The sequence below is a fragment of the Myripristis murdjan genome, chromosome 5 (genome assembly GCF_902150065.1).
Source record: "Myripristis murdjan chromosome 5, fMyrMur1.1, whole genome shotgun sequence".
Lineage (NCBI taxonomy): Eukaryota > Metazoa > Chordata > Actinopteri > Holocentriformes > Holocentridae > Myripristis > Myripristis murdjan.
In genome coordinates, this window is record NC_043984.1 from 24,304,156 (window position 1) to 24,448,334 (window position 144,179).

The following is a 144,179-nucleotide window of genomic DNA, read 5'->3' on the forward strand; positions in this document are numbered from 1 at the left end:
GACACCAAAGGATTGCCTATTTATCAGTATGAGTATATCATGTACTTAATTCAAACTCACGTGTGTCCTCATGTGTTTCTTAGTATATAAGTGACTCCCCTTCGTACCTGTGATACTTTTGCTGGTTTCACCTCTGCCTCCTCTCCAAAGTCTTGAATTTTATTGATGCACACTGGTCTTCACATTTATTTCCTTCCTGTGGTGTCCCCGGGTGAGTTGGAACAGATAACGGACCTCAGTTATTCATGGGGCTGTCGGACACGGTGACTGGTGACTTCCACAGGTCGCCACAGGAAATGAAAACGGTTGGCGGCTCTCACAGAGCAAGTGGATTCAACTAGGTAGAATCAGACACATGAGAAAGCCAACGTATTTGTCCGGTTAAACAGAAAAAAAGTTTGCTTTGTGGTGCGGCGCATATAGTTACGGGTCATGCGCAGCCATTAATTCCCATATTTTACTGTTATTATGCTGTTCTCAGCAACGACCATCTGTTTATTCTCAGTTATATAATGACATCCTGACATTGTGGAACTAATCCTGCAATCTTAGGTGATGGGGAGCCACTCCTGGTGATGTAAGCTGGTGAGAAAGGTCAAGGGCTGTGACGGTGTCTGAGGGTTTTCTCTCCTTGCTGTTCTGTTCAATAGCTTTTCCCTGCATGGCTCCAGGTCTCTGCCCAGCCACCCTCTCCAGAGCCAGCTGCATGAATGGCAGGCCCCACTGTCTGCTTTAACACAGTGGCAAGCCATCAGCAAGATGCCAGAGTGTACACCTCTGTGTGATGCCCAGATTGCATATTGTGTGACAGCGTGTGTGAGGCGAATGTGAATATGTGTGTGTGTGTGTGTGTGTGTGTGTGTGCGTGGGTGTGTCCTCTCCACAGCTCTGAGTGCTGTTTGTTTGGATCTGAGTGCAGGTGGCGTAATGGAACTCTCAGTGTGAGACTGGAAATATGCATTTTTGTTTATCAATCCTTCAGTCCCTGATCATGTGTCTGTGTGCTCTCTCACAGTGAAGCTCACTCAGTCTGCTTGAATGCATGTGAAGTCTCCTGCTGTAAGAATTACCGTACGTTCAAATATTGTAGGTGCACATGTGCGCATGTGCATGTGTGTGTTCCTCTCTACAGCTGGCAGAATAAGACCTCCAGTGTTTCTAACCAGGTGCAGCACGCCAGCAGGATTTTCATAGCACCCACAAGAACAACCAGGTTCACTGTCGGCCACTCTTACACACCACACGCACACGCACACACACATACACACACTCATTTCAGAGATCAGGCAACAGAAAACACACCAGCTAATCATATAACAGAAACATGACATGCATGAGAAAACTAAACTCAAAGCTGACCTTATGTATTCATAGTACACACAGACGTATGGCTACTGGTGCGGCTGGCCATGTGTATGTATGTATGTGTGTGTATGGGTGTGTGTGTATGTGTGAGACAGGTCCTATGGGCTCCATGCTGTCACTGAGGAAAGCCGATTACGGGACATACCAGGGTGTCAGGAACACCCCCCACCAAGATGGTTGCAACATTATACACACTCACAGCTTTCCACTCATCTGTATGGATGAAACAGCGGAGCTCTGTCTCTTCTACATCCATGTGCCATCTGGAGATGGGGCCAAGTGTTTCCATCTCAGCTTGATAAGAAATATGCCAGTTGTTGCCCTCATACATAATTTTTACTCTGATTTACCAGCACTTGTTAGATCATTTCATTTGCTAACTATCAAGATGTGAATGAAAACTATGACTTCGCATGAAGCCAGCAGTGAGGATGACTGGACTTACCTGGGCTCAAAAGATCGGATGTCTGCTTCATTCAACTGTGTTCACCTTGACGAATTTCACTGTGAGCAGACACACATATTTGTACTAAGTGAAATCGTCCTCTAACAAGGCCTCCAGTCATGGGAAAGATTTGATCCTACGCTCTCATCATGTTCCTCCAATATCTTTCCACTGTTGCTGCTGGAGATCAGGGGTGTCACATGATTAAGTGAATTCCATTTTTTTTTTTTTTTTTTGGAGACATGCTGATCCATTTTTAGCCCTCTCCTCAACAAGTGAGTCACTGCTGTGTAATGGATTAAATTTATGTAAATGTTAATTCACTCTCACCAGGCCACATGAATGAAAGAAAGACACCAAGCAAGTATATCAGTCACACAAGTTAAACTGAAAGTTTTTAGATTTTATAAGCCATTCTCAGTCCTTCACATCTCTTCCCTCTGATGAGTTTGTCATCAAATTGTTATGACAGCCCTGTGAAATGTAATTATATCGGACATAAGAGAGCTGAAAGAAGCTAAAAGGAGAGGGGCAAAGTATAATGAAGTGCTAACTGTCTCCACTTATTGAGTGTGTTTCCACCAGCGGACACAGCGATAAAATCAATGAGCTCGCTTTTTGTCAAACCTGTATGCGTGTTTATCAGTCATCTAACGCTCAAATGGTGTCTTGTTTTTATCCTAACTAGTGGCTAGGAACAAACAAAGCTGTTCCGTACACTGACCACATACACACATACACAGATACACACTCATATGCGAGTGCGGCACTCTCATTACTAATGCAGCGAGGCCCACTGTCAGCTGTGTTGCCAGGGACATTTGGTGGCGGAGAAAGTGACCAGGCTCCCATGAGTATCCCGTCCACCAGGGGCTCCTCAGTACCCGCTAATTATTCTTCACACCTAATCTGAGAGGGAGAAGGTGGAGAGACAGATGAGAGAGAAAAAAGAGAGAGAGAGATAAAAAAAAGAGGGATAAAGAGAGAGAGGGAGAGAGAAAAAGAGGGATGATTGGCGACCAGTGGGACTGGTGCTTTCTTACAGGAACAATGAATCACATGTAGCCACCACCTGTCCTGTGTTGTCCCTTCTGTTGCTCTCAGCACTGCCGACAGGACAACTGTGTTTATACAGTATCGAGCCAGCCGGGTTGTTATTGGCTACAATGCCTTTCACTGGGCATTAGATATTAATAACAGATTGGACAGCTATTGGCAGAACAATGCCTGTATTTACTTTTTCTGTCATTATCAGTTTTTGTGCACCATATATTTATGCATAGTCCTCAAGCAAGATTTTTTTCCATTGCTGCTCATGTACTGTAGCTATATGTTTAATGTCACTTAAGTTCTAGTCTTACTGTCTATCATCTCAAGGAGTGAGACAGGGGTTATGTTTTCACCCTATTCTTTTTCTCTGTCTGTTTGTTCATAGGGCATCTCACGTTATGAACGGCCAATGCTAAGGCGTAACCAATTACATGTAACTAGTTACATGTAATTAACCCTATAAAGCCATCTGTATCATATATGATACACATTTTCAATTCTGTTTTTCGTTTTCAGTTTAATCAATACTTGACCAAAATACTGTTGTATACCTTTAAACACTTCCCCTGTTCACCCTGGACCATACCATTAGCACTTCAAGTGCATATCATATATCATACACCAGAAAGGTCGTGTAATAACATATATTTTGATTTTTTTATATATATATATTTTGTTATAGGACTAAATAAAAGGTTCAATTTCAAAAAATTGTAATTTTCTGCCAATTCTTTCATAGTTCAGGCATTATAGGGTTAAATCACAAAATAAATGTAATCAGTTACGGTTACTGAGAAAAAAATTTATGAATTTACAGTTACTCAGAAATACTGGTGATTACAAAGGGGTTACATCTTAATATATTCTTTTTGGTAAGTAGCTGATATGTAGGACATAGCATTCATTCTGTCTCTTGCATCCTTTCACTGTGCAGGAATGCCTTCTTTTAGCATATTTCCAGACAACAAAGCTGTAGGGACAGATTTTAGTGCAACACCTTCAAGGGAAAGATGGCTCATAAGAAGCTGTCTCCACATCCAAACAGGCTCCATTCATTTGGCACTATGAGCTCAAATTTTGAGCGTTATTTTGTGATTGGTTCTCTTGTTTGAATCTGCACTGCCTCTTCTTCGTCTGCCAATCAAATCAATGCACAATGCTCTAAGCGACCTGATGGGACCAGCAGAGTTGAAGATATCATCAGTCATCATCAAATCTTGACCACAAGCTTGGTATCTTTGCTGCATGTCTGGTTTGGAGACAAAGTGACACATAACATTTTTTTTGCCCTCTATTTTTGACCATCGCCCTTCAAATAAAAGTTCACATTCTGATAATGTTGCACTATCATACATCACCAGTACAATCCAGGAGTTATTTTCTGATGATGTGTTGTAACTTACTTTAAATGATAATACCCCCTTCCTTCCAACCTGCATCATTTACATTACTACTTCAGGCAGTGATTTCTTACATTTACTCAAAATGCAGTGTGACCGAATTGTATTATGGACTCCTGTTCATGGCAAAATTTGTGTCTGCCTCTTCCACGATGGATTTCTTTCTCTGTGATTGTTGACTCAGACCAAAACCTGGCATTTACTGGTGATTTTCTTATTCACAGGAATAAAAACAAGACATGACCAAACAACAAACTGGTCCCAGAAATGCGAGGTACATTGCCAGCAGCTTTTGTTAACAGTGTTTAAGTGTTAAGGGTGGATTTCTCCTTCAGTGTTGTCGCCAGTCATGACAAGGAGGTTTGGGTTGTTATTCCAGGAACAAGTGTTGTTTCAGTGTGCTTTATGATAGCTTTTGCCACCCTTGTATGACTAGTCAAATAGCTGCTTCACCTATCTCCAGAGTCTGCAAAATGGCATTGACTCTTTAAATAAAGCAGCTCATCACTAGGCACTTCAAAGGAAATGTCAAGTGTGTGTTTGAATGTCAGGAAGCTTAAATCTCTACTTCTTGACTCGTGCTCATTTGAATGTCATTAGGTTGTTGTTCTTATTATCAATAGGAATTGCACCATGGAGTCACAGGTGCAGAATCAAAATATTCACTCATTTTTCAGCCATGGAGGCAGAAGATGGCCAGGGAGAAATTTGCACAGCCGCACTGCAGCCAAGAAGCAGCCTGTATTTATGCTGGTTGATTAGAATGTCACATTCTTGTCGCTGCATACAACCGCTTCATTTTTGATTTCTTCTCTGGCAACCAGTCATGTTGCCACTGTGCCCTTGCTCATGCTCTCTTTGCTATTCCTCTGTGTGTGTGTGTGTGTGTGTGTGTGTGTGTGTGTGTGTGTGTGTGTGTGTGTGTGTGTGTGTGTGTGTGTGTGTGTGTGCTCGTCTCCGTCCCTCCACTCAACCTTGGACTACATTTCTGAGGCATCCGGGAGATCTAGCCAAGGAGAAAATTCCTTTTGGAGATTCCCACCATCCCAGCAGCATATGGACACATGCTTACACTCCACCTCCATCTTCCCTTAACCCCCCCCAACACACACACACATACACAGACACACACACCCCACCCCTCCCACCTCAAAAGAGAGCTCAAAGCACGACTGTAATTACAAGCAAACATACACCCTTTGCTCTGTCACACACACCACCCGATCCATCCATGCCTGATTCTGACTCCATCTAGTGGGCCGGCAGGATTGAGCAAGGCCTGGGATGTGGAGTTAGAGGGGGTGTGGACAAAAAGTTGGTTGGTGGGGGTTGCTTGCGATGGTTGGATAGATCATTCCCAGATTAATTAAGCTGGAGCGAGCTTTGTCATCTGCGGGCATTAGCCGGCACTGATGCTGCTGCAAGCTGGTGCTGGCTATGGTCGGTGGTTATGAACAGCTGATGTTTGTATGGTGCTGGCTACGTGGGGCTGCATGATGTTGACATTACTGGCAGATTGAGATACAGTATATGCAATTCTGGCAGTTATTTGCAGTATGAATATGAATGAATATGATTAGATTCATGGTGAAAATGTGAACAACTTGACAAATTGATAGTAAATTGATAGCGGGCTAATGCTTTTCTCCTCAGGCTCAGACATAAATCAAATGTCATTTGGATTCTTAATGCAGCCAGATGGTATGTACTTAAGTCTTTGTGTTCTGCCAACTGATGTTGATTATAAGCCTGTTTTATACTGAGTGTGTGCATGTGTGTATGTGTATGCATGCGTTTGGGTGAAACAGAAAAAGAAGAGAATACTACAGTAAGTTTTACTTTGAAAGCTTTTACAGTAGTTCCAGAGTTCTTTATGCAGAAGAGGCACTTTCGCAGGCTTGGAGGGCTTGCTGCAAGAATATTAATACAGCTACAAAGATTCAGCTCCTCAAAATCCACAAGCATACCCTGGTATCTTATTCTTTTTATCCTCAGGTAGCAAGTTCCCAAACCTGGTACACATTGTGACTTTTTGATGTACAGCAGGGTGTAAAAACACAAGGCAGCAGTATACACAGTACATAAATCCAATCTAACACATATCCCATTTCTCCGTCCAGCGCTGGAGCCATTCTCTACTGTACACAGACCTCTGTTTTTTACAAGGCAAAGAAAAACGCTGTGGTTTATGCTGACCCAGGTCTGATCAGAAATGATGTATGGCAGGCACAACTAGCAGAGAACTATAATCGCCTGCCCCAGGCTTTTAATACTTTCTCCCTTTCAATTCAGAGGTCAATTACCGGCAGGTTAAAGACATCATTAAACTGGTGTTTCCTGAAGTGCCTCTTGCTCCCTGTCAAAATAACTTATGATGCATTGACAGGATTGATTTTAAATGGAGACCAACAGCATGCCCTGAAAGCCTGTGGACTCGCAGCACAGGCATCTATTTTCATTATGCATCATGTCGCATCGCCAACAAATCTTTCTTTCTCCTTGGCCTGAACATTGGTGATTTGTCATAGTGCCTTTTTTTCCTGTTTTCTTTCATACATTTTTCACAATCCACAGGCTCATTGGTGGACTAGGCTGAAATTCAACTGGCACAGAGTCTTTCCTTTAGATGAAGGTTCCCTGCCCAATTATCTGTTTGGTTGTATGTGTGCATCTCTCTCTCTCTCTCTCTCTCTCTCTCTCTCTCTCTCTCTCTCTCTCTCTCTCTCTCTCTCTCTCTCTCTCTCTTACTCTCTCTCTCTCTCTCTCTCTCTTTGTGTGTGCGTATGTGTGTGGCTGTGCCTGTGTGAGTCCTGTGTAGAGTAACAAGACAAGCTGCCAGAGGCCTATCTATATGCAGACCTGTCTGTGTAATGATGAGGTCAGCCATGATGACCTGGCCATGGACATCACACCTATGGCAAGCTGTTTGAGCAGGTGTCGTGCTCCTCTTTCTCTTCATCTATTACTACTCGCTGCTTATGGTGCCTCTCAGCCTCCACCATACAGTCGGTCAACAAACCTGTTTTTTCTCTCTCTCTCTTTAGAAGCCCAGTGTTGCATCTTAAATTACAGCTACTGCGCTGTCATTTTAAGTTCATGCTTTTAAAATGCTTAAGACCCCCGCCAGCCCTTTTTCATAAGCCCACCAGTGCTCAGCTTTTGCCCTCCCAACATGAAAACTTAATAGATTCACCTGGAGCGATTGGCTTTCAAAATAAAATCTAAGGCGGGTGATTGTGCTCGGAGTGTTAACTAATGCCAAAAACTATCAAGCAGTGTCTCACCTTAAGAGCTGTTGGTTTAAACAGAAAACAGATGTTATTTGATAATAATTGCATACATTTTGGAATCTAGTAGAATAAATCATGTTTTATGGTGGTAATGGACAATTATGATTAATATCTCTGTGTAAGATTCAACTTTGGTGCTACGCTTGGGAGTTTCCCTTTTCTTTATCTGATCTGGGTGGATCCCGTCCTCATTAAAATGGCCATGCGTGGCAAGGCATGCTGGGAGCTGCTCCGATGGCAACCATAGATGCTTGACACTAGTGATGTAGAATAGGGCTTAATGAATTCACAGAACAAAGTGAGTGAGATTAGAGAGCGAGGGAGAAAAAAAGAGAGAGCGTGAGAGAGAGGGAGGGAGAAAAAGAGAGTTGGGTCGGTCAAGGGAGCAGAAAGCTGGGGTTATTACAGAGAGGGATGAAATGCTATTGTTCCCCACTTCCTCCTGGGAGTTTTTGTCTCTTTGTGAAGCTATGCCAGATCGCTGAGCCAAAACGTGTGTTGTGGGGGCGAGTGTGTGTGCCTGTGTGTTCATGTGTCTGTGTGTTTGGGTGTAGGCCCTATGTGACAGAGACAGCAAGAGGGAGAGAGAGTGAGAGAGTGAGAGAGAGGAAGAGAGAGAGAGAGAGAGAGAGAGAGAGAGAGAGAGAGAGAGAGAGAGAGAAAATGTGTCTGTTAAAATGTGAGAGTGAGATAAAGAAATTTTGAGGGTAGAATAGTTCCTCTGTGTGTGTGTGTGTGTGTGTGTGTGTGTGTGTGTCAGAGGACAACCTTAATTATACTTGCACAGCAGCACAAAGCTCAAACTCGAGCCAAGCCAAGCCATGCTGAACTAGACTAAACCAAGCTTGGGTATCCGCCGTTCAACATGCTTTGCACTTAAGCCCTGGCTAATTGGGCCAAAGGCAAGCAAAAGCCCCTCTCCAGCTGTGACGGGCACTGGACTGGGAAGGGAGAGAGATACATAGAAGACGAGAAGAGAGAGAGAACTGAGTTTTTTTTTTCTCTCCATCCATTTACATGAGCCCCCCGCTGGATCAATACCATTTTGTATTCTTCCTTTTTTACATTCTGTCCATCCTGTATGCACCGCCTTTTTTATTGGCTCGGCTGGTAGGAGCCCCAGATGTTGCCTTCGCCCGGTTGCTCTCTCCGAGCTAAAGCGATGTCTAGGGACTATCAACGACTCGGCAATCTGGCCCGCTAAGTGGGAGGGCACCAGAGAAAGGCCTGCATTGGTTATTGCAACGTGCATTTCTGCCAGTCTGTCAATTTAAAGATAGGGATTGGATGAGTTGAGTCTGCCTCCCAGCTGTTTTAAGCAGCAGGGGGCCCCCTAGCCTTGCCACAGGGATGGCAGAGGATAGGATGCAACATAATTACATGTATGCCCTGCACTACCATGGATTTCACTCTCTCCTCATATTTTACTAGCTGTTTGTGACCCTGTTTCTCATCTGCCTTTGACCCTGTTTTTCTATTTCTTACTGTTGCTGTAGGAAAGCACTTGTGTATTCTGCAGTGGATGTGAAAAACTTACAAGTAAATGATGTGTTTATCTAGTACTCGATATTACATCATAGAATTGCTATGTCTCTTTTGCTAACCCTAACATGGTCATTTTAGAATAATGAAGGGGGGGGGGATTACACCCAGATACTGAAGATACAGGGAGGCAGTGTTACAGCTGATTGCATGTTGTGGAAGTGTGTGTATGCATATGTGCATGTGTGTGTATGTGTGTGTGTGTGTGTGTGTCATAGTGGTTGTGGTGGTGCTGGGGAAAGGATGGGAGGTGATGAGGCTGTGCCTCATCACCTCCCATCTTCAGCATGCAGCTAATCTTCAGCATGCAGACAGACAGGCTGACAAATACACACACACACACACACACACACACACATACACACGCGCAAACACGCACGCATGCACATACGTGTGCGCGCGCACGCACACACATATGTATTCACTGCAGGCCCCCTGCTTCTCACTGGCTGAGTGACAGCACGACTACTGCATGCAGTCTCTCCATTATTCAACAGTATTAGAGGGAGAGAGGAGAGAGCGCAGATGAGAAGACACACAGAGAGAGAGAGAGGGGAGAAGACTAGGTTGCTTAGTCTTGCATATGATGTTAGATGCCAGATGTGTGTTTTAGGAATAATGGGAGAATCAGTCTACGTGGATCGAAGATGTCATTTGTTTTTGCAAAACAGACATGATAGAGGGAGCACTGGAACAGGGAGAGGCCGATGAAAAAGAGAAGGAGGGGTGCAAAGACAGACCAAAACAATACAAAGAGACGGGCAGCATCACTCACAAATCTCGAGGTAAATGGCCGTAATGGTTAGGGAAGTGTTGTGTATATTAAAAGAGGTGTGAGCTGGACATGCCTATGCACAAATGCGCTATATACATCACTCTGTCAACATCAATCTGCCTGCGCTCTGAAGGGAAGCTACTTATGAATCATCTCTGAGCTCTTTGACTCAGGATATACTCAGAGCAGGAGAGGAGACTTGGACACACTGACTATAATGAGAAAAACAAAAAACAAAAAACAAAAAAACAGCACTGGCTCCCATCTGATATCCTGTTTCAAATGAAAGATAAGCCAGGGTGATACCCTCCTCCGCTGGTGATCCAGGTGATTAAAAACTTGTTTTGATGAGTAGCCACCAGATAAGCGTTTGTATTCCCACCTCAGGGGTAACATGGTCATATGTCTGTTCAAGCGCCTTTTGATGTGGTTTCTTTCCTAAGGGGTAGGCTGATAGCAGCATGTCCAGGTTCTGTGCAGAAGAGGTGTTGACATTGTAAAACATTTACACTGAAAACCACTAATCATGGTTAAGGCAGCAGCGGTTTTAAACCTCAGTGTGTATTGTGTGCTACTTGTAAATAGGAACTCAAAAAGCATGGCTTTGCAGAACTTTGCAATGCTCAGCAGCTCCTTGACAGCATTACATTACAAATAGTATGAGCTACATCATTTTTTTTAAAATTTAGTTTCTCACCATTTAACATCGATGTGGACCTTGTTGTCACTAGTTCCCCTGTAGTAGCTATTACAATAGACTCATCCACAAGAGGAAGTTAGGACCTTTCCTTTGCCTCTTTCCTTTACAGATCCATTATCCAAACCCTCTGGGTTTCTCAGATTAGCTAAGGTAGGTCAGTTAGGGTAAGAAAGAAACATGGATTGATATGCCAGCTTAGGAAAAAGTGATTCCAATCATTTTTAGACTTATACAAGTATTTAACATTTGCTTTATTGCCATCAACATTCCACATGTTGTTATGAAATGTTGTCTATTACTTGTCTTATTGCTGCCTGGCGGTCACTGATTATCACAGTGGTGACAAATCCTGCAATTGGGAATGATGGTGTTTGAGTATGTATGATGCGTCGCACAATTGATTCCATCCATCCATCCATGCCAGGCCTTAACCGAGTGCCCACCATGAGTTCCCCTCTAGCGCTGCGGAAGGGGAATGCTTTGGCAGGCGAGTTGGCGCTCATGCAGTAGCCTGGGACTCACCTGGGCTGGAGCTCACATAGAGCCAGACGCTACTTGGATGGTGTGGAAACTAGATAAGGACATCAAAACATGTTATCAGAGCATGCTGCATCTGACGATTGTTGAACACAGGATTTGAAAACAGATTAGCAGCTGGTGAAGGCACCATTGCAGGCTGGAAGCATCAAAATTCCCTTGAGGATGTATAGAGTACTGTGTTTACTGTGCTTTAACATTTAAGGAACAGTGCTTACTATATATTATAGGTTCAGGTACATCACCCTTTTCCCCAAATCGAACATGGGACCACTATTTACCATTTATAGCAGTTTAGACTGTGTAAATTTAACTATTCAGAGCTCTCTTAGATTGTGGTCACACATGTTCACCCAGACATGCATTTCCTTCAAAAGAGTGTAAATGTCCAGGAATGTTAAATGTCAACATCTACCAAACTTATTATAGGAAATGGCCCTTTAAGAGACATTCTCATTAATAGTTCTTGCTCTTGTTTATCTTCTTTTCCATATTCAGTGTATTCGCCTCATTATTCTCCCATTTAGCTCCATAAAACAACCACAAACCATTTATAGTGAACAATGTTAGCCTGGAATAGGCTTTTGTGTTTCTGAAAGGCCGGTCTGTAATTGTGTATAATTGAGAACACTGTACACAATACATTTGTGTGATTTCATATTAGTCCCCTTGAATACATAAAGCTGAGTCTGAGTGGTTTAGATTGGATCGCAACAATAAGCCCTACTCTACTGCACTGTAATTATGCAAATGCAATGCATGTTTCAATCAAATCGTGTACATAAAGCACACTCGTAATGATTGGAATTAATCATAAGTCAGTTAGGAATACAAATGTTTGATAGCAGTGAAGAACAGTTTTGGGTGATGTTATGAGGAACAGTTTGCCTAGTATAATCAAAGAAACAAAACAATGTAACAAAATCACTTAACAACTTCTTATCACCTTATCTAACGAAAACTTGAATGCACCAGAAAATAAATTGTGCTGATGTGACACAAAAATAATGTACCACTTTGACTTCCATACATCCCACAGTATTACAAAATAACACAATATCAAGCCTCAGCTCCAACAAGCAGGTTAAGTCCATTCCAAAAGTGCTGATGATAGCCTGCATTTGTCTCCATTCCCAGCGTAATCTTTGGGAAAGGTGGCACATACACAAAAACCACCATCTATAAAGTGTTGAACAACGCCACGCGCAAGCTGTTCATCAAGACCAGCAAGCTGTTGTCATGGCTAAGACATGAAAGGCGGCACTCTCAGAGGAAAACAAGCTATTCACCTACGTCTGGTAAGCAGGAATGATGAGCCTTGGCCCAGAAGCCCAGTGTGTGGCTCAAGCTAATGGGACTGCCCAATGGGACATCAGGAACAATGCAAATGCTAATTGATATGCATTAATATTAATTTATGTTTATACTGTTATTTATGTCTGTGTTGATGGCGGAGGATGCCAGCTGTTCACTTATAAGCAGCATACAATGATGTGGATTGTCCTAAAGCTAAAATATGGATGAGATGTATTAATTTAGCCAACTGGTACCTGCACTGGCTTTTCAAAAGTCCATATGATGGGCAGTGCTTTGTGTGTGTGTGTGTGTGTGTGTGTGTGTGTGTGTGTGTGTGTGTGGCTGCTATAGAGGCCCAATTTTAAAAGGATATCCTCAGTGATTGAAAGTTTTTTAAGTTTTCTTTGTGATTGCTCACAAAAGTCAAGGGCACACTTCATTTGGAGTGACTGGCTTTAATATTGAACTTAGTATCAACTTTGTATTAGCTGAGTTTCACAATGGAGGCAATGTAGTTACTTGTGACTTCATAACAACCTGCTTGGTCTAAATACTCAACTTAGCATCAAGAGCTTCCTGAGCTTCCTATGCATTTGTATCCTCTGTCGTGGACATTAAGGACTGGTGGCTGTATGCTGCTATGAAAATCCCTGATGTGTCGTAAACAGTGCAGCCAAAACTTTACAATGACATCATATATCTGGGGGTCAGACCTTGTGAAGTTGAAATGCAGCATTCAAAACATGGCTTACCGCTGGATTTAGGTATTTTGGGGGAAAAGATTGTGAAGTCTTAAAAATATCACATTACATTATTTAAGTCTAATATTTTGACATTCTTTTCTTCTATGTTAGAGCCCAACATTTACTGTCATTTTTAGCAAACCTTTTTTAAAGCTTGAAATGCAAGCGCACTTTATGATGTCTGCTGTAGTGTTTTTTTTTTTTTTTTCTGATTCGACCATTTGCACACGGAGCTCAGGGCTCATTCCCATGGGTTTTAATGGAAGATTTCAGCGGGGATAATTAGCAATCACACCATACATGCACACACACACACACACACACACACACACACACACACACACACACATCTCCACTTTGGACACACACAGCAACACAAATGCAAGCACCAGCAAGGCTGGGTTCACCTGGACACTCCAAATAAAGCATGAACAAATAAACCGTTACCAAGTAGGGCTAGATACCAAGTTGATACTAAAGTAAACAGATCTGGCTTGTGTAGATAATTCAGCTTGCTGGACTTGTATATTTTGTGAAGTGCAGTGCCTCAACCACAGCCAGCTGCACGCTGGGGCGGCTGTGGTTAATGTAAGCAAACTTCATTGAGGTTCTTTACTAATGTCAAATGAAAATACTGGAGGAGGAGGAGGAGGAAGAGCATTTCAACAGCCTGACCCTCGGGGAGGAATTAGAGTAAATCCTACATTCCTTCCTTGCTATCTTATCTTACATGTTTCCCCTGTAACCTGATCTGGTGTCACCTTAAATCCAATATCGTATACACTGCCACACATATCATACGACTGCCAATTTGAGACCCTGTATAGGCAGCTCTGCTTCATCATAATCATTTAATCCAATACTATGTGCCTATTGCAGAACATGAATTCTTCCAAGGGCAAAGTAGTTTTAAATTTGCCAAGTTGTCGAGGGGACACAGCGTATATAGTTGTCAACATTTGCTGGCATTTTTTTTTTTTTAAATTCTGCTGTTCAGTTTTCATAATTAAATTGTGAGAAAGCGGTACATATCAAAAAAGTTAACGTTGCATAACGGTGATTCATGACAGACATTACAAACAAAGCATTACCATATACCAAGGTGTTCGTAACCAAAAGCTGTCGAGTCTTGCTGACTGATCAAGCAATTAAATATCAAAATGGCAAATATAAGATTAGTAATGACCATCCCTCTGTTTCCATCCACCACTGAGCACAGGTCTGTCTTTGACACATTTTTCCTAATGAAAAGCAGAGCAGTGCCATTTCAAACACATCTCCTCCCCCAGCTCACACTGGGGGAGTTGTGATTGGGTGACACATCACCAGTGTCTCAACTCCTGATGTGTAATTTATGGAAAAAGCAGAAAGCCTTTTTGCGCCCAGGTTTCTAGCTGTGTGTACTAATCAAAAGATGTGCAGTGGCAGAAGGGAAATGGACGAGGCACTTGATGTTTTGTCAGCTGGAGTGGCACTGGGAGACACGGGAAAGCTGTACTATTCATCACTGAGATTTTTATCAAAGAGAAAATACACAGGTGTTCCAGTGGTTAGGAGATAGAGGACCAAGAGAGAAAGACAGACAGACACTAGGACAGAGTGTGCCTGTGTGTGTGTGTGTGTGTGTGTGTGTGTGTGTGTGTGTGTGTGTGCATTACATAAATGAAAGTTAGAAGTTGGTAAGTTTTGCTTGAGCATGGTCGAGTGATAGATATGGTTCAACACGGGTTGAAGCAGCACTTCACTCAGCTGTGATGCCCAGATATGGACATGCGTTTCAACACCTTTATGAGTCACCTGCAATAACAAAAAGGGATGATGACTCATTGATTTTCATCAGTACATGAATCAAGGACAGTCATTTGAGTTGGTGTTGTGTTTAATTGAGAGTCAGACGTTGTGTTTCCATTCACAGTGGAATCAACTGAGGAGAGAAAGAAAATGAAAGCATGTGAAAAATATTTCACATGCTGACTAATATATAATACTGAACTATCTTTCGGAATGGGTTTCTGTAGTTTTATATATTTTTCTTGTGCCCAGTCCCAGGCAAAATTTAATGAAACAAGCACACTATCTTTAAGAAGTAATCCCTGCTCAAAAAGTGTGAGAAATACACTTTCTGCCAGGAGAGGATTATATGAAGGAAGTGAGAATAGGAAGAGGCAGCGGTCTGACAGTGAAACTGTACGGCGGAAAGTAAAGGCATGTGATCAGGGTGATGGATAGTTCATACACGTCTGTTCAACTCTTTAACTCCCAACTCAGATGAAGAAAAAGTGTTTCTTATTTACCCTGACCAAAAATTTACCTTAAATCAAATTGTTTTCGCTGCCTAAACCTAACCGTTAGGCAACCTTTTCATGTGACAAACAGGAGAAAATTATGTGTCCAATTCACGCCATTGTCACATAATCCAATTTGTGTTACTGTCACACAATTCAGTTTGCAGTGGAGGAATGTAATGCTTATAGCATTCGTGTCCGCAACACGTAATCTGTGTTTGTGCTCATTTCAGAAAATTTGTTATGAGACTGTGATGTTTGCTTTTAAGAACCTTTACTCTAAGCAGTCTTTTCTCTGTTTCAACTATTTTAAAAATATATATATGTGGAAATGATGTTAGAGATTGCCTCAAGGTTGATATGAAACACATGTCCCCGCACTTCTGAAATTTCCAATCCCTGCTACAAGAAGACAACTCTATCACTAATCCCCCAACCAACGGCCAACTGTTTAAATGATGATACCTATTAGAGACATACCTGGGGGAAAGTATTGACTTGAGTTAGACTTAAGCCCAGTTAGATATTTATCCTCGCAGATACAAACAGATGAGCTCACTCACAAGTATTTCATTAGAAACATGGATGTTCATGGATCTTTCAGTTTATCCAAACTATTCTTAAAACCAGCTCCTCTGAAATCAATGCCCCTAATAAATAGCAGCTTACAAACCCTGACCTCAAGGTCTTTGGCTGATGAGTGCATTTGTCTGAGTGAGGGGGCAGACTATAGGAAAACCTAATCTAGCTATCATCATCAGTGTGCGGAATCGGATTGAGAAAGTGAGTGAGAGAGACAGAGAGAGAGCGAAAATGAAGAGGGATGACCGTGGGTATTTTGGTCATTATTTACTCCAACGCCAAATCACGAAAGAGAGATGAATGCTTTCATGGTACAGCGACCATGGATAATAGAACATTTTCTTTTCATGCTCCCGTCATGTCAACCGAAATATACAGCACAGACAACAGTTTGCAGCGCGGAGATAATGAAATCAACGCTGTATAGGTTTAGCAGATTTCAAAATGAAAATTGGCTGTATCTCCAATCTCCCTTCAAGGTAACATCAGTGGAATATGTTTGAGGATGTGCCAAAAATCTGATGCAGCAAAAAGCAGCAGAGAGTTTAAATCTAATCCTGGTGGACCTCTTCCCTTAAAATTTCCTGTCAGCTTTAATAAATACTTTCTTCTCACTGCTTCAGCCAGTTTGTCAGTGGTTTAGTATAAGTTTGTGTTAAGTAATCACTTTACCTGAACTATATTCCAAGTGAGTTCTCTGCAAGGAAGTTATACAGCATGACCTTTAAAGTGCTGGACAACTCATACGGGGAAAATATGTACAAGTAAACTTCAAACTTCAAAGTTTCTCTTAAAATTAAGGCTCAACTTACTCCTAGACTTCCTACCAGACCTAGTTTGCTCCCTCAGCAGCTCTTATGTTAAGAGCATATAGAAATATTTTTTTGCCTCCTCTCATTTCCCAGTTCTGCACTGATACAAAAACTCAAAAAACTTTCTCCACTGGGGTTTTGAGGAGAATGCAGTCCCATTCTGGCGATTTTTAAGTCTCATACTGGCAGTATATCGACCCAGACATCTACTAAATAGTGTTTTACATCTAATGAATTGTGTTTACAAAATGAAAACTCTTTTAGACTTCAGTTTCTCCCCATCATAATATATCAGTACGTGTCATTCCTTTTTACAGAAGTAAGTTGGTGTTTATAATAAAATACCATGTTTATCATATTTTTGATTGCCTTTTTATAGTTTGTCATTTACTCTGCTTTTGAATATTTTTGCCACTTTTTAACAGCTCTTACAGCAATTTTCTACTCAATAACCTGTCACAACACATGCACTCTCTGCTGTGTTTTCTCCCGGTGAATAGCTTTGGCAGTTAAAACAAGTCTATTCCTTTAAAAGAATAGATTTTTATACTGTGAGCACATTGTGTTATGCCTTTCACCTTGGCTATTCTACGATATTTTTGTCTTAATCTGTGACACCGGTGGATGCAATGTGTTATCTACATTACCACACTTACCCAGAAATGATTTTCTTTATGATTCAATAAAGACAGATTTTGACAGAAACCTTTGGATACCCCCTCTTGTCCATGAAAGGAGGACTGTTACTATTTAGGAACAGTTATAAGGCAGGATTATCCACACAGACAGCTGAAAAGGAAAACTGAAGTCACAACAGTTGTCTGCCAAGTCGATGAATATATGTGCATCTTCTTTATTCCAGTGTTATGTAATTACCTCTTATATTATACTGCAGCTTCGAGATGTGGACAAACACATTGCCACAATTACAAAGATGGCAACAGATTATGAAATTCCATGTAAAGAATCACACTGGCATATCTTTACTGGATAACTACAATATGCCAGTAGATGAGGTTATGGGGGGCAGACAGATCTAACCCCAGAGAATTTAGATGGGGAAAGATGCCACCCATTTTCTCTGCAAAAAAACAAGTTCAACTTCCAGGCTCCCGGGGATTATAAAATGCAACAAAAACACACATGTTATCGGTCAGGAGATTGTCTCCAAAATTTAAATTGATATCTTGCAGAGGCGCCCTTGACTGCTGATGTGGGGTCATTTCTGATATCTGCCACTGACACTGGCTTACCCCAGTAGATGGTGTTTTATTCATAAACATAACATGGACAACCACACTGTACAATACTGGCAACAACAGCATTTTTAGTGAAGAAATACCATACAGACATAATTAAATTGTGTTTCACATTTCAATTGTTTTGGAATACACTACACAGGAGTTGTAGGATAAGCACAACACAAGATCACAATTCTGCTTTGTCAATCGACTGGAACGGTAAACAGAGTGGCAAAATGCAGGGAGACAGGTAAGCATGATGAAATGAGGAAAATCAGAATAAGAATAAGAATAAGAATAAGAATAATAATGATCCTTTTGATCATCACCTGAAAACAGTCAGCAGAGCATCCTGGTCCTGGTCTGCTATCATCGGTGAAAGGTTTTCAGTGCCTTGCGCCCTGTTTTTCTTTCTTTCTTTTTCTTTTTTTCTTTTTTTTTTTTGTTAATGTAAAGGCTTTATGTCGCTTGTTTGCAGAGTCTTTGGAAAAAAAAAAAAAAAAAAAAACACTGGAAAACACTGGAAAAGTCCCATTTATCTACTTGTATTGAATTGATGGTATATGTTTTAATAAAAAAAAAAAAATAATAATCATGATAATAATAAAACAGTGAATGCAAAATCAGTTAAATGTTTCAAATCAAACTGTGAAAAAACTGAACTGCACCCAAAAGTACAAACTGAAAAAGGTGAACCAATGCATCCCAAATGTTATCGTATGCCCATGAAAGAGGTTCAAATAAACAAGCCCAAGTCCAGCACAGAGCCGAGGCACAAACAGGCAGCCTGCTCAGGGTTACCTGTTCAGAGCAGAGCACTTGGAGTTGCACATTCATTTTAAAAAGGATTGCAACTGATGGAATAACAAATATTACAACCCTGCCTCTTCCACACCGGGCCAGCTTATGTAACCCATGCAGGCCTGACAAACTCTCAGTCCCTCCATGCCAGTGGTGAAAAACAGACCTGGATCACAAATTAAAAGTGGCTTCCTGTCCAGATTTCTGCCACCTTTCACACACTTTGAGTTTTTTTAATGCATGTTCCTTTGCATATCACTAAATGAATAGGCATTTCCAGCAGCTGTCAGCTTACCTCCTTAGTCATCATAGCAATCTCCTTTTATTGTAATGTGTAAGCCCTGAGATATGCCCTACATCTTCCCTCAGGTACCTCTCACACTCACTCAGTCATTTAGCCCCCCCCCTGCTCCCCTCCCCTCTCTGTATCCCATTCATCTAGCTGGGTAATCAAGTGTTTGCAGAGGAATGACTTTCATGATTTGGATGAATTTTGAAAGATAAATCTATTTTCAAAGTTTAATATTTAAGAGAAGAGCGAATGCAGGGCATCGCTGAATAATGCATTGGGTTATTTAGAGTTAGAGAGCGAGAGAGAGAGAGAGAGAGTCTGGATTGGCTCTGAGCCGGAGGATATGAGAGCTTCAAATCAGTCAGCTAATGAAAAGGAGACATATTCCTCTGCCCTCTTGTCGGAATTTCATAACTCAGACACGCGCCTCATCGCTCTCAGCGCATACAAACACACACACTCTCCCTATCTTGTGTTCCCTCTCTCTCTCTCTTTCTCTCTCTGTCTCTCTCTCTCTCTCTCACTCACACACACACACACACACACACACACACACACACACGCATACTAGCCTATAGGCCAGGATGATGTTTCCACTGCACCTGACTGCTCTCATTTAAATTAACTTCTTTTCAAATTTGTTATTTCATGGGAAAGTGACTTGATTTGGAAATAAACTGCGCACCACCACAAAGTCTAATTTGCCTTTGTGCTACCATTTAGGGCTTGGCTACCAAACGACTATCCAAAATGGTTTACTATTTCACATTGTACAGAGTCTGTTATGATGAGTAAGTTGAGGAAAACTGGATGATAGATAACTGTTTTTCATCTGTGGAGTAAACTGCTTGTTACTGCCTTCCCAAGTTGTTGCTGCAGCCACTGTGCAGAGTATGCTGTGGAAAACATCATAATAGCAGCCCATATAGAGTGTTAAGGCATGTTGGATGAAAGAGTACATCAAATGGCATACACAATATTGTAGAATTATTCTCATTACAGCTCTTACACTCCTCATTTCTCTGAAAAATATGTTATTGTCATATCAATATCAGGCCTGGTTTTGTTCCTCAGCATGTATCTCTTCTCTCATCTCTCTTCTCTCTTCTCTCCCTCTATATTTCTTGGCTGATGCCGATGTGCACTAAGATCTCTAATTGTTACTGTTTCTTTAGACTTCCTTGATGAGGCGTATGTTGTGCAGAAAAAAAAAAGTCTGGAACGAAAGAGGAGGGAGTGAGGACAAGTCCCCAGAAAATTAGTCAGCTGTGTTTTAATTGCTTTGCCTCTGCAGTGGCACCTGTACTGCTCCTCTCCTTTTTCTTCCTCTTCCCCTTCCTCTTTATACTGCGGGAGTGAATAAAAGCAGAAAAACAATGTATTTTCATCCCTTCTTTTCTGTCCTTTGCATGCTGCAGTAAATGCAGCTGAATAGATTTTATTCACCATAACGTTACAGGCTCCGTGTGTGCATGTATGTGTGTGTATGTGTGGATGCACATGGTACAATTTGTACAGCTAAGATAACAAACACAGCATCCTGCTAGCCTAGTTTCCCTGGGGTTGTCCATTTTGAACTTTATGTCCTTGGTCTCAGTGTGTAAGTGATGTCCACTGATGTTGCTCAGGCTATGGCCTTTAGAAGAATCAATACAGACCATGGGAAATCCTGCAGGGAAAATGTTGCTGTCTTGGGGAAGAAAAAATGGGAACAAGCGATGATTTGATAGGTAGGTGTCAGGGTGTGCATGGCTTATCCATTTTTGTGTGCCTGTTGGGAGACAGTTGCACAGTTACAATATCTGAAATGTGGATGTACCATTAATGCATCATTATCTGGAGTTCATCTTGTAATGTTTTTGCCTTTGAAACTCCAGTACAATGTATAGCAAGGAATCAGTGAGCCTTCCAAGTCTGTCAGTTCTGAAAGAAAAAAATAAAAGGCGCTTGTTTTTTTGTTTTCTCTTTTCATTTAATTTTATGACACAGACAATGAGCTAGGTACTTCATTTTTTCCATACATTAATTGTGTGTTTGATTTGGCATTATCCATGATCGCTACTTTCGCCACTATTAAATCCAACTGGAAATACAAACACAACAGTGAAAATGGGCAGAAAGCTTAAGGTCAGCAGAGGATCATTTCTAAATGAATGACTTAAAAGTTGAGTGTACACTTAGTTTGCAAGCAGTGACATGGCAAGCAGTGACACCATATAAATGTTTCAAATAACTAAGGTGTGCATGCACCTGCAGACACACATGCATGCATCTTGTGTCTGTGACTGTCTGTGCTTGTGCACCCAGTCTGCAGATAGCAAAAACACATACAGATTGTTGCCCTCCCAGCTTGACTGATCAGGAGGTCCCTGGTGGATGCAGCTAGATAAAATGAAGAGGGGGATATAAGGGAGTGGGAGTTAGGCTGGCTGCCGATGGATTAGCAGCCATGTTTACATAGCAGCTGATTTAGTCTGCTGGAGCTGCCCAAGGATGATTTATTGATACTCAAGGTGATGGGGAGAGTATTAGAAAGTGAGATACAGAAGAGAGAGAGAAGAGAGATGCGGTAGGGGGGAGCCAGGTATGCAGATGTGCATGTGTGTGTGTGTGTGTGTGTGTGTGTGTGTGTGTGCATAATATAAATAAAGAGAGAGATAATGCAGAAGAGCCTACATGTCTGAATCTGTGCGATTCACATTTTGAGATTGTTTGGATGCATTTCCTCTTGCATTCCTGCAGTCATGTTTTACGTTCACAGTGTGAGGAAGGCTGAATGTGTTGGTGAGTGTGTTTCCGAGTGTGTGTGTGTGTGTAGGTTGGTATGTGTGCATTTCTTGGTGCATGTATGCCTAAAGAGACAGCTCCTTGCACCTCTGCAGCAGGAGACACGGGGGCTCTAGAGGAGATGATTGGGGGGAAGTCAACCCAGATCTGTCATAAATACATCGTATTACCCATCATTCAGTGCGGCGGTGCCTCCGGGGTGAGCTGAGCAAGAGAGGGATGATGGGGGAGGATGAATGGAGCGAGTGAAGGTGCAGAGCACTTCTTAGGGCCTCATCCTGCCATCCTGACTTCTGACGGCTGACCTCATTGTGTGGAGCAGATGATGGGCTTTTACAGCACGTCACACACAGAGAATGGAGAAATGGAGAAAAGTGGCTGGTGTGATGTAAGCCGCAATAGAGGAATGTGGAGTAGAATAGAAAGTTGACTTCTGAGTGTTGTACAAAGAAAGGAGCCAGCGATCTGTGTTTTGTAAAGAACCGCCAATCAAAATGGTCCTTCTGCAGCTCCGGTGCAGCATAACCTCAAAGGTGTTCAACATAAAAAAAAAATAAAAAAAAACTAAAAAAAAAACACTTGCCTACATGATCTGCCACTGCTTTTGATTTGGTCAAAGTTGGTATTGGACAGGCTCTAATTCAAACTACCAAACAAATGTGCAAGCAAATTCTACCATGCTAATGTTTGAGCGTGGTACCAAGCTAATTCTAACACACAGCTAATCCAATTAGGCTATCTACCTAAGATACTTTGGCATAGCTTTAAATGCCTGCTTTAAGCTTCGTCGACGGGTGCCTAATTCACCTAACGGAGCTAACGTTAATCTGCCAACAAATCTCTGGCAGCCTAACATGGCACACTCTGTCTTTCCAACCTTGCTGCTGAGCTGTTGATTTGACTACTTTAGCTTTTTCCTTTCGTAAGCTTTCATTAAAAAAGAAAGAAAAAAAACACACACACACACACACACACACACACACACACACACACAATCCACAGAGACTCTCACCACAAAACCAAGTCTGGCCTTAACTTTGAGCTCAACACAGTATTTCCCTAGAAACTACAGGCTGCTTCCCTCACAGAGCTGCCATTTGCCAGTCTTGTTCTCTATAGCTGCCCTGCAACATGTGCACCTACAGTGGCTTTCGTCCTGATCTTTTCAGCCTCACCTCTCATCATCTCCTTAATCTGCTCAGTTGCTGCAGCTTGGCAACTGACCGCTTGGTTCTGTCACCAGGTAAGTGTTTCCTGTACCAGACTGTGCTATAACAACATGCAGACATGCCTAAGTGTAACTATCCCTGAAAATAATGGACAGGTGGGATCTGCTTTGCCTGAGACGCTCCCTCAACACACCTTTCTGCTTTTGATCTGTATTTGATCTACAGCCATCTTTGCCCTCCCTGATGAAGTTCCTTTAATCCATAGATCATGGGTTACTCTATTTCCCAGTCAAAACACGACCTTGCAGCTCCGGGACCTGCTATTTGAAGCTTTCCAGCAGAATTTTAGGGGCAGGACACATCAACCACACCTCTTCTTTCCATAAATACCCACCCAACTCTCTCCTACTCCTTTGCTCTTGTATTCTGCACCATATTTCTCTCTTCTCCTCTTGCTGCTCTCTATTTCTCTCTCTTTCCTACATGGGGTCTTAAGAGGGGGTCTGTTGTGCGCGGGTGCAATGGTGGATTCCCATAAGCTTCCCCACACACACAGTCAGCAATCCGGAAGAACTACAAGCAAGTTCAAGCCTCAAACAACCGTCATCATCTCATCAATAAATCATTTAAATGCCTCCTGTTGATGGTGTGGTCCTTGCCAGTGAAACAATGCCTCTCTGTCTTAGGGCAGTACCTGCTGGACTGCCTCTCTTTGCTGCCTCTCTCTCTGCCTTGCTACCATAGTAGTGTCTGTGACACACAATAATCAATTGAGCAATAGATAAATAAACTGACAAAGCAGTAATCAATTAAAGAGTTATTAAATAAATGTGCAAATCAATAGATAAAAGGGTTAAACAATCAATAAATAAATCAACTATTTGGCAAAAATGAACTTCCAGTCCAGTCTTCCAGTTTAGGTGAGGATGAAAAATATTACATGTCAAAGAGCTAGGTGAATGCAAAGAGGTTAAGCCAGCTCATATAAATTAAATTAGGTTGAATAATCTGGTTGAATAATCTGAAGGCACAGAAGTGTCCCACTAGTGGCTGTGAAGAAATGCATTGAAAGGTGGCTAGCTAAAAGTTGCTCACAGTCTGCTGGGTTTCTTGCCGTGTTAGGCGGCTCAGACCTGACAGGTCCACATTGTCCACTTTCCATTTGATCGGCTGCTTCTCCGAACAGCCGAGAGAAGTTTGACATTTTGATGTTTCTGCTTGAGTGAGTGGAATAGCGGCTCCCACGGCCTGGACTGTGGAGAAACAGTGACGTCAGGCCATGTGGACCAATGACAGCTTGTGTCACATGAAATGATTGACAGCACTGAGCCGCTCCCTCTGGTACAGTGACACAAGCTATAATAGAAAGAGAAAGAGAAAAACCAATTGGCAAATAAAAAAATATAATAATCAATCACTTAGTTATAAGATCAGTACAGATCATTTAAATTTAATTATTTTCATTTATCAATTGATTAACCCATTGTTATTTTACCAGTTTGTTCTTCTGATTTCATTTTTTATTTAGCAAATTGTTGATTTATTTATATAATGTTTTATCCATTTATCTATCAATTTACACGTCTTTAATTTATTTTTGATTTGTTAATTGATAAATCTATGGAAATAAAAATGTTTCAACTGAATTTTTCATGATACGTGGAAGCCTAAAGAAATCAAAAGCCTGTCATAAAAGAGTATGTGGTACAAACCCAAGCTGACATTAGCCAGGTCCAGGAACACCTTGTCTCTTGCTGAGCTGACTAAATTTGGTGCCAAATCATGCTTGTGTGCTGTAAGCACCCAGATAAGCCTGGTATTCTGGCTTTTTGCACCATTGTGTCAATTAACCAATACCTTTCCAAGTAATTTGACGGCCCCTCTGCAACCACACTAGAGATAATTTTCCCCTGTACGATAAGCAGACAAATAGGCCAAAATTAATTTACATTTGTAGAGTTTTCCCCTTTTGGATTCAGTATCCCTCCTGCTTAGTATCCCTGACCGAGGAATAAACTGCCTTTCCCATGCTGGGTTCATTAGCTTCCATTGATATCTCAATATATCCGCTGAGCTTTTTTACACTTGGAAAGGAAAACCATTAGGCCCTGGGGCTGATCAAGCCTTTGCAATCCTTACGACATTTTTCACCCCACTCCACTTTGGTGGGATAACGTCCTAACTCTCCCATTCTCTCCCCTCTATCTCTATGCACCTTTTCTTGGTGGTCTTTTTGCTCCTGCCTCATTGCTTTCAGGCTGCCATTCACGTCCTTATTGAATAGGGTCTTAACAGACTTATATGGAGCTTTATAAAATGTTATCCTAGCTCCTTATTTCCATCTTTGTAAGACTCTCTTTCAGAATAGTGCAAAGTAATGCCAAATTGCCACCATGGTCCAGTTGACAGTAACATATTTAGAGGAACTGCTACATGTTAGGCTTGAAGTTGTCCACCAGTCAAACACTTTCTGTATATTTTTTATTTTTAATCATTACAAATGCTTAATGACTACATGTAGGTTTCCTCCAGACTTGATCTGTTGGTGAAGTCCAATTATATTCCCAATACTGACTGTCAGTGGTCATGAGGTGATTGTCAGGCCCTTTATTTGAGATGAATGAAAACACACAAAGGCGGTAGTGTGGGTAAAACAGTGGTTAAGAGATGTGGAAACAGAAAATAACTGTGAATTAGATAGAGATCCGGTATTTTTTTCACCAGTGGTATTTAATTCTCCCAAGGTGAAATGCTGTTTTTTTACATGCTAATATTGCATAGTGTTAGCATGCAGGAGACCACACAAACACAGACACAGACACACACACACTCACATAAGCCTGTCAAACCTGCCCAAATCAGCAACATAACGTCCTCAAAACCATATATGGTGTGTATGTGCGTACAGTTACTTTGCCATGCGCTGTCTCTGTCTCTCTCCATGTCTTGCTTCACTCGCTCTCCTCCTTCTGTCCGTCTTCTGGCCTTGAAGGAGACAGAAAAAGAAAAGCTCAGGAAGAGAAGGAGGAGGGAGGAAGGAAGGTAGGCGAAGGCTTGTTTTGAGCTGCAGCCTTCTGCATTAATGCTACCACTTCACATGGAATTTTTTGCGCGGTCTACGTAAACACACACACACATGCACCCAAATGCACACACACACACACACACACACACACACACACACACACACACACACACGTACACACACACACATACACCATACTCAGCAGGGATCACTTTATTATTAAAATGTCTAGCGGTGCCCTCCAGGCCCTTCTCCATCACATCACCTAGTAGTCTGCAACCCCCACTCTGATGGTACGATACAGTCCTCATTAGTTGTACTAATGCAGGCCCCCCAACACACACACACACACACACACACACACACACACACACACACACACACACACACACACACACACATGCACCCTCTATTGTGCGCTTGGACATACATTACTTTGTCTCTAGTGAAGTTTCTTCCTCAATACTTCACAGCTGTGCATGTTCTGCTGTTCTCATCACTATCTGCTGATGTGTGCTGATGCTACTCCTGATTGCTAATTCTGGTCTGCCTTTTGAATAAACACTGCAGAATTAGTAATCAGGAGTAGCTTTTGAGACCATATCAGTAATCTTTAAAAGACCAGGGGCCCATTTCTACTTTGCATTTACATGAATGTGGTATCCAGATTTGTCTCTATCTGATGTAGCTGTGTTATATTTAAACCTGCCATTAAAATACATATCTGGTATGCATTAACATGTGATTTGTCTTTCCCTTGGCAAACGCAGATCATCACGCATGCCGTTCCCGTTGTTATGTTTCCATCCTTTAAAATCAACAGTAAAAATGCCATCTTGCTTCTGTTATTACTCTGACAAAACACTTCTGACAAGTATGCACATACGAATATAGCATTATTACCCAAGTTGCACGACACCTTTTTGTTTTTGCATGCTTCTTTTTTGGATCCAAATGCAAATATTGATTTCCATTTACATTCACCCTATATTTGGACTGGAGATGCACTTACTCTTTACTCCGAGCAATAACATGCGCCCCATGTGGTTGGATTGTGATGGCACAAAAATGCATTAAATCCAGGTGTAAAAACATTCCAGAAACATTGAAAATCTGATCATCCAAACCTCCATCCAAGCAATGTGTCCTCAATATTAGATAGATGAACTTGATATATTATATTCATATGCAGATATGAATATATCTGCAAAATAGCTATAGAATATATAGGATACATGTATAATCATCATGTATAATTCATAATATATTTTAATTTATAATATCACTTCCATGTGGCAGTCCCTGATGCCTGGTACTGGGTGGCAGAGACTGTCAACTTTAAAGAATGTAAATATTGCCAGAGGGAGAAATCTGCATGAAAACAAAATTCAAACCCAAGATGGACACATGAGATGCATTTTAAGAAGAAAATGTAATCCTGCTAAAGGATATCTGGACACAATCCGAACATGAGATGCATGTTAATGTCATGGTATGGAAAGTAAAGGGGATTCTTGTTGTTAATGTGGCCAAATGCACCTCGGACCCTTTCTGGAGACGGTTTGCATGGCAGGTTCTTCAGTGAATCTTGGGTGCATTCACAGCTAGATTTCACGTGTTTGTGCAAATACAATCCAGTAACCCAGGACACAGGCTAGGCAGCAAAGAACACGCAACAATATTTTCAAAAACCTCACCGATATGATTCAAACACAAGGACTTATTCGATTTTCTCCATGTTTTTCTGTCACACGTGTCACTGTGAGCGTGACTGGAAAAAAAAAATGAACGAAGTATCTTCTACCTGTTTTGTGCAAGATGATGAAAGCGTCTCTTTCAGTAATACAATAGAGTTTGCAGGAAATAAATCACTCCAATGAAACACAAACACACATATCATGTTCACCTTAACAGCTCATTTAAAAAAACACACAGTTTTACTCACATTTATCATCTTCAGCAGTACCTGGGGCATTTTGTTGTTGCTGTGCAGTTCAGCTGGCACCGGCACCAACCTCCCTCTCACACCCCTTTTAGCAAATTAGACCGTTTAATTAGGAAAAGCTCATTTGTATCAAATCATTTACATGGTGCAGCCAGCCTTTGCCAGGATATTCTAATTGATTATTGTTGCCTGAGGTGCTGTTGGTGTGCTGTTAGTGTGTATGTGCATGTGTGTTTGTGTGTGTGCGTGAGTGTGTGTATTCAGGGTATCCATATAAATGAGTAAATGACTTTGTGGTAATAATACAAACAATGAAACTTTATCACAATGGTGATTGCTATGGTCATGCATTCATGTAAAACAATGTCAAATCAAAATGTAGATCAAGTTACTTACAATCTCAGTCACTTGGGAATATGTATGCAATATTTAACCAGTATACCTTACATAGGTGTATTTTTATGGCTACATGTAAAACATTCAGTGATTTACCATTGCTGTTACTATTTATGCTCTCCACTGCTCATTATTCTTTTGTTTGCAAAAGTGATTGAACACATTTCCTTTCTCTTTCCTGGAGTGCCTCTTTTGGCATTTTTGTGCCAGTTTTCTATTAGGAAGTATACTCCATTCAAGCAACCTCTAGATGCACCACCCACCAGTGCTGCCCCTCATGAAACAAAGCCTTGTGATTTCATAGTTCTCTTTCATAAAGCTCCATTTGGGAATAAAACTCTTTCTGCCGTCCCTCCAAAATGCCTCTTTTCAGCCAAACCCCATTAAGGAGAGGAACAAGCCTACTTCCCCATTGAGAATCATAAATGACCCTTTGATGAGGTTGCTCTTTGACCCTTTTTACAAAGCTGAGTGAACGAGGGAGGGTAGAGTGTGCGGAGGGATGAAGATATAGGATAAAGAAAAGAGAAAAAGAGACGACAGATTATTAGAATTCATCCAGCGGTGTAATGAACGGCCTTTCAGCGGCTAGTTCCTCTTTCTATTCAGCAGCTGCACAACAAAGACACATTAAATTACAACCAAATGGTTGCCATGGCACCCTGTGTGAGGAAATGTTTCGAAATGTTCTCTCTCTCTCTCCTTTTTTCTCTCCATCTCTGGGGCCTTTGAGGAACATCCTAATAATTAGAGGCAGAAAGGAAGAGAAAAGTTCAAAGGTGTTTAATGAAGAAGTGGCAGAGCCAACATTTTCCTGTAATATAAAAAGTAGGACTGGAGATAAAGAGAGACGCATTGGAGGGGAAACAGAGGATTGAGTGTGGTGAGAGTAAGAGAAGCAGTTATGAGGAGAGAGAGAGAAACCCTGGTTGAGACACATCACTATAGACACATCAAATGTAGAATAAGGCGAAATATGTAAATCTTAGCTTAAAGATTTCCTGTCAGTGATTAAGAATAGATGAACTGCTCAAGGATTTCACAATTTGACCAAAGTCTAACAAAATCAACTAATCAAATAGTGTAAAATTGCAGGAGGCTTATTTGCTCTTCGGGTGAGGGATTGCTTTTCATATCCACTGCTTTGTGTCAGAGAGCAGGGACCAGGGAACCACAGAGATGCTCTGCAACATTTAATTAACGCATTCCAAAGATATGCAGAGACTGACCACCGAGCGCTGAATGCATTTTCAGTGTCATGTCTGCTGAATGCTTTAACTCTCATGGAGCCCAGGATGGTTTCTGGCTGTGTACTACTCAGTATTAAACGGTATACATATTTATACAAAGCATAAACACCTGTAAATATATCAAAATATCTTCTCCAGAAGAAATCTCTATGCACAAGAGAATGCTTTATTTCTGTAATATATGTTAGAAGATTCTTTATGAGACAAAGCTACCTACTAAACTTCCATTTTTAAACCCTGTGAAGCCAAATTTTAGCCTGAAAATCTACAACCATTTGACAACTTTTAAACAGCTAATCACTGTGGGAAGTTTTCTCCTCTGTATGTGTCAAAATTTTGGAAAAAAACACATTGTGTGGATATGCTGTATGTATGTCATCCTCACAATGACACTGTGGCTATAGCTTGTGTGTTTAAGCATACCAGAGCAGATTCACCATATTAATATATCTCCCTGTACATTGTTGAACATTGGTGAGTCCACAAAGATGCCGTTGCTTATTTTCCTTTTAGGGATTGACACTGAAACCTGACCACTAATGTTCCTTTTTTCAATTGTTCATTTCCCCCCTGTTGAACTTCATTGTATCTGTGCGGAAAATATCTCCCAGTGACATCAATGGATTAACTTTGACTATTTAGCACAAGGAAGCACAAGGAAGTCGATGGAAATATGGACATTCCCTGTTTTGGAAAAGTGTTAATGTGTTTTTGGCTGGAATTTTCCTTTATCAGTTCCACAAATCTTCCAGCAACACTACCAATTTCTTGACTCCTTTTGACTTGTGCATTTGTGTGCCAACCTTGGAATATTTGATTATTATGATAATATGAAAATATGTGGTGAATTGACCTATATGTCATTCAAGGGAAGGGAAAGAAGGAGGAAGAGGGGAGACCTGGGGAGCAGCATTATTTTCCCTCTCATTAACCCTTCTTGTACCCCAGTGCATCCAGCAGAGCCCTGATGCTGTCAGTCAGCAATCATTTGTGTGTGTGTGTGTGTGTGTGTGTGTGTGTGTGTGTGTGTGTGTGTGTGTGCGCGCGTGCGCGCATGCGCAAGCCACTGGGGATCTCATACACTGCAAAAACTCAAAATCTTACCAAGATGATTTGTCTTATTTCAAGTCAAAAATGTCTTATTTGTAGTCAAAATATCTCATTACACTTAAAATAAGACATGATCACCTCAGAAGTAACTTGTTTTTAGACAATTGTCTCTTGTTTCAAGTGAAAATTTGCTTGAAACAAGTGAAAATTTGCTTGTTTCATTGGCAAAATTTGTTTCTTGTTTCTAGCTAATTTTCACTTATTTCAAGTGAATTTTCACTTTTTCCACTGGCAAATTTTGCCAATGAAACAAGCAAATTTCACTTGTTTCAAGTGAAAATTCACTTGAAACAAGTGAAAATTGTCTAAAAACAATTTACTTCTGAGGTGATCATGTCTTATTTTAAGTGTAATGAGATATTTTGACTAGAAATAAGACATTTTTGACTTGAAATAAGACAAATCATCTTGGTAAGATTTTGCGTTTTTGCAGTGTAAGAAGATGCCAAGTCACATCACATGGACTAGCATGTTATGATCTACTAGGAACTGGGCAAATTGACCCATCCATCAACAGCAAGCAGCCAGGTGGAGATGAGCTGAGAGCGAGAGAGACGAGTGGGGTTTGGGGGATGAGGGCTTTGGAAAATATAAAGTACATAAATTTGAAGTTCAAAGTGAAAAAGGAAAAATGAAGGGACCTTGGAACATTTTGATACAAATGTGGTTTCAATTTGTGACTATGATTTTCTGGTGCAGATACTGTACTTCACAGCTGCAGCTACACACACACAGACACACACATGCATGCACTCACACACCCATACACACAGTCACACAAGCCCACACATGTGCACACACCCCTACCTCCAGAGCTCTATCATTCTAAATTAGCTTCATTTTTTTCTCTCCGAAACCCTGCTGTGAATCAAATTTAGTTTGTCTATGACAGAGCCAACAGGCTCCTTCTCTGTTGTGCACCTTTGATCAGATTATTCGGACCAGAGACGGATGGAACAAAGCATTTCTTTCTTTCTCTGATGTGTCTTTGTCTCTTGTTGTCTCAAATGCCAGAGCCAGCGTGTCAACAAATCGTGTTTTTTGCCTCTCTGATCCAACCCAGATACATCTGTAGTCAGATTGGAGAGAGCAGGATTGTGGGCAGAATGAGGTGTTTAAGGGTCCATTTTCTTTTGGTAATGAGTTGAATGTGATGAAGGATAGGTGGACAAAGATAACAGCATTAGTGCTAGGGTTCTCTGAAGACAGATGTGAGAAAACATCAGGTTCAAATAGTCCAACATCAGCAATGAAACCGCACTGATTCATATTGTAAATACAAAATTTACTAGTCTCAATATCAAAGGCAAGACACGATTACTGATAAACATGCTCCACTAATTTAATTCAAATTTAATGAGAATGTAACCCAGTGACAAATTAGATTACAACATTTTTTTTTCTGGCTTAAACCATTAAATCTATGGTCAGTTAATTGGATATGACACACACGCCTGATGCAGGCTCTAAATGGAAATGATTGACAGTTCACAGCACAGCAGCACGGCTGACATGGAAAAGGTCCGGTGAAGCCTCGAGGCTTGGCATGGAGGTGTGGCCAGCCCTGTGAGTTGCTGAAGCGGAGACGTACCGAAAAAAACGAGCCTAGCTGATGTTTGGCAAGACCCCCAGTTTACAGGAATAGTACAAAATGAAAATGCATTCATTATCTACCCACCCGCACGTCAGTCAAACCGCCACTCAAGTTACAACAACACACAGCAAATTAGCTCAGACACAGCCTCCTCTCAATTAAATAAATGAGCATAATAAATCCATTAAAAACACTCAAACCAACAGCTTTCAATGCATATACAGTATGTTGCTTGTTATTATGAGAGCACAAGCAGAGCCATGCACAGATATTTTGTGGGGCAGGGGCTCAAGTAAAACAACAAGAACCACAAAATCAATTCAGTCACATCAGTGGATCAGTGACTTCCTTCCAGTAAGAAGGTACAGAGGCTACAGAAGTTTTCCGACCGCTCTGCAGGTGTTGGCTGCCTCGGGGGAGGATGTGTCGCAGGGCGGTGGACAGTTTTGGGGTCTGGTGTGAGCTGAGCCTCCTGCAGCTCAGCGTCAGCAAACCAGGAGCTGCTCGTGGGCTTCAGGAAATCAAGGACTCCAGCCACATACACTTTCCATCCTGCTGCCTTTGCACATAATGGTTAATTTACTGTTAAATTCTGTTAATCTGATTTCCATGTTTCCATTTTTGCATCATGTACATACTGCATTTGTGCATTTCTTTATTTAAATACTGTGTGTTGTTTTTAGCATTTTTACTTACTTACTTACTTACTTACTTACTTACTTAGGTTAATTACTGTTGACTCCACATTATACCACTTGCACATTATGGTTAATCTTGCTGTTGAAGTACCATTAATCTACCTTTTGCATTTTTCCATTTTTGTACATACTGGATTTGCACAATTTCCTATTTAGCTACTGTGTATTAATAGTTATTACTATTTTAATTTTGTTGTAGTTTTTACCTTTTCACTTATTTACTTCTCTGTCCTAACTGCATGTTAAGCACCTGAGCAAACGTGGAAAGCAGTTTTCATGTGAGGATCAATAATGTGAATATCTCAATATCATTTAATAGCATTTGCACTGAGGTCATACCTTTCAAGCAAGAGCACTTCCTTAATGTGGCACATATGGATCTGTTCATGCTCTGCAGGTTTTATCACTTTGAGCTCTGTCTTGGTCAAAAAACGGCAGCATATAGTTTATCATTTTAAAGACCTCTGTGTCTGGGAAGACCCACTAAATCTGTCAAAATAATTAATCATAATAATTAATCAGATTACAAGATGACAGCAGCGCAGTAGTACGGAAGAGGATTAGGGACACGCACGCAGACACACACACACACACACACACACACACACACACACACACACATGTGCACGCACACAAAAGAGAAGGAGTGGAAGAGAAAAACTTTTTTACTTTTTTATTTTGTGTGGCCCAAATCCTTCTCCGATCAATAGCAATCGTATATTATAGATCAGAGATTACTGCTATCTCGTGTAGTGCTGACCTGGGATGAATTTCAGCAATCCTTTTCTGAAACACTTCATACATAAGGCCCCTGAATTTGGAGTTTTAAAACTTTAGCACTCTGCAAATCAGGTATAGATGTATTTCAAAGTAACATCTGCAGCTGTATGTTTTTTATTAATGTGTTTATGCACATTGTACTGGACAGAAAAGAAACAGCACACAGCATATCCACATAAATACACACACTTAAATCCAACAGAATAAGTACTTCTATTTTAGCAGTTAATTGACATAATATACTTCAGACACTGCAAGCAAGGTTTTTAGCTTTCAAGTGAGGTAAAATTGAGCACCAGTGCACCATTAGTCATTTCAAGTAGGTTGCATGGGCTACTCAAGGATTTTATTAGCCTCTGTTCAACTAAAGAGGTCAAATTGGTCCTATTTCTTGTCATGAGACAGAAAGATTGTTACTTTTATGGAACAGGTATACTGAAGTAATATTTCCATTAAAACCAAAAAGCCAAAAAGCCTAGCAAATTATTAGCGTCAGACTATAGACAAAACTGAAAAGCAATGTGATTAGGTAAAAGTAATAGGATAATAGGCTACTAAGGGCAATATCAAATAAGCAAAAAAGGGTCTATGCCTGTGAAAATAGGATGAGGTTGTGTTTGTGCCAGCTGGAAGTGCAGTGGTGATTTTGTTCATAAAATGGTGCACAGAAAAGTAAATATGAGAATCTCAACATTGCTTTACATCTGATTATCATCTTGCTGGAGGAGATGTGTGTGCGTGTGCATGTGTGTGTGTGTGTGTGTGTGTGTGTGTGTGTGTGTGTGTGTGTGTGTGTGTGTGTGTGTGTGTGTGTGTTCAGTCAGAGAAGTGGACTTGATTGGGGCAGAACCATTTGGGAAAGTGGGGTGCCTCTTTTTTGTGGTCATGCATTCTCTTCCTTTTCTTGTTAGTGATGACTCTGGGGGAGAAATAGTAAGGGAAAATGCCTTTAAACATCATCCAACAGGGCACTTTTGGAGTCTGAGGGCGAAAGGGTGCCCCCCCAGGGCTCCATCAGTGCACATGTCTAAACAAAACGACACATTGCAACCTGTCTCCTAATAAACAAATAAACAAACAGACAAACAAACAAACAAAAAGAATCTGCAGTGAAAATGTGTAAATATTTTATTCAGTTTTATTTCTACTCACAACAAATTATTACTCTAGGCAGCCACCTGAACATATTTGAAACTGAACTGTTGCGACCAGTTCGCTTCATTTGTCCTAAACCAAGATTTGAGTATGAAAGTGGTCCAAAAATGGTTGGTGAATGATTTTGAGTTCGGCTGGGCTACTCTCCTGTGATTGGTTGAAGGGTCTAAAAGTGTCTAAAACTTTGAGTGTCAAGTGAGATGCAAACAATGATCTTCAAGAGTGACGATTTATTTGTAAAAACGGTGTTGCAAAGCTAGTGATAAAAGCAAGCACCATTCAGCTGTCCTCTATCTCCTATATCTAGGATACTGTGCAAAAATCTTCATCTCAACAAGCCATTTAGTCTTATATTCAGTGTTAAAATCTGTTTTTTTTTTTTCTTTTAACAAATGGAAAAATGTATGAAATAATCCCAATCCCAATCCAATGCAGTTTCAGGATTTTTTCAAGGAAAAAGCACTGGGATCAAGAAAAATGACTCTTGATTCAAATAAAATCCAGAAACAATTGATTAGCAATGGAAACGCCCCACAACTTTTTCACTTATTTTAAGAAAAACAGGATTTTACAACTCAGTATAAGACAAAATGATTTACTTAGATGGAGATTTTTTTTGTGTGTGTGTTTTGAAGTGGATTACTGGCTTCCAGTCACAAGAAGAGTTGGCAATCAACTGACCCAGCAGTTTGATATCACTACACAATGTATTCACGGTGTCAGACAGTATAGTAGGGTTGGAATAAAAAAACAGTCTTTACACAACAAGGCAGCCTCTCTAACCAATCTGCTGTCCTATAGTTAGTACCACAAGGTTTTCCGATGGGAACTGCTTAAAGATCTTCCACCTGACCATCCACGGTCAGTGATGAGAGGAGCAGGGAGATAAGAGAAGTTAACTGACCGCAGAATCAGGACTTAGTTTTCCGCATTTCCCCTCCCACAATGCCACAGCCAGCCTTTGGAGCTCAGCGAAGCAGACAACCTGAGCTCATTGGCTGGAGGAAGAGAAGATAGAAAGTCAATAACTCTGACTCCCTGGGATCCCCGAGGAAGTCAAGCAGAAGGAAAAAAAAACAAAAACAAAACAGAGCCAGGTATAATAAGAAACCTGCAGAGCTGCATGCAGGAATGTCTACCACATACACACAGACACAGAAATACACATTCAACCAAACGGTCAAACTATAGTATATTCAATAACTATACCTAATATCTGGCAATTAAAAGCATTAAATTACATAATCCTCTTTTAATGTGCGTTCTTACAACACAGGCATAGATCCAGTTGGTTTCTACACGAATACACGTTATTGTTATCATTCATTTGTCTATTAGTCTGCCACATTGTCTTTTTTTTCTGTCTGACCAAATATTTCATGGCTGTCAGGTAAGGTAACTGTTGTGCAAAAGCAATTTATTCATTTATTTACTTAGAAGTGAGTCTGGGCAGAGCCACTTCTCTTCTCTTCTTTGATAGCAATTATCAGCTCAAGCATTATGTTCAGGAACCTATAGATCAATCTATAGATTTGTCACAGTGTCGACTTTCAAAGTGATGTATTTAAATTGGAAGTATGTTTCATGCTTCTCGTATGGCGTGACGTGGTATTAAAGAGTCCATGTTAGGAGCAAGGAGTGATGCTGGAAGGGTCAGTCAACACAACGTTCACTCTGGCATCCACGGTTTGAATCTGAGAAAAGACCAGCGTTTGTTTTCTATACGTCACCAACACTGTGTCCAGTTTCAGGTTTTGGTGCCTATACGTAACCTTTCCCCACCTGGAGCTATGGCTTTCTTGGCTAAAGCTACTGGAATTTAGCCCTTCCCAAAAGTGGTTTTAGCCTTTCTGGTAAAGGAAAACTGGTGTTCCTTGTATGTATGAAAAAAATGGACAATTCATGCCCATGGACATGAGTCTGCAAATTAAATTTTGTGAACAAACAAGGGTCAGTGTGTTTGGGGGGACAGGTACTACCACCTGACTGTTTTATCTCATCTAATACTTCATTCATGGATCTGATTATCTGGCTTGTATTGCAGCAGCTAACAACCTGCCTCTTAGCTGACAACCTGCTCATATCTGAAACGTCAGTGTTATCAGAGACAGGTGATAACTGTCTTCATGATGTTATCCATGATCACCAGTAGTGGTAGTTTAATGTAGTTTTAGTGAGCCAGGTAACTCAAGGAGAGACAGAGACCTCAGGACAACAGCTGGTGATATGGAAGTTGGCTGCTAGCCAAGTTTTACAAACTTTTTTGTCTTGGCAAATTCTGAAATTCTGAACTTCAATAAAGCACATGACTTGCTGCCAACAATATTGTTATGCAAGTGTTGTTGGAGTAATAAAATGACTTTGTGCTCACCTCGAACCCACATATTATGAGTCCATTTTCTGTCTGCCTCTCTTGCGTCTGCTGTCTCTTTTACCAGGTGTACGCACATATGCACACACACACGCACACACACACATACACACAGATACACATGCACACACATGCAGACACACACATACACGTGAGCGGATTATCGTCTTTGTTTCTTACGTGGTATGTATGCCACCACGTTTATTACAATCAGTGCTGCCGCCACCCGACCAAGTGTAATTAAACACAAAAAAGATACTGACGTAGTGCGGTTTCTTTGAGGTTGAACATGTATCGATGGATTACAGTTACGGGGGGTCACATTTTCCTCCTCTGGTGGTCCATGGAAATTACACATATGCTCCCAATGCCAAAAAGTCCTGGTTCTGGCTGGTACTCAAACACACAACAGGTGTACATCCTCTCCCGCCCTCTTTCTTGGTAACTGTCTCTCTTCCTCTCTCTCTCTTTCACTTGCATGTACACACACACACACACACACTTATACTAGCGGCAGTACAGGTGATCCTCTCCTCATTGTCATTCGGCAGTCAGTCGTGTATGAAGGTCAATACTTTGAAGGAGGGCATGAGAGGAACAAGCCAATCAGAGGGAAGAGATGAGATGAAAGTGTGATTGACTGGCTTGGGGGTGGGGTGGATGAGGGGGAAGGCGCCGCCAAACGGAATCTGCATACCCAATGAGGAATCAGCAGATGAAAGGGCCCTGTTGCTACGGTAACACACCTGCTGTGTTGGAATATCGGTGCGGCTTTGCTGATATGAGGGCTACAGGGTTTGAGGGCATGGGGTTTGTGTGAGCATGGGGTGCATGTGTGTGTGTGTGTGTGTGTGTGTGTGTGTGTGTGCACGCGTGTGCTTTTATACTTACACACATGCGCAAACAACCTGTCACGTTCTGACTTGAAATGCAGCTGTGAAAACACTACCTCTATCAGTTTCACTGCAACCCCCTTGCTCCCGAGGATATGAAGCCAACTGTAATGCTCCATGAAGCAATGTGAATTAGGCTTTGTTCTTTATCCTCTGCATTCTACACGTCTAGTCATGTGTCTCCATTTTGTCCTTCACTGCAACATCTGACATGCTGTAATTCAATGCTACAATGTCGCAAATTGTAGGATATGACACAGTATTGAAAGTAATGAAAATTTCACAGACCCTCCTTCAGTTTCAGACATCCAGTTTTATTACACCGTTGCCAAAGAGTGACCTGAGGGCTGCACACATTGCCCTCGCACAGTCTTGAGTCTGCTAAATAATTGGTCAGTTTATCTGAATTGAGTTGTCATTTCCTTGGGGCTCCGGGGATCATAGCCCTTTAGTTGATAAAATAGTACAGATAGTGGCGATCAAGGATGTATAATACAACTTATCATACTGTAAATCCCATGTGGCTTACAGCTGATAAGGAAATGATATATTTGTTTGGCTTTTTTCCGAAGCCATTTTTCAATTTGCCGGCACACTTACAGTAAGCATCACATGTGTACTGTATGACAAGATCTCCCGTCACAGAAATGTATTATACTGGCTGATGTGAGATAACCCTTGTAGACTGGTTCCATGTATGATACAAAAGTGGTCACACTTTGAACTTAAAGGGTCTCTTGAATGTCAAAGTTTTGAATAAGGCGAGCATGAATTCATGGCTGTTGACAAATTTCAGTTTTTAGAATCAAATTCATTTTTGTTTGTCTTGTAACTTGTCAAAAAACACTACCAAACACTACCACAACCCCATGTGCAGAGGAACAGCTGATTGCAATTTGCCACTCCCAGCGCTCATTCAGATGGATAAATAACAAAGAAGAGGAGTTGAGGACTTTTGACTGCTGAGGGAAAGGGAAAGACAGAGACAGAGACAGAAAGAGAGATATTAGACGAATACAAAGAGCTATCCTCCCTGCAAGGCCGTATGGAGAAAGGCCTCATCCTCCTCCTCCTCCTCAACCTCTCTTCTCCTCTCTCCCTCTCTCATTTATTTCAATTTGTCATGCTTTACTTTTCCCTTAAGAGAGCACGCTTGCTGGCGAGCGGCCCCATATAGGCCGCGAAATTGTGTCTGCGCCTGGCCTATAATGAAACATTTAGATGCGGGGGAGAGTGATGGTTGTGCATTAATACGAGTGGTGGTGTTGGCAATGCAAGGCTCAGATTCAAGCAGCCTCCTTGGCTTGCGGCTCCAGACAACACGGTGGTGTGGGATGTCTCGTCTCTTTAATCAACTCGGGATTTGTTGCCCAAGGAAGGGTCAAGGGTTCTTCAGAGGTGCATGATGACTGAGTGTTGTTGATGTCTGATGAGGTGGTATTAGTAACATGGGATATACAGTTAGTCCGTGACCAACATCAATGCAGGTCAAAGCATGTTGATATTGCTTGATGTAGGTATGGGAAGTGCAGTGTTGTGCATGATTGTCATGATGTTGATACATTTCAACGCGAAATGGTTGATTGGATTGAAACACTGTGCGCACAACAGCTCAGGAAAATATATTCATCAGTGGATATGTATAGAGGACACTTTCTATGGGGTAAGATTATCCGTAATGTGTGGGAGTCTCAAGTTGTGATTGCAGTCATTTTTGCTAAATATTCTACTTTCTGTACAAATACGCACTCTTTGTACCTGTCTATCTGCCCTCCTTTTATCCAGATATATCCTTATGTGACCGCTGCCCTAAACACACATAATAAAGTATAGTAACGCTCAGTCATCATAATCATTGTCATTATCATTATCATTATCAGTATCCCAGTTAGTGTAATACAACACATCATCAAAGCAGATGTCTGGCCGTCCCATTTTTAGATTCAGTAGTGAATGTGAAAATAAACATATCACAAAATAGTGTTAACACTTTTTTTTTTTTTAACACTTCTAACATTCTAGTGTTAGCAGAGTAAATTTCATGTGAAACCAAACTCACAGGAGGTTAATTATTTGCAGAAAATCTCAGCAGGTTGACATTCATCGTCTTAACAAAACCCCTCCATTTTAAATATGCCACCACATGTTACTTACTACACATACTGTTGGCACTGTGGGTGTTAAAATGGTATCTGAGAGTTAATTAAACTTTATTTAATAGCAGTTTTACTGTTAGTAATGCTGTAATTTACATGTTATTTTATCATCAGATAAATGTAGTGCAGTAAAAAGTGCAGGAAATGTCTACAGAGAGCATCAAGTCAAGTGCCAGTACCTCAAAACTGGTCTGAAGTACCGTGCTTGAGTAATTGTACTTAGTTACTTTCCTCCTCTGTGTTTAACATCACTTATGCTACATCTCTATTATACTGCTCTTGTCGATGATGTGTGTTATGGTGTGAGCAGATGAGCAGAGCTGAGTGTCCTGTCATGACTCCATCTGTATTTAATATTGCAGTTATTTTGGGTTTATGTGTATGGCATTACTAATAATCAGTAAAAGTGTTACCATTGAAAATGTTAAGACAATGAATAGCTTTACCTTGAAAGAGCTGGCATCCGTCTGCTTACATAAACCTGACAAGGGGTCCTTGCCCAAAGTTGCTGACAGAATGGAATGCATATACATCTTCAGTTTATGTATGCGTGTGCACTTTAGCCTATACATTCTCATGGCACCATGTGGATCCACTGGACCTTCACAATTTGTGCATTAATTTAGAGATATTAGTCTGCATGCTATAACAAAAGAGAAGGACTGTGTATGAAACACATGTTGAAATAGCGGCGAATTACTTCAACAGTCAAGGAAGAAGTCTTCTTTGAGAAATAAAGACGAGCTTTGAGCACAAGTCAAAGCCTGTTCTTTTCATCGTCTTTGATGACCTTAAACTACTATGCCCACCTTGTTTTTTTACCCCTCCAGCATACAGTAGCTTGGAAGCCAATGAAATGCATTGTATTTATATGCAGATGCGTTTGTCTATATATTCAACACTGGTCCCTTTGATATAATGCCAAGCTTTCATTGCCACTCTCCACTCTGAATACATCCAATAAAGTTGACACTTTCCTTTTTACCTCTTTTTTATTGCAACACTGGCTGTGGCTTCAGGCACAGATTCTTTTCATTACATGCATACTTCCAACGAGACTTTGTACATTTTCAGAGGACAGGCAGATCTTTTGTGTGCGTGTATGTGTGTGTGTGTGTGTGTGTGTGTTCTTTTTTTGAGGGGGGGTGTAAAGGGTATGACATGGTATGAGGGGGAGAATACTTTTATGCTATTGAGAGATCAAAGGGAAGCATGTCATTGTAAGTTCTTGCGTCTGTTTGGTATTGGGGCCAATAGTCAGAGTGATAGTGTGTTCTGCTGAATGGTGATTGAACTGTGTGTGCGCGCACGAGTGTGCTTGCACTTGCTTGTGCCTGCATTTGAAAAAGAAATTGAGACAGAAAGACAAAGAAGGAGAGAAGAATTCATCTAAACTCTCCCTGCATCTGGTAAATGAAAAGCAATTTCACCAGCACAAAGTGAGTGCGTTTTTCCACATAAAGCAACCAGATAAACACTTAAGGACTCAAATTGGGGAAAATATTTGACCTCAGTGATTCTGAACAAGATATGATCATCATGCCTGGCACTGGTTCTGTCTTCCAGTCTTTCACTCGCCAGTAATTGAATGTCTGACCCAAAATGGCTTAACATAAACAAACGAGGTATCAGTGCCAGTCCTACGGGCGAACAGAACCAAGAGCTGGTGGTGAACAGAATCAGTGGAGTGACACACAATTTATTGTTTCTTGAGATGGGGAACAATATAAGTTGAAGACATGACCAGGCTTTCAGTTAATAAATAAACTGGCCTCCGAGGCCCTGCATGGTTTGCATGCGTTGGTAAGAAAGCAAAATCAAGGAGAACAAAGAAGGAGACACTGAGGCAGAAAAAGCATTTTGATAAAAGACACCAGAAATGAGCTTGCGAGACGGTCGTACAGCATGACTGATGTTTCAGTTGTGAGATCAACCTGTGTGATCATCCCTTGTTTCAGTGCCATAACCCAGGGCCATACTATAACTCATGCTCTATAGGCCCTCACATTAGCCTCACAGGTCCCCAGAACCAATTTGAAAATGGCTCAAATCTTCCCAAGTAAGTCCATTCATTTCCGCTACGCAAGCAGCGCGACAGGCTTATGAAATAACCATCATGGCTAATGTAATTAGTCTATAGTTATAAAAAGAAAGGCAGTAATGAATTGCTTAATTCCGGAGAGCGAGTAATCCGTTTTCCTGCTTAAAAGTTCTATTATCTCATTGTAACACATCCTTTCTGTTCATACGAAAAGGAGATGTTTGACTTGTACTTGCTTGTAGTGCAGTGTAAGTGTACGTGCTGCAATATGTGATGAACAAATCCTGCATTAACATTTGTTTTAGGAGGCTTTCAAACACACACATCATTGTTGATACATGCGCAGACACACACACACACACACACACACACACACACACACACACACACACACACACAAGAGGCATCATAACTCCCTGTCTCGTTGGTCCTGCAAGTCTAATCTCCCCCTCAGGCAATGAGAGGAGCAGAGGTGGAGGCACTCTGGGTGGGAGTGCCTCAGGTCTTTTACCGAGGGGCCGATATAGGCTCTTCTGTCCACTGGAGGGTGAAATGAGCCCAGGTAGAGCATACTGAGCACTGGCTGCTGTTGCGTGACCACAGAGAGGGGCTCTCCCACCTTAAGCCCTCCTGCATGTTTTCCAGCTGATAAATTGCATATCTGGTCTGGGAGTGCGGTGCAGGGACGGTCCATCAGTTTTTTGAGTTGAGAGAAGTTCGTCTTGTGAGTGTGTACGATGGCGGTGATGCTACTGGTGGCTGTAGGGGTGTCTGTTCAAAATTCACACACCGACAGAGCTGCAGCTGATGTTTGCTTGACTGGCCACAAGTGGCTCGAAATCAATCAATCAATAAAATTCAATATATCTTGTGAATGAAACACACATCTACCTCTGAGATAGCTCTCCTCTTGACCAGATGTTTCTAGGTTTCAATAACAGTATATATTACGGACATGCTACACAGCACAGGAAACAATTGCATTGTATATACTTTTGCCGGCAAATGTAATCTCAAAGTAAATATAGTAAATATATAAGTAAATATATTTAAAATGTGGAGTCTTCATATTGAGACTACTTTATGCTGCACAACAAACTGTAAAACCTACCACTGTATAACAAAGCCAATGCATCACCTCTCCCCAAGAGCAAAAACCAACAACTTTCATCAGAATGATTTAGATGCAAATGGGGTATTCACACATGGTGCAAAATGACACTTGTTTCCTATTTTCTTATTTTTCCCCCCTCTGTGCGCTGCTTTGCAAATTAAGTGGAGTGTTTGTGACAGCTTGATGCTGGCGGAAGCAACTGCAAGCAGAGCTTTGGATTGCAAATGTTCCCTGAGGGGGTCGGCCCTGGTTTGATATACTTAATAAACTTCAAATCCGACAGGCTGGCAGAGGCAACACGCCACTGCTTATTTCTCTCTCTTCCCACAGTGAGATATGGGGCCCTGTGGAAATGGGAATGGGGAAAGTTTAGACAGTTTTCTACAGAGAGAGAGAGATCAGCAAAAGAAGGTGTATGAATGTGTGCTTGTTATGGAAGAGTGAAGAATATATTGTGGAAGTTAGGCAGTGCATGTATGTCCATATTAAAGTACTGGGCACGGCATAGTTTCTATTAAATTAAGTGTCTGTGTGTGCGTGCATGTGTGTGTGTGAGCATGTTAAGGGGCCTTTACTGGACATCATCAGCATGCAATGATAGTTTGTAGTGAAAAACCCTCACTATTTATAGACTAGGCATGCTTAGTTTAGTTGTTGTTTATCTACATATTGCAGTTGCATGGAAATATAGAAATCAAACCGAGGTATATTGATCTATGAGGTCACAGATTCCTTTAGTGCTACATATTCTTGATATTTCAACATCACTCTCAAATCTCCTCCTCTGTTGCACAACTTGTAGGCGCTGTAAAAGCTAACACCATAGCTCATCCCCAAGAACAAGTGAAACACAGCCGCAGAGAAGTGCTATAAGCATAATCCAGCAACACCTCTCTCAGGAGTTCCTATTAATCCTCCCCGAGTAAATTAACGTGAGAAATTGAATTAGAAGCCCTCCTTGTCCAATAATACAGATTTAGAACAAAGTATCTGATAGAGAACAAATATGGTAGTCTCCTCTATTCTGACATATCCTCAGAAGTCTAATCTCTCTCGCACATGGCGTGTTTGATGTCCAATTAACCAGAATGCGCGCGACTGAATATCCCATTTAAACCCCATTATCTAGACGAGGGAAAAGCTCACAGTTACCTCAGAGTTTCCTGTCAAAATCTCCATGATCCGCATTTCTGATGGCGCCAGCTGAGTTGAGAGTTTAGGAAGAAATAGTGAAAGGCGTGAGAACTTTTCAGAGGAAAACTCCTGTAAAGATAGGGATCAAAAGAGAATGAATTTAGTGTTTATTTGTCAACATTTGTAGAAAAATCCATCTCATCCCTTACTCTGGGCATCCCAAAATTAAGGTCAAACAAAGATAGACATAATAATGCTGTGCTATGCTATCCTATGCTATGATATGATATAATATGATATGATATAGTTTCTGACTGGTGTGCTTTTCAGAGTTATCCAATCATCATCTCACTTCTTAAATTCAAAATCCTTTAGATATCACGTCAGCTTACCTTGACAGGTTGCTTGTCTAGCTGCTACTGCTTCTCATGCGTTACAGCATCTCTTCAGTCCTCCTCTTTGGATCTGTCTCTATGTTCTAGGAGGGATTGCCTCTACACCTACAAGATAAGTATATGCAGCAGCGATTTATGAAACTAAATGTGAACTACATGAGCTGTCCTGACTGAAATGATACTACAAACACTTAATGATAATACTGTGGATTTAACTGATGTTCAGTGAGACCCTTTTTTGAGAACAGCCATCATGGACACTTGACTCCCAAGGTGGTCATTTTGAATTACATCTCACTTAGGGTGGGAAATTATACCCAGAGGACTGGCACATAAAACCAGTGAATGTTATTTCCACAAATAAGTGAGAACTTCACATAGACCTAATGATTATCAAATTAGCTAAGAATCTCAAGACCATCAATAATGCTTGAATTTAATATGGAAGATAGCCAGCTCATTACCAGTTACTAGTGTCTAGCCAGCTGCCTAGGCTAAACAAAGTTATCATATTAAACTGTGAATATTCCTCTGTTTTAGTGAGATATTCTTGAAATCCATTTGTTTCTGATATGGCTTTCAATGGTGAGTTGCTGAATTTATGTTTGTCAGAGTCTATTTGTATGATCTGACAGAAGCGGCATATAGTACGGCTGTAATTGCTCTGCCAGGTGGAGTTTAACACCCTGCACGTGACACTTGTGCAAAGACCCAAAAAGGTCCAAAAAGCCCTTCTTCTCCAGTCAGTCATGCCTGAAATACTCTTAATGTGCCATTATTTATTTATGTTTACAAAAACGATGCTGGCAGCTGATAATTCTCTCAGTTCGTATAGCCTAATGCACTCAAGATAATCATAAATGTGGATATTCTGTCCACTTTATCATTGAAATCCTTCAAAATAGAATTTCAAACGAGCCAGTGACCTTTCTGCTCAGCGCTGCACAGCCACTGCAGTGAGAATGTGTCTGAAGTCTGGCTGACGTGAGTCTGGTAATTGTGAACCTCTCTCCCCTTTCTCCACTGGCTGGTGTGAGGGGAGCGAGCGTGTGCTGAGGTTGTGAGAAGCCCTACCATTCCCTCTAATAAGGCCCTGTGGGACCCGAGCTCTGCTGCAAGTACACGCAAACCGTCTGCAAAGTGAGAGCGCCAGCTACTTTTAGTGGGGGGGTGGGGGCTTAACAAGGCAAGTGTGAACATTCCCAGTTATAAAATAATGACCTAATATCGCTCTCTGCTGTGTGGCTGGCTGTTGCATAGCACAGTGGGATTACAAGAAGATGTCATATCCAATGATGGTTCAATGCAACAGAAAATGTATCCTTGCGCAGGGGCTGAACTGGTGTGCGTATGTGTGCGTGTGTGTGTGTGTGTGTGTGTGTGTGTGTGAGATGTGAACACATGGGTCTGGTATACAACTCCCTCTAACTGCCGGAGGTATTAAGGGTATGTCATTCAATTACCAGAGAGTTTGACAGAGCTGGTTGCATCTGCAGTCTGTTCATCGATGTCTGCTGCTGCCTGGTATGCTCTGGAGCAGCAAAATTGGTAGATATATTACATATAATGTAGAGATTAAAACATGTAGAATATAATGGAGACCAGAAGCAATATTGTATAGATTAGATTAGGGAGGTTTATATCCATTAAATTTGATTCATAAATTGTGCTTTGATACTAGCAATATGTCAAACTTACTGAGAGGAAAGGAATAACATGAGGTCCATTAGGGCAGAACTATGAGAGAATAAGAAATAGCGTATGAGTAAAGTGAACTTTCTTCCTTGTCACGCTTGCTGTGTGAGTTCCCGCCAAGTCAGTTCTTCCACCATGCTGTTTCTGCTTATCCTGTCTGTTGACACAGGAACCTCCAGGAGAGTTTGTTGTCAACTCCGACCAAGGCACTCAACAAAGGCGAGAAGACTATCATCAGGAGCTGACGACAGGGGGGAAAAAGTCAGTGTAATTAATTTGCTGGGAGCCTTTGCCACAGTGCTCCAGAGCATCTTCCTTTCATTTTCTATCAGGTCCAAGGATCTCCCCCTCATAGCCTCCTGGTTCTGCTGTAGGGGTCTCCAACCTTATCTGTAGCCCCAGTCTTATCTCTGGCTTGTCCCTGCAACCTGACTGGGGGAAGATTAGCTCTGTGCCTCTTGTCAGAGACTGATTTTTCCTTCAGCCAAGACAGAAAGGAACCCGGCATAAGCCAAGATTAAGTTGGCTCTCCAGGGGTGCTGAAGATGTTTTTCTGAAGGTCCTCTGGTAAGGGTAATGGTCAAACTTATTTAGCTCAACTGGTGCTTTGAAAGACCTTTGTCCATGGTCATTACTGGGACACACCCTCATATTTAATTGTGTGTGATCTGATGTTGAATCAAAATTACAAAATCACACTTCAAAGAGCATTTTTCTTTTCAGAGTAATTTCACAGAGAAGTGCAGGATGGGGTTTCACTTGGGAAGATACAGTACTTCCTCAGTGACTTCCAGACACCCCACATAGCTCCACTCATTGCTCATGCAAAGCGATGGTAAGCTCCTGTCTCTTCTGTTGAAGCCCCAGACCATCCCTAATGCATATTTCATAGGGATTCCTTATGTTGGGCTTTGGGCGGGCTCCACTAAAAATACAAGACAGGGAAATGTGGGCTATTTAAGGCTTGGTTATGATGAGTCGTACAGTAGATTTGGGTCAGTTGTTGGTGTGAAGCTGTCACAGGAAGAGGGGCAAAAGCAGGAAGTGAAAGGGTCTGGTAATGGAACCTGTTGGGAGTGATCACAAGCTCAGCCAATTAGCTGCTGAAAGGTTGGTGTTGAACTTTGACACCGCCTGCACCCCTCGCATGCTACAGAGAGATCCCATTTTGTTCATTAAGGTCAGTGTGGTGTATTCTCCACTGTCTACAGCTTACAATTACACAAGCATCAGAGGCAGGGCAAGGCCACAAAAGGCCCAATTACAAATTCACGTGTCAGTTTTTTTTTTACATGTAGAAGAACAAGAGAAGAAAAGAGGAGTCTGTGGAGAATTTGTTGCAGGAAAAAATCTAATTGTATATTCTTTTTTAGAGATGAGAATCAAAATGCCTGTCAGACTTTGTGGTAAACTTTTCACCGCTGTGCTCCAGTGTTTCAGGAGGTCTAAGACACGGCATTAACATCGACACCCAAATAATTACAGTGCTTGCAGGCTGTGGGTTGGTCTCTTTCAGTCCATGCAGGAGTTTCTTTATCAGATGAGGAAATGTGTTGTAAAGACTCTACCAAAATAAAGTGCCTATTTTACACCATGACTCTTTCAAAGGCATAAAGATCCAACCCTTGAGTATAAATAAATCCTGACAACATTCAACTGTGGCTAATGGTAAGCTTCATTTTAATAGTAGCTTTTTTTGGTGTGACCATTAAAAGCCCTGAAACTTCCTCACAACCACAAAATCAAAGCACAACTTTCACCAGAGTGCCTAAAATAACTACTGGTGTTTACTTAGTAAACATACTGAGGTCGATTCCAGTATTTTAAGATGTTGCTTGCATTTTTAATTATCTGCATCACCCAAATTGCAATTCTACAATCCATCAGTTGATTGGGTCAGCTTCTTGTAATTACTTTGGAATATATCACAAAAGCACACCGCAGTGTTTATCTGTGTTTTGAATATTGATGCAATCATGAAACCCTTATGAAACCCCACATTTTTGTTTCCTTTTATGTTTGTGTCAGGAACGTGCAAGAAAATGCAAATGTCCGTGGCAATAATGAAATTTCACTTTTTTACTGTGGTGCTGTATTGTCATAAAAATAACTACTTCAATACTTCAAGCTTGAATCTGTTAATAATTTATCCGTGAAACTGTTGTGTTATCATAACTGATGGAAGATAGTTACTGCTCTTTCATCATTCATTCTTTTCTATTTCCATGAGAAACAGAGAAGTGCTCCCTCTCTGTAGCTTATATTTGCTATATGTGTTTTCCCTGTCTGTTTGATTTGGCATTTTACATCTGGCAGACATGCAGCAGAGGCTTACTTGTTTGTACAACATGTGTGACTCCCTGCTCACATGTGCATGTGCTGGGTATACAAGCCTATACACATTCCTGCCATCGGTATTTAAATGAGGACTGTATACAAGTTCGGCATCATTTCAAAATATTTGGCCATCTGCAGGCCTACTCTCCACCCTTGGAGGGATTTGGACAGCATGGCAGCGGCTAACGCAGCCAGCCCACTTTGTTTGCACAGGAACATAGTCTCCAATCTGGTCTGTCACGGCCCCTGTTTGTATTTAAGGTTATATTTCACCACTCATGTCTCACCCTGCAGGCTGGTCTGAGTTTCAGTTTGGAAAAGGCCTGCTCCTTTAGTCTGGACACGATTATAACTGTAGAGTTGTCGAGGTCGTCTTGTATCACAGAGCTTTATTTACAAGCTGTTGGTTGATCTGGTGTCATTATGCAGTTACAAGCCACACTGCGGCCTTACACAAACACTGAGGCTGTCCAACAATGGGCTGTCGCTGCAGATCCTGCACCACCTGAAGTATCTGAGGGGTGATTTCCTCAAGGTCACGATTGGTTGAGAGGAAAAGAAAGCAACAGCACCAAAACATCCACTGTGCTAAAAGACACCAACCACTACACCCCATTTACTATACAACTGTGCCTCATGAAGGACTTCACGGGTGATTTTCTTGCACTCACATTAGTCGAGGGAATAAAGTGTTTTACTGCAACAACACAACTATCTTGTGAACAGCTGGTTCAGCCAAAGCTCCTCATGCCATAATGTGTCTCATTTTGTTACACTTTTCACCCTTAAGATCAACACTGTATACATTTTTTTAGGCTAAAAATACAAACCCAATGTGAAATTAATTTTAATCAATTTTTACAATACCTAAAACCAAAATAGAGAGTTTGTGCTTAGTTTGTGTTGCCATGGCAATCAAGGGACATGATGTTGTTTTTCTCTCTTGTGTCACTTTGCTCCTGCCATTAGATGTATGCATGTCATTCTGTCTAACAAAAAACAATTTATATTAATCATGCTAAGGTTGCAATTTCATTAGTCTTAAAAAAAAAAAAAAAAGTATTAATTATTGTAGGCTCAAACATATTTACAGCCATGCTCACTGTTACCTGTGGCTTAAGCCCTGTGTGTTAAAGCTGTAACACTCACTTCACAAGTTCACATGATAATATGGCCAAATGCCACTGTAGCAACTGACTCTATAATTTCCATGCGAGATAATGTTTGCTAAGCTGGTACTCTGGTTGATGACATTATCACAAAGTCATGGCGGCAGCATTTGTTTAGCATACTTGTCTTTAATTGTGTATTTCAACACGAGAAACCTGCAGTTTTAATTGTACACTGTAAAAATGACACATATAAATGACACAATGTAAAAACACACCTGTGTCACGAATCTAAATCACAAACCGGGATTGTAACATTCCTAGTGTCCTATCCCCGCTAAATGAGACACTGCATGTTTGTACTATTTGCCCAATAAAATTCTGGTGTCAGGTGCTGTGTGGTCACTGCATGATGCTATCTTTGAAACAGCACTGAAAGCTGGCCATCACTAGCCATCGTCACTGACCACTATGCTGTGTTTGTGAGAAGTGAGAACTGAGCGGTTTGTGAAATTATCAAGAAGTAGTGAGTCAGAGGCAAATGGACTTCTCTTTTATCAGATATTTCATCTCTCATCCAAGAGGCTTCATCCGTTCTAATAACTGGTGGAAAGTCCCACCTTGATGCCATGTGACATCAAATCAAGATGTGAACGACCCTCAAAGGTTTAAATACTGGGAAACAAATTTCTGCAAAACTGTTTATCTCTTGCGGCCATTTGGTCCGCCAAAGTGCAAAGTTGCATAGTGCAGCTTTAAACAGGTGCTTTGATTTTGAGAGGAAGTGACAAACATGTGGTCCAAGGCAACTATTGGCAATGTTGTAATGATTGACAAGCAACAGCTGGAAAGGAGGATAACAAAGGGCTTGAATACAGTGTCACAAAAACACAGGTGTCAGTCACTCCAGCTAATTAAAACAAAGCCAGCAGTGTTAATGAAAAATGATGAGTGAACGTGTTGAAGCTCTAATTTCTGTCAGCGTAGCTTTGACAGAGTTATCAGGGAGGAAAGACTTGGACATCTCAGAGAATTTCAGAAGCACAGGAGATTTAATTGACAAGAGAAACAAAGGGGGAACTCATACTTTGTGCACATGTATACACACACATACTGAGGTTTCAATAATAGTGAGTGAGGGCGTGATTCGTTGATTCAGTTCAATTAACAATTCAGTGGTTGACAAGTTGATTTTATAACTTTTTTTTAATCAGTTCATGTTGATTTGAGTTTGTAAACTACAATTCCAGCTATCCCTTTTCCTCTGAAATGTGAAAAAAAAAAAAAAAAAAAACAACCGTAATACTATAACATTATTTATTCTCTAAAAACACTTTTGACACAAATAGTTACAACTTATGGTATTCTGTTAGACCAACACAACATTAGGTGTATTTTTTCAAAAGAATCAAGAGCAATTCAAAGTCATTCACTGTGATTCAAACCAAAAATCAGACCGATTCACTTGATTTGTTTCCTTTAGCAGGTTGATTCAGGCAAATTGACAGAACACATATTTACATCAGTGCAATGAATGAATCACCTCACCCCTCGTAGTGAGTGTAACCAGCTCTCAGTGGCTACTAACATCACTTTTGCAACATTCAGTCCTCATTATTATTTCCCTATACTGATTCATATTCTAATGTTAAGCTTGGACAACAACAACAACAACAACAACAACAAAGAACATGTTGAATAACCCCCAGCAGAAACCTCTCCTTCCTTTGACTAGAAAGCACTCCTGTGCCCTGAGTGCTGCGTGCCATTTCCTATGCGATGCAGGCTGCCTTTGATATCGGAAGAGAATAGCAAAACCTCATTTTATCATTCAAATGAAGCAATTAAGGTTAGCTCAATAACAATCTCTCTGGCTATTATGTATGCAAGGGCTCTTTTGGGGGAGTGCTTGGTCTAGAGAAACTATCGCAGGTCACACCCCCACCTTCAATCTATCTTAACTCATTGAGAGGTATCAGAGAAGGCAGGTCAGAGACAGAAGTTAATGAGAAAAGTATTTTTTTTTTCTCTCATTACACTTTTGATGCTGTTTCCTTGGTGTTTCTAAAAACCCAGTACGTTTGTTGGATGACACTCCCATCAGGGTTGAGAATCAGCTGGACAGTCATGGAAAAGATGTTAATACAGTCAAAAAACTCGCAAAAATTATATCTGAGCCAGGATGTATTTTGTCTCTTTCATTTCTCATCTGTGCTGCAGTAAGGCCTCATATGTCAGAGCAGCATGTGAAGCACTGTGATACAGCATGGGACTTCTATTCCTTGAGCGTAAGAGGATCCAGATGGCTGATACGGTTGAATGAAAACATCCTCACACTAAGAGAGAAAATAGATCTTTACATTGTAAAATTATGTGAAAACAATAGCAATTTTAGTTTTACACAAAATTGTTGTTTAAAGCAATCTTCCAGTCTTGCAAAAAAATGTTTATGTATGTAAAGGAAGCAGCAGGCTAAATTTGTGACCTTGATGGACAATAGGCATCTGTCTCACATGTCAAGTTAATAAGCCATTCACAGGGTATGTCATAGCAGTTAATTAGACAAAGGTCAGTGTTTGCATGTGTGTGTGTGTGTGTGTGTGTGTGTGTGTGTGTGTGTGTGTGTGTGTGTGGACACTGCACTGTCCACCCACGTCCCCAGTGACTACAGTCTGTGAAAGCACACTGCATGCCCTTCAAACATAAAATGTGTTTAAGTCAAAGATAACTGAATGTTCTCTCTCAGTGAGGACACCAAGCAGCTCCTCACTGGGTGACAACTTTCTTTATTGTTGACATGTTTTGACACAAAGCACCTTTTTCAAGTTGTTCATGAACAGTGCCACTTAGTAGTAGTCTTGAGCAGTGGTTCCCAAAGCGTGCCGTGACAACTCTCCAAGGTTGCCGCAGAATCTGTTTGTTTCACACTACCATTTTCCTTTTCACTTAAAACTAATTGACTCAAATAAAAATTTAACTCATATAAACTTATATAAAGAGTCATTGCTTCCAGCTCTTGTTTAGTGCTTGTTGTTATCAGCATCAGCCGCTGGTTTGAGCAGCAAAGCTCAAGATGAACTCACAGAGCTTCTAAAAGACTGCAACCTGAAACTGAAATATGGTGAACTGGGCTTAGATAGGTCTTGGCAGCTTGTGGGACACGAGTATCCATCCCTATCAGAGAGCGCCATCAGGGTGCTTTAACCCTTCCCAACCTCCTACTCCCAACTGTCTGCCTCCCCTGCATAAGAGACTCTGCTCCCAAAGACAGGTACATGTGTCCTACTAATGCGCCCAACATAGTTTTTGTTTTGTTTTGTCACTCTCTTTGTTTCCCTAATGGCTTTTAAACTAATCATTCTGTCACGACTAGTATTCTTAAGTTCATTTTTCTTGAATCTGTTAGTTACCCAAATGTAAAATAATATTAACTCAGAATGAGGGTTGAATTGAGAATTTCATTTTTATAAAGGTATTATTTTCAGCCAAAACAAAGAGCCTCTTTATTATTCATAATATTTTTTTTCATTAATAATTTTCAGTGAACTGTTTTTTTTCATTATTATTTTTTTTTTTTTATTATTATTCTTATTTGCAAGAGTTTTATGAATTATATATGACAATTTGTTAAATTGATTTGAACTCTAAATGAAATTGTTGTGACTCACTTATCAGTTTTCAATACACATTTTCAAAAGGCTGTGACCCACTCAGAGGGTCCATGGCCGGACCCGGACGGAGTATCCTGGAGAGTGTCATTGTCCTGCTGCAACAGTACATTCTCCGTATTTAGTTGTCTGACTAAGTCCCTTAAACGATCTCGCTCTGCTTCCAGGTTGATATATTTCCCCTGTAATCTTCCCAGCTCTTCGTTGCAAATGGCCAACAACTGGGTTGAATTGTCTGTCCCTTCTTTTTTATAAACTGAAAGAAAACAGAAATTGCGGGTTATGATTGCACAACTTTCCAGACAGTGGTCATCAAATGTTTAGAAATAGGCCTGACTGCGGTGATTGTGAGATGACTTTGTGTGACAAATACCAAACTCACACGCAAGGTGCAGGGAGACATTGAGAGCAGCTTGTAGGATACAGACCACCCCCAAAGTTAAAACACAGATTCTGAGGAGTCTTCTTCCTGCGGGTGTGTAGGATACAAACACATACAAATTGTAATTTCCTTACTTCCTCAGGATGTCTAGTCAAATAACACAGAACACACACAAGCACATGCACAATGCGTGCTGCAATTGTGTATTTCCAAAAGTTGCAAGTAAACTCTCACAAACTGTGTAACTTGCAGTGATACATGTAATGCCAAGTTTCAGTACTAGACCTTCATAAGGCAAACAGTTTAAAATTATGACAGCTGGACAGTGTTGCCATTTGTTATATATGTCTATATGTCTTCTCAGATAACATTTTCTCACGTCTTTGACTGAAAGAATTTGAGGGAAGATCAGAGAAATAAATCCAATCACATTCCAGATTTAGTTGTCTCGTGCTTCACCATTTTTTATATTGACTTGTTAAAATACTCACAATTCATATGTTTTGTGAAGCATTCAAGGGCCAAACTGAAGGCGATACTACTGCAGTGTATAACAAACACTGACAATGGCTGACAAGTTGAAAGGGTGTATACTTTCTCAGAAAACTGCGATACTGTGGCATGACAGAGTTTGAGAAGGCTTATGTGATTGCCAACATCACCCAAATGCACTTCTATGACAGCATGGCATGTTAGATTATTGAGCATGCAATTATGACTCATTTCATCGTGCACAATGACTCCTATTTTTTTTTCTCCAAGAAATTGTCTTTTTTTTTTATTCTGTTCTCTTCTTGAGTTAAATTTGAAGATCAAACACAGGAAGTAATCACTGATCTGGTGAAGCAAAGAGGATGTTTGACAATATCTTTCAATGCCCGTTATTTTTCAGATTTCTTACCTGGCTGATAAGTGTCGCCGCTCTTTGTTTCAGTGCTCTGTAAAGCCTCATGCTCATCTTTGTTGGCATAGTTAGATGGTTTCACTTCTTCCATGATGATCTGTTCACTGGAAACGGTTTAGGCTTGAAATGTCTGTAGTCCTAACATTTCCTCATCTTATAAATGGTCAGTCTCTGGCTTCTATGTCATCATCCAAAAGAGGGAAGTGGCTCTGTGGGTGAGGAAATCTTAACAGCAGAAATAGGATTGTTGACTCCAATCTTTTCCCAAAAAAGACGCAATCTATATAGAACACAGATCCAACACTGGGACTGAAGTATTTTTGGTCATACACAATGTCTCAGCTCAGGGATCAAACGTCCATATACATTGGGGGGTCCATATACATATTCCAGCAATATTCCAATATTGCTGGAATATATTAGCAATTCAATAGCAAATTCAATATCTGTCCCCCCCAATGTTGAAATGGTGGTTTTGGCCCTGTCTCAGCTGTTGTTTCTTATATGAAAACAAAGTATTTGATACAATTGATTTCTAATCCCTTATTTAATAGTTATTTGAAATCTAAAGTTAATCTAAATTTATTCTCAAATCAGGACTGTAACAAATATCACTTTTTGGAGTCTTGAAATCTGTGTGCCAGCATGGCTGTGTGAAGTCAGGATATGACTCACAGTTGAGATGTGCCACAAACTGAGGGAAGAACCAGTTTATTAAGGTCTTGAACTAAACTGGTCAGATCCCGTGGTAAATTGATTGGCATTTCCGGGCATTTGATTTGATTTTGTCTGAAGTGGCAATCAATGTTCTGTAATCCTGCAGAGGGCCTTCTTCACGATTTAGTTTTGTTTGAACCTTTCAGAAGGGGGCATATCACCCAAAATCAAAAGTATCCTGTTTATTGTATAACCTATATTTGATGAAAAGTGCACTTGATACTGTCATTGCGTTCAAGTCTTGACAAGAGTTAAAAGCTCAGACCTCAGACATGTTCTGCATGTTTTTTTCTCCGCTTATGGTTTTTGGTAGGCATTTCATGCTGATTCATCACTGCCTTGGTTTCCGGTACATTTGAAAACATTCACCTCAGCAAACCCATGAACATATGACACTAAATGGTACCATATCTTCAGAAAAGTTTCTCCAATGTGCCAAAATCCAGTATCTTAAGAAGAGGAATAAGCTCTAATTCAAAGGAAATGTTATGACCAAATGGAGCAACCATTCACTTAAAAGTGACTGACTTGTCAAAAACAACAATCCAAATGTTAAATCTGAGGTATTGGCCTCTAGAAAATCGTACAAAGGCAGAATTTAAGGATAAACTACAATAAAAACAGTGTCCATTTATATCTACTGCCATAATATATTCGGAGACAGTTCACAAATTACTGATTGCATACAGGTTTTGTTTTGCCTTTTCAGCAAGAGCATAAAATTATGGCGAAATGGACACAGTTGGCTGATGAACATTCAGTGACACGTATCAACATATCAGAGTGGCAACACATGCAGAGTGTGATAAAGGGCGACATACATAAATGGCTTTGCACCTTACAGTTTAGATAAAACCAAACATAGGAATTACATGTATGATAAGGCTCCTCTACATACACCACTGCCTGTTCATACATTTATGTATGAACTCTGATCCACCCCAATTAATATTTTCCCTGGAGGTATCCACAGGAGGAAGATGTTAATAGCTGTCAGCTGGAATGCCTGCAGCCACAGTCAAAGGAAAACTTTATCGGTTCAACTTAAAGCTCGGATCGTGCAAACGATACGGCTACAGACAATACCACTCCCATTCCCCAGCAACTGCAGGGGAACCATGCGATACAGTGGTGGGTAAACCAAATGGGTGTGTTAGGCAAGATTCACCCAGCAGAGATGAGCTGTCACATGACACCGTGATGGATTATAGGGTGCAACAGTGCATTCTGGTGGCCAAGATGAAAAATTACAGCAAACATTGGCAAATCTCACCTTGGTTAAAGTAACCAGCTTATGTTGTGTGTGTAGGGAGGTCTCCACTAATAGTTTGCAGCAGCACAGGAGCCCAGATCTTTTCATTTCTAACATTAAGGGTTTAGATAGAGCATGTACCTTTTTTTTTTTCTTTTTTTGGGCTATGGGGACCCATCAGGAGAGCAGGGATTATGTAAAGACTTCTCTCCCTCAGGGCTGAGTTTAATCCAGAGAACATGCACCTGTCAACAGAGTATTCAACATACTGTTATCCACTTAACTGAGGTCCAACTTAATCTAAAAGGTGTAGTGGCAAAGGGTTAAAAATCAAGCTCACTGAAGGGAAGAGACTAAAATAGTACTTTGATACCTAAAAAAAAAATCACATAATCCCATGATAAAGTTATAGAGATGGCAGATGGAAAAGGGGGTTGTAGTTTTCGGCTCAGTCTCTTTTGGGGAGATGTGCACTGTATGGTTTGGAAGTAAATATGACATATTTATTTATAGGCTCATCCTTGTGTGTAGGAAGCACAATCACAAACACACACAGAGGCACACACACCCGCACAAATGGTCACTGCACACATACACTGGAAAACACTCACAGGCATTCATGTACATGGCCCCTCTCCTACAATTTCATATCATGCCCCCCTGCACACACACTCACATTCAATTACATGAATTCAGGCGCATTCATGTACCAGGCACACACAGACACATATCTGCATTCAGGTATTTTAGAGTTTGTGTGTGTGTGTGTGTGTGTGTGTGTGTGGACACAAACATGTGACAGCCCGGTTTCCAGAAGCCATAAATAAAACATACATCAGTGGTGGTATAGCTAGTGCCATGTATGTGTGCTTGTGTGTGTGTGTGTGTGTGTGTGTGTGTGTGTGTGTGTGCATTCACTAGTGCCTATAAGCTGCACACAGGCCAGGATGTCACTCACCTAGCAGACAACCTGTCATTGAAAACATCCGTATTCTTTGAAGAGCTGTCACTGGCTATGCATCAGAGATGGAGGCTCTGGCCGTGGGTCCAAACCCCCTCTCTTCACGCAAGGAAGTGAAAATGGAGTTCATATTAACACTTCCTCTGACCCCCCCAAAAATGGATCATCGTCAATTTCCTGTGTGCAGTGACCCTTTATTGTTCTCACTTTTAATCAGAATTACCCTCATATTACAATAATACCACTGGTGTGACTTGATTTATGTGTTATGAATAGATTAATCCAAGTATCAGTCAGAGCTGCATTATCCTGTCTGTTCATGACAGATCTCAGTCTCTACAAGCTGCCCTGTCCACATAATAGGTGTTATAATAGGTTTGCAATTTCTCTAGGGCTGATTATCTCAGTACTCCATGCCACTAAGGAAAAACTCGCTGATTATAATGTGCATTTTCATTAGTATACCCCGGCCATTTTTTTTTTTTTTTTTTGTTAGTGATTATTATCCTATTGAGGTGATGTTTTGTGTTGTGTTTCTTGTTTGTGTAATAGAAAAAAATGTGTCGTTGTCTACGTTGTCCAATGAACTCATTTCTTTTCATAATTTCTGTGAAGAAATGCTGCCAGTTGAACTCAAATCATTGTTGTTTGTTTGCTGGCCAGCAAAAATTCCAATTATTGTATTTCATATGTATGTATTCATATGTATTGTTGTCATCACACTGAAACAGTTCTTCTTTGTTAAGACACTATCACACTGCATTATGGCATACATCGACCAGTGTAGTGACAATTGTTTGTTTGCTACAACATGCAGTGCACTGTAGGTATGTCATAGCAGATTATATAGCTTAATGTACCTTTTCTTTGTTAAGAATTCAGACAGCAGCTGCCATTCAGAAGACAACACCAATACAGTGGACTATTGAGTGGGGAGTGAATGATTTTGGATATTTTTTTTTTTCTTTTTCTGGTCCGAAGCCAGTAATGAAAAAGAAGAATAATGTAATCCAGAGTGACGTTATTCTTCTTTTGCATTACATCACCAATACTCCCGATGAAGGATGGGACTGAGCCCATAGTTGATGTTTAAATGGATGTGAACTAGAGAGACTATTGGTTTCCGAGACACGACAGGGCGCTGCGGACTGCTGTGACAAACCTGTGCAGGTTGGCCAAAGATTTATCTAAAGAGAGGGAAATGAGCCAGATGTTACATGTTGTTTTTCACTAATGCCATGCAGCTTGCTCTTTTCCCTGATAAAACAAATACTCTGCCTTCACCGTGTGTGACAGCTAGGGATGAGAGCGCAGTTGAGTGGAAGAAAATAAATCAAAGCACTTGCCATCTTTTGTGATGATTTGTCTAATTCTTGTCTGTTATGTCCAAGATGGTGGGAAGAGAGATGGAGAGGGAGATGGGGAGTGAGAGAGAGACAGAGGCAGCGTATGGTGCATGTGTGTGAGAGAGAAAGAGAAAGAGAGAAGGGGAAAGAGACTGAGAGAAAGGGAGAAAAGAGAGAGTGTGTGTGTTTGGACCAGCTGCACAGCAAATCTGTTTATTCTGCACAATTTGGCATCAAACACAACAGACTGCTGAGTGCCTGCTACTGCTGTGGTGCCCCATTAAAATGAAATTTATTGCTGCCTTAAGAGCAAGGCTGAATTACACATTTTTCCCCTCTCCACTCTCTCCTCCTCCCTCGCTCTCATTTGCACTTTTCCTTCTTCCCCGGCTGTGGTGATGCTAGTGGTGTGGGTTTTTTCCCTCCTTGCAGCAGCTGTCAGACAAGTCGTCACAACGGCTCATTACAGGCTCAAATGGGCAGGCAGGGTAGGCAAAGAACACCGGCATGCCCGCCTACCCATCAGGTGTCCCTGGCATCACCACCACCTTCCCTGTCACCTGAGAGAATGACGCTCAGACACTGTAAAATGCCCGTCGTCCAGGCTCTGCCCAGTGCCAGCTCCCCTGTCTATCTGCCAGTGCGGTGCCATGTGATGCTGCTATCGTTCTTGTTCAGTATACAGGGCACCCCACTGATACTGGGCAGCGCTGCTAAATGTATGATGTATTTCAGTGTGAGCTCCATTGCATGTACTTCCCTGTCACACTACAAAAATTTTTTTAAATGTTTTGTTCTTCAGATTTTTTTCTGGGGGCAAGTATGTTTTATAAGGGAGAATAAGGCAGCTCAGCAAACTAGTAGCACGGAAGTGACACTTGATTCAAGAAAATTCTGTGAACAAGTTGACCAGCATTGGAAAAAAGTGGAGTTATCTGATTCCTCTGGCTGGTATTTTCACTTGTTTTAAGAAAAACAAGGCATTAAGATTGAATATGGGACTAATTGACTTTTTAAGGTGGAGATTTCCATCAGTGCAGACAGTGCAGTGCACACTTTTCTGCCAGTTCTTTGACAGAAAAGTGTGTGAACTGAAAGTGGACAGTGGACAGCAACTGAAATTAGTAAGATGACCCTCTTGACACCTGAAGGTTATTTTTGGTTGTCTGTAAGAGCACGGTTTGACATATTTTATGTACACCTAACTCAAAACTGACATGAGACTTTCCAGATGACATCACTTACTTCCACAAACTTGAATAATAAAGTTACATTTCAAGTTCATATCTGCAGCATAGGATGCAGAATGTACTCATTACAACCTGTTACCCAGTTAGTTTCCATGTACAACCAACCTTTGAACTTAAGACTGGAAAGAGAGCGTGAACTCCCGCCCTCACCCTGCTCTATAAATCTCCTCAGCCAATGATAAATTCATATTTAATGACCATGACCATCGTCTGGGAGGGAGGAGCATTCTTTCATTATTGCTTCTTTCCCCTGCTGCTTGGTCGAGATAATTGATTTCTCTGTGGTAACAAGGTATCGACCACGCGCGGTAGCAGGCTAAGACCGTGGTTCGATTCAAAGGAGGGCTGGAGAGGGAGCAGAGAAAAAAGAGGGAAGGAGGGATGGAGCAGGAAAAAAGATACAGAGAGGGCCAAATCGGAGGCAAACAGCCATATCATTATTTGCAGATAAAATGCTCGCTGGCTTCAGGTAGTTGTAGGGAGGAGGTGATGCTTTGTGAGAGTTTACACTGTATAGGGCTACTGCTGAACTTGGTTTGGTATTTCACTTAATACCTTTGCATGCATGCCTGTTGTGTTTAATTCAACAAATTAAAAGTACTGATTGGTATAATCTGTCAAATAATTCACTGATGATGATGGTGGTGTAAGAGAGAACAATTAGTTTTGTGAGATGCATTTGCTTAGTCTATGAAATACACCCCCCCCCCCCCCCCCCCCCCCCCCCCAAAAAAAAAAAAAAAAAAAAACACAAATCCTGGTAAAATATGTGGACACTGGACAGTCAATGGCTAATGTAACATCTAAAATGTTTTTAATTAGTAGTCTGGCACAAGACATGCAATGAACATTTGTGGCTTATCGCTAGCTTGCCATTTGGTACTGATTATATACAGGATCAAATGGGAAAATTGGCTGCGGTGGGATTCAGTTATTGAGTTGACATCAATGAGGTGCTGACATTATTGGGTTTGACCTAAAGCAAGCAATGCCCCAGACAGCCTGTAGATGCTATACAGCTAGGGTTTGACATATATCGATGTCATCTTTAATCAGTCAATCAATAACAAGTCAACCTATATAAATTGGATGGTGTATTAATTGTGTTCTGCTTGCTGAGATGCAAATACCTTTGGGTTCTTCTGGCATTACCGCCTGCAGTTCAGTGAATGAAGAGAGGAATTAAATAGTGCTGCTGTTTTGTGTTTACTAGCTTTCATTGTAATTTATTTAAGAGCTCTTAATTGGACTAGTTACTCATTTGGCCCTTGTGGTCCCACAGCACAGTGGCGCTCTATCACTGCACACGGGGCCATGGTGAGATATAGAGCGAGAGACACGCACACAGCCAGCTATTTGATGTCTGCTGCTGCTGAGTGTATGGTACTCCACTGTACAGCATAAATAAACACAGAATCCCCCAATGAGAGGACAGATAGACACACAGGAGACCTTATTTCAGGCTAATGAACTATTAATGTTGATTTGAAATTCAAACATTCTTTGAAGGATCTTTACTGCAGGCGTGCATGATTGTGTACATGTGTGTGTGAGACAGGAAGAGAATAAACTAATTTGGAAGAACACTGTATACTACACCATATTCCCATTTCTCCCCCAAAACAGTCGGGCTTAGATCTCAAAGGGCCTTTTGTGTAGCTGAATCCCCATGTTGAATGAGGCTGTATAAAATGTATGTCAATGGGTTCAGTCTGGCTTCGCTCTCTCCACAGGAACTGCTAATGGAATAACTATAAGATGTATAAATGATCCCTGCTTTAATTCATAATAATGTTGGACCTCATCGCCTGCCCACTCAGCCCAATAGATTATGGAGATAGCTGTAATGACTATTGGAACAATGAGCCAAATTGCATTATCATTCAGTGCCATGCCTGTCTTGGGATAACTGGCGATGCGCTCTCGCCCTTTCACCAAGGAAGATCTTGACTAACAATGGTCAACATTCAATTTACACTGGGAAAATTAAGATGATGAGTGTTAAACATGAATGAGGCTTTAGGCCCTGTGAATATGACATTAATAACGTCACATTCACAGTTAATAGGGTAACAGTAATCCATGTCAAGATGGGTTTTTTGGGGGTTAAATTAATGGTAACAAAACCCATATACGGTACATATACTTCACATGCTCTGAGCCCCCATCTCCTGCACCATTACAGCAGAGTTTCTTGCCCCATGTGCCCATCTCACGCATGAAAAACACACACTAAGACAAAGGCCTTTTGATGTTTTATTTTTAGCTCAACCATGGACTTTTGTGTGATCTTATTTGAGCTCAAGCAATGCATCTTAATTCAGTCCACATGATCATCAGTTAGGCATATTTCACTGCAGAAATAGAGCCATACATTATAAAAGATGTAATATAAAGATTCATACAATACAGTGCTTGAAAAGTCTTAAACCTCAAACTACGCACATTTCCCTGTTAGTTAGCATAGCGTATATGGTATTATAGGTAAATATTGTGAATCTGTATTTGTCAACATGAACAGTTTCTCCCCCCCTTAAGAAGTAATAATTGTACATATTAACTTCTCTTGTCAAAATGTAAGAACCGGAGATAACGAAGGTGAGGTGCTGATGGTGATGGTGGGAAGAAGAGTAGTATCTGGATCATTACTGATAATGTAACTGTAGAAAAGATTCCCACATGATTACATATCTTCAAAAACTGTGCAGGTCTATGACTAACAATCTACCGTTCGCAATTTATGCAATAACGTCAGATTTGTGACCTGCAGGTTTGAATCTCAGGTCCCTAGTTTCTGGCTTGGGGAGAAAATAGTAAAATGTTAACTGGACTGTCTTCAGCAAGAAGAATAATAATAATAATAATAATAATAATAATAATAATAATAAAAAATCTAAACTGAGTGGTAATCCCCTTTAATTAGTTTTCAAATGATTGTTTGTTTATCAGCACAAGGGGTGCCAGTAATACTGACAGGATCAGTACATTAAATAAATTCTCTTCATGGGCTAGTAAAGGCTAACATATCAAAAATGGTGCAATGGCAACCTCTTGTGGTATATATTCTCAGGCAGAAAATACATCTACAAGGATGGTCCTACAGAAAAGAGTGCAAAATGCAAGACAATTCTCATTCAGTGTCAGTGTTCACATTGCATAGCTGTAAAAAATAACCAGATATTATAAACTGTTATGATCTGCATACCTTATCTGCCATCATACAAGATTCACATCAACATAAATATAGAACAAGAGGTAAAAATCACAAAAACACATAAGATGGGAGTTTCCCAGAAAATGATGAGGCAACCAGAGTCACAAACAGAACACCTCTGTCTCTGCGGTGATAACCACAGGACTAAAGATGCACTAATACCAAGGAATGCCAAGTTGGACCTTCATCATCTTCAACACAAAATAGCAGACAGTGGTCCTTAATTAGATTTGGTCATAAAGCCCTTACAACCTTATCACAGTCACACAGATGTTACTACAGTTTTGGTCAGTGAAAGTCATTAGTAATCAAAGATTTAAAAATAAAATAAAATAAAATAAAAAATACATATAATGCATGCATCTCTTTTCAAAGGAAAAATCAAGAAAAAGGCTATTACATACAATAGGAATACAAAAGACAGTGTTATAAAATGGTTAAACGCTAAAATTGCACATTAGTTTCACCACACGATTATGTAAATGTATAAAACTGTCTGTTATTGCAGAAAATAATCAAAAATTACATTACAGGTGAGTCTCTTTTTGCCATCACTTCAGCTGTGGAGAAGCGAAGAAGCTGACCTGGCGACTGGAGGTAGTTGAAGGTTTATTCTTGCTCCCAAATCTAGGGGATGGGAAGGGGGCAGATAGTGAATTATTTCTGTTTAATAAGATTAATTTAACTATAAAGTGCTGTGCTTAGAGTGAGAAAAAAAGTAAATACTGGTTTGTATAATCAGAGTAAGGGGACACAAAGAAAGAGAATGAGTGTGAATGACTGAGTGTGAGTGACTGTGTGTGTGTGTGTGCGTGTGCGTGTGCGCGCACTCACATGGTGGTGCTGGAGAGGGTTTGCATCATGCGCTGGGACAACGAGCTGGAGGAGGGTGTTTTGGTCATCATGCGCTCTGGAGTGGTCACTGGTCCCAAAATGCTCACTAGAGAATCATTCATGACAAAAGCTTCAACCAGTTCAACAGGATTATGATTTGCTGTGTTTGAGCTAAGGCTTTAAAATTTCCCTAGAGTTATTATTAGCAGACCAGAATGATTCCTTGATAGATTATGTATTATGGAACAAGTGAGGAGCTCTGGTCCAAAACACTGGGGGTGGTCTGTGTTTTAACTATAATTCTTAAAAAGTAATAAGTACTTTTAATCCCATACTACTAACCATTGTGTGGCAATGTTTTGAAAATTTTGGTTACTTTATTGTCCTCTCTGTGGTTGTACCTTTGTGGTCTGGGGTATTCATATGTTGAGCGTTGTCCATGGCTGTTATTTCTGGATGGGCATACTGGCTCCAATAGCTTGATGGGATACTCAGCAAGCGTTCTATGATCTGGGAACAGAAACAAATCCAGGATCTGTGGTCAAACCAATGCGAAGAGAAGAAGTCTTGAATTTGACTACAAGGTCTGGTCCCATGGCAATATAAACTTCAGTTCACATTCACATAGGTCCAGGATCAATATTCACACTCTGTGCTACTTTAGAAATACTAACTAGTGCTGTGAACACAGTGTACAAGTGGAGCAGTTATTTTTAAGCGCTATGGAAGTTCATTGATTTATACTGTGTGTTAAGATGAATCAAAATCTCTCACCCTTGGCTGTCTGCTGGTGTCTTGTAGAATGGTCATGGGATCTGGGTTGGGAACGGCATGACCCACAAGGGTAGGGCCAAACACTCTGGCCAGATTGTTCACATCCATCTTGGTATCCACACACTGGGACACCCTGGGAATACAAAGAAGAGGACATTTCATTAAGTCTTTACCAGGGTAAAAAGCTAACTTGTTCTGCATTTCAAATTTAGATTAATTTATTTACTCTGGACACAGAGTAAATAAACATATCATGGGTTGGAGTACAGATGCCTCAGAGAGTAGGGAGAAACAGTTCAATGTAGCTAGCACCAAGCACACACTACATGACTTTCAAAGTCACTGTACTCTTCACTACACAACTTTCTGTCTCGTAATTGGAAATCTTTATGTCGTTGTTTGCACACTACATGACTAATTGGGGACCGGGAGTCACAAATTACAGGGTCTTTCACCGGGAGGAATTCGTGCCGAGTCTATTTGGTCTCCAAACTACATTTTGAAACACATGCAAGAAGTGACATTTTAAATTACGCAATACCATGCACAACAGGATTTTTTTTTCTTCCAAAAATGGATGTCCACAAGAAATTAGTGATCCAAGTTGTTTATGCACTGATTTGCAGGGGAAAAAACAAGGAAGGAAGAGAAAAGAATATGGGTGAGATTGGGCTGCAACAAGCCATGCTCATTGATGTTGTCATGTTACAAGTGTTACAAACCCTCCCCCAGGTTTCCCCTCACCCGTTGTATTGCACTCTCATGGCTGTAGCTTGTTACCATCCTCACTGCCAGTCACAAGACTTTTTACACAGGTCCAGATATTTAGCCTGCTTGATATCTTTTGGATGTCTGCAATTCATTAGGAAGCCTTTTGGTTCACACATAGTGATCAAATGCCGAGTTGCAAGCAAATGCTTTTTGCCTTTGATCTGGGGCTTTTATCAGTGATCTCCAAAAACTGTTGTCGAGTGGAAAAATCAGGACTACAATCATGTAGTGTGAACTTAGCATAAACAGTCTTGTTCTTGTTCACTTTAAGGCATCTTGAAACCTCTCCTCCTGGTCCACATTTAGTTATTTACAACAAACGTTTCATTTCTGATATGTGGAGTTATGAAAATCCCTTACTTCTGCAGGTGGATCATCAGGCAGGCCAGGGTGTCTCGGTTGGGTTGGGGCAGCTCACTGATGGCCCGGTACAACATGGCTAGACTGTTGTCGTCATCCGGGATTTCTGGGAGGAAATTACAAATAATCATGATACACATCCTGATTCCCTCTCTTCTCTTAAAGAAGCAATGGCTTCTTTAATATAAACATTCAATTTAAAGCCAAACTCTTTGTGTAGAATATCGTTCAGACGTAAACTATCACATTAACAAGAAATGACCACTGTGTGCTTATATCAATCCTCTATGAAGGACTAATTTTAAATATGATGAACTAACCAGCTGTATCCATAAAGGCTTTGTTGAGGTGGAAGGTGAGCAGTGGCTCCGGAAGATTCCTTAAGAAATCTTTGAGAACACCTGTAATGACATTGATGTCCTCTACTTTACTAAGGGAAGGCAGAGTCTTCCCTCGAAGTAACTTGTCCTTCAGTTCTTTGACCAAGCGCTCGGTGCCAGAGATACGGTACAGGCCGACCTGTGGCAAGGAAAACAATTGAGAAACTGGCCCTGCTTGTGATATTTTGTATGCATGAGATATTGAATTAGACTGAAATGATTTCCGACAGTGTACAACATGAAGTCAGCAGGAAAACCATGACTTGAATAAAGCCAGTTTCACCTCATGTAGTCCCCTGTGTTCAATCTCCTTTATGCAGTAGATCACTAGGGCTGGGATCATGGGGGCGGTGTCTGGAGCAAAGTCAGCCAGGGTGCTCTACACACAGGACACATTAATCAGTTGTTCAATCAATCAAAACAAGTGTATGACAGCATTCCATGTGGCACAAAAAGGTGTAGTACCTCTGCATCCCTGATGGGGGTGCTAATAGCAATAGGGTTGCATGGCACGGGGCAACGGTCACGACACTCCGGATGGGTCACAACCCTGCAATCCTGGCACCGTAGGTACACCTTACCAAATTTGGTTCTTCGCCCACATGGTACACAGAACTCTGACCGGATCACCTTGGTGTGAGGGGGGCAAGAAAGACGTAAGTAAGTCTGGGCAGCACCCGAGGCAACCAGATGACATTTACTGAGTGCACCTCAACACACTGATCCAGCTAATAGATACATAGGCAAAGATATAGTTGAAACTTGTAAAGCCGGATGTCCATGGTAAGTGTGTGGCCATACTGTTTTGGGGATGAACTGGTGTTTCTTTCCATTCCCATTGGCTTTGGGGGTTTTAAATGGAGGCGGCGCTTCTGTGGCTGGTGTGCTGGGAGCCTCGCTGGTAGTCTCAGATTGATCAGTAGTGGTTGTGTCACCCCACACTGGAGCAGCTACGGGCACAATCAAATGTTGATCAAAGTCCAATATCAGCGTAGCGACTAAACAGCAAAATTATTTCAACCATGTTTTGAAATATTATTATTATTTCCTAGTCAGCTTACTTCAGTTATATTTCATGACAATATCCTTGTTAAATTGGTCTTAGTGAGGTCAGGGTGATATTCCACATAGCAGGATTAGAAAGTTAGCTAGGTAATTTTAAAAAGCGTTTAAAATATCTTCTTAAATTTTGTTTATTATTAGCAATCATCAACATGGATAACTGAATCATATTCCTAAACCTAACATTCAGGTTTTGTTTTACAGACTCAAATCACTATAAACAGGATAAAGCAAAAACTTTTCCAGTTATCTGGTTAAGTTTCTAATCCTGATTTTGGGAATATACCCTACTTCCATCTACAGGAGTAAAATAAAAAGGTCAAGAATATTCTCACCACTCTTCCTCTTGCTGCGTGTCCAGTAAGGCACTGTCTCTATGGTGGACACAGCTTCCACAGGACCACCATTGACAGGGACAGTGATGGTTGTCTTGGCAACCACAGACTCATTCATCTGAATTATATGAAACAAGTAAATTCATACAAATTCAGCAAACAAATGCTTATTTCAGTTTGTTAAACAAAATATTGCAGTTATTTTAATCATCAGATCTTCCAACAAAGTGACATTATGACCAAAACTGTGTTTACAAACAAAGATTGCTGTTTTAGATAACAATGTTATAGGGCATAGCCAGCTCCAGAGGTCAGTATTACCCTCTCTGATGTGCGTCCAGTGGAGCGAGGTTTTTTCACAGCCTGTGGGGGAACCTCCAAAATTTTTCTGGAGGAGCGCTGTGGATGAAAAAGTAATTTAAAACTTCCTCATCACCTCACTACTGAGGGACTGTTGACTAAATAGCAAACCTTACATGTATTCAAGTGTAAAGATATAGGACTGAAACCAGTTACATGCTCTAATCCTAATCCCAAACCATCTCACAAGCATTTAATCATGATGAGTATGAGCATGGAGACATCTTAACAAAATGTATTGAAAGGCACAACTCACTCTTTTCTGGCGTTTCCGCAGTCTCACATTCTTCATCACAGAGGTGTCCCAGTCCTACAGAAAAAGGAGGAGAGCAGAGGCTTACTTAAAAGCCTGATCTGTAAGAGTGGCATCTCACAGTGAACATTGTTGCCCCACTACTTTCTCTATTTGCGCAGCGATCAATTAGACTGCAGACATGTCTCTCGTTCTATTTTATTTTTAGCTTTTGAAATGAAATCTGACCATATGTTACAGCTATTTTTTATTTAATAAATTAAAGCAGTGTAAATGGTTGCTACCATTTGTGATATTAGCAAAACTACATTCAAGTGTAACATCATTTATAATGGGTTTAGAAAGCTCCAAAAGGGTTATTTTGTTATTATCAGCCAAACTCTAGGCCAAATATACAGCACAAAATAAATTCTGCATTGCATCCCTGAATCTGTGGGTTACTGTTGCAGTGCAGAAAAGAGGATTTTACATACCAGAGAGTCATCTGTTTGATCATAGCTGATGTCTGACAGCAAGGAGGCTGATTCATCAATGGTGGTTAACCTGAAGGAAAGAAACAGCACTTTACCCACCTGTTTGCAGCACTAGCTAACTGGAACCCATCATTGTGTTTTGGTGAATTATTTCCTTAAGTTGGGGGACTGATGTTTCAAGTTTTGAACTCTATACCCTACAGTGTAAACTACAGCTCTACAGTCAGACATGGGATGACTTTCACTCTCATCATAGACCTGGTTAGATACAGTGCGACAAGATGGTGCTCACACTTGAAAGCTATAGAAACCAGTAAGTAAGTACAAATGAAATATTATTTGATGAATTGATGATATAGTTGATAATGATGATGATTTGTTGATTAAATGAACATGTAGTTTGATTCGACCTCTAGCTGGAGGTTCTGACCTGCGGCTGGAGTTGAGATTAGCTTTAGATGCCTGTGCTGCCTGTGAGTGGGCGCTGAGGAAGGCCAACGCAGAGCGCTGCTCTTCACTCAGATGGACACTGCTGCTGTTGTTCTCTGAGATCAGAAGCTCCCGGATCAGCTGCAGCTGGCGCTCCTATCGCCATGAATCAACAGGTGGATAGGTGCAGGCACACACACGCACACACACAGTAAGAAACACTAAATTCAGAATAGGCAACATTTAATAATGATTAATGACCAATTTATGATCAGTGAAACATGATTCATGCAGACCTTAACAAGCACTGATCCATGTTCATCAAAGTGAGGAAAAAACTACTAAGTGCATTTGGATGCTGGTATCATCTGAAAATTGACTTTATTAATCTCAGTTTCTTTGCTTTTCCTGAAAAGCTATGCACCAAGCCATAACAATGGGACAAAATTGTTTTGCTCAGCCGCATCACAGATACTAAACAGCTATGCAATTTTATGTGATGCTATGTAATCTATGAACTCTGTTGTACCAACCAGCTTCTCATAGTCTGCCTCAGCCCTCTGCCGACGTCGGATTTCAACATCCACCTGGTTGCGAGCGTGCTTTAGCTTGACCTCTAGGGCTCCCCTCTCAGTCTCTGCTTTAGCCAGCACCTCCTTACAGGCACCCAGGTCCTCAGCCACCTGCAGCCACTTCTTACGGCACTCCTCAAAGTTCATCGCCATCTGGATGAACTCTGAATAAAACACAAGAAAAAAAAAAACTGTTTTTCACTTCTGCTTTGCACAACACATCCATGCCTTTGTAGTGGTAATGTGTATTAGGTCTCCTTGGTTTTCATTACAGTGGCAATAAACAGAATACTTTCAGACAGGGGGCAAGAAGAAAGAGTGCTCTGATCTAAAGTGACTAGAGGAACAATAATGCCTTTCTGTTAGTTGATATGGAAATGCACTCCATTATCTACACTACTTGACATGGAAATTTCAGTGCGCCCCGCTGACTCTTTTGGCCCCCAGTTGTGTTTTAGGCTGCATCATCAATTTCCATAACATCCGTAGTCTGGCCCTGTCAGCCTTTGCACGCTAAATGCTGCTTCTGCATACAAAATCATCATCCAGTGCTGATAATTTTGGAATGGAAACAGTAGAAAGTGAACCAAACGTGATGCAGCCGACACAAGTGGCTCTTTTGTCAAGGCTCACGGAGAAGTGACACATACCACAGACACTGGCAATAACTCACGTGGTTCAATGCCCTCATTCAGGACGTCTGCATGGGCCCTCAGACTCTGGAACTGGTTGTGCAGGTTCAGCACAGACGACTCCATGGTGTCCTACTGTAGGCTAGGTTAGTGAAGTTAGAGGGGAAATGGTCATTTGGTAAATAATACTAACCGTACCGTATTTAACCTGCCGTGAACCGTATTGTGAGGCACACTATGCTGTTAGCGTTGATATAAAAATACAAGTTGAATAACACTTGGCGGAAATAAAACTAACGTACTATTCAACACATTTTCGGTCTGACAAAACATTATACTTGTTGTCCTCTCTTTTTTGATTACTTTTCGTTTACTCTCGCAACAAAACAATTCCTGTACTTTCAAATATTGCACTTAAAACGTGACTAACTACCCTGACTGCTTCAGCGAGGTATGAACATGCTAACATTTACGTTAGCTAGCCGGTTAATATTGACTGTTGTTACACTAGACAAGAGGAGAAAAAAAATAATACACACTTACCTGCGCAGTCACCTGGCTGACATGTAACGATGCCGGCGGCCGATGTTAAAAGCAAAAGTTAGGGATGCAAGCTTTCACAAGCCCTCAGGTTGGTAACATGAGCTCGGAGAGGAGAGAGAGCCACACCTGTGTACCAAAACTTGCTTCAAAGTTCAAAATCAGCGCCGCTTTTCTTCTTCTACGCCTGTTAAGGCAGGAGGTAGAGCACAACGTCGCCCCCACGAGATCCGGCAGTGTAACAGCACATTAGGAAGCTGCTCCCCTGTGTGTTGCCAGAGGTTGCCAAACTGGGGTCCCGGGACCGCCAGGAGTCCTCGATGCGGTTCCAGATGTTCCTCAACATACTGAGATTTTATTCGGTATAATTACTGTATTATCCTCTTATTCACTATAAGCAAATGCATAATAAACACCGAGTATAAACTGACACCAAAAATGTATTCCTGCAACAAAATCTTTATCTGGTTGACATGAAAACATTGATGTGTTTGTTTGTTTATGTGTTTGTTTGTTTTTTATGCTGGTTCTGGTTCAGGTCAAGGGGTGTCATTTTATTTTCACTAACCTTTGGTTCTGTAAAGTCCTTCGAGAAATCAATAACTCTGTTAGGCTACGTAGACTTAAGTTTTGAAACTATTGACTATTCATTCTCTTACCATGGTGAGCTGAGTTACACTTATGAAAATATGGGGAAGGAGTTGCTGCTTGAGGTGGAACAGTTTTTTCTATTACTGAGTATTCAGCACAAAAGAGGTTGATACCATGTGACCTTATGTGTGAAATCCTGGATCTCTGGGAATAATAAGTGTGTATATGTGTGCTTTTATAGTGGGTTTGGCACATGGGATGCACCCCATAGCATCATTAATCAGCCATGGGTGGCATATCTGGGTGTAGCAGCAGCTCTGCTGAGCTATAATGAGAGGAAAACAGGCGCGCGCGCACACACACACACACACAAACACACACACACACACACACACACACACACACACACACACACACACACACACACACACACACACACACACACACACACACACATATCATGAGTAAATTTATTGCAAGTAATTTACCATTTATGTCTCCATAACATATTAATATATTATAAAATAATTTAACAACAGAGAGCTAATCTGCATGTTTAAATGCATACAAGCTTACAGAGCGTTGGCTGGCTGATTTAACATCACAATCACACTTCACTCCACAACAGTCTGTGTGTGTGTGTGTGTGTGTGTGTGTGTGTTCCCTCAGTACTGCAGGTCCATTAGAGTTGATTTGAGATAATAGGATCTGTCAGTCAATATGTGCTCCCTGTCTTTATCAATAATTCATCTCGATACATACATTTCCTCCAGTCACGGATCATTTAACTGCCAGACACTTCTTTTTTACACCAATCACTGCTTGCCCTCTGTTGGACTGACTGGACAATTATCTGCAAGTATAATTTGGCATCAACCAAGTGTATCAACAAAAGAAAAGAAAAAAAGGAAATAATTAATTTGGCAAAATAGAGCAGTTTCTTGCAAGAGATAATTATTTTTTGTTTACCTTGACGTTTTCAAGCATATGATTATAACACAGCATAGTTAGGTCTCTGTTTATTATACAACATATTGGCACATTGCCGCACTGCTTGTGTTCAAACAGGTAATTTAAGTCAAAGTTCACCTGCACTATTATATGTTTTTATTACACGCAAAAAGCCTTGCACATCACATACTAGCACAGTTTTACCTGCACATCATTTTATATTAATTATTAACAAGCTTTAAGACAGTGTTTCACCTGAATAATGAGTTCAACCGTTTTTTTGTTTTTTTTTTGTTGCCATATCTGTATATTATTAATATATATATACTACCACAAGATCAGAATTTCGTAATTGCATCTCAGGAGTGAAAAAGTAGTAGGAAGCCATAATGCACAGAGGGTTCAGAGGCAAGCACCACCAGATTTTGCTGACTGTACAAGGTTAGGGTTCCCCAACTGTAGCACTGGAACGGTAATGGATCGGCAAGCAGCCCCATGGGGACCACTTGGCAGACAAACATCTACTTAGGAGGATGCGTTGCAAAAAGCACCCATCCTCTTCACATCCTGTAAACATTTGTATCAGTGAAGTTTTGAAGTACTGAAAGCACAAAAAGGAAGCAAACATTTTGGTATTTTCTTTGAACTGACATCCTCTGCTTCCAATGCACTTTGGTGAATAGTATTCCTCATGCAGGGCAAAAGTGCTTTTCTATTGTTGAACAGAAGTAAATTTATCTATAACTGGCCAGCATAGCTTTTGCAAAGGCCCATATTTGCTGGACCATTATAATAAATGACCCAGTTATTATTGGGTCATTAACTGTAAAAATAAACAAATAAATCTATAAATAAAACTGACAGTATGACTAAAATCAGTTTAACTATGAGTCAATAGGATGCTCTTACAAACTGGAATGTTACACCACTCGCAAAACTACATTCACCATCTGTCAAGAACACCAGCCAAATCAGCTGATAGTCCACAGGTATGTGAAAGGATCTGGCACGGTGTTGAAGATACAGATCTGGCCAAGTGAGACTAGTGGAAAGATAATGGGCATATGTGCACTTTAAACATCCCATCAATTTGATTACACGTGGAATATCCCACTCAAAGAGTGTTTACAGGAAGAGGCCCCCTCTCTCCTTCAGTGCTCCAGGGACGAAGCATCAGCAAGGTAGAAAAATGTTTATCTTTCATTTCACGAAACCTGACACTTTATAAACACTCCGCCCCACAACACAGCCACATTCATGAGAAAACTAAACACTTAATATTTCTCAGTTTGAATGATGGGAGGGAACCTTCTATAAAATATTACCTTTATTGATGTAAGCTTGTTTGAGCACTGTGTCATATTGCTTAAATGAGACATACGAACATTCCAGCTAAAATCAGAAAAAAGCATCTGTTTGGCAAAATCCCATACTTATTTTAAACTGTACCCATATGTGTTAAACAATAAATATATATTGATAAAACAATAACCTTAAATAGAAGTGAAATAAGCCCTGTTATGTTCTCAAGAGAACATCTAAAAATCAAAGAGTACAAAGAGTCAGGCAGTGCTTAAGGCTGAAGCTGATGCACAAAGCATTTGTAACAGTGTTTCGGAGAAAAGCAGACAAAAGGAAGAAATTAAATTAAATTAGACTTTGCAACACCTCCATCCTTCTTGAAAACTGGTATGAACATAAATAGCATGAACAGAATTATTAAATAAATTAACAGAAGTATGATGTAACAATACTTTGGTGTTTGGGGGATTACTTATGTGTTGGCATAGTAACTGCATGAGGGAAAGACTTTGTGATGTAAAAAAGGTCGCAGGTCAATTACTCATATTTTTCTAGTTATCCCTGATGGTATTACATGAAGAAACGTGTCAGGACACAACTTATCCCAGCCACCACAACAAGTCTTTCCTTATCTGCCGATATCCATGGGTTTTAAGAGCGTGGCGTACGCACACACACATACATACATACAGGAATTCCATAACTGCCCTGCCCCTTTCCAAATAACCCAAACTAACCCAAACTTAAACATTTTACTTAAAGTCTGTCTTGCGTGTCTCACCTGTTGTGTCTTGCTTCTCTAAATATATTTAAAAAAAAAAAAAAAAAAAAGAGCATAGCAGTGGTGTGCAAGTTACTGGGTATGGCAATTAACTGCTTATAAATTAATCTGAAAAGCAAATACACAATTCAGGAAAAAGCAAAAAAAGTTGGATGGCAATGTGTGGGTCTTCATGAGCTCATAGTGCAAATGGGAATGACGATGATGAGAATGACAATCACTATGATGGCAATGAGCGCAGCCAACTTGCAGGCCTTGACCCGGCGGAGGGTGGCCTCCTTACGCCTGAGAAGAGCATCATAGCCTGGAGTGTAGATGTCCTCCATCCAGAACTCCATGTTGTTGGGGTTCAGAGACTCCTGGGCCTGGGGGATTAAACATAATGTCATAAAAAAGACACAGACTTGTGAGGACTGAGCCCAGTCTCGGTCTAAAACATTTATTTTTGTGGAAATTTAAAAGGACAATTCCACCCACAGATACTCTTACACCGTTATCACGAATCTGTAATATTCAGTGCATTCAATGAGCTTTTTGTCATTAAGTGTTGTATTAGGATGTTCTTATGTGAAGACTATACTGTTTATATACATAGTATATTAACTGAGACTAAAATGAAACTAAATTAACCTCATTGGATTATGAAGCACTGTACTCACTTTCCTTCAACCTTATACCTGTGTACTTCTACTTAGTTACTGATTTCTTACAATTCCCAGAATGCCAACTGGGGAACAACTGTTCAAGTGCAGGTGAAAAGAGCAACAGAATTTGCAATAGTGATAACATAGTAACAGTGGCAGAGTGAGTATTTCCAGTCATGAAAAATCGAATGCTGTGCCCCCTTATTCAAAATGCATGTCATGTTGTTGGCATTGCATTCTGGTCTATTGACGCTACTGTCAGTGGAGAAATTGCTATCTCTGCCTATTCTGTGATGGTTTTCTCCCTGTGTCACTGTTGGACTTTGGTGCAAAACAGTGAGCATACAAAAAAGCCACTGCTTTTTTCATTCTGAAGATCTGACACCAAAACCAGATGTTTACCAATGGCGTTTTAAATCACGGACAATTTTTCTGCTGCTAAATTGTAGCTGCATCGCAAATATCCCAACAAGATGTTATTATCATCAATGTTTGGCCACTTATCCACAGGAATAAGAACAAGGCACCACCAGCAAACAGCAAAATGGACCTAGAAATGGAAGGTTCATCACCAACAGCTGTTTTTTCCCCACGCTGTTGAAGTGTTTAGGATGGATTTTCCTTAAACATGCATTTCTTAGTCTAGGGCTATACAGTTATTTGGATCATACAGTTAATTGTCTGCTGAGTAAATTATGGTAAGATGATTCAAAACATCCTACAAAGATGCAGTCCTCTAGCATTTGGTACAGCAAATACTGTAGGCCTGTCCCACCTATACACCCCATGTGAAAGTTACTAACTCTGCTGTCTGGGAACTGATAACATCTGCATCACATGAGCAGCCTAATGCATGAATTACAAAACTTTTAGAATAAAACCATTCACTGAGATTTTACAAAACATACATATATTTGGTTGCAAGTAAGCATTTTGGGCTCATGTTGCACTACTGAGGTCAAAGTTTACCTGTAGATCCAAAGGGGAGATTCGTGGCTCTCTGTCATCCACAGTCCAGATGGGCCTTCCCCTGCCCTGAGCCACTCTGGGGTCCATAATCTTCCCAGAGGCCAGCCCACCGGTCAGACTGCTGTCCTTCTGTCGGAACAGGGCTGAGTTAAACACCTGGTCTAGCAGGCTGGGGCGCTTTTGGGAAAGTAGGTTAGTCGTGCTGTTAGATTGGTCCATCTACAAAGTAGACAAGAGAAAATAAAGGTCTACTTAAGTATTAATAGTAACAATTCCTACTTTTGTAATGCAATAAACAATAGGATGAAGCAGTAAAACTCAGATGAACTTGGCGATTTTTACTAAAACGAATCAAATACAACCTCCAAACATGCACTTGAACTTACATTCCTGAGCTGAGCTCTGATTCTCTGCCTGACCAAACAGCATTATATTTACTTTAAAGGTTTCAACAGACAGCATTCAAAGTATTGTGGCCAGCTTGTCAACTGACCACTTAATCACATATAGAGTGAACAAAACACCAGCTTGAGGTCTAACCCATGCACTGGGAAACATCAATATCATTTATAATTTATAATTAATACAAGCGTACATGCATTCACACAGTATACATGCGTACACATTTTTGTTCAGTACCTGTCTCGTTTTTCCATGTAATGTTTTGCCTTCTTTATTTTTTGAGAATGACACTGACCAATCTCTTGCAGAGGTTGACACGCTCGGGAGTTTGGCATCTGAGCTACTTTTCTCTTCAGGCTGGGATTTGGAGGTACGACGAGATAATCCATCCTTCTTTCCCTCTTTGACCCCCTTAGTATCTCCCTGACTTTTGCTGCCACTTTCTGTTTGGCTCCCTGGAGTATTCCATCGGCTCCAGTCCAGACTGCTAGCGCTGATCCCTGGGAACAGATGCCCAGATACAGACAGAGGCTGAGGCTCTGATGTCTCAGAAGCAGGGGTAACAGGGTGGCTGCTAAAGGAAGAGACACCAGCACTGAGGGGCTCCAGCCATCGTCCCCCTGTGCCACGTCCACCACTAACAATAGGCTGCTGGATTTTTTCATCCAAGCGCTGGAGAGCGGACAGCACCTGGGAAATCTCAGCCTTTACCTCAGTCAGTGACTCCAGCTGTCGTTCTATCTGGCTCATGCGGAGCAGTAGCTTGCAGACACTAGCCTTCATCCCATCATCGCTGCTTTCCAGGGAGTGGAAAAGTCTTTGGAGTTGGCCAAGACGGCCACGTCTGGCCTCAGGGGTGTCCTGGTTGATGGCCCCTGATCCATCACTGGGGTGCAGGACTCCTGTGGAACCGCACATACTCATGTCATCTAGGAATCGAAAGATGGCACTGATGTCATCCTCACCAAACTCAGGGTCATCTAACGAGGTCATGAAGGAAAGACGGTCAGCGTGGACAAGGCTGCGGAGGCGCCGAGGGTCTGGAGGGTCTGTTTGGGTCCCCATAGCCTTCATGCTATCACCTGGCAATCCACTATCTCCACTCTCCCCTCCCGAAGACCCCCCCAGATTGCTAATGGCAGGGGATGATCGTCTTGGGAGATGCCCCCCTGGTGAGCCTATCCCCATCCCCATACTGTCAAGGCCTACCCGATCCTCTAAACTATGACTCTTGCTGCCCCAGATGGGTTTTTGGGTCCTGGGTGGTTGGAGATGGCGAGGGGACCACTCTGGGACAGACCCGGGCCCAAAGTAAGTTGAGTCCTGTAGGTCGTCAAGGCTCTCGTGTTTGGCCCTATGCTCCGGTGACTTGAAGGCTGCTGTGGGTGAAGGGTAAGGATTGGTGAGCATCTCAAAGCTGCGATTGTCAAATACTTTCTGCCCCTTACCGGGACTAGGAGACTCACTGCTTACAGTCACCTGGGGTATGAGAGGGGGCTGGTTATGGAAGTCCTTCCTAAAGACGTTTCTCTTCTGGTCAACGGATGGTCCTTGTTCCGCTTCAAACACCTCCATGGGGGCAGAATCTCCGCTAGACTCACTGTCCGTCTCCAACGGTAGGTAGATATTCTTCATAGTCTGGCTGGGGAGTTGACCGTCAGGGAACAGAGGTGTGTTGTGAGGCCAGTCAAAAGACACAGCCCTTGCTCTTGCTGGAGGAGAGGACACAAGTGAGATGGGATCTGGGGGAAGACTTGCTCTCTTGCGGATCGAATAATTTGATCTCGGGAAGAGCAAGTTCTGGTCTATAGGCTTGCCACTGGAATCAGAGTGGGTGCGTGCTCTTTCTTGTCCAGTAAAACTCAGCTGGTGGACTCCAGGCAGAGGGGGCCCTGGGGATTGGTCGACAGGAAGGACTGTCTGAGCTCTCATTGGTTGGCTGTCATCGACAGCCCCACCCGTCATCTGAATAAGATTGAAGATAGTTACAATGTCAGCAGCCACGCCTATGGGGGATAACCCTAGACCTCTGGTGCTAACGCGATCTCTGAAGAGAGTGGCTGGGAAACAGGGGTCCCGGCTGGCAGCGGCAAACAACAAGCTTCTGAGCTCAATGAGATGCTCCAGATCAAAACGGGTGCTGACCATGCGGCACAGGTCCTGGAAGGAGAGCCACTGGCGCATATTAGCCAACTCCTCCAGAATCCCCACAAGGACCAGGGGGTATTCCTGCTGCAGGCTAGCCATGGCTACTCATCTGTAAGGAAGGACAAACAGCATGTGGAAAGAGGAAGGACAGATATAAATTTTCTTTTATTGCAATATTGTTCTAGATCAAACCTGAAACAAAAGGTGTGAGTAAACCTTGAGGAGTATTACTACATTTCATTTTGGTTTAATCATAATTACAAATAATGTGTAAATTAGGTCTGTCTTTTCATCAGCCTCATAGTAAAATAGAAATACAGCATAAAAAAAACAGCATCATCAACAACAACAACAACAACAACAATAATAATAATAAGCAATAAAACAGGAAATTTTGAATTGTCAAACGGAAAGCATAGCTTCTGTTGATATTTCTAAGTAGCTAAATTCAAAAGTTTGACCGAGTTATCAGCAATCAGATGTTAACTTCACAATATCAGCCATCATTCAGATTTGAGCACGTTGCAATGCCACCGTACACATCAATCAAGAGCGTTTAGCCTGTAAATTAAGAGTAGACTCCTCTTTTTCAGTTCGGATGGAAAAAGCCCTTTGAGCCGAGATTCGGACTGCGACCTTCTTTTGAGGCCCTAAAATAACATGAGCATCTGATCTGATGACGGTCATATCCTACCACGCACAGCCCTGCGTCACTCTCAACACAGAGCAACTTCGGCCCAGTGGATCTTACTTACAGCTGCAGGGCCAATACTATAATTATTAAACAAACACGGGGAGAATCATGGACATGTTTGCGTGCTATTAGTAATTTTATTCCAAGACCGCCAGCTGCCCTTTAAAAAGGCACGAATATCAAGGACATCTCCGTGCGCATTTAGCATCCCTGCACTGAGTCCCCTGCGTTTGTGGATCACTTGGACCAATAACATTAAATGACAGTGTGCGATTGCATTTTAGAACGTAAACATCCTGTCATCTCGCCGCTGGAGTAGAGTGGTGTTTCTCGACTTACCTATATTTAATGAGAGACTTTATCTCCAGCCACTACGTCCATGAAAACTGGCAAATATCCGCTGTTTTACGCCGATAACCAGGCCATATCCCTCCAAGTAGATCAATTCCGCGCTTACTTCATGTGGTTTCATGGGCTTCTCTGTTTAAAGCAGCGAATAGCCCACAGTCCAGGAAGAAGAGGAGAAAATTAGAAATCAGGTCATCTTCCCACAAGTCCCTGCAGTCCCCTAAGGGACCTCAAAATACATCCAAACGGTTTCCCCTCACTACATATCAGCGACGACCAGCTCAACTTTACGCTCATATATCTAATTGATACACTGGAGGAGAGACACACTCTTGGCAGAGCATCCCAGTGTGTGTGAGTGGGTCAGGTCCAGGAGCATATTTTCTCAGGTTGCCATAGAATTAATTGGTTATATGCGTAAGAGTGCATATGAATAAAGGGGATGAAAAATGGATGCCTGCTAATTGAAGCTCCTAAAACTCTACACCGAGATTACTGACAGTAAACCATAAGGCCAAGAGTGAACTCCTAAGTCTAGTTGCATTAAAGTCTGTACACAGAGAGCTGTCTGCCAGTCAGTCCTTCACTTGTCACCATTACCTTGCATTATCATCCATAAAAGGCTGTACTTAAAACCCCATTAGAGCAAGAAGAGGGCAAGGCTTTCATCCCTGAGTAGCACTCTGCTACAATCAGAGTGGACAACTTCAATTCACCTGGCAGCTAACAGAGGAGCACATCCATCATGTACTCAGGCATCACTGGGAATCAATATGGCGAATGAGTCGTGGTATGGAAAACAATGTAGATGAAGGGTGTAGGATAATATGGTTAGGCCTGCAACATGGTTGTTCCATGCACCAGGTGTAAACATGTACCTACGGCTGACTAATCACATAAAAAAGATAATCTAGTCTGTGGGGGGAAGTATAGTGCTCCACTGTTTCACTGTGGATTCCTCGAGCACAGGATGTAGTCTGCCAAGAACTATAGAATTTGACAGGATATGCCATTTTCATGTTGAGAAAGAGACAAAGTGAAAAAGCAGGACTACAACATCATTAAAATACACGGACACAGTTAAACTTGAAGTCAGCGTGAGTGGTTTTGCATTTTTCTTTATTAAAAACATTTTCATATTAAGACATAACACATGGTTTAAAAATAGAGACTAGAGGATTTATGACTACATATACTAAGACAAAGGCACAGAACAATCTTGTAAAATCCAAAGTAATTACTTACGACAATAATAAACTTACCAACCAAGTAGTGGTATTACTTTAATTGATGTCAGCTATCAACATCAAAAGAGAAAACTTTTTTCCCTTTTTTTTATATAAGACACCATCATTACTATATGCATCCATATACACATTGTATAATTATTTCAGCTAAGCTGAGACTCGCGTTCCCTTTTTTTCTTATGCGCTGGTTGTGCTGCTGGAGTTATAATACTTGGAGTGAGTGAAGGATTCAAGGCTGGATCTAATGCTGGATTCAAGGCTAGAAGGTTCAATATGTTGGGACTCTCGTCATCTGTTGAAATATGCCATCAGTGAGCAAAGAAGATTGAGGAGTGGGGATGAATGTCATTAGTATGTGCATAGGCACACAATCAAGAAAAAGGATGCTTACCGGCGCTTTCCTCCTGACCACTGTGCTCTGGATCTGGACTGTGGAGAGACACTCGGGCCAAAGCCGCCAGCTTTGTTATGAAGGCTTCTTCTGCCTCCTGATGGACACAACACCACAGTGCTTTGAAAAAGACTGGGCAGGGCTATAGATCTACTAATAAAGCTATTGTGGTGTCATACACATTAATTTTGTGTTAAACAGGCTATGCATTTCTGTCATTTAACTTGTAAATGTACACAGAAAATCCTGTCACTGTTTCTGCAGCGGCCTGCACAGAAAGGCTGCATACAGTGACTTTACAATTAGTTACACATGCACACAAGACAAGAGGCACTAACCAGTAGTTGTCCTTTGACCATGTCCATGGCTTGATCCTGGGCTACTTTTTTCCGCCTCAGTGTCTCACACATCCCTTCCTGTTCCACATCGTAGTGCTCCAACACCCTCTGTTTGTGGAGTTCAACCCTAGGATCCAAAACTGCTTAGCTAATGTGTACCAGGCTTGAAATGTGTGCATGTACAAACAAATCAAACTGTTAATACCACTGCCAGGTTTGCTGTACCTCTGTTGAAACTCAGTGGAAGTGGGTTTCCTACTCCAGTTAGCCAGCTCCCTCAGCAAGGCTCTGTTCAGCTGGTTGCTGCTCTCTCGCCTCTCACTCTCCCCTACAGATAGTAACAATAACACATGGTGCATATTATATTTGTCATCTCGACTGTCCTGTTTACTCTAAACGGTGTCTATAAGTTTCATGTCATACTGACTGAACAGTTAATAATAACAAGATAGTGACTACACAAGTAGTAACACTTAGCTGTTCATTCATTTAGTTAATAAACAATCCACAGTCTTTACCAATTAAGCTCTTGGTCTAGCAAACAAATACTGAGAGAGCATCATACTTCCTGGTAAAATTACCATATCTCCCAATTCCAGGATCCTTTCTCCAAGTGTGTTTATTTATTGAACCATTTTTTTTATTTTCTCTTGACAAAAAGCAAGGCAGAGGCCCTTTATATGAAAGAACTGTTTTCATAGATGTGGACGTGTGTGTGTGTGTGTGTGTGTTGCAATCGTTCTCTCACCCTGGTTTATGTTTGACTGCTCCTGCTGTAGTGTTTTGGTAATGTCCTGTATGTGGGAGTAGTAGCTTTGGACCAGTGCAGTGAGAGAATCTTTGGTCACATACACACTCTCGGAGGCAACTTCAATCAAGTGGCGCTATAGAAGAGTATAAGGGTGAAAAAAACACACATTGTGGACTGAACTGTTCTAATCTGACAAATATGACCATTGGAAGCAAATTAATTTCATGGGAGATGAATAAGACAGTGATGATGAAGACCGTTACAGATTGACCAATACATACCAATTTAACAAGAAGCTTACCTTCAACCCATCGTCTTGCTGAGGGCGGGTCTGTGACTCGCCAGGTGGGGTGTCCATCATCTGCCAGATGGCATGGCTGAGGACGTTGCCTAGCAGCAGTTGGGCGTGACCCTGCAGTAGCTCCGCCCCTGTTTCCAGCTCAGAGAGGAACTCCTGCTGAAAGCTGTGGCTCACCAGTTGGCTTTCTGGGCCCAGGTGTCTCTCTGCCAAACTTGCATTACTGTCCTGTAGCTGACAAAAGTTGAATACGTTCTATAAATATGAACCCTTACATTCAATCTAGAAAAGAGAGAAATTTCAGTATCCATTTTTTACACTGCATAGAGTGGTTTTCTCAATCAACCATAGTGTAGCACCCTCAGTGGAGACGTATAATTTATCACTGGAAACAAAAGTGTCTCAGCTAAAGGATTGAAAGGATTCAGAGAGAAATCATCACTGGGTAGAGAGCTTCTGTAATGGGTTCATAGATCGAGTGCTCTGTGAAATTTACTTGTTTCATTCCAAATCCATTTTGGGAAAAAAATTACTTCATGAAATTCGTCAGGCAATATCTGAAATACTAGCTCATGGTTAACTTTCATACCAGTAGTCAGTATCACAGAGGGAGGGTTATTATTTTTAGTGGTGGATGTATCAGTTTGGAACCAAACTCTCCATGTGTACTTGAACATTTGTCACCTTCCTCTGAGCCTTGGAAGTTGTGCCGAGTGTAGGCTGGCTTTTGCTGCAATCCTCCAGTAGCAGAGCTCTGAAATCTGTCTGGGAGAGTACTTTCAGCTTGGACAGCCTCATTTCCTTCAGCATGTGCAGACAGAAGTGCCTGACCACAAAGTGTCTCTGCACTGCCACCAACAGGTGCTCATGTTTCTTCTCTATCAGCAACCCCACATGGCTGTGCAAAAGATGATACTGTATTATTTTCAGACACAACTGGATTTGACCACTTAAGAGAAAGCAGTGTATTAAGTCTTTTGTTGGTGCAGATTGTTATCATTCAGTACTTGTCATGCAGCCGATGTATTAAAGGAAAGAAAATGCATATATTCCTGGGGAGTTACATCGACGCCTCAAACCAAATCACCATTCACAATCATCAACACGTCATAGATATTACAATGGTCAAGGCACTTTTTTGATACCCAAGGCCCCCAGTGTCACCTGTTGAGTGTGTAGTTCTGCCTGACCACCATGGATCGAAGGATCTTCATCTGCTGTTCAGCCAGGTGTGTGAGGCAAGCCAGCACCAGAGCTGTCTCTTCACACCACACCTGGAAGGAATAGACAAATTTCTCACAAAACTCTCATGCAGTTGGGAAATGTATACTTTATTTTAGGCTATAGCCATGACACAACTGTTTAGAATTGAAGTAAATACTCACGAAGGAAAGAACTGGATTAAATCAAACTACTGAGCATTGGTAGAGAAGCTGAAGTAAAATCTAATTTACCATATTGTGTCTACCTGTCCGTCTTTATTCAGCTGAACCCTCATGTCCTCCAGTTGCACTTTGGTAGTTGACTCTGCCTCCAGCAGCTGTGCAGACAGCTCCTGCTCTAGATCCAGCCACAGCTTCTCACATCGCTCAACAGAGAGCTCGGACTGGGCAGGGAGAGAGGCGAAGAAGACTTCCTTGGCTAGCACGCCAAGTCTCTTTGACCAGCAGTTGTTAAGTTTCTGAAAATATATAATATAATACTAATAAAATATAATGGATTAACCTCCAAATATGCATCACACAGTATTCATCACATACCCTCCAGAGGTCACAAAGGACTTCAGCCACTCTACTGTCCTGCTGCTGCTCCAAGTCAGTGATCTGCTGCCTGTGTTTCACCAAGAGCTCATGGTACACCTGAGGGAAAGGTTAAAGTTCAGATATATGCACCTTATAGTTTCAATATATGAACATTTTTCTACATGGAAAATGTAATTGTGAGGGGGTTTGAATGTCTTCACATCCTATTTAAGGCACAGAAGATACACTGTAATAACGATAAGGGAACAGAAAAAAAGATTATGAATCAGATGGCTGATATGATTGCAAAATCACACCTCTGAATGAAGGAACCTACAAACAATGGCTTGACCTAAGGTATGTACTGTGCAACAGTAATCACTTGTCCTCCGTTAATAAGACAGAGGGGGCAAAAGGTCCTGACCTTGGTGAACTGTTGCGGGTCGCTGAGGGTCTGTGTCATTTCCAGAACGCGGCTCTTCTCCTTGGCCTGGCTCCTATGAAGCTTCTTCCGTTTGGACTCTGTTTTCCTGCACTTCTCATTCACCATCTCCTTTGTCTTCCTCGTGCACTCTGGAACATGACAGACCAAGTTTTGGGTGAACCTTGACTAGCTGGTCCAAATCCAGCTGAAAAGTAGCCAGCTGGCACACTGCATCTACTATTTCAGTTTGTGACTTTCAACATTTTCTAGAATGCCTTTTGACAAGCCCCAAAGAACAATGTGTACACGTGGGTCAAGACAGAAATAGTTTTAGAGGTAGCAATGAACAAGCAATTTTTCTTCATTTGATAAAAAGTGAGAGTTGTGCCCCTATCTCTAAATGAAACACCCCGTAGCTGCATTGAATTTTGATACATTTGTCAGTGGGAGTAATTGGCATCTCTGTCTCTTTGAAGATGGATTTTTGCCCCTGTGATTGGTGAACTTTGGTCAATCTAGAAGGAAGCCCTTGCTTTTTAATTTTGAGGAGCTGACACCAAAACCTGATGTTTCCTATTGACATTTTAGATTGCTTAAATTGAAAAAAAAAAAAAAAAAAAAATGCTACTGAACTCCACTGAGCCTGTGCTGTAGATATGTTCATATAACATTGTCTACATTGTGCAAGCTATCCACAGAAATAAGAAAAAGACACCACCAAACAATAAAATGGACCTAGAAAAGCAAGGCACGTCATTAATAGAGGTTTTATCTAAACAGTGCTGAGGAGTTTTAGGTTACCTCTTTTGTTTTAATTACATGGTAGAAGCAGTAGAAAGAGTTTGTTTACAAAAGTTTGCTTGAAAGCATTATGCTGAGAGATGTTCCATGAGAGTTTGTGTTGCCTGATTAAGTATGACATTCAGTGCAGTCAGGCAATAACCTGACCTTATTTAGAGAACAAAAGAGGATTCCCAGAAAATGGTCTATTTTCAGAAGGGAGCTCATTTAAATTTGAAAAGTAGGCTACATATTGTCCACTGGAGAAACTGTCACCACAGCATGGAGGAGCACAGTGCAAGAGAATTCCACATTCATTAGGTCAGTTACTGGATAACTGTGTTACTAGGGTCATTTTCTTACACATTTCCTTTCTGCAGTGTCTTTCCTTCACCCACAAACACTTGCTGTAAAACTCCCAAAAAATCTTTCAAGCGCTAGATATCACATTGCAGATTATTTTTTGTTCTTTCACAGCCTTAGATTAAACTGTGACCGCTCCACCTCAAGCATCTTACCTTCAGTATACTGCTGAAGGCCTTCGGTCAGATTGACCTGCAGCTCTGAAAGTGTCTTTTCCATCGCACTAAAGGTCAAGAGATCATCACTCGTCAGCTGCTCCAGGGCTGTGGCTATCAGACCCTGCCTCAGATGTACTTCCTGTCTTAGCAAGGCAGGCTGGGATTGAAGAAGCCCCATCAACTCCTCCCACCACAGAAGCTTCTGCTGGATCCTCTGAGAAAGGCAGTAAAGCACAGAAATTCAAAGCTGCAGATATACTGTATAATCAGCAATATGAATACCATGTTCTTCATTTTTTAAAGGTTTTTATCCAAATATACTGTGCTTGCAATCAATAGCAAGTCAGAGTTTGACATGCCAAAACGCTCATGCTTTACTGTTTTTATTCAGTTTTTCTGTGATATATCTAGAGTTTAAATCATTTTTTATCATTACCTGAATTAGAAATGCACACATCATGTTATTTCTATGACAAAACCCCTTACTCCAGGAATCAAAAATCACATTAGCCATACATACATACATATATATATATATATATATATATATATATATATATATATATATATATATATATATATATATATATATATAAAAAGAGGACAATAACTATAGCGTTTCCCACAGAATGACACTAAGCAGCTGGGGGAGTAATAGTTGAAAAAACACATTAGCTTAATTCCTTACTATTTCTTATTTCACTATCTAAATTCTAGTTAATCCTCCACCTTAATTTAGTGTTTTTACTCTATTTTACCATGCTCAATTCCTGGTCAGAGGCGGATGCTGCTCTGTTTGTTGTTGTGGTGAGAGAATGCTGTAGGCTGTGTGGTAGGGTATGCAAATGTGTCAGTCATGCTGCTATGTTGTTGATATCATGAAATGACACTTTTTTTTCCCTGTATAAATTCATTTTTGAGCCTTGTCAAAGAAAAATTTCTGGCACCTTCTGGGTCAGACAATAAAATTCTATCTATCTATCTATCCATCTATACCAGTATTATCATGAATGATATGATGTGGCACAGCCCTACACTGCACTACAAGACAGCATCATTTACAGCAACTGCACTTGCTCTCTCAGCCCCTCACCTTTAGTTCTGCTTCCTGTGCACTGGCCAAGTGCTCCTCCACCATTAGGAGAGTTTGGATGAGAGACAGAATCACATCCTGGGCTTCGTCTGTAGGCAAAACACTGGTCTTACTCAGCAGATGCTGGCACAAGGCCTCCACCTGCTTGCTGAATCCTCTGATCTGTTAGGAGACATGGACATCAGTTTCCCTACTAGAACACATTCAGTGCAAAAAAAAAAAAAAAAAAAAAAAAACTGTGCCCTGGTAGATTTGGTATGATTTCAGTATGGATTTTCTATGTAGGATTTTCTCTTCTTTCTTACGATTTGGAGGCCATGTTCCAACAGATCTTTTTGAGCTCGCTCAATCTCCTCCAGGGTACAGGAAGTATCTGCACTGAGGTCCTCATTTTTCTCGCTGGCTGTCTGGCCCGTTGGCAACTGTTTCTTCACTTCATCCAATTCCTGAGATGTCAACATAAGAGATATGAAACTGAATGCTAACAAGACGCCTTCACATAGCTCCAACATCAGTGTTTCTGTCTACAGCAGGTCAGCCAGTCAATACAGAATACAAGAACTTTTGGTAATACTATGTATGTATTAATACTTTATAATATTGAAGTATATGCATATGACATTTCTCTTTACCTTTTCCTGCGTTAGAAGAACATCCTTGGAGAAGTCAGCATCATTTTTATCTTTTGGAAAACGATGGCTGAATATTATTTTCACCATCTGGAGATAGACCTATAACAGAAAAAATGGCAGCATTAAAGGTCAATTAAAAAAACTGCAGTGTTCTAATATTTGAACTTGAATGCACTTAAGGAAATACATTTTATATGTGTTATTATTGTGCAAAAAAAAAAAAAAGAAAAGAAAAAAGAAAAGGTTGCACTTGCCAGAAATTTTTCTTCCTGGAGTTGGGAGCAGTGCTGCTGTATGTCCTGCAGGGCCAAACAATACAGGCTGATCCTGCCTTCAAACCTGGAGAAATAACAGGCAGGAAAGCTATTACTAAGCAGTCAGGGTGATTTAAGAGATTCAACTCAGCATTATGTCTTCAGTGTTCTGTGTAAGTGTGAGGACAGCCACGAACCCAGTTAGGGTCAGAGTGTGGGGGTAGTGGGAGACCCTGGTGAAGCTCTGGTTTTGCAGGCTCTTGGGGACTATTGAGGGAGAGATAAACTGGCTGCTGTCATCATTGTCCTGCTCCTGGCTCATGGACTCGCCAGGTGAGGAGGAGGAGGACTCTTCGTTAGGCATGGCCGGCAGCTTGGAGTGCTCGTGTAGTGAGGGGTTGGACGCTCCATCTGCTAAAGGCTGAAGGTTATGGTGAAATGTTACAGGAGATTAGATCTGGGTAATTTCAACATTTAAGCCACCTTAACTATGTTCAAAATCTGCAGCATGCTGTACGTGAAATATCAACATACTCCATGACAACTTTAACACACAACAGTGAACCTTAATAAAACAGAAATTATCATTGAATGGTACACATGATAATTATTGGTTTTAGGGAGTGGTTAGATTCAAAGCCATGTGTGTCTAGTCAGTACTTCAGTACAGCCATGTTTGTACCGCCATGTGTTTTTGGTTTGTAATTTTCTAAGGCCCATTCAAGCAAATCCAGACAGTATGAGATCCTGGCACATGCTGCATATGGATAATAGAGAAACATTTGCCAAGTTAAACATGTTTAAAATAACTTTTAGAAAGTGGAGAGTGCACTCATCAACAAGTATTACATAAGATAGTAGAGCATTAATACTGCATATGAAGCCGAGCCCTGTTTAGTATTTTTCTAATTATGTTCTTGTGTTAGAAACCGACTAAATAAATAAATGTGTACGAAACCACTGAGAAAGGTAATAGTGTTTAAGCCTTCAGTTTACTAGTGTACCTATGTATGCGAGTAATAAACAGCTACAGTATGTTGCATAATAATACAATGGACTTACTCTGTATTTTTGGTTGATGGGGTAGACCACCTTTGCTCTGGATGCAAAAGCAGCCACATCACTGTTCATGGGCTGCTGCTTCCTATCCTAGTCAAGTCAACAGAGGTAAAATGTTAGTGGGAAGCTGATAAATAAACATTAGAACACATTTTAGATGTTGTTATACACTAGCATCGTATCTACAATGCATGTAGACTTACTGACATTGCCCTTTCCACCTATTTGAGATCAGCTTAAGAATACACAAGATCTGATCTAACTATCATTTGTACCGTTAAACTACAGTGTGAGTGCCGGTGTGGAAACATGTCCTGGATGTTTGATGATAATAATCATAATTTTACATTGGTGGTGCCACTCGTAGCCTCCTTTTTGCTGTTGCTGACACAGTCACTTTGATTGTTGTCCACTTCTCCATCATCAGGCTCAAACAGTCTCCTTGCATTGTACCCCTAAAACAATGAGAAAAGAGAATATACATCTGAGCAGAGAACAGGCGTGGTGGATAGATATACTTTAAAATCATGACAACATGATATGTGCATGAGCAAGGCAGTGAATGAGTGGGGTGAGGGAAACTAGGTGGTGATGACTTACTTGTCTGGTTAACAGTATAGGCTTGAGGCAGAAGACATACAGAAGAGCAGCAGCTAATATCCCCGACAGTCCACCACAGACCGTGGAAACTGTCAACAGTCCCGTGTAAACATGCAGCGACTCGGGGAAACTGACCAAGACGTCGGTGGTGCAATCCGGTATCAGCTCCTGCTCTGTCATTTCTCAAGAAGTCCTTCAAAAAGGGACTTGAGGTAAAGGCTGAAGCTTAACAAACATCTTTGAGGGGTTTTGCTTCCTCCCAAACGTTCCTCACCCGTGGACCATCGGAGCAAGCGTGTGGTTTTGAATGATTTTCAGCAGCTGAAATTGGGAGTTTTACGCCATTTGCAGGAAATTTTTCCAACAAAAGGAAGTGCAACAACTTTTTCTGCAGCGACGACAGATTCTGTGAGTGTTGTAGCCAATGAGTGGATGAGGATTTGATGATGCGAGTCCCACGGAATTCAGATTAAAGCAGTTTGGGAAAGGACCGATGTTTGTCAAGTAAAATACAGATAGCCGCAATGAAACCGGAAAAGATCTTTAACCTTCAAAACAAAAGCGTTAAATGCGTCACAGCGCTGTAAAAATACTAGGTTGTTTTATTTTTATGTATTTATTTTTATACAATCAAACCTTGAACGATGTAAAACAAGTCGAACGGAGTGCCAGCTTGGCAACATCTCTTATCTCGCATCTTTCCATCTTTCAAATCCCACCCATGGGATTCAGCTCAAAAGCAAGCAAAATGTTTCAATTCACAGATAAAACTTTTGGATTTGCAAACAAAACTTCTGGATTCGTAAACAAAAGTTTTTGATTCACATTTTACTCAGATTTATTTTACATGGAATAAAACTTTTTTTTTTTTTTTCGCCGCAGTTTTTGTCTTATTGCAAACATATTCTGTTTGATGGCAAAAAAAAAAAAAAGAAAAGAAAAGAAAAAACCCACCACTCCACCCCAAAAAACAAGAAAACATACTTATACTATGGAACTACACCGCCATGCAGTGAAAAGAGTCATTCAGGAAAAAAAAAACATGAAAAAAAAACGGGTAAACGATATTTTCACATACTAACGTGTTTAATGTGTAGTCAACGTTTACGTTACTCACTTAGGATTTATTTTGAAAGTTTTTTCCGGAAGCTAATTTTCCTCTTTCTAACTTGACACTCATGGAGGAGGAGTGTTCGAAGTGTTCCTCTGAATTTGGAAATGTCCTCTCAACTTTTCCTTTACCAGTGATTTTGGACTTTGCTGCTGCTAATTATCAACTTTTCCACACACACACACACAAAAAAAAAACCCTGCTGTTTTTCTTCTTCTAGACATTACATATCAAAGATGTTCTTGTGTGTCAGACGTTTTGCGAGAGCTGTAGTTTCTCAGGGACAAACGGTTGAAGTGTTTTCGTCGTGGACCACGGCATCATCCACAAACGATGTAGCCAGTAAGCTAACTTAACGGCTCTCCGCGGTGAGAGTAGCCCGTCAAAACGAATGCTTCAGGTACGCACTGTCGCGAAGAGGGCTACGATATGGTATTTTTTGTATAGTCTTCAAGTGGCGAGTTTGTTCCGACTTTCCTCGTGTTTTCATTGCTGTCACGATGTAACCCAGTGTGAATTCACACGCCGTCCCGCTATACCGGAGGACAAGGCTGGGCATCAAACTTGTCGTAACGGTTCTTCTCAGGATGTTTCACGGTACATGCTGCCAACGCCTTTCTTCTTGGAGCCACTTGGGGTGAGTAGGTTAAAAAAAAAATCTCTAAGAAAGGATTTCTGAATGTTTTACATGTCAGAGATCTCCAATACGGCGAATTAAAAGAAATAGGCCACCTTAATTCCGTCTCATTAAGACCTGCTGAGAGATTTTTGATGTGTTGGCACTTCCCAAACATAGGTGCTAACTTGTAAAAAAAAAAAATAAAAAAAAAATCTGGTCATAGTGAAATTATTGTGCCTACACTGAGCCCCTGTGTCCTAGTGTTGGAATCAGTACTTTGGTTTACTCGTACGACAGTGTAATCAGGCCCTATAAGAAGAAGAAGAAGAATTGTTTGGGTTAGGATTATCACCGTGCCCACGTACTAGGCCCACTGACGAGGCTAATTAAAACTTTGTCAAATAACTGTCATCACAATAAATAATGTATGCTCTATGTCTCGTTTCCATTATCAGGGTCTTTTTGGTGTCCGTGTGGTTTACCATGATGACAGTGGGAAAACAGCAGGCCGGAGTTTGCAGAGGATGGATGGTTTGTTTTGCTTTTAAATTACATCAGCAACAAGCAGTACAACCCAAAAGAGTCAGATTTGTCGTTTCTTGGTGTAGAGAAGGCAAATTATTTTAGTACATGTGCTTCATGAGAGGTAAATTATATTTGGTTACAGTCTAATGCTGTACAATGGAAGACCGTCCAAAAAGCAGAGTATAGCTCAATAGATATTTAAAATATCTGAGAGATTGGGCACTCTCCTGGAAATGTGTATATGTTAGATGAACTGCGGTGTTGTGACATTTTTGTTGCTTTTTCCAGCCTATGTTACGACATTTCAATAAGGCTTTTTATGCTTCCTATTTATAACCTCACAGGTACACTGAAATTAAATAGTCCTATGGTGTTTTCGGCTGAAGAGGAGCCCATCTCCTCTACAGCTCCTGCTGGCCCATGGGGACATTCCATTTACACCTCATTTAGCTACGTGTCAAACATCTTAGACCGCAGAGGCCGCAGAAGCACCCTCACCAGGTACAACACTGGTCATGCTCTGCCTCAGGTATGTCCTTGCATTTTTGCTGCTTTCAGAGTGGTAATTCATGAGATTATTGTTTTCATTTTTGCATCATCCTTGGTGGTAAGCAGTTATTGCTACAGTGTTTTCGCACCGCACCTCCTAGTGATCACTAGGCAATCAAAAAGTGTTGCCAGTACTGTGATGTCCTTTCCTTGGATTTTATGTTGGTGGATTTTGTTTTTATGCATGCTGTACTCTTAACTTTGTCTGTTCTGCCATGGATGGCTTTTACTTATTAGTAGTAGTAGTAGTAGTTTTATTTGGTCATTTGAGGGTGAGTTAATACACTACAATTTTCTTTCAGTTTCTTAGAAAGAACAGACCAAAAAGGTGTAGGCTGAAGCCTAAGCTTATTGTGCCTACCCTTTAAACCATTAAATATCTTCTTACTAGAAAATACAACAACACAATCAGGACAAGAACAGAAAACAAACAGTAAACAGAGACTAACACAAAACAAAACAAAACACAACAGAAGAAAAAAACAGAACAAAACAACTAAAAGGAAATGAAACAATATATCACTGGAATTTACAAAACAAGAGAGAAATACAGAAAAGTACTAGAAACTAGCCTTTACGTTATGTATATCACACTATTGCTCTATATCTGGCTATTATATTTGATCTGTACATCTTTTTAAATTTATTTATTGAACTACAATTTTTTAATTCATTATCTAGTCCATTACATATTTTTACCCCTATAACCGATACACATCTATATTTGTTTTTTATTCTTGCATTAGTTTGTTTGAAGATGGCAGTTCCCCTTAAGTTATTCAAAAGAATCAGAAGTTTTAGCTTTCATGAACACAGATGTTTAAGTTTATAACCTAAAAATTTCATGGACGTCCAGCTATTGTGTTGTATTACACACAAAATGACAAATTGTCACAAGTTTTTACATGTTATTTATACAGTTTGGGATAGGTCCTTTCAGATACACACTCATGGGACTACATGACACAAAGATGTGTTTGTTGGTTGGTTTGTTGTTTTTGATTTTTTGTGTTTTTGTTTAATGTTTTTGTAGGTTCAGAGTGTGGCAAATCCATTGGCATTTGGAGTCAAATTTCATAAGTGTGCACAGGTACATCAATATTAGTGTTTGGATTTTGGCCTATTGGAAGTTCTATATTTATATTGTGTGTGACCAATTATTTTGTCAATGTATGGGTCCCAGGTGAAACTTGACACTGATCCCCCTCAGCTGGCATTCTTCCTGCTGATTCACAACATGGGCCCAGTGGGGGGCACCAACCTGTCTCAGGTGGCCGTGCGGGACTCCATCTCTGGGATAGTGCCCCTAAAGACTGAGGGCAAGGTGGTGGAAACAGGCTATCAGACTTTTGCTATTGATTCACTGTCTGGTAAGTCTGGGAAGAAATGTTATCAAAGTTGATTGTAGTCAAAAGGTGTACAGGTATAAATTTGCTGAATTACAACATTTGGATCCTCAGTAATAACATAGTATTGATTTTGTTTTTCAGCTGGATCCCAAGTTGTTGTGAATTATACCGCCCACATCAGGAGTCATAAGAGTGAAGTCCTGGACCTTCCAGCGTTTCTCACCTTCTCTAATGCCTCACAGGTATTGTTTGCTGCCCTTTTCTCCTCGCTTTGAAAAACAGCCTTCATTTCTGCAAGAAGAAATCATTTCCAGTAGTTGTCTATTAATGAATAATTGACAAGACAACTTTTTTGAGCCAGAGTAATTAGCTGTTTTTTTAATTTCACAAAATTAACATCTACAGTCCTTTGTTAAAATAATCTCTACAGCATAATAACGTCTTTTCTGTATCTTCTAATATTGAGTATTCTTTTCTTGTTGTCACAGAATGATGTTAGTATGTTTGGTCCACTAATGGCTAATCTAACCTTGAGAGTGAATTCCACTGACCGGGTAAGTGGTGGACACTTACCATACACTTTTGTATTGCTCCTTTACTGGAAACACACCTGTGGAAAGGAACTTTGAATGCTGTTTCTACCTTCCATTTCTAGATTTATCCAAACCATGGTGTCCATTTTGCGGGATTTATTGGTGGGTTCTTTGTTACTTTGGTGCTGCTGTCCCTGGGGTTTCTGGCCATGAACCTGATAGGTCCAAGAACCAGACTGAACCTTCTTCAGCAAAGGGTATTGACCCTCACATTTCTGCATTACTGTTTAGTTAATCAAAACAAGGCTTTGTTATTAAAAAGTTTAAATTGCACATTTTTACATTTGTTGACTCAAGTATTAGAAGAGTCTTGGTGATAGCTAACTGTAAAAAGAAAAATCTTGATCCTTGTCAGTTATCAATATATGATCATACAGCACATGATAATTTGTTAATCACATTGGTTGCAACACTATTTCTTTTTGATAAACATACTCATTTTTGTAATTGCAGAGAACTTTCTTCTAGAAGGGATATTAAAACTATTTCATTATTTGTTTGAGGTTTTATTTGCTTGCTTGCCTCAGAAAAACAGGGGTGATTTGGATCCAGAGTATGCAGAATGCAACATAAGTGAGACAGCCAAAGATGAGGCAGTTTTTGAAGACAAGATGGTGGACATCATGGTGCTGGAGGATCCTCAGAACATGTACCAGGCTCTGGAGAAGTGAGTAGACCAGCCCAGAGTGAACTAAACAAATATATCCATGCATCTGTTGCATAGAAGCCCGTGGTTAAAGTAACACCCACTGTCCTTGTAGTTTATTTTTCATCCCTCTTCTTAGTAACACATACTATGAGTAGCCACCACACCTTGAAGTACCACTGAAAAAAATGTTCTCACCTATTCTTTATCAGGATCACTGGTGGCTGAAGCCTGTCCTAGCTTAAATTGGTTGAAAGGCAAGGAAACCTCCATTCAGGTCTTGTCACTGAGTACGTTTACATGCACACCATATTCCGGTTCGGCTCAATATTCCGGTTAAGGTAATTGCGCCGCGGCAACTGGAATATTCCGTTTACATGTTACTTGGCATGCCCCCGTGTTTCGGCGTATTCCACTCTCTGACGTAATGCGACACTCAGCCGCGGGGGGCAGCAGTACGTGTATAGGCGTCTGGTCTGCCGAAAAAACAGACAAAGAAGTCTTCTTCCTCGTCTTCTTCTTCTTTTTCTTCTTCTTCTGTCGCTATTTCTATGTTTTCTCCCATCGATATACTCTGTGATATTTAAGTCTTTCATTAGCTGAAGGCAGACTGCAGTCTCTTGGCTCTTGCTACTGTTCGCCCTGCCGTTTTCCCCGCTTGCAGGTAACCATAGCAACGAAGACACCACAGAAGTCCTTGTGAGTCGAGCATGCGCAGTCGTGACTGAATATTCCGGTTCGGGGAGTTTTCCGACTAAGGTGGTTACATGCCCCAATATTCCGGTTGGAACAGGAATATTCCAGGGGGCTTATTCGGAATTCTCTCCAACCAGAATATGACCTTAATCGGGTTCGGTGCGTGTTTACATGACACGTGCGCAACCGGAATATTGCGAATATTCCGGTTAATACAGGAATAAGGTGTGCATGTAAACGTGCTCAGTGTATCACACAGCTAACAAAGGCAGACGATTTAAATTCATACTTGTGATTCAGGAGTCTCCAGTCCACCTTACTTGCATGTCACTGGGCTGTGGGAGCAAAACCAGACAAGGACTTGGTGAAGCATGCAGCCCTACTGTAGGTCTCTCTTGCTGTGAGGTAACATTGAGCACGTTTACATGCACACCTTATTCCTGTATTAACCGGAATATTCGCAATATTCCGGTTGCGCACGTGTCATGTAAACACGCACCGAACCCGATTAAGGTCATATTCCGGTTGGAGAGAATTCCGAATAAGCCCCCTGGAATATTCCTGTTCCAACCGGAATATTGGGGCATGTAACCACCTTAGTCGGAAAACTCCCCGAACCGGAATATTCAGTCACGACTGCGCATGCTCGACTCACAAGGACTTCTGTGGTGTCTTCGTTGCTATGGTTACCTGCAAGCGGGGAAAACGGCATGGCGAACAGCAGCAAGAGCCAGGAGACTGCAGTCCACCTTCAGCTGATCAAAGACTTAAATATCACAGAGTATATCGATGGGAGAAAACATAGAAATAGCGACAGAAGAAGAAGAAAAAGAAGAAGAAGACGAGCAAGAAGACTTCTTCGTCTGTTTTTCCGGCAGACCAGACGCCTATACGTGTGCTGCTGCCCCCCGCGGCTGAGTGTCGCATTACGTCAGAGAGTGGAATACGCCGAAACACGGGGGCATGCCAAGTAACATGTAAACGGAATATTCCAGTTGCCGCGGCGCAGTTACCTTAACCGGAATATTGAGCCGAACCAGAATATGGTGTGCATGTAAACGTACTCATTGCTAATCACTGTGCCACCTGACCACTCAAACGTTTTCATAATTACACCAATTCCTCCACAGAATGTAGTGACATAATTTTCATGGTACCGTAGTCATAAATGTCAACATTATTATAAAAGCCACTAGGGTCAGTACACATCATTCAGTTTTTGTATCTAAAACAAAAGCCACTGCGTGCACATTTCCCCTGCTAACTCTACATTTGATCCCTGTTAGCCTTGAAATGTCCAGCCTTTTGCGTGCAACCACCAACCTGGAGGCCAGCCGGGTTCAGATCTACAAGGACCTGATGGCCTCCCTGCTGGGAAGCCTGCGATCCCGATGCCAGGCCAGCACTCAGGTCCAGCAGAGGCTGCTCAGTGTGCTCCATGGCCAGCTGCTGGGCATGGAGGGTCGACTGAAGGAGGAACTGGGGGCTCGCATGGCAGCTCTGGCTGGTCAGTGTAACCTGGAGACTCGGGAGGAAATGGAGGTGGAGCATCGTAGGGAAGCTGCTGAAAAGGCCAGAGCTGAGCTGCTGTGTCAGCATGCAGACCAACAGGTAAAAATACTCTGTTGTATATATATTCAAATTAGAGGTGGGAATCACTGTATAACTGGCGATATGATACTATGATATTTGATAATATGATATTTTACCCAAAATAATAATAGCATTGCGATATAGGCGATTCTGCGATGTAATTCACGATAATTAGTTATGATATATCATGATATCTCTAACTGAAGAAGAAAAAAATACCCAGGGAAAATAATTTCCAGTGCAGGAATCAGTCCTGTTTTTCAGTGTTTTAATATGCACAGTGACTGCAACATGTACATGACAGAGCAGTTTGAGTTAAAATGCCGAAAAACATGGAACGAATATGCCTCACAGTAGCTCAAACATGCATCTATGCAAATTAAGTTGAAAACTGTATCGATAATGTATCACAAAAGGTTTGTCCCACCACTAATTCAAAAAGGAACACACCTTACCCTCCCTAAAATATCGAATTCTGGTTATAAAATAACTAATATGTAATCTTGGCAGTTTTCCATCACAATTACCAGTGTAATTATCTGATTTCCTAAACATAGTACAGTGCACAGATGGGATACATCTTTTCTTTGGTCAGACAGTACAGAATGTTTTTTTTTTTTCTTAGTAGAAAGTGAGTTTTTTTTCTGAAATGTCTCTTAATTTCTGTTCATAGGAGCTCCTCCAGTGCAGTGTCCTCCTAGAGAAGCTGCACAAGCTGAACCAGAGCCAGCTCCAGCACACTCTCCTGGTCCGACACGAAGAAGCCTCAGCTAAGGTCCAGAGGCAGATCATAGAGTGGCGCAGAGTAGAGCTCCACAAGATCTTCTCTGAGGAACTGGAGGAGGCCACAAGGATGGGCGAGCTAGAGAAGAGTACAGCCAAGAGTCTACAACATGATTACTTCACCTGCCAAGTAAGCTAAGAAAGTAGTTGCAAAGTAGTATGATGTACAAATTGATCACTTTGAGGGTCATGTTAGATGAATGAATGAATGGAGGTGCAAATTATTTTGAGTTGTGTTAATTTAATTTCAGAAATTAGTAACATGCATAGACTTTATCTGCAAAACCAGTGGTATTGCAGATAAAAAAAAAAAAAAAAAGAAAATATATAAAGTAAAATATTCTTCACCTTTCTATTCAGGATCAACTAGAGGAAGTGCTGGACGTGGTCCTGGCCAATCAGCGTTATGTGCTGGCTGAGCGCCATGCACAGAGGAAGTTCCTGGTGCACAGCCTCCACAGCCTCAAGAGCCTCATTTCTGACACTTTCTCCAGCACCTCCAGCAGTCTGGACCAATGGTTCACTCACATCAGGAGGTCTGTTCCTGTTGTGCTGTCAGCACCTAAATTACTGTTCTTGACAAATTTAATTTGATTCAGGATGGTGAAAGTGCAGGTGAAATATGTATAGTATAATGTAACCACAAATCAATAACCAAGAATCTAAATTTGTGGAAATGGAAAGCTGATATCTTCATCCCAGCGAAGTAAATTTCTCTGGTGTATGGACAACAGACCCACATTTTAACCTGGCATTCTCTCTTGTTCTCCACCAGAGGGAGCATTGTGCCTGTAGAGCAGATAGACCAGCTGCAAGACAAGGCCCAGAAGGAGCTGGTGATGGTGAGGCAGAGGCTGGATGAGGCTCTGAGCCAAGAGAGGAGAGCTATGCACTGTGGCCTGATTAAGAAGAGGAGGGAGCTCATCTCTGACATGGTGAAGAGATCATATTTAACTGAGTACATATGAAACAGGGCTGCAACGAATTATCATTTTCATTTCAGTTTAATATCAATTCAGCTTGTCATTATTTTTTCAGTTAATTGATTAATAGACTTTGAAATGTCAACAATATTGATAAATGCCCGTGACAAACTACTTGGGCCCAAAGTGATGTCTTAAAATTGCTTATTTTGTCTGACCAGCAGCCAAGAAATTTCTAAAATTTGTGAATTGTGAATTTCCTGCGGGATGAATAAAGTATCTATCTATCTATCTTATCTATCTAAACAAATAATTTTGTGATTATATGAACTGGGGGAAAAAGCAAGCACATCTTAGCATTTGTGAATCTGTAACCAGCAAATGTTTTTACTTGATAAAGGACAAAAAGTATTAATCAGTTATCAAAATCCTAATCAGTTTTCTGTCGTATCATCTAAGTGATTAATTTGCTTGTTGTTTCAGGACCAATATAAAGAGTGGTCTTATTTTATCACAAAGTGTGTTTCTCTTCTCCCCCTGACTTGTACAGTTGTACTTTAATTGGTGATTTAATGTGTCTCCCAGAATCTCTTCACTAACCTCCAGAGAACAGGTGTGAACTTGCTGCTCTCAACCAGACACGAGCAAATGGCCATAGAAATATCACCCTTTGTTTGAAATTGTTAAACCACACACACGATCTCTTACTCCTTTCATTTCTCAATTAATGGACCGCCATAGTCCAATCTAGCGTCTTGCCCTCTCCAGCTGCAGGGGCACATGCAGAGGCAGAAAGACCTGTCCAGCCTGTCAAGGGGCTTGGAAGAACAGGTGCAGGTGGCCCAGCACCTGCACTGCTGGCAGAACCTGCTGACGGCCCAGAGCCTGGAACTTGCCGAGCTCATCAACAACCTGGATGAGGAGGCTGCTGCTGACATCCGCAAGGTACCGCACTAACAGTTCACCTCATGCACATATACATGGCTAGCTTATTTGGAGCTAATCACCATGAAAGACATACTAACTTACATGCACACTCCTCTAAAACATACTGCCATTTGTTCATACTCAGTCTCCATCTTCCATTGGTTACTTAGGTGACCATGCGTGTGATCCAGAGTGCCATGGCTGAAGTCAATGCCATCCAGCCTTCTGCAGCCCAGGCCCTGCTGAACCTCTGGCCTGCTGGTGCTCCACACTCTCTGCTCCAGGTAGAGCCAGAGTCAGGGCCAGGCCAGAGCCAGGGACAAGGGGCCAGCACTCTCCTCCCGGCCCAGGAGAAGCTGCACCAGGAAGGCAAGGCAGCCTTACGCACCCTCAGGGGCACCAGGGAGGCTCTGCAGGAAGCCATGGAGAAAGAGCTGCAGCAGCAGAGTGAGCTCAGGGCCCAGGGGCGCGCTTTCTTCAGGTCAGTGATGATAATGATGGCGGTCATCTTTGTGATTTATTTCAGTGGATTTAAATCAAGCATGTAAAAGAAGTCAGGATATATGAGGAATTTTTACAAATAGGTTAGTGTATGCAAATATAATGTGTTTTACAGCTTGTTTCAAAAATTGAATAGCATTAGATAGTTGTTTTCTCTACAACAAATCCAACTGCAGTGAAACCAGACTGTTCACCCCTGTGAAACCTTTTCTAAGCCAAAAAAGAACATAAACAAACCAGGGAGGAATAAAATGTACAGGTCATGGAAGTGCTCCAACTTAGCTTTGGAAAGCCATTGAAAAGTCTTGAAATCTTACATTTTGGGCCACAACAAGATCCCTGATATGTTTATCTCCAGGTCCTCTTTTTCTCTTTCCTCCTAGGTGTTTGTGCTCGTCTCAGTTGACCCTGTCAGAAGATGACAGGCTGCGGATGAAACTAGAGTTCCAGAAGTGTCTGTCTGTGATGGATCGCTGCCTGGTGCTGCCTCATGCTGTCTCCAGAGCCAAACTCCTCACTGCCCTGGCTGCCTGGAGGAAGCAACAGATGGAAAACACATCCACAGAAGTGGGAAATGATCCACACATTGTTTAATTTAGTTCCCATGTATTCATTTATAACAGCAGAGGCACCTCTTAAATTAAAGTAGTACAGCACAAGATTAACAGTTGCGAGAAACAAATGTAGCATTAAAATTAGGCCCTCTAGTGGTGTAAGAGAAACTAGAGGTGACATTTGGACTGCCTGCATAATAGTTACACCTCCCTTGTCCCATTGTTTCGTGTATGGAAGCTCTAAATCGTTGTGAACTTGTCAAGCCCCCTCTTTTTACATGAAATCAACAAGGGCTCATACTTTTTGCCTGAATGTACCTGATCAGTCAATTTCATTGAAAAAGCAGATGGAAGCAGCATACTTCACACTTTGTGTGGCATTTTCTGATGAAATATAAGACACAAAACAACCTCTGTAACATTTTTTCATTTTTAACTGTTATTAAATAGCTGTGCATAATATATGCATAAAATCAAAATTTGAATCATGTTGAAGATAGGAACATTAGAAACAGTGATCAATGTATATAACATGTCAGTGCTTCCTTTCCTTAGTGCTGGAAACAAGGAATAACCCCTAAGTAGAAGAGCCACAGCTAATTACAGAGGGTAATTTAGTACTAGAGCTACCATTCAGGACAGTTGACAGTGTTTGATTTTATTTCTCCCCATTTGTTTTCTAGCTGTTGTTAAAATGTTTTTCTTGGGAGAGAAAACGGTGTCCACTTCTCTTTCTTCATAATAGCTTGAGTGAAACCACCACAGGAGATAATAGCATATTTAATGTTTTCTCATACTAATGACAGTAGAGAATGGCGACTACCAGTGTAACCTATATTGCGCTCACCATCATTTATGAGGCAGCAGGATGAGTGCAGATTGTTATTCTGAGATAATAAAGGGTTCCACAGAGTGGTTTTATTTTTGATCACATCAAGACAGCATGCTGTGGAATCATTTCCCTGACCACCTCAAATATGTTATGGTCTTTGCAGAAGAAGCCACAATCCAAGGGGAAATCCAGTGAGGCCAGAAAGAAAGCAGACACATCTAAGCTGCTTGTCTTCCAGAAGAGGCTAGAGGACAGAATCCAGCTGTTTGAGAGGGAGAAGGAGATGGAGAGTAGTGTCATGGACAAGGTGAAGGAGAGATGTTAAGATGGAGGCAAAAGCTCTTTTGTCACTCCATTTATTTACTGTTACTATAAGTCATTTTAAATGCAGTGCATGACAAGTCATAGGAAACTAGTTTATTAGTCATGATTGTACATCAGACTGATGTACTGATGGGTAACAGATTAAGGGAAAAACCAGAGTAAATGACTGGACAGACATAATGGAGTGATCTCCTCCAGGATGACAATGCCATCCCATCCTCAGGGCCTGAGGGGGCACTGACTGGATTGATAAAAATGAGAATGATATAAAGGCTATGGCTTTCAGCATCAATACATCTCAACCATTGGAACACCTATGGGAGATTTTGAAGCTACATATTAAGACAGTGCTCTTGAGCACCATCATCAGAACTCCAAATAAACTAATATCTTTTGGAAGAATGGTGTTCCAGCCCTCCAGTAGAGTTCCAGAAACTTGGAGAATCTATGAAGAGATGCACTGAAAATGCTCTGGTTGCTTGTGGTGGTCCAGCATCTTACTAAGACACTTAGTGTTGATTTTTCCTTTAATTTGTCACCCATCTGTAGGTGTATACTAGTCAGACACCTGGAGCTGTAACAAACAGCACATAGCTGTGTGTGTGTGTGAGAGAGAGAGAGAGAAAGAGAGAGAGAGAGAGAGAAAGAGAGAGAGAGAGAAAGAGAGAGAGAGAGAGAGTGTGTCAAGTCAAGTCAAGTGTTTAAATTGCAAGTCATGTGGTTCAAGGTGATACAAGATGACTAAAACTCATCCATATTTATTTTGCCAGGTCTTGGATGAGATGCTGAGGGGCAGAGAGGGTGAGCTGCGCTCTCAGGCAGACAGCCTGGCGATGCAGATGGCTACTATCCACTACCAGAAGGCAGAGAGGAGGACCAAGGTCTTGGAGACCTCCAGAGCCATGCTTACCCTGCACAGCCTGCTCACCCAGCAGCTCAGAGAGGGAAAGAGTCTGGAGAGACAAGACATGGCCCAGAGTATACAGAGCCACTGCTCGGTAGGAGATAGTTGACTTTAAGTCAACCTCTGTGTCATAACATTGTAAAAGTAGTTTGAGGGTTTCAGAGGGGATTTGAGGCATACAACCAGTACGGTTTGGACTAAAGCATATTTCTCACAAAGATTAAGTTTCCATTCCACTGTCTTTTCTGTAATGACAGTTGCTTCAACTGCCAAGTTTTATTGTACCTCCCTTGCATTGGAAGTTGGAACTGGTTTATTGCTGTATGAAGTTGTTGTATTGCACTTACATGCAGAGGAGTGCTGTCACAGAACAATGACAAATCAAAAAACACTGCAAACAACTGACAACCCTGTAAGACTGAAATAGAGTTAAGGTTATGTTTTGCTCTTAATTTAATTTTAAAAAGATTAAAAACCCTGTCCCAGTGTTAAACACAGTGTAAAAATGGAACAATTTTATAGTCAGTACACTGAAAGTTGAAATATGCCTGATAAATAGCACTGTGCTCAGAATTTCCCATGCGTAGGTGTTAAGAAATGTGTACATCGTCAATGCAGCTTTCAGTGTCCACACTTTACGTTTGTGCCATTTTTTAATTTGACCCCTAACCCAAACCCTTGCCACAGGGACTAGAGGAAGCAGAGCAGCAGCTTCAGAAGGAGAGGACAGAGTTGGACTGCCTGGAAACAGATCAGCCTAAAGAGAAGTCAAATAGAACAGAGCTGCAAGACTCTGAAGAGGGGAAGGAGGACAGACTGTTTCAGGTGCAAAGCGACTGCAGGATGGCTACCATCCTCCAGGAAGCACTCTACAAGTGTGATCAGGCCATCACACTCTTGACTGAGAGGTGGGCTTTCATGTCACTCTGATCTCAGGAGGAATAAGCAATTGCTTTAAGAAATAATAATAAAATAGTTGGTATAATAGTTATATGGATCAGTAATTTTTGCCAGTGACTGCAAAGTTTCACCTCAGTGTGGTGCTTCTAGGTTGCAGGAGTCAACCACCAACAGTCAAGCCATGGAAGATTTGAAAGAACAGTTTGAGCTCAAGAGACTGTATGCAAACTGTGACCAGGTCTGGCTTTGTCCAAATAACTTCCAATGTGACTTGAGCTAATAAATATTACTATCAAGTAATAATAAAGGGACACTTAAGTGCTCCATCTGCAATTTGAGAAAGACAACATCTGTATTATTGATGGTCTCTTGATGTCTGTCTCTCCTGTAGCAGTGTGTGTACTCTTGTAGTCGCCCTGTCATCATATTACTGTCTGTCTACATCCCAGGACCTGGACTTTGCATCTCGGCTGGTGAAGCAGAGTCAGATATCCACTGAGGTTCTCCTGGAGGCCCTGCGCCTCCTCCTCCCCACCCTGCCTGAATCTGAACTCCTCTCCATCACGGATGCCCTCTGTCCCAAACAGCCCCTTGGGTCACCCTCTGCAGAGCAGGATCACCCAGGGTAGGAACCTGGTTCAGGATTTCCATAGGGCGAACCATTCTTTTTCCCCCATTTTTAGATCTTAACTCAGATTTCTGAGTTTCTTACTTTTAATTTATGGTGTAGTCAGCATAGGATCACATAAGGTGAATGTGTTTGACATGAAAGGTGATTATTATTATTATTCCTATTATTGTAAGTAAAAATATATAAACTTTTGCTTGTAGTGTTGCCTGTGTTGTCTACCATTTTGCCATCAAAGTTACACTGGAAGACTTGGCTGCCCTGTCAATGTGCCGATGTTGGCCAAGAGGAAATCTGCACTCAAATAGACTTATCTTGCACAAGTGTATTGTTTTGAAACTGAAAAATCTCCACATCTCTAAAACTGAACCATGTGTTGCTGACATAGTACTTCTTTATATTTTCTGTTGAAATGTTCCCGCATGCTAAGTCCAAACCCCATGTTTAGCACTTACAGAAGTTGGCACCCCACAGCAGATGTTTAGCATTTAGTCTGTCAGCAGCTGAGAACAATACCGAGATGTACCTGTCTCTAAACACTGGCTGCGCCTTGTTTTATATTATAAAAAAACATTGTCACACTCACTTATTCTGTCTCTGCCAATGATAAAGAAGACATGTCATTAAGCCACTCATCGTCATACAAAATCTGTCTGGTTCTTCCAACTTGTAAACCAGTATAATAATGTTATTTGAACTTGATTTTGCTTGACCTTGAATCTGCATTAGGCAAACATGAAATCTGAAGTCATTTCATTGCCTTAGATTTTCCACATAGTATTTTGCAAACTCTTGTGAGACTGTTAACAGTTATTAAGGCCTATGAATAAACTGTGTGTTTTAATTAAAGTCAGCGAACAACTTTGGGGTTAGAAAAACCTTTTTTCCTGCAAGTAAGCAGGAAAATGTATTGGCAATTCAAAGAAGAATAGTTCTGTGATTTAAAATTTAGTTTTGTGTGAAGACACTGGCTAGATTTCCACAGAAGCTGGCTGAATCACTGTTATGTCTAACCTTTCTCTTAAATTCAAATATCAAGTATTATTGGTATGTGCTCCCACAAGGATAATTTTTCCTGCTCCAAGATAAAGAGGAATCATTTTAGTCATCGTCATTTCATTTCATTTCTATCTCCTGATACATTGGCACAGTCTGTGGAACACTTACTGTCAGCCTCTGGCCCATACTGAGTTTGGATGGCAGTGCTGATGAATAATGCTCTGTATGAGGTCCCCTTGAACCTGAGCTGTCTTGCCAAAGAACAAGGGAATGTTCAATTGGAACAGTATGCAAGAATTTTTGTGGCTCTTCGGTTTCATCCAGGTGAAGACAATATTCTGCTACATGTAGACATTCATAATAGAAGCCAGTACAGCATGCCAAACATACATCAACCCTGATGATTGTGCCAAATCAGTGACATTTTTGATGATCATTTATTTACATGTAGACCTGTGAACATCTGTTATTTGTTTTCCATGACTTTAAATCAGTGCCTAAAAATCCTATGATGATGGTTATGAAATACTGTCTTTAAATGTGTGTTACTTTGCCCATGCAAGATGATTTGTAGGTCAGGGATACTGCACTGTCCAAATTACAGTAGTCTTTATTGCTGTTTGTTTGTTTATCAGTTAATTGTGCTGGCCTAATGTACAGTTCCTTCACTACAAGACATACTGTCTGTAATATGTTTTATTTGGCAGAAAAGGGAGGCACAAAAGAGTCCCTCTCTCTAAAATGAAAACTGTCATCTATAGAGAGTGTTTATGGTTACCAGGCTCATAATTTTTTCCTAAATTTTTGACCAGGCGTCCTGAGGGGTTAAACAGAGCTCTTCTGGTCAAATTAAGAGAAGACATGGTGCAGAGGAATGTGTCAAGCCACACTATGGACAGAGGCAGGTGAGTGGAAGGTAGCAAATTACTGTTATGTCACTAGCTGCCAGTGGGTCTACCAGTTGCATTTCGGGGTTGTCGCTGCATTGCCAGCTCTTGTCTGTCTCAAAATAAATACTCATAAGTTTTTAATGTCCTAAATGTAGCTTTTACTTTTTCATGTGGCACCAACACAACTGACAAATACTCTTTTAAAGTGAAATATTCCTTTCATCAAAGCAATTATATGACTGAGCTGCAATGACCACATGTATGAGGTAAGCTTGACATAATCCCACTAACAAGAGCTCCTTTGTCCTCCCAATCTTTCAGGCTGCAGGAGCAGAGGCAAAGTCTGATGGAAAAACTATTCCCCAGTCCTCGCCTCCAGGCTCCAAGAGACACTGCACCAGTGCTGGTTGAAGAGAAAGGAAACTGTCTTACCAACATACAGGAGACCATGTATAAAACAGCCATGACATTCTATGACAAAAAGGTTACACAGCAGCACAACAACACTACAAGAGAAGGGGAAGTGGAGGCAGTGAATGAAACCTTACACAGCTCATCAGAGGCACCCGCTGCCTCCACATCTGCCAACACCGCACTGGGCATCCCTGCCACCGGGGAGAGGGTGTTTGTGTTTCGGGTACCACCAGAATCACACAGCAGCGTGGACGCCCCCAGGAGAAAAAGGAAGAGAAACTTCCTCAATCTGAAGAAGGGCTCAGTGGCTCCAACAAACCTACCTTGAGATTTACAAACTTTTGCCTTTTGCTATGGTTTTTCTATGTCTGCATACTGATGGTACTTCACAGTGATATAATATTACTGACCAAAATGAAGACATTTTTGATTTGTAGCCACAAAGTTAGGACACTTGCTGTACTTTAAGTTTCATGTAGCCATTGGCTTTGTTTTTAAGTAAAGGCAGCTGACTTTAACTGTTTTAGAGTTGTTCCTTTGCTCAATAATTGTTCCTTTGCCCAAGGTTTAAAGATAAAATGATTTGCAAGGCCACATCGCCTGACTTGTCTGCTGTGGTGTCAAACAGGTGCATGCTGGCTGCTGTCTTCCCCCCGTCCCATAATCATTGATCTGTTTAATCAGATGCTGGAGGATTGTGGTTTCAACCAGTCCAAAAAGTGGTTGATACACTCACTTAAGTCATTTTTCCTCCATGCCTCTTTCTTGAATTGACATCTTTTGAATGTGGAAAGGTCCATTAAGCTTCAAATGATCTCAGCAGGCTACACCTCATTAACTTCTGGGGAAAGACAGAGAGACTAACACTCTTCACAAAAACACTGTAGCATTAAATAGGTAATAGCAGGGGTTCTAGAGGCTACATTCATATTCACCCCTGCTGACCAGTGTTTGTAACGAGGTTGTCTAGTGCCTCTCTCTGCACTGAACTATACATCTAAATACAGCCCATAAAACATCAAGACTTTTTTTTTTTTTTTTTTTACCGCACAACCTCTCCAGGACCCCTGTGGCAATTATCTTGTTTTTCAGGCGGCTGACATTGAACCTAAAAGCTGCAGTTCAGGGGGGCATACTTGTGTCGCGTTATCACCACATGGAGCAAATCCCTGGCATTTGTAAGCTGTGAGGAGAGCATCAGTGTGCCGCGGCGCGCAGCGCAGCCAAATGTTTTTCTCTGTTCGCTGCGCTCCACAACGTCATCGCCCATCCGTTTTTTTTTTTTTCTTTTTCCGGGCCATTCCAGCTTTAAAACCTCAGCAAAGCATCCCCCGTTACGATTTGAAATACCTTTGACTGTCCAAGCAGCTGGAGCCCGTCTTGACCAGCAACGAGTGCGTCCAACATGAGGCTGGGACTCGCCATAGTCGTGTGTTTCTTCAGCTTTGTGTGGCTGTGTGAGTGTGCGCCGCCGACCTGTTACTCCAGGGCACTTGGCTTGAGCAAAGAAATAATGACTTTGCTGGACAAAATACACAATTATCATCGCACGGTAAGCAGCTTTTACATGATTTATGCAGCTCATGTGAGGTTATATATGTCAGATATTTCAAAATAGCGCTCACTTTTCTTAATGATTGTTTGTTGGATTGCAGAAAGTGTGTGCCGAGGTCCTGCCCACGCTCTTTCTTGACATACATGTAAGTTCACAGTAACGCATGCTGTGTAGCCTGTCTAAAGCTGTGGCACAGATGGTGGGGTCCGGGGGTTCTGAAAGGGCTTTTAGAGAGTCCCTTACGAACCATGAATTGTTCAGTTTCACTTGAATTCATCAAACATGTTTAGCACAGCAACTATTCATGTAAGGGGTTTCCTGTGACAAACTGCTCTGTAGCTTCATATGTAACTCTCTGGGGACTCATTTGTGACATAAAACATTTGAATACTACAAATAAAAGCCTTGATATAGCCTTGACATGAATGTGGCATCACACTGTTAGTGGATCATTATAATAATGATGAAATAGCCTATCTAATGAACCCTGACTCTAATCCAGAATCATTCTCTGTTGTTGGAGATGTGGGATGTCAGTCGACAACATAAGTGGCTCTTGCTGTGTGTTCATATGCAGAAATGTCACTCTTGTCTTTCTAGAATTCCTGTGTCACAACCAAGCTCCGTGATTTTCTCTATGTGGTGCTGAACCATCCTAGCCAGTACTGCAAAGAGCGTCCCAGAATGGTCCTGCTGAAACGCAAAGTCCAGAACCTGTATACCATCATTAACAAAGTTTGTTATAGGGTAAGTATATTAAAAAAAAAAAAAAAAAAAAAAAAGCCCACAAGGCTCTTGACCTTCAGATTCTGTTTTCAGACTTTTGAAGCCTGCCCGTTGTCTCTTTGTTGTGTTTGCAGGACCTTGTGTTTTTCACAGATGACTGTGAGGCCATTGATACCGGACACAGTTCCCCTCGATATGGAGAAGACAGGCTGCAGCTTCTGCAGGAGGAGAGATGAGCCGTGCACTAAACAGACATACACTTTCCAGTTACATGCACACAGATACACATAGCAGTGGTAAAGCATTTACAACCAGTCAAACATAACAGCCTACATAATGTTAGATGCATACAGGATGTGTTGGTAGCACAACAGGCAGTGCTGTTTCAACTCCCACCTAGTTGAGCTTGTGTTATTGGCTATGAGGAGACTCATGTTGTCAGTGTGTGTGGCTACATTCCATCAAGGAGTGGAGAACTTTCCACAGGAAATTTGCTGAATGCCAGCCATGCCGATGAAAACCTTGAAATAATAAACCAATAAGAGATGCTTGTGAGCCTGGCTTAGCTGCTGCTTACTTACCAGGGCTGATCAAAGCTTCCTGTATCATTAAGAGAAATATGTTGTGTTGCCATAACCCTTGGTCTGATTAAAATGTCTTAAAGGAGCACTATACAGCATTTTGTAAACATCTGAGACTCGAACATGGTGTGTGAGAATGTTATGTAAGGAACAGATGGCTTTGTGTTGCATTACCTTCTCACACTGGGCTGACTTCCATCCAGGACCCTTTGTGTATTATGTGTTGTTTTGGTAAATGTGCTACTGTTCATACCTAAGACCAGTTTTAGACAACAAAATAACACCTTGGCCTCGAGTAATGACGAAAATAGATCATGTTCATGTAGCCCTCAATGCCACAGCAAGCTTGGAAACATCTAGAATTTTATCTCAGTTTATCTTTGAACCCTCGGCATATTAAACATCATGTAACATCTTATGCCTATCATGTCTTATGTATATATATTCTGTTGTATCTGTATGTTACAACTTCCCTTTGTGCAACTCACATTAAGTAATAAACCGAGTTTTCGTATCAGTTTTTCATGTGTTTGTTGATATATTCTTCACAGTTATCTTCTGCCTCAGACTTTACAAAACTCCAATCTGTCATTTAGTATGATGCCCTCTTTTTAATAACTTGTCATTGACCAAATAAAAGAGGGGTTTGTTCGTGCCAGTATAAGTTGAACTTTTTACACTGTGTCAGTATGTGATAACTAAAAATTAATTTTACATGAATATAGGCTCATAAATGCTTGTTCATATTTGTAATGTTTGCCAAAACTGGAATACAGTACATTGGTATTTCAAAACAACCATAGGTTCAGTTAGAAAACGGATTTTCTCTGCAGAGCCTATAAGAAATTGTTGGTTCTATATTTAGCTGGTTTTTGGTGGGCTGTAGGTGGAGAATTTGGCTTCACACAAACCACATTCTCCTCCTCTTTCTTGTTTCCAGCAGAAAAAAATACCTTGAAATGTCAGTGCTCTGTGATCTCCACTTTGGCACCGTCATTTTGTCCACCGTCTAGTCTCATAATGGTGCATTTGTCATTTATTATCATTACAGAACCACATACTTTCGTGGTTGCAATGTTGAGATTAGGGAGCGACAGGCGAACATGAGAGGCAGACTCGCTTCACACATTGAACGTATTTATGGCCTCTGCTGCCCTCTGCTGACAGGAGGCGATAATACACCATCCTGCACAGTGCAGCAGGTGCTGGTGTACAGGAGGCAACAGGCCCCTACTGAAGGGACTTTATGTTAAAATGTAGATAAAATAATAATTTTGTTGTTGGAATATCATTTGGACCTTAATACTTGGGCAAAACTATCTGAGATTTTTCTCTTTTTAAGTAGTGCATTATAAAAAAAAAAAAAAAAAAGTGTGCCACCGGCACCTACAGAGAAATGTATTTTATCATGTCAGCCTGCATTTTTCCGATGAAATGTGCAGCACAGCCTATTGCCCAGCTCGGTTACTAACACCCCAGTCACTGCTTGAATATAACTTGAAACCCTCTCTAAAATATGGCATAAAATAATGTAGGCCTACAAATTTTTAGATAAATATTTGTTTATAGCCTACTTTGTGTATTAAAGTAGAGGCATTTTTCCCTGTGAAAAATGCCTGTACCTCTAAAATGAACTTGGAAATTGAATGTTGCTAAAATGAAATTGGCTATTTGATAATATAACAGCAAAACAGAAGCCTGAGTTTGTTGTCTTAATCTGTTGTCTGTTACATGTGAACCCACATCCAACTGGACAAGCGTCATATACATTATATAAAATACATGTGTATGAATGCATATAAAATACTGAGTAAAATACAAAAATAAAGCCACATTGTTGTCACTTTTTGCCATTTGGCCCCTGACATTTTAATAGAAAAGAAAAGAGATTTGTGGACCGGATCAGCTATTAACATCAGCACACTGATCATGGCTTTTCATGTAGGCTATACACCGCAGGCCTGACACACTTCATACAGGCACAGCTACTGAAAACCGTAAAGTTTGACTGAAATTAGGCCAAGTAAAAAATTAAGCAAAAATGACAAATCCCCTCTGAGAAATAAAACTGAATTGAAACGTAAACTGAAAACATAAACAAAACCGAAATGTCCCGCGCAAAGTGCCGCAGCGCACAGAGAGAAAGAAGAAACCGTGAATTTGAACACGCAGAGTAACAGAGTCGCTTATCTGATTTAACATTCCTGCTGCGTTCACACCAGCCTCCTTCAGGCCTTATCAACACCCATCTGTGCTCCAAGCAGCTCCACTAAGTAGCTCAAAATTAATTTTACAGTTTGGTATTTGTGTGTGTGTGTGTGTGTGTGTGTGTGTGTGTGTGTGTGTGTGTGTGTGTGTGTGTTTCAGACGCAGAACTAAAACATAGGCTATTCCACTCCTCTTTGATATGGAAAAAAAACCGACAATATAGATTTAGTTTTGTTTCTGTTACCTTAATTTAACTTAAAACTCATTAACAAGGCTGGCTTAACAAAGCAAACTTAGTCCTGATTTAAGATTATCATGCGACCACCTCTTACTTCTAAGATGATTTTGAACACATTTTTCCTGGAAATGATTTTCTAAAATGTTTTTTGTAGCCTTAATTTTGTGTAAAAATAGAGAAAATAGACAGGAAGAATGAGGGCAAACCTTCCTTGCGGTCGTGATCCTGAAAAGATCCGGATGATGTGATTTCTTGTTCCTGGTGAACCTGGAGAAATATCCCATTTCTTTGACAAACGTAGATGAAACATCATTGGGCAACGCACTAAATTCCTATAAGGATCTGAAAATTGAATTAGCTATGTCGTTTAGGTAAAAGCTCTTTTCATTTGTCGTTTTATAAATTTGACTGCTCCCTTGGTGTGCCTAGGCTATATGAATGCTTAATGGGTTTTTCAAATTGATGAAGCAGCACCCAGGGTATTCTTATTATCCTCTCAGGAGATTCATGAAGTGCCATATTCAGTCGAAGTGTGTGAGGTTCACACACTCCACTCCACACAAAAGCCACAAATAGTTTCCTTTACATGTGCACCACTTTGTTCACACATTGAGCATTGAGCAATAAATGGGAGGAGGAAAAAGTGCTGGAAACGTGGAGAAAACTGCTCCGGGCCCCGGGTTGACACTGTGGCTGTTCCCTCTCTCTCCTCCTCTGTGGGCAAAGAAAAAAAAAACGTGTTAGTAATTAAGAGTGAACTCATCCTACAGTGTGAGGTTAGGTTCATGTTGCAAAAACAGCCAGCTAAAAATAAGGCTCTTACAAGCGAATAAACGCCCCCATGGCGGTCGTGAACCTTTAGACTTAACTGACCCTAACATTTATGTCCTCGGTATTAATCTTGTATCTCATCATTTTCCAACAGAACACTCGTTAATGCCACTCATTAGAGAATGTAATAGAGCCACGATTATGGAAAATAGCTCGGCTACAGCCTGATTTTAAAACGACAGGATTTCTTTTTAATCAGCAACATGTGGCTTGTATAGGAATCAGCCAGCCCACACCCTTATAAAGCCTAATTGCTTTGCTTATTGATAATCATTAGAGGGCTCAGGGTTTGCAGGATCCAAATTTTATTTCGTCTCATTAAGGCAAAGAGAAAACACAACATTTAAACCGCATGAGCCCAGGTAATTTTGCAATTTTATGTTCTGTGACATTGCACTAAAAAATGCTAAATGCTGCACCATAAAAAAATAAATAAATAAAAAAATAAAAAAACAACAACGATTTTAGCCGAAGGGTGACAGAAATCATTCTCTGCTTTGTTGAAATAAATTGCCTTGTAAAGGACTGATCAGAAACTTATTTACATTAAAGGCTCGGCGATGCAGTATATTCGAGATTTAGTTTTGTTTATAGGGCTTTCAGGCAATTTTCCATCACATTTAGCACTTTTATTATGTCTTAAAACAAATGTTGCCTCATTAGTCCACCTAAGACATACAGACACCCCTCCTTCACCCCCTCTCCTAATTTTCCAATTGCTCTGGATGATTGGCACGCTGTCCACCAGCTGTATGATGCTCCAGGAATCTGGCTGTAAATTACACTTTTTTGTTATATTGCATTCAACCCAGTTGAGTTTCAAAACTGTTATTTACACCATGGTTGCCCCGCCTGTCAACAGTAAATGTAGGCCTATAAATGCACAATTGTTTGGTTGATTTTATATAATTATTTAACGGAGGGTCATTTGAGGACGGCTGATGTAACTCGACTGTGGAGGATAAGAGCTGTTGCAGGTCATTAATAAATTAACGGATACAGATAAATTCATAGGCTGCATGGATGGCAACTATTCCTAGGCGACCAGAGTGTGTTGAGACATAGAGGGGAGCCATAAAATATTTTTATAGGCCCAAAATTTTCAGAATATGATCGATATCTGTGGGGAAAAAAAGAAAAAGAATAAGAAATGACCGAGGTGCTCCTGCCCTCTAGTGGACATCAGATGAGGCCTGAGCACAAAATAAAATGAAGACTTGCGCTTTATTCCTGTGTTCATGTTGACGTCGCATGTTGAGCTGATCAAGATCGGCAGCAGAATGAACAGTAGGCTACGCGACATAAATGTGTCTTGTATCTTAGGCCTTTCTTATTAGTAGCCTATGACAGTCAGAGGCTTGGCTGCACAGCTTGCAGGCCTGCACGGATCCATGTCCAGTTGGGTTTTGCACACTGTTGCTGGTCCTAAAGGGACCTATAATGCGTGTGGTGGAGGCCTTGTGAGTTTACATTTATTTAAAAAAATATATTATTAATGTTGTCTTTGTTATAGGGAGCCAATTGCAAAGACTTGGTGATATGATGATTATCAATTCCCATTGTTCACAGGCGATGTCGAGTGAAGTAGATCAGAGCATGTCGGCCTCCGGGATGGGTGACATGACGGCTCTCGTCTTCCAGTGTATGTACAAGTCTAATAGCCTACATCATTTATACAGACGCTTTTGGCATGTCTTCTAGTGGCTACACAAGGCATATCTGTGTCTTAATACCATATTGTTACGATTAAGACGGAGGTCATGTAACATTTATCTATTTAATCTCATTAAGGCAATGAGATATTCTGAGTTATAGTCTACTGAGATTAAGATGTGGGCGGCAGATTCCCGGCCGCCCAGTGGTTAGCTGATAGAAACAGACATTCGAGTTTACAGTGCATGCAAGGTTTGATATGACAGGGATATTAATAGGCTGTCACTGATATTAATGTTACTGTCAGTAGTCGAACTGAAGACATGACCTATTTAAATGGAAATTAAGTATTAACATAGCATGTTTTCTAAACGTTTTAGTCACTTAAATATAGTCACTGACAGGTACCGTTGACAAAAAAAAAAAAAAATAAGGCTGATAAATTGATCGTAAATAATAATAATACTAAGAAGAAGAAGAAGAAGAAGAAGAAGAAGAAGAAGAGGAGGAGGAGGAGGCTTAGGCCTACAAATTTGCCGATCATCCGATTCCACATCAGACAGCATTTCTTAATTAGGCCTGCAGTTTTCAAGAGCGCATCTCATTAAACACCAGGCGAAGTCATATGACAGGATACATATTGCTCACAAGGCCTTGGCATGATCTTAGACACAGATATACAGCCAGCCTCTCCCAACTTCATTTAAAACGCGTTTTTTTTGTTTTTTGTTTTTTTTTGCGAGAAAAATGTCGGGAAAACTGTATTTTTTATTAGGGTCGTTATTTTATTGATTTAGTCGCCTACATTTACGCTTGGAAATCGTGTTGGCCTGTCCAGTATAAACTGAAGCGCATTAATGAGTTTGGACAAAAGCGAGAAAAATGGACTGAGGTTTGACGCATGGAAAAGAGCTTTAAAAAATCCTGTCACAGTGATTTTAGCGGACTGCTGCTGAAATGAAGGCCTGTGCTACACCGATTGTCAACAGAAGGTGGTAGTGTGGTATTTGAAACGACAGAGGGGAAAGAAACGCTCTCACAGGGTTTATTTTAGCTCGGGATTTAGTTGGGGTCAATTCTATTTCATTGCAATAACTTGTGTAAGTCACTGGCTAGAATTGGCATGTGTTTAGGTTAATGATTTTGCTGGAGCTTACTGAATGGATAGCCTATCACATCCTCTTGTGCAAAAGTTACCAAGTTGGGGGTTCGACTGTATTAAACGTGAATTGACCTGAACACTTGTGGCCACACTTTGATTAATATTCAAATAAAAATAGCATTTACACAACAGATCATACCCGCAGGCTGCCCATAGGCACGTGTGATAACCTTTAACAACAAATGAAACCCAAATTAAATTATCAAACATTTATGAATCTATCACGGAGCTAAAACACTTGGTCCTTTACATATCATATGGATCATATCTAAATGATCCAATAATGTTAGCAGCTGTAAAACCTGACTACTGTCAGCTTTCCTGAGTTTTAGACACCGTGCGCACTGCTGAAGAATCCGCGAAGATATGGTAAAATTATTATTGCTGAAGTTATCATCAGGTAATGGATGTATGCCGAGATATGGTGGTGAATTTAATTGTTAAAGGTGAGCTCCGGTCATTTATCATCATAAACCAAAATGAACGATAACTCACTGACATAAATTAGGCTACATATGTTGACAGAAAAAAAATTAAGTCAGATTAATTATTCCCCGACATAGGCTTGTGTGTGTTTGTTTAACTCCATCCATGTATGATGTGTCATCACTTTTCTGGGCGTGATCTTTTCTTGTCTTTTTCCTTTTTTCCTTTTTCTATTTTTATCACTTTTCTTATATCAGATGGAACAATTTCATGAGCTGCTTCAAGGTTTATAAATAAATAAATAAGCACAGCTATGGCTGATCTGACACTATGAACGCTGGGGTCCAAGGTGGCTTGTCAGGCCAAATTTATTAGTAAAACAGACCTATCATATGTAACAGTACCACATCTCATATAGGGTGTTTCATAGCTTGAGGGGGAAAATATATTGGGATTAAAATAAGTTAAAACGGGAGAGAGATGCTATAATTTGCAGGTTGACATGTTAAAGGTTAAAATACTTAACGCCTGCCTCCTGGGTAGAGCCAACATGGCCACATCTTTCGCATCCTTGGATGGGGAAACCTCCTGAAGCAGTCTTGAGGATGTGGCGCCTGTGAGAGCACGACAACCTAAAAGGGCTTTCTCTCTGTAGTCAGCTGTAGCCTCTTGTGATCTTTTGAATCACATAAACAAGTCCGTTTTGTTTTCTGTTTGCCTCCTGGCGACAGATAGAGCGAGGGACCAAAGACATGAAGTCAGATCCCCTTGGGCTCTTTTGTGTCGACTTTCTCTCCTTTTCAGGGAGAGCGTCCATCCGTGTGATTTCAACTTATTGTCTTTACTTAATTATTAATTGATCCTTCGTGGCTGAAACAGAGCGGCGAGTGACTGGGGTTATCTTGAAGCGCAGACTGTCAGAAAAAAAAAAGTATATTACAGGGGAAATGTAGGGCTAAAATAATCTGTGATGCAATGGCAAATAAAAGGGTAAATGACCTCGAGTCAGGGAACATCATAAGACAGTGACGTCCAGTAAATATAAAAATAACTAACATTTCCCCCTGTGAAATCGTCAATTTTCATAATATTTAAACAGCGGACCATGTGTCACCAGGGTATGAAAAAGTGTGTAAACCGAATCTAGGTGTGTCTACTCTGAACAAAACAATGTTTCCTCTCTTTTCAGATTCACACGAAGAAACAGGCTCATCTTTAATATGCAAAATGTGTGTTGCCTTGTTTAGGACAACAGCTTGTCAATGGCGAGATGAGGCTGCAGGAGGAAACTAAAGCACAGGGAAGAGAAGTGTTGCCAGTCCCAGTCCCCCGTTGACATTTTAGGAATGATAAAAGTTCCGCCTTGCCTGGAGCTACAGCCTCGCTGGAGCCGGCCTCCGTCTGCGGCAGATTGCCTTTGCTCATTATAGCAATTATTTTACTCCAATTTAACCCCTGCCTGAATGGTAGGGACGAAAAGAGAGAGCCCTTTAAACTGCTGCGGAGTGGCCTGTAATTTGCCCATATCTGATCCCTATTTTGTCATTTAAGTCTTCTTGATGGCAGCAATTCACTTGAGCGTTTACTAGTAAATTCCAAATCTTTTCTCCCTGGTGCTTCAAGAATGTCGAGCAGGAGTGTATTTATGTGTGGAGTGGCACTGCAAACACTCTGTGGCTTCTCAATAATGTGCTGTCACCTGGCTCATTTTACACCCTAAATACTCCATAATGACACTCTTGCGAGTCGTTTGCAAGCAGTTTAGCCCTATAACCAATCTCCAATAAATATGTGCATTTTTTATGTTTGTTTTGAAGTCCGCACAACTGGTTGTCGATACTGCCCTCCTCCTTCTCCCACCCCCTGAGCTCTTCTGGCGCCAACAAAATCTGGGTTAGTTATTTCAAAGCAATAGGCAACAGCTGTAGCAATACAGTCCACGTTTTGTTCAGCGAAATGACATTTGACAAGTTTTAATTCAGTGGACCTCAGCACTACAACGCTAAAAAAGTCTGTTTTAAATTGAGAATAAAAATGTGAACGCTATGGGCTTTGATACAAATAAATGATGAATAGAGGTGGATTTATAACATCTATCCAGCTGAAGTTTTGATGAGCTGTTTCGTCCTTAACTGTCCTGAATTGTTTTTGACTTACCACAAAGCAATTACTGTTTCATTTATAGGCTACTATAATAAACATAATCCTCATCTTCTTCTGTATCACGATGTTTCTAATATTTCCAATGATTATTCCCCTCTATTTTTTTGAGAAGGGCGAACCTTTAGATCCTATGTAAAATCATTTTGACATTATTTATAGACTTTAGGGTTACATTAGACTATATTGTGTCCCAAAATACACTTGGCCAGAGGCTCAGTCAATAAGACCTATATACAGTTGTAAAATAGCTGCTATAACTACTTTCTTTCTCTTTCTTTCTTTCTTTCTTTCTTTCTTTCTTTCTTTCTTTCTTTCTTACCTACCTTATAAATCATATTATTTTAGTAGTTTCCCCACATTTTGTGCAACAAGACTAGCAAATAGTCAAATTTGGCGCTGCAGCCACCAAGTGTCAGTCAAAACGAACAACTGCTTAATGAAAAAGAATAAACAATTTATTGTTAATTTATGTCACAAATATATTCATAATATAAATGAGGATATTCTTCAAATATACATTATTTTACAGTACACAAATCCCTTCCGAAGGGAATCATTCCAACAACAGACAGTGCTGTTATAAAAAAAAAAAAAAAAAAAAAAATGCTGTGGTTCTCCAATTTAGCAAAGAGCATTTATTGACACTGGATTCAGTAACCCACTAAGTTACGCATTGATATGAATGCAAAATGAAAAAGTATGGTGTTTGCAGTGTGACAACAACCCACATAAGTGATGACAGCCCAACCTACCTGGGGTTCTTATGTTGGTGCAAAACGTCAAGCTGTGCGCAATAGTCTCTTATTGGTATAAGTTTATATAATAGCCCTTTTACCTGGCCAGCCATTTATCGTGGTAAAGGAGTGGGCTCTCTTTGACACACTGTGTGGCATAAAGCCTTCTAGGTTGTCCATACTTGACTGTCCAGTCATTACGTATCATAGGCTTAAACAGAGTTGTTTTCCACTTCTGCACTGCAAAAATGTCCAGCTCAAAGTCATTTAGTCTCAGTGTCAATCTTAAAGTCTTATTTTTCTTAAATAGGCTTTGAGAATCGAGAACATTTTAAGTCTTCATAGAAGATTAAATGACTTGTTAAGGTGGGATATTTTTGCAGTGTGTGAACTTACTGGCATGGTCAAGAGAAGTGGATAAACTTCAGGGTCCTCCAGAGGGGCTCTATTAGGAAGTCTTGGTCCCCTGACAAGATGTGACACTGGGCTCCCGACCAGGATGCCTCTAGTTTAGCTCAGTTCCCCCTCACCTGTCTGCAGTGCCCCCTCTTGCTTGGGACCCCCTGAAAGAAGTCTATCCCCTTTCACCCCTCTTCAGTGCCCATCCTCTTCCGTCCTTGTCAAGCAAGGTGGTACATACTGTATCCGACGTGAGCGGCGTACAGTCCCACGGGGGAAACCGGCAGTGAGTGCCTCTGGAACGGGTGCGACCCTGCGTAGGACGCGGGGACGTGCGCACCGAGAGGAAAGGAAATCCCGAAAGCCGGAGGCAGCATTGGCTTAGCTGCCATTTTCAGTTTTTCCAACTCTGCCTCCTGCAGTCGTTTAGCTTTGGCTCTTCTGTTCTGAAACCAGATTTTAACTTGAGTCTCCGTCAGATTGAGAGAGCTGGAAAACTCTGCGCGCTCAGCGATGGAGAGGTACTGCTTCTGGCGAAACTTCCTCTCCAGGGCCAGGAGCTGCGACGTGGTGAAGGGGGTCCGGGGCTTCCTGTTCGTTTTGTGCTTTCTCAGGGGGCAGGCAGGAGGACTCAACCTTCCTAAAAACAGACAAAAATAGTATTACAATCGGAAACTCGGGTTGGGACGCACGTCATGTCAAATCATGAGCAGACGAATACAAATCGAGTAAAAAGTTTCAGAAACACCCATATACTTCTATGGTTAGGAAATAAATCCTATTCCAGATTACTCATAAAATAACCGAGACTATTAACTTAATGGTAGGCTACTGATTGTGATTTACTATGAATTGTTTTACCTCTAATCATTGACTCAAGAGGTTAAACTTACGTGGAGGCGTGGGAGAGAAACGAGGATTCTGTATCCAAGAAGTCCTGTCTTTACTGTCCGGGCTCTCGGGTTTGATCAACACGTCTTCTGGCATGTTCATCATTTCGCCCACAGAAAACGACGAACCCATGGGCAAAGCAGGAACTGCAGTATCCAGACTGGAGAGAGAGCCCATCCTCACGCCCCGTCCCAGCGCTTGAGATGTCCCAGCAACTGAGGAGGCATCCGGGGATGGCACCTCTCGGCTTGGCTTCCTATCCGCCATCAGTGCCTCGACGCTGAAGGGCAGAATAGCCACTTTGGGCTTCCCAGTCTCCTCTGCAGAGCTCAGACTGGTCTGCATCTCGCCTCTGCTGACAAGAACCGAGCGGGGAGGAAGGTCTTCAGTTTTCAAACCAGCGGTCAAAGCTGACATGACGATAGATGGGGCCATACAGGTCCGACTGGCACTTGTGGGGTGACTTGACACTCTGGGTATTGTGGAAAAAAGCAAGTTGCCGTGGTGCGCCCTAAGGTGACTGTATCCTCATGTTTATGTGACCAATTTGGAGAGCACTGCTATAATAAGGCAGGCGTGCGGAGAGAAACGGCCAATCAGCAGCAAGATGGGTTGGCCCTATGGAAAGACTCCAAAAAAAAAAAAAAAAAAAAAAAAAAAAAACACCTTCATCTATCTGAGTGGGAAAGTAAACAATGCAGTTACTTTTTTACAACCAATCCCAGATAAACAAATTCTTGCTTGGGCAAGATTAATCAAGACTAAATCCCACAAAATAATATTTCCCCCTGATGTGGCTAGGTTATAATTATCCTACTAATTAGGTTATTACTTTTTTAAATTAATGCTATAGGTATGTGTATTACAGTTGTTACTGCCAATTCTTATGCACGCACAAGTAACTTTTAACATGTAATACCAAATGACCTGGGTTTTGTCCCAAACATTTAGACAGGCTATATTCAGATCGACCCCTATGGTGACTTTGGGCTTTGATGCTGAAACTGCTGAAATGGTAAGGAGTCTTGAATACTGCACAACAGTTTATTGCGATGGGCCTCTTGCAGTGCGCTGTTTATTGATGGCTGCGGGGCTCTAATCAGATTGAAACACACAGACCTTCGCAGTCATTTAGGGGTAATTATCGGGCTTGGGGGAGGGATCACTGGGATTTTTCCCCTTTGACTACATCCATTAAAGTCAAAAATTATGTGGACTAGGGGAAGGGGGAGGAGGCAGCGTGGAGCCAGCAAGAGATTTAACCCAGGACTGTCACTGATTTACCTGGCTACCTCAAGTACTTTCTCATTATTTTCATTTTTTTTTCCCACTGGAGATGATTATCACAAAGAGAGAAAGATTGGAGTTTTTATTTTATTTTTTATAACTGATGCACACTGTGTCATTGTATTTCAGTAGAGCCTGTCTTTGTCCATAGAAAATAATATATATCATCTCACTTGGATTCACATTCTTATATGCTGTTGCTTTTATATTCACGTTCAGAAAAGAGTCTTTAGAAAACTACCGAGGAACAAATGAAAGTATTACCTTTTCTGCGGTGAAGTCCGTTCTCAGGAAAGCGTCTGCGTCGCTAATTGCCAAGCATAAACAATCTGTCACGATTTGTCAGTCTCCCTAATAGGCAGACAAGTTATGTTGTTTTTAGGCGCCAGCAGCGGGCTGATCAAAGCGCTCGACTTTAGGGAGACTATTGAAAAACTTTAACCCGCATCAAGAGCGCAGCACCGCCTCCTCCTTTGCCCGCCCTAGCCCTGGGACATTGGGCTATTCAGCCTGAAAAATTAGCTTTTTCTCAGCCGATCGCACGCCATTTCCAGCTATTCAAATGAGCGCCATAGCTGGTGTAATAGTAGGCTTCTCAGAAGAAAAGGTCAGCGCTTCCCACTAGTTACTTTCAGAGAGTCCCTTACTGAAAAGGATTCCTCAGTGCAAGTGTTTCCCAAGCTTTTTTCATATCTAGGACCCCAAAACAGATACACGTTAGACGATGGAACCACCATTTGCATCCCCATCTGACAAGATGTTTGTGGTTATGTAGCCATGACTTGGTACAAAATTACTGTCTGTGCCAGAGGTGAGTGTTAACCACAATGGGGAGAGTGAGACCCAGGATCAAACCAGTCATTCTCACAGTCTGTCATTGTGCTAACTTCTAGGGAGTTAAATTATAGTGAATTTAAAGTTGTCCTCGTTTTGCTGGGGTTCCCTCACAGGGCCCCAGATTGTCCCGGACTGCACTTTGGGAACCACAGCTGCCTCATAGACTTTCCATGGAGCCTTGGTGGTGCTTTAATCTGGACACTGTTCAGAGAGTAAATTCTTTACTGGAACTGTGTAATTACAACATTCAAGGCAGTGATTTAAGAGGGACGCCCAGGTAGGCAACAATATAGGCTACAGATCCCGGCAATTTACTGTTGTGCCAGCGCTTTGCATTCAGAGCCTTTTACATGAACAATGTAGATGTCACACCATGAGGTAAAACATTTTTTTCTCAGTGACGTTTACCATAGTTAACTGAAGCAACAATCCATCAGAGGCCATGATTTACAGTGGTTGTTGGAATTGCTAAGAGTTGGGAAAGGAATGAAACCCTCTCGAAACAGTTCTAAAATCAAATAGGTCTGGCGTGGCCTGTAGCTGAGAGGGTTTCATGACTTTTTCATGCTCCCAACTTGACTTTCATGAAGCCACAGAACACAATTAAAGGTGATTTTTCCCTAGGGACCTTGATATGGAAATATTTTTTTGCTTTGTGTTAAATGTTCAGTTGTTAAATGTCATACTTGAACACTGAAAATACCATGTTGAAATAATCACATTCATTTAATTATATATGTTGTTTATTTGTTTATTCATTAAGTCAGTCAGTCATGTATTTGAACAATTTCAAGTGAATGAAATAACGGTGAAATTAAACTTTTCCTCATTTTGCTAATGACCCCAAGGAGGATCCTCAAGGACCTTTGGGGTCCCAGGGCCCCGGTTTGACAGTCACCAGCTTAGTGCTTTTATGAATAGTGGTAACACACTTTCTTAAATAAATGTGGATGTTAAGCAAAAAAAAATTTAAGAATAATTAAATAATTAACTGTTCTTGTTTCAACCTTGTACAGTAGTTAAATAAAGTGGTTGCAAACAAAGGGGTTGATGAGCGGATAATGATAATAGATTACACAATAATACACAACAACATGAAATTGCAGTCAGAGTTGAGCATTTAAGGGGCATTATGCAAGGGCTTCAAATGTGACTCAGGCAACAGAAGTGAAGCGGAAGTATGCGTGTAAATAAATAAATAAATACATAAATAAATAAATAAATAAATAAATAAATAAATAAATAAATAAATGTCTTTATTTATCATTTCCTGAATGCCATATCCGGTGTGCATGGTGTGGTTGCAGTAGTGGGCCGGGGCTCCATGTGCAGCTGCAGTGTGTTTGGAAACACTTAAGCCCATAACCTGGAATGAGTGGCGCTGCGTGTTCACCGCTCTGAACCTTTGAAGTCACCGGAGTCTCCAGGCTCCCACGTCCGTCTGAAGTCCCCTCTGCTTGGGGCCCATACACTTAACCCATTCTCCAACACCAACTCGTAAAATGAGTCTGCGTAAACACAAATAGGCACACGTGAGATGCATTAACGGGCACCATTGGTGGTAACTTGTAGCATAACTGAGTAACTGCCTTACAGTTCTTCAGTCATTTATTTCCCCAGTGACGAGCAGTGTATAAAGAATCACTGTCACACAAAGAAACTGTTGCTTTTGATCGATGTTTGGCCTTTGATTCTGTGGCCCCAAGTGAGATGAGCAATGGCAGATGCTTTCCTGCTATCCCCACTATTTATTATTATTATTATTATTATTATTTAAAAAAAAAAAAAAAAAAAAAAAAAAACATCAGTCCTGTTTCATTTCCTTGGTCATCCATTGGAGAGATAACTGAGTTATCAATATGTTTGAGGTCAGGAGTGGAGACGGCAGCTATAGTTTTAGGAGTGGACGGGACATTGCCTCATGTAAAAAGTAGTGTAGTCATAAGTACTTTTGAAAAGAGTATATGAGTAAGTAACAAATTACTTTTCTGAGCAGAGAGTCTCTGTGTTAATGTATCTGCCCCAGCCACACTGCATCCGTTCATCAGTCCCTCATTACTTGCTTTGATGCTTTTTGTGGAGGCCAAGCAGAGGGTTTCAGTTCCACCTTTAAGTGCGCCTCGAGGGTTTCTGTTTCTCCACTATCTGTCCTTGTGTAGTTCAGTCTATATGGGCTACCTTGTGAACAGAGGGACAGTGGTGCTGCAAAACAATGTGAGTGGCAATTAGCATCCCAAACACTTGCCTTTGAGAAGAGTGATGTGCCATGGAGAAGACGATTACCATACCGTTTTATTTAAATCCTGAGGCAACAAATGAGGGTTGAGCTGCGATACAAAACAACTGTAAGCCTCATCGGGCCTTTGTTTAACTTTATAAACTACCTTTGATTCCCAGTCAAGAGGCAGGGACTCCGGACAAAGGCCCATTGTTGTCTCCTCTGAAAGTTGTCTTAACCCTTTTCATGCAAGGTCTGTCAATTTGGACTGTAAAGACATAAAAGGCACTGTGGATGTCAAAAGGCATCTCAGGCAAAATATTTGCACTTGGTGCAAGCAAATGAGTTTCGTCTGGGGACAATGGCAACGCACATGTGAGTAGCCTCTGAATTGTGGTCAGATTCTAATTTTAATTTTAATTTTAATTTACAGTTAAACTTTACATGCACTTTGCGGTCTTGGATATAGAAACTTGGAGAAATGACGTCAGTGCGTAATGATGATTATGGAAAAGTTATTAGTCATATTTGTGACCTGTGAAAAATTTGTCAGGGTGCCATCATTTGAGCAAAATTTTAGCGGTTTTAAGTAAATTTGATCGCGACATTATGATGCACTTCACAAGATGAAAGAAACAGCCGGCAGCCCCCTCCAAGGCACCCATAATTATAGATAATGTATCCTATTTCAAAGCAATTAGCGCAATCAGGCGGATCGAGGCACTTTGCTGCCAGTAAGTAACAATGCCTCACGGTCATTTAAGCTTCAAAATGCCATTCACACTCCAAGGCTCACAGGTCTGCCTGCAGTCTATTGGTTCAGTCAATTTGGCAGGTGTATGTGTCCAAAAGCAGCTAACCCTCCTCTTCTGTGAAGCCTTTAGAGAGTTCATTAGGTTTATGCAGTGCAGATCTCCAAAAATCCAATTATTAGGCTGTACAGGAATAATATTAATCATGTAACTCAAATTTGCAAGACAGAGGACACAAAGTTTAAGAGTAGTGATTTAATAAACTACAGGGTAATAAAACAATACAAACCGTACATATTCTCAAAGCTCATTAATTGAAAATGATTATTAAATGTGAGGGGAAAATACGCCATGATATAGGCAGGTATTCATCTTGATCATGTTAAAGACCTTGAATTCACTTGACCACATTAGTCAACATCAAAACACAAACAGACAGAATTAACAACGACTACTAGTACCACAGAGAACATAGTAATTATCGAATAAACATTTTAGTTTATCATAATGTTTTTAAAAAAATTGAGTTTCATCAAAGGGAGCCGCCTGTAATAGTCGTGCAAATGTATAATCCATCAGTTCATGTCAGAGGCTGGTACAGAAAAGGTCGACGAAGGCACGCCTAATGACGGTGACAAGTGCTTTTAAGGCTCTGACAGTAAAGACAGCCTCATGTAAAGGAGAGATAAATGTTGCAGGCATAATGATAATATGTTTTCAGAGTTATTAACGGTCCAAGTAAATCAGATATACACCAGGGGAGTGAAGTTTCTTGCTCATTTGTCTCTCTCACCTCTTCTCGGCTGACAGGGAGGGATGGCTGCGTCCCACGGTGATGATAAAAAACCCTCCGGCCGCTCAGAGAAGGCGCTATTCAGCTCGCTTGTCGCCAGCCTGGCAGGGAACCATATTGTTGGAGCACCGCGTCTTTCACTGAAATATTTGCCTATATCGTCTCAAAAAAACAGTCGGAAACACTCATTCAGGACAGCCTGCTCGAAAACCAAACCTCGACGACAACCTAATAGCCTATCTTTTCGGTTTCCTGCAGTGCAATGAGCTGCCGAAAATCGGAAATGGGATCTAGCTTAGTCTTTCTTTTTCATGTTCCGTTTCTTTTCTTTTCGAGTCGACTACAAGAAAACACATTGTGTAGGTTAAGACAAATTTCAGTCAAAAAAAAAGGAAAAGTGGATTTTAACACACTGCTAGAGTCGGTGCTCGTTTCTGATTGGTTGAGTCGCGTTTGAAGCGTGTAAAAACACACACCTGTGACCGCATCCCCGCTGATCTGAATATTAATGCGCCGCCTGGAAATCACCTCCCAAACCAGTAAACTACTTATCAGCCCCGTTACTTAGCTGTGGACAGCCGCTGTGTTTCTTCATGGAACTGATCATTTCGAACTTTTTTTCTTTTTTAATATAGTGGAGTGTTATTGTCGTTTTATAAAGCTAATAAGCCACTCCGTTTGGAGTCGTGCCTAATGACGCCTCTTATTGTGAAAAAGCGGAGTCACCTCTTATTCTTCTGGCTTATTACTGAGGCATAAGTGCAGCCAAAAACTAAATAATGTTCATTCAAGGCAACGGCTTGCTCTAGTCTTTTTCTTGCCCCAGTTTTGTGACTTGATGTTAACTGATTTTTATTTTCCTTTTTCCTGACCTTGAGTAGGTTTTCGTTTGCCTAAAAAAAAAAGCATAATTCCTGCTATTACTATTATAATGGAATAAATCTATCCGATGCTTATGCTTATAACCCTCCCAGTATATTATTATTATTATTATTATTATTATTATTATTATTATTATTATTATTATTATTATTATTAGTCAATTGTTGCTATTATATTTTTCTATTTTAATAGTCTCTCCGTTGTTACTGCTGCATATTCATATTCACATTTATATTAAATTCATATTAAGAAATAAAATTTGTTTCACATGAACTTATTGGTCTAATTTAAATCACTGTCATCAACAAAAACTGTAGGCTACTGAAACTGAAAAGTAATTCAAGAAAACTAAAGTAAGTAAATTAAAGTAGGCTAATGTAAAAAATATATGAAATATGTTAACATAGCCTAGTCCATAGACTGAAAGGTCGTCAGTTATAAAAGCAGCCTATTCATCTAATAAGTCTCTCTCTCTCTCTCTCTCTCTCTCTCTCTCTCTCTCTCACACACACACACACACACACACACACACACACACACACACACACACACACACACACACACACCTTAGTCCTGATAGGATCACTATCCCTCAAAGCGTGACCTCTGCCTGACTTTAAAATCAAAATAATTTCATCATGAGCGGGGCGGTATCAGACGGCTGCACCTATAATGTCTGCCGTCCAGTCCTCTGTAAACGTTAGATAAAACTGCGGCTTTAAAATTTACAACATTCCACCGTTCAATCAAAGACATCTCAATTACCCGAGGTATTGGTGTGAAATTGAATTATAGCTCTTTTATTTCTTTCACGCCATTAAACAGGAAGCATACTAGAAAATCATTTGCAAATCACTGGCCTGGATAATATGATATAGTCATCTAAACGGATTGATTAACCAGTGACAAATCACGGGATTTAGTTTGATAAGCCGATCATTTACAGGCTTTTCAAAAGCCGAGTGCGCTTGTTGATTAGAAACTAAATAGATTCTTAAATGAAATGCTTAATAAGCGCATAACAAGCTTTAGTTTTAGCAACAAATCATCTCTATAATCGGCGAGCGGGGGTGAAAAGATGCTTAATGATCAAGTAAATTAAGTGGATCATCGAAATGCTGTCATCCATATTTTCGAGCACTCAAAACAAATTGCATGAATAATGAAAACGTCTCCAGTCTTGTTTTAGGATACCTCGTCACAAATACAGGGCTACGGCGACCTCTGCTTCATGATGATGATAATGATGATGATGATGATGATGATGATTAGCATAGGTAAAAGTATTGTTATTATTTTTATTATCATTATTATTATTATTTGTGATGGTGGTGGTGGTAGGAGTTGTAGTAGTTGTAGCAGTACTACTAGTAGTAGTAGGCTAGTAGTGGAATTATTAATATGATTAGAATTATTGCTGTTGTTGTTACATATATTATAAAATCCCCATACGTTTTATTTACATTATTAGAATACCTTCTTCATTCTCTTTTATTAAAATTGTCTCTAGGATTGAATAACTAAAATAGCTTGAATGTGAATATTGTTTGATCCTGCGAGAGAAAATGAGAAAGATATTAATTACTGAAATTAGGCTCTATTTGTAGATACACGTAGGTATATTGTTGCTTTTATTTGACAGTGTATGCCAGTGCAGTATCACAAGGTTGTTAGGTGGTAACATGTGCAATTCTCCTCTCAAGATATCATCAATATTTTACTTCTTCCGTAGATCCTTTTTTATCTCAGGCAAAAAAACAAACAAACAAACAAACAAAAAAAAACAAACAAACAAACAAACAAACAAACAAACAAACAAAAAACATTCTTAATTTTCATCAAGATGGAGAAGCAATAGCAACATAAGATAATTACACTGGAAAACTGATTAATTCTGTTGAGGCTAACACCATATACAAATAATATTTGAGTTGCAATCCTGCAGCAGTGTATCTTTTAGTCATTTTTTAAAATCACCACTAAATCTTGCCCTTCCAGTGACACTATTGTTCCCTCTCTCTTTAGATCTGGGCAAGGAAAAGCAAACCAAAATAACAAAGGGGCAGAATAGGGGGGTTTGTCAAGAAGGTTGTACTATGGATGGCAAGGCACATTGTGCCCTGTCCCTCAGATCAGTGTAGCAGACTTGGCTCCATCCTAATCTCACAAGACTCAACAGTCTGCAACTCAAGTTTATCCAGAGGGGGTTGAGCCTCTCGAAGCCCCCATCACCACTCCCTGCCTCCCCTATCCTCCGCCTGTCGCCCCCCCGAGAAAAACTCTGTCAGTGACCCTTTGCTGACTCTAGCTGCCTAATCCTTTAAATGTGGGCAAAGCCTGAAATGATGAGGAGTTGGGCTTTTATACAGGTGATGTCCTTTGCCTCGCCATGTTTCCCCGTGGCCAGCAGGATCAGCCTAAAGACACTGGAGATCCTCTGGATATCTAATGTGGCAGGCAGCAAACCCCACACCGAGCAATTTGCAAGAGGAACGCTGGGAGATTCGTGCAAAATTCAGCCGAGCAGGATGCTACTGCAGGATACATTTCCCCTCCTCTGCTGCTCTCACCCTTCATGTTCTCAGCAAATCTGTTATCAGTACAGCAAAAAGTGTGACCAATCAAAAGTTTTAAAACACTGAAGAACTGTTGACATTAAAAAGCCAGAAGACACTCTCCAGCCAAATCACAGAACACACGATGACATTTATTTGTTTGACGCACAAAGGATGGAAACTAAGTCATGATTTTGGTCCGGAGAAGGGAGAGAGGAGAGTGACATAAGTTGCATGTGATTTGGGATTTGACTTGGGGGAAGATTTGGACGGGCATTTAAGTCAGCAGCTTGCTTTTTAAAGTCTCTTTTCAAGTTGAAATACTTGCTTGAAAGTTGCTGCAGCCATTTAATGGGACCAGTGTTGGGCCAGTATGCCTTCTTCTGTGTAGCTTAATGGTCAGAGCATGGCAGTAAGACTAGCAAGGTTAGGGACTAGGCTACACATGCTAAAAAATTAGTAGTCGTGGTAGGAGGGCAATGGATATCATTTTCCACCAAGTGACATGTTAACATATAGTAGATGCATAGTGAAACCCAGGCTGGCTGGTTGTCAAGTTGCCATAGAAGGGAGACTGCATATTTAATACGTGTGTGAGGTGTTAATGTGAAATGGAGTGAGTTAAAACACCATGCCATTACACTTGAGGCGTGACTTTTGAATGGCAATTTTACACAATTTAAATTCAGGGAGACTTTTAAGTGTCCATGGCTTTTTTTTTTTTTTTTTTTTTTTTAATTATTATTATTTTACATAATTTGATGTCATAACTGGAGCATGACACTAATAATAATAAAAATAAAAAAAAATGCTTGAACTGTTTGAGGCTATTGTCACATACCCAAAACCTTACAGCAAGAAAAAAAAACAAAAAAACACTGCACAGTCTATCCCACAAAAGGTAAGATAAGGTAAGGCAAGATAAGGTAAGGTAAGGTGAGGCAAAGTAAGGTCTTTATTGTCCCTGAGGGGAAATTTGGTTGCAGTCAAGGGCACAGAAAAAAACATCCACACAACAGTAAAACACAGTAAAATCAATAAAACACAATAAAAACGGGCAAAATATAGAGGACAGGACAGTGGGCAAGAACCAAAATAATACCTGGAAACACTAAGAATCATAATACTAGACACCAGAAGAAAATAAAATCAAGATTATTTCAAAAGTATATATTGAATGTACACACATACACACTGAAAGTTGCCCCTGCAGTCTTCGCTCCTTTCCAGCAAACAGTGAGCTCACTCACACAGAGGCACCCATGCACTTGTGCCCCGCCGCCTCACCCCAAACCCGCCCTTTTCCTCGGGGAGACATATTTAATTTAATTAAGGCCTGTCATCGCTATTGATTTTGGCACTTTCAATTATGGCCCGGCCGTTTATGGGCTCCATGGGCTGTGGATCTACTGATCTGTGATGAGGGGGCCCTATCAGTGCAGGACCACATGGACGAGGAACCTCTTTGTCTTCCTTATGGCCCTTCGCTGTCTGCAGGAGACACTGACGTATGGCTGCAGCCTCCGTCCCACTCCCCTCCTGCTACCCATAATTAATCCCTCATTAGACAGGTCTTTATTGTTTAATTTGTGCCGTTCATAATCAAATTGGGCAGATTAATTGCTACAGAATCTAGGAGTGGAGGTGAAAAATAACCACTTTTAATTGCCTTTAGGTTTTATGACACCCTGAGCTCTTTACTGAGCCGTCACTGGACACGGTGAAATATCTTGCACCCTCAAGAATTTTCTGCCCATCAGTTTTTGAGTGATGAACTGTTATTGCGATCCTTTTTGGAAAGCACGGCTGCTTAGCAGAGGCTCATTAAAATGTTTCTCAGAGATATATTTTCCCTTGCAGTCCTAATTGCAAAAGTCAACCTTACAAATTCTTGTGTTTATTTATGGTCATGGCCTTTTGCTTGTGTTCTGTTTGTCAGTGCTGGCCAGTTAGCAATGTGTGTGTGTGTGTGTGTGTGTGTGTGTGTGTGTGTGTGTGTGTGTGTGTGTGTGTGAGTGAGAGAGAGAGAGAGAGAGAGAAAGAGAGAGAGTTTAAAGTTTAAGTATAACGATGAGGCATTTAAGTGTCCATCAGGGACAGACAGAAGTTAAATACTAAAATATGAGTCTGCATGTGCATACGAGAGAGACTGTGTGTGTGTGTGTGTTTGTGTGTGTGTTCAAAGAGACGGTACATGATAAAGTATATACATGGCGCTATGAGAACTTTCTGTGTATTGTTCTTTCTTTATTGCTCGGTCAGAACAGAGTCATCTGGATCAATAGTGGTAGGTGTGACTACAAGTCATATGGGCCTATTCAATAAAACTGTAACAAGCTATTTGCTTGACACATTTTACAGCATAATAGTTAAGTGGTGACTAAAACACCAGTAGCTTTTAACACTTAATAAAGGAATACTTTTGTACACTTTGCACAGGCACCTTGTAAACGCTGTTCTAAGTCAGATTTAAGTGAAAACAGATATGAATATTGCAGTCAGTCCCTTTATAAGGGCTAAGGTTCACCAAGTTGAACGATGAAGTAAAGGTACACTTCACTTCACTTAGTTTTGCGATTCCAAAATAAAATATCCACCCTTTAAAAATGGGGCATCTAGTCCAACAAAATAATTGTTGACATGAAAATAAAACTCACCATTGAATTAGTTAAGTTATTGGCTTTCTTTGCTTACAGAATAGCCACATTTTAAAGGCTGTGATTATTGTTTCCTTATGAGTAAGGTAGACTACAATTCTTTTGCAAAATGGATATGTAATGGTTTGAAAATTAAAATCTGCCAAATAATGAATAATGATGTAAAATGAAACATACACATATTCATGAGTGGTGTTTTTTTTTTTTTTTTTTTTTTTTTTTTTTTTTTACACATACATTTGCACCATGTAAAAACTGCCAAATTTAGGAACTTCTGAAAAACATAAATTCTATTCAGTATCACTCTAGTCATACAGATAAATAAAATATGCCTTTCTGCATTATTAGAAACATTATTTTTATAAGTGCATTTAAAAAAAATTATAAACCCCATGTGATATGTTCATGTATGTGTGTGTGTGTGTGTGTGTGTGTGTGTGTGTGTGTGTGTGTGTGTGTGTGTGTGCGTGCGTGTGTGTGTGTGCGTGTGTGTGTGTGCGTGTGCGTGTGCACGTATATATGTATGTAAGGTGTTATGTTACAATGCATTATGTTTCAATGACATCATTTAATGAGAGCATTGATGTCAAAAGTAGGGTAATTGCATCGGTTGTCGTGTCACCATACACCTTGGCAATTACAGCGTCACTGAATGATTATGGCTCATTATCTCTTTGAGAGGCCAGGAACCCAAACAATGGAGTCGCACAAACCTATACACTAATTGCTAGCAGACACAACTAGATGTGTGTAGCCTGTCGAAGTGGTATATATTCAGCTTCTGTTGAGTGTAACGCAACTGTGATGCTGAGTTACACAAATATGATTACTTAATTCCACTTGATGGACAGATGAGCATAGCGAGAAGTACAAGTGTGCTATTAAGTGATGGATCTGGCTAACATTTACAGTGTGTTAGAAGACTGGACAGCTCAGTGGAAAACACAGTGAATGGCTGACTTTTTATTTCTGTATTTACTTTTCAGAATAGGAAATTGAGAGTAATATTGGCTGCTTTTAAACTAAAAGGTTAGAAAAGCTGTAGGAAGTTAGCTGCATAATAACTTATGAGAGCCAAACAATGGAGCAGAAATTATCTACACACAGAGGAATATTTTTTCAATTTGGTTTTGTGAGTTGAATGTGACATTATGTTTGAAACCTTTCCTTATTGCCACAGTTTTGACAGAAAATGCATATACTTTCCCATGGATGAGCTGGTACTGTCCACCCATTTGTGCCCTCATGAACCCCTTTGCCCTCTCTGTACCACTTAGTGCCTTATAAGGCAGCATGGATTCCTCTGGCTTGCATGCTGCATATTATCTTCACATCCCCTTATTCAATATCTCTGATTATTATCTTTGTTGAAGTTGAGGGCCATGACCAGGAGCCTCAGTCCTTTTATGCACAACTGGATGCTGGCTTATGTTTTCAGTGTCATAGTGTAACAGCTGTGTAATTGGTTTTGTTTCCAACAGATGGTTGTTCACCGTTAATGTGAACACAGAGCTATTAGAAACTTTGAAGCGATTGCTAAGAGAAATGTTGATGTGAAGACAATTTATTGCATTTACATCACTTGGTTCAGATGTTTTACAGGAAGGCATGCTTTCATAGTTATGGTTGCCTGGACCAGGTGATGACAAATCAAACTCAGACGGGATCTTTGAATAACCTTTATATAACCACACTTAATTTAATCCAACATCATGCTGTGCAGCCCACTTGGACTGAAATCCCTCTCACAGACGTTGGAAGCAGTGCAGCAAGTAACCCGTGGCAATGACCCAGAAAATTTCCACGGGTGTTCACCTTTTTGCCTGACTTGCAAATCAAATCGTACATCAACAGTATTTCCCCTCAACAAGAAACAATGAACAGTCTCTATTTTAACACCTTTCTAATCCCCCATTTGAAAACAGACACACACACACACACACACACACGTGCACCCACACACATGCACAAAGCACCAGCACACACAGGCACATACACAAGCTTGAGCAAATGTATATGCGGGGGGCTCATTATGAGTTGAGGGTGCGTAGCTAATTATAGCCGCGCCGGGCTGCGATGGCGAAGCTCGCTCCTCGCTGTGTGGTGGAGCCACAGAGGCTGCACAAACATCTCAGAGGCCCTGCTCCTTGTTTAATGAAACTTCGCAGGGGCCCTGTGAACGCACACAGAGAGGCACAACTCAATCTGACGGACAGTGTCACCGGGGCTATGCCAATTATGTTTTCAGCAACAGCCCACCATCCCCTCTCCCTCTTTCATTTGTACCCCAACCCACACCTCCTCCTCCCAACCCAGACATAGAATAACAGGGCAGAGATATGATTACTAATCTGCCCCCCTCAAGCCAAACACTAAAAATGTTGGATTTTGTTTGCTCAGTCATCAAGAAGTGTTTCAAACTGAAGTAGGGGTCTTGGACGATGACGGTGTAATGGGAGTTCACAGCTTCAAATGTTTGTTTTTGCTCTGATTGGATTGCGTGAGGCTTGATGTGACTCAGAGTGCTCACTGGCCTCATTATGGGTGTAGCAATCTACTTTTAATAGCAGCAATTTGTTAGGGAATACTAGGATCGGTGTCATGTATGCAGGATTAAAAATGCACACTCACTTCAGAGACCCTTGTGTAATCCAATACAGTAATCATGTTGGCTGACTTGGTGGCTTGGTAATATAATGTCATGTAACTTATTTGGGAGCAGAGACTGCATTGCCGGAGCATCTTTAGATCCTTCTTCCACCACTTGGCTCTGTGTCTGTTCTCACAGCTGCAGATTTTAACTTCCTCCTCTCTCCTCCTCTGATTGTCTCCACTGAGGTGCTACTGCTGCTGTTTCCACATGGATTAGGATGTGATGGAGTGCTTTGCGTATGGATTCATTCAGTTTGCTGGCAAAGGTATTCCATTCAGCTGACAAGGAGCCTTGGTTTCCGCATTAGTCAACTTCTGTAATTGTGTAAGAGTTAGACATCGCATATGTAACAGAGCAGAAAGCATGGGACAGGGGAATAGAGGAGAATGGGGGCATGGAGGCTTTGACTGTGATTTAGCATCTGTTCTCAATGTGGATATGATCAGAAGAATAGGTAGAAAGCATTATTGTCTGCCAGCATATGATCCCTCACTCTGTGAATTAGACGGCTGTTATTCAGTCCCAATTTATTTCTCAAATCATTAGCCTTGCATTCATAATTGCACATGCAGGTACAGTGGCTGAAATACCTAACTGTGTGCTGTGTTAGCATCTTATAATTTTGGACAAAGGGATTTTCCATTTTCCATTTTCCATTTCCAATTTATTTAGGACAATATGATAAATATGAAAAAAAAAAAAAACTGGCATACTAACACTATGGAAGTACTTATTCTGCTTATAAAATTTTAAAATTTATAACTTGAACCACCTAAATTGGGACTCTTAGAAATTGAACTATATCATAACTTGACCACCACGTGAGCTTAAAAAGTGCAATGAAATTTTCAGCGACCCTTGCGTACGCGATTCACATGAGCGCTAAGCTCAAGCCTTTCCCCTCTCTGTTCTGATTGTCTCGCACAATTCAGCGGGGCAGCCACTCGACCAACAATGGCCTTTAAATCTACCCCTATACAAAACCAAAAAGGCCTGTAAATGAACAGTGGAAGGGCTTGGAGTGGGAGTTGTGGTTATGTCTTTATATCTGTGTAACAGGATTAGCGTGCCCATGACAGGGAGAGCACGCAAAGTTACACGATTACGGGTGGTGTCAGTTTCACTTTACAGTCTGAAGAGTCCTCGTTCTCCCCCTCCGGGAAAGGACGCTCAGTAGAACTCTGCCCTGGGGACGAGATCACCTCCACCTCTCGTGAACAACCAAAACCCTTCAGGCATGACTTTTCTTCAGGCTATTCGGCCTGACAAGAGGGCCTCTTCCACTCCTCCACCCCCTGTAACGCACAGCTCATTGGGCATAAGAAACACAATTAAATTCAGCTAAAGCAGGACCACTGACTGCTCAGCTGTAGCCTAATAGGCTTAAGAGGGGAAAATAAATCTAATTGCGTGTTATTGGCCTGAAGTTAATCCCCCGTGGCTTGAAAGCAGAGTGAATTTTGGCGGGTGCGTGAGGCGTGCTCCATGGTTGTGAAGCAGCTCGAGATCAGTGCAGTGAGTGGAGCTGAAGAGAGTTTGGTGGAAACAAAGCAAAGGGTCTGCACTTGACTTCTGACAGGGATTGAAAACCACTAAGAACCCTCTTAAGTTGCCTGTAAGTCTTATCAAGTGCACACTCTTGTGGGAAGTGAGTGGCCAGTGAGAGTCTGCACCCTTGAATTTATGGCGTCAGGACCGCAGCGCAGAGTGATATAAGGTTTCACTTTCTTGTGCAGTTTCATTTGGGGCGGGGGATTATGAAAGCTTGACAATGTTCCAGTGACTCTAGGTGTGGGAGGTAAGGGTGGGTGTTGCGAATTAATTGTTTCATTACACAGTTTGAAAGATATTGGATGGGATTAATATGCAATTACTCTGCCACATGATCTGATTTCCCCGTGCCACATGATCTGATTTCTAACAACTATGTTAAACGAACCAAACCGATATAAAACACTTAGCTTGTTATTTGGTTTCTGAAATGGTTTCCAGTCCTGAAGTAATCCTGTGAACAGATTGTATTTTTCCCCGTTCCACCATAATTGGAGCCCCAATTTTGCCCTTTTGTACACATTATTAAGTTGTTAAATCTATCAAGTTAGAGGCTGGGTATTAAACCGCGTAGCCACATGCATTGTTAATCCTTTCTCTGTTATTTCAACTCGACGAGATTTGGCCTCTCTCAAGGTTTTTCCTCTAAGTGTACAATACCTTTCAGCTGTGCGTACGGTCATGGATGTGCTAGCGAAGATGGCTAAATAGCTCATGGTGTAAATAGGACCCAGACGATTGAGTTCCAAAGTGGATGGAAACAGTTTTCTAACTTATTTACTTTGGAACGATCAGGAAAACCACCTATTTACTTCCAAACCCTTCTTCTTTACAAGATACAAGTCTGCCTTTAATTTAGCAAGCACTTCAGCAACTCACTTTCAGAATGAGTACTAATGGTTCTCCCTTGGATGGCGGCCCCCCGGCCTGTGAGATTTGCAGCATTGTGGTGGCCTCTCTAACTGCAAGCAAACAACACACAGACAAGTCGGTTAACCTCAGACGACACTGGAGTCGGCTCTTTGCACGAAGGCCTTCACTTGTTCCACTCCGCTGTTTAGACACCATAGGTGGCCACTGGAAGTCCAAGCAGCTTAACAGTAACCTCCAAACGGTGGGTCAAAGAGACCGAGTGGTGGTTTGTGGTCGTATCCTACATGGGTCTTGGCTAAAGCCTGGTGTATGCATTGACATGGAGCTATCTAATTAGTGTCTCAAAGGAAACCTCCAAAGGTTTTGTATGGGTTAATGTGGGAGAAAATGAAACCATCTCGGCAACAAAAACTCAAGCAATGCCTGTTTTCTGGCCAGCAAAAAGGCTTTTCATGCCGCATGGATTGACATTTTGAGAAAATTATTTTAAAGGCCGAGGTACAAGTGATGACAATATTTTGAACAAACACATGCTGACAATTTTGAACTAGTTAAGCGATGGTCAACAAACTGCAACAGCCTGCAAATTCCACCAAGATTAACAAAGCGTACTGATGCCAAAACTCATTTCATTTCTGTTGACCTATAAATAATAATAATTAGCATTTGCCATTCATATTCAGATTTTCAGTTCATGTTTTTGTCAGTGTCAGTGCAGGATACCATTAAATTACCTCTGTATGACTTAATTAATGCATTTTGTGCTTGCTCTGTGATCCTATCACATAGAAAATGCACAGTCGGCTCTGACAGTTTTCAGTAACACAACTTTAACACAAGTAACACAAGTTTCTTTGCAAAGGATGCAGGGTCACAGCAGCACAGGCAGATTTTGGATTGGCCTGTGGTCGCAGCGGGACCCGACCTTATACCAGGGGGCACATTCAAATTCGATTCCCTGAAATAAAATCCAAAGAATTACTCCACTTAACAGTAGTGATGTATTGTCAAAATGATAACTTGACAATCATTGTCATCCACATAAAAAATAAATAAATAGTTTAAAAAAGAGTTTCTGCAGTATGTTTACTTGTACATTAGGGTCATTACATACCTTAATATCAATTAATGTCAATTAAAATTTCTGCTAAGGCAGCGAAATAAGCAGAAGTCTGTTTTTAATATAGAAAAGCATTCCTAGCTACTGGAGATGACAAAAAAATCGGATGATTAGGACATGATATATAAATGGAAAAGTCAATGCTTATCTCATCTGAATGGGATTTGGCAGCTAATTAGCACAATCAGTGGTGTTGTTTTAAGGGAAAGGGTCTCCTTGGAAGTCCTGTCAAGTCTTTGATCACGGTCTGATCACCTGTCTAGTTATCTTGGCTGTTATACACACAAGGCCTCTGTTTAGTGTTTAGATAATGTTTTTGCTAGCCGTCTTCCTTTGTGTGGTCAAGCGTGTAGCACATGAGCGTCTCAGCAGCAGGACTTCTCTGGCCAAGTGTCTGTGAAAGCAGGAGTACACAGGAATTCTCCTGACACTGATAAAACCCAGATTTAGTGCTGCTCATAAAATACAAAGCAAATTGTGCGCTCATAGCTATCTTTTTCAGGACCTGGTAATAGGGTCTACTAAATTTCCATCTCAAATACCACTGGCGACGGAGGTAGTTTTTTTTTTTTTTTTTTTTTTTTTTTTTACCCTCTCAAATGTGTGGCTGGTGAATCATTATTCTGAAAAGAGAAAACAATCTGCTTTTCGTCTTTGCTTCTGATTTTCAAATCACGTTTATTTAAGGAACAGAATATAAAGATGTTTCCCCCAGATACTTATTATCTGTATTTTTTTAATAGTTTGATCACAAAATTTCCAAATGTTTACCGAGGTTCTGTTTTATCTGTATTTCAAATAATATTACATACAGTGACAGGCTTCACTATATGGCATATTAACACACCTTAAGAGCAAAATCTGCAAAGTAAGGGGTAATAAGTGTTATCATTGGATTAGCTGGTTCATAAGCCTCCTTTCCGCTCTCATAGGCCTGGAAGAAAAGTCCTTTCACATGCAATTGAACCCAAAGTTCATATCCTAATGCATAACACCAATTATTTCAATATCCGGTTATATTGAGATATAAACTTGAGAATGGGGCTAACTCTAAATCCAAACTCACCAAAGGGGAATTAGCTAAGCTTATTTGCAGCATAGACGTCATGCTCGTGGTAGTCTGCTTTTTCATGAACTCTAGATACAATAATGAATGAAATGCGATGATGTGATGTGACTAGAAAAAGATCCAAAATTTAAATTCACCTATGACTGTTGTTCTGAGTTTAAATTTTCCCATCTTTGCTGTCAAGTGAAAACATAAAGCTACAACTTCAGTGTTTCTGGCATTTGGATCCTTGAAACCTGTTAAAAGCTGGACTGTTTAATTGATTCACCAAATTATATAAATTGGAAAATACTGGTATAGCCTCAGTTTCTTCATTCTAAATAAAGGATTTTCACCCAGCAGCCGCAGATCTCTGTATGACACTGTCATTCCTCAGCTACAGTACAACAGTAGCACAGCAGTGAGCTTGGCAAGACCAAACTGTGACTAGGGAATCTACTCGGGGCTTAACTTATGGCTCATTGAAAGTATAGCCCCAAACAAAGTTAACTAAGATAATTACAACCTGCATTAATTCACTGTCATGGTCAGGATAACTCCTCTCCTTTATTTCTGAGACAAATTTTCTCCTCAGCCCACATCGTTTTCCCCCGGCTGGCTATGTCTCCCTGTGTATCCCTGTGCTTACACAAGAGAAAGGGGAAACAAGAGCGGTATGAGAAGTCGAGTGAGCAACTGCAGCCAAGCTTTTTTTTTTTTTTCCTTTTTAAATATAATGATTGCAGTGCTATGCCCCGACCCATGAAAATGACCTGCAGGAAAACCAGTGGAGTGGAGGAGGAAGGAGAAAAAGTAAATTTGTATTTAGAGCGCATAGGGAAATTTTAAATGGATATACATGTGTGAATATATATCAGTTTTGTTTGTGTGTGTGTTCAGGTCCCTGCATCGGCCACAGAATGAGAGACTGGGGAGAGGGAGAAAGAGAGAGAGAGAGAGAGAGAGAGGGAGGCTGAGCGAGGGAGAACCTACTCTGGTATCTAAATGATTACAATGAGTCCCTTTCAAGCCGTAGCGCCCATTGCTGTGACTTGATATGATTTTTATCAGATGCTGAAATGCTACATTACCAAGTGGGCAGTAAATTATGTCTAAACCAATTACAGTGGGACCCTGAGCGGCCCAACGGCCACAGAGGGCCAAGTGGGAGGAGGTGGCAACTAAGAGGGGTGGGTGGAGGGCAATACGATAGGTTGGGTTTTTTTAGGGGGGGGGTGGCTGGAGTTTGTCTTGATTAGGGGAGTCTGGGGGCGCATGAGAGTCTGGCGATAAGGGTGTTTGCTGGGTGTGTGCGTGCGTGTGTGTGTGCGTGCATGACAGAGAGAGAGAGAGAGAGAGAGGGTAAGAGAGGGCGAGAGAGTGGCAGAGGAAATGTACATAAACAAAGGTAAGCGTGTGTGTGTGTATGACTGTGTGCATTATGTTTGTGTGTGTGTGTGTGTGTGTGTGTGTCTCTGTGTGTGCGTGTCTATGGATACACGTAGATTTATGTGTGCATTTAAGCAAGGTGTGTGTCTGTCAGAGGTCAGAGAAATCAAAGAGGAGAGTCATGGGAAAATGTGTTTCAAAGCTGCCCCCAGTAAATGAGAATGCAATAAATTTACTTCAGTTACCCAATGCTTGCCGAATGAATCTGCTGCAGTGGTTTCATATTTTTGCCTTTTCAGAATTGCTGTTCTTTTATTTTTTGCCACCAAAATGTAACTAGATATACAGAGGAAAAAGATTGTGTCATCATTGATGTTTTAAAAAAATGAGAGAATAGTTTATAAAGGACATATGCTTCCTCTATATGCTCGTCTCAGATACATAACTTACTTTATTGCCCGTCCTATGAACGATGTTACATCAGCCGCAGTAATATCTCATGAAACTGAGAAGTAACATTTAAACTTAAACATTACAAATTTTTTCCACACCAAATCATCCGTCTCGTTTTGATAATTGTATGGACTGAGTCATTGAGGCTCTTCCAGTTTGTGTGATACGTCTCAAGACTGAGCGGAAAAGTGGTGTGCGTGTGTGTATGTGTGTGTATCTCATGTCTTATCCTGCCCATCTTCGTAATTTGTTTATCCCGATCCTCGTCATAAACACCATTACAGGGCGAATAGGTGATCACAGGGTGGAATGGCTCTCCCTCCCATCAACACAGACAATTAAGATAAGGTGAAGAGATTCAATCAGAGGCCGCAGAACGTCTTTATTGGACTGCACTGCTTTGTGGACAAACCGCCGAGCTTTCCCTTTTCTCTTTTGTCCACTTCATTCATCTGAACTGTGCAATGTGGCTCAATGATTTATTTTAGTGGATGACTATCAGAATGTCTTTGAGGATATGGTTAAAAGCAAGATTGCTGGCAAAAGTTATTTTATACAAGTGGAAAAGTTATACTGAGCATTAAATAATCATCAAAAAATCACTAATCAGCCTCAGTTGTGTCCACGCTAGTGCATCTAGTGCCCTGTAACATTTTGCCTTGCATGTTTTTATCCATGTTAATAAATTTTCTGCTCATGCACTTCATCTATCCTACTAAAATGCTGCAGGTCTATCATGTTTAATTACATGTCCTGCATATGACAAAGTGCAGTTTCCAGCTGACCCCGTCGTTGGCAGAGAATGCTAAATGCGAATATAAAAATGAATTACTTTGTTGTTTGAAAACAATTTAGCAATAAAAGACAAAAATCTTTCATCCTGTTGCCAGCATTAGCCTCCTTCCTATTTTTGTGTCCGTTTTCATTGTCAAAAATGCCTTTTAAACTCATTGAAAATCCCCTTTGTAATGTTTACTCTGTCTTTTCCCATATCCGCTCCCGCTCCATCTAGCCTCCCACCGCTATTCACCATTTTCCCGGATGCGAGCGGCTTGGAGCCAGCGATAGACTGCAGATGAAAGGGTAGAAAGAGGGGGAAGATGGTAATGAAGCGGAGGGAAGAGACAAGGGTTCCCAGGGGACTTTTTGACGCCTCATGAGACTTGTTTCTCTGTCAAACCACGCAGGCCTCCACGTCCCCAGCTCCCCACGGAGAAGATCAGTGGGTACATCGTGTGGGTGCAGTGCGTGTCAAAGGACGTCCTGGGTCAGCCATGGGAAGAGACCATGTCTTGTGGCTTCCTTCCAAATTACAACTCAGATACTTTTCATGTCAGTAGGTGTAAATAGCCTGAATGGAAAATGAGTTTAAATTGAGGATTTGGGAGACTGAATCTGCCTTTGATCTGAATTCCTCTAATCGATGCATATGTGCTTGTCAGCAAACATAGAAGCTATACACACCCATTCACATGCATGGACATATGGGCTTTGCATTGACACAACGCAGGCAGACGAAGGGCGGAATGGATAAATGGACAATAT

The 144,179-nt window shown here is 41.0% G+C and overlaps 6 protein-coding genes and 1 long non-coding RNA gene across 10 annotated transcripts; 2 read left to right on the forward strand and 5 right to left on the reverse strand.

Moving 5' to 3' along the window:
• Positions 1 to 54,078: 54,078 nt before the first annotated feature.
• Positions 54,079 to 55,378, reverse strand: LOC115359892 (uncharacterized). The gene is made up of 3 exons (XR_003928288.1): positions 55,262 to 55,378; positions 54,361 to 54,447; positions 54,079 to 54,234 (listed from the first exon to the last, which is right to left on the reverse strand). It is a non-coding gene; the product is annotated as an uncharacterized LOC115359892 (long non-coding RNA).
• Positions 55,379 to 63,836: 8,458 nt separating this feature from the next.
• LOC115359959 (rac GTPase-activating protein 1-like) lies at positions 63,837 to 71,942 on the reverse strand. The gene is made up of 17 exons (XM_030052668.1): positions 71,783 to 71,942; positions 71,281 to 71,381; positions 70,569 to 70,771; positions 70,037 to 70,191; positions 69,607 to 69,676; positions 69,137 to 69,190; positions 68,842 to 68,919; positions 68,521 to 68,638; positions 67,925 to 68,073; positions 67,589 to 67,753; positions 67,407 to 67,502; positions 67,064 to 67,262; positions 66,744 to 66,849; positions 65,613 to 65,745; positions 65,240 to 65,348; positions 64,839 to 64,944; positions 63,837 to 64,631 (listed from the first exon to the last, which is right to left on the reverse strand). Exons 2-17 carry the CDS (start codon positions 71,363 to 71,365, stop codon positions 64,556 to 64,558), a joined length of 1,902 nt encoding a protein of 633 aa, XP_029908528.1. The 5' UTR covers positions 71,366 to 71,381; positions 71,783 to 71,942; the 3' UTR covers positions 63,837 to 64,555.
• Positions 71,943 to 75,574: 3,632 nt separating this feature from the next.
• LOC115359790 (major intrinsically disordered Notch2-binding receptor 1-like) lies at positions 75,575 to 79,666 on the reverse strand. Its single transcript, XM_030052420.1, has 3 exons — positions 77,657 to 79,666; positions 77,018 to 77,236; positions 75,575 to 75,769 (listed from the first exon to the last, which is right to left on the reverse strand). The coding sequence occupies exons 1-3, from the start codon at positions 79,664 to 79,666 to the stop codon at positions 75,575 to 75,577; spliced, it is 2,424 nt and encodes an 807-aa protein (XP_029908280.1).
• A 2,050-nt stretch (positions 79,667 to 81,716) lies between these two features.
• evc (EvC ciliary complex subunit 1) lies at positions 81,717 to 91,201 on the reverse strand. 4 transcript variants are annotated; one of them, XM_030050610.1, is made up of 20 exons: positions 90,740 to 91,201; positions 90,487 to 90,594; positions 90,143 to 90,229; positions 89,278 to 89,501; positions 89,081 to 89,165; positions 88,827 to 88,925; positions 88,500 to 88,640; positions 88,195 to 88,356; positions 87,099 to 87,315; positions 85,801 to 85,949; positions 85,395 to 85,493; positions 85,103 to 85,315; positions 84,799 to 84,908; positions 84,319 to 84,532; positions 83,638 to 83,862; positions 83,334 to 83,469; positions 82,811 to 82,913; positions 82,586 to 82,712; positions 82,248 to 82,344; positions 81,717 to 82,148 (listed from the first exon to the last, which is right to left on the reverse strand). In XM_030050610.1, exons 1-20 carry the CDS (start codon positions 90,917 to 90,919, stop codon positions 82,000 to 82,002), a joined length of 2,925 nt encoding a protein of 974 aa, XP_029906470.1. In that variant the 5' UTR covers positions 90,920 to 91,201; the 3' UTR covers positions 81,717 to 81,999. The 4 variants fall into 4 exon arrangements, with proteins under 4 accessions (XP_029906470.1, XP_029906469.1, XP_029906468.1 ...); XM_030050609.1 differs by having other exon boundaries at positions 83,638 to 83,868; XM_030050608.1 differs by having other exon boundaries at positions 85,103 to 85,336.
• A 717-nt stretch (positions 91,202 to 91,918) lies between these two features.
• Positions 91,919 to 108,569, forward strand: LOC115359889 (limbin). Its single transcript, XM_030052574.1, has 23 exons — positions 91,919 to 92,487; positions 92,925 to 93,000; positions 93,339 to 93,523; positions 94,577 to 94,633; positions 94,727 to 94,913; positions 95,034 to 95,134; positions 95,381 to 95,446; positions 95,548 to 95,682; positions 96,013 to 96,152; positions 98,114 to 98,438; positions 99,094 to 99,333; positions 99,564 to 99,739; positions 99,979 to 100,138; positions 100,895 to 101,071; positions 101,224 to 101,534; positions 101,938 to 102,121; positions 103,104 to 103,247; positions 104,035 to 104,262; positions 104,856 to 105,076; positions 105,219 to 105,306; positions 105,518 to 105,693; positions 107,508 to 107,600; positions 107,907 to 108,569. Exons 1-23 carry the CDS (start codon positions 92,242 to 92,244, stop codon positions 108,325 to 108,327), a joined length of 4,137 nt encoding a protein of 1,378 aa, XP_029908434.1. The 5' UTR covers positions 91,919 to 92,241; the 3' UTR covers positions 108,328 to 108,569.
• Positions 108,570 to 109,222: 653 nt separating this feature from the next.
• Positions 109,223 to 111,373, forward strand: LOC115358783 (cytokine-like protein 1). Its single transcript, XM_030050794.1, has 4 exons — positions 109,223 to 109,551; positions 109,655 to 109,699; positions 110,155 to 110,301; positions 110,415 to 111,373. Exons 1-4 carry the CDS (start codon positions 109,405 to 109,407, stop codon positions 110,514 to 110,516), a joined length of 441 nt encoding a protein of 146 aa, XP_029906654.1. The 5' UTR covers positions 109,223 to 109,404; the 3' UTR covers positions 110,517 to 111,373.
• Positions 111,374 to 119,979: 8,606 nt separating this feature from the next.
• On the reverse strand, positions 119,980 to 122,096 carry msx1a (muscle segment homeobox 1a). The gene is made up of 2 exons (XM_030051989.1): positions 121,569 to 122,096; positions 119,980 to 121,315 (listed from the first exon to the last, which is right to left on the reverse strand). The coding sequence occupies exons 1-2, from the start codon at positions 121,999 to 122,001 to the stop codon at positions 120,897 to 120,899; spliced, it is 852 nt and encodes a 283-aa protein (XP_029907849.1). The 5' UTR covers positions 122,002 to 122,096; the 3' UTR covers positions 119,980 to 120,896.
• Between the last annotated feature and the right edge of the window lie 22,083 nt (positions 122,097 to 144,179).

Coding starts and splice junctions, on each gene's coding strand:
- LOC115359959 (XM_030052668.1), bottom strand. CDS start 71,365: ATGGAGTCGTCTGTGCTGAACCTGCACAACCAGTTCCAGAGTCTGAGG. Junction 70,772..71,280: donor GAATGAGGGCATTGAACCAC/GTGAGTTATTGC, acceptor TGTTTTATTCAG/AGTTCATCCAGATGGCGATG. Junction 67,263..67,406: donor AACACAGGGGACTACATGAG/GTGAAACTGGCT, acceptor TCCTTGCCACAG/GTCGGCCTGTACCGTATCTC.
- LOC115359790 (XM_030052420.1), bottom strand. CDS start 79,666: ATGGCTAGCCTGCAGCAGGAATACCCCCTGGTCCTTGTGGGGATTCTG. Junction 77,237..77,656: donor TACATGGAAAAACGAGACAG/GTACTGAACAAA, acceptor TCTACTTTGTAG/ATGGACCAATCTAACAGCAC. Junction 75,770..77,017: donor TCTCCCCTTTGGATCTACAG/GTAAACTTTGAC, acceptor TTAATCCCCCAG/GCCCAGGAGTCTCTGAACCC.
- evc (XM_030050607.1), bottom strand. CDS start 90,919: ATGACAGAGCAGGAGCTGATACCGGATTGCACCACCGACGTCTTGGTC. Junction 82,914..83,333: donor GCAGTCAAACATAAACCAGG/GTGAGAGAACGA, acceptor TACTATCTGTAG/GGGAGAGTGAGAGGCGAGAG. Junction 82,345..82,585: donor TGGTCAAAGGACAACTACTG/GTTAGTGCCTCT, acceptor TGTGTCCATCAG/GAGGCAGAAGAAGCCTTCAT.
- LOC115359889 (XM_030052574.1), top strand. CDS start 92,242: ATGCTTCAGGTACGCACTGTCGCGAAGAGGGCTACGATATGGTATTTT. Junction 98,439..99,093: donor GTCAGCATGCAGACCAACAG/GTAAAAATACTC, acceptor TTCTGTTCATAG/GAGCTCCTCCAGTGCAGTGT. Junction 100,139..100,894: donor GGGAGCTCATCTCTGACATG/GTGAAGAGATCA, acceptor TGCCCTCTCCAG/CTGCAGGGGCACATGCAGAG.
- LOC115358783 (XM_030050794.1), top strand. CDS start 109,405: ATGAGGCTGGGACTCGCCATAGTCGTGTGTTTCTTCAGCTTTGTGTGG. Junction 109,700..110,154: donor CGCTCTTTCTTGACATACAT/GTAAGTTCACAG, acceptor TTGTCTTTCTAG/AATTCCTGTGTCACAACCAA. Junction 110,302..110,414: donor TTAACAAAGTTTGTTATAGG/GTAAGTATATTA, acceptor TTGTGTTTGCAG/GACCTTGTGTTTTTCACAGA.
- msx1a (XM_030051989.1), bottom strand. CDS start 122,001: ATGGCCCCATCTATCGTCATGTCAGCTTTGACCGCTGGTTTGAAAACT. Junction 121,316..121,568: donor TTTCTCTCCCACGCCTCCAC/GTAAGTTTAACC, acceptor GTCTGTTTTTAG/GAAGGTTGAGTCCTCCTGCC.